Genomic DNA, 144,179 nt, shown 5'->3' on the forward strand with positions numbered 1-144,179 from the left:
GGGGTTGTCAACAATGGCATCTTGGTCGCCTAGTCCATCTTTCCATATTATTCTAATCACGATTTTAATTTAAATTTAAACTAAAACCACTTCAGGAATTATAAGCGGAGGAAGTAGTAAACTTACAACCAACTTGTAAAACTTTCGTGGATCTATCCATTAGGGCATGTACAATTGGATGATGTCAACCTTCTCTTAGGTTTGCCATATCGGATTTTTGTTTAGTTGAAGGAAAGCGAAAAAACAAAGAGAAGGTTGTCTTCTCTTAGCTAAAGGATGATCTCTTATGAAATAAGCGAAGACTATTTCTCCCGTTGTACGACTTGTCTCCCTTAGGCACACAATTTTCTTCAAAAATAATTAATTTTTATTTATTGTAAGAAATGATAATAAAAGATAATGCACTGTATCTCGAATATTTAGCGTCTTCTCTAAATAACGTGGACTGCTAAGAGAAAACTTACTCTTCTCTCCGCCATAATAATTCGCCAAGATGCTGAAAACACGTTAGAAAAGAATCAACTTGTTGCCGACTCCCGTTGATCAAACAAAACTTATAATGATCACATGCCATTTGTGTTATCTGTTGGTCAAACGAAAAAATAATAATGTACAAGCGACTTCTAAGTTTTTCTGAGAATATCCGTTATACGGTGCGTTGCAGCTTGTATGATTTGCCTAACCTAAGGTTTGTGTAATCTCCAAGTTGTTTCCGTCGATAGTGATCACATGGGCTTTTAAGGAAAAATAGTCATTTTTCCGCGTCACAACCCTTCCTATTATTGGCCATAGAAAAGAGGCATTCCGAAGAAGGAAAATGATCTGATTCCCCCGGGGGATCGCGTCCTCCCAACCCCCGCACGCAGCGCAGGACGCGTGTCCTATGGGCCCCACCTTATCGCTTCCCAGTCGATCGTCTTTCTTCCCCACGAGCCACGATCCGCGAGACACAGGAGCGCTGCCCCAACCCCCAACTCCATGGGCGACCTTGCCCGAGGCGCCGTGCTTGCGCCGGACGCCGGTGCCTCTCCCCATCGCCGTCGCCCAACCACCGCACACCCCATCGCCGGTCCCCATGGATACCATGGCCGCACTCCCTAGATCTCGCCGCCGCGCTACCATATGCTCCCGCTGCCATATACCCGCCGCCGGATGCTCGGATTATACCTGCCGCCGGCCCGGCTCCAAGCTCGCGCGTGCCGGCCCGGCTCGTCGGACGCCGCCTCCCCGACCTTCTCCTCCAGCAGCTGCTCTGCGCTCGTCGCCGGCCGCCTCCCGCAGCTCCCGCTCCCTCCAAAGGCTCCACGGCGTGCTGTCGTGCTTCACTTGCCCTGCGCGCGGCCGCCGCCTTCCCCGACCAAATCCTACTGCAGCTGCCGCCTCCCCCACGCGCGGTCGTCGGTTCCCCTGACTCCCGGCATGTGCAGCCCTCCGAGGTCGACCTGGCCCAAGGTTCTGGACATGGCTGGTGCTGCAAGGCGAGGCGGGGCTTGCTACAAGGGCGGCCGGGCTTTGCTACAACAGCCGGCCTGCCTTGCTACCGGTGGTGGGGCGGAGCTGCTGAGAGCGGCGGGAGGCACTGGTACAAGGGAGGGATGTGCTACTAGTGGTTGTCACTAGTGCTACCGGCCCAAGGCGTCGATGCTACATGTGGTCGCCGCCGATGCTACCAGCGCCGATGCTACCAGCGCCGATGCTACATGTCTAGATGAACGGAGTTGCTGCAATCTCAGACGGTGCTATTGTCGGCTGCAGGCGAGATCTTAGTTGATGTCTTAGAAGATTTGCAATATATGAATAAAAAAATTTGCTACAATTTATTTTCGGTTTTGCTACATCTGCGTAATATGTTTGCTACGGGGTCTCCGACGAGGTCTCCGGCGAGATTCCGGCGAGCTCAGACTTTTTTTTTTATTTCATGGATGAACCGTTTTTTGCTACAATGTAGCAAAAGCGGGTTATTTTTTTTGCTGCCGGGAGGTGTTTTTTTGCTACATTCAGTAAAACCAGATCTGACCGTCCAAGATGGCTGATCCGACGGCTGGCGACCCGGGGGCTGGGAAATCAGATCCCCCGGGGACGCCCAGCAGTTTCCTCCGAAGAACCATAATAATAAGTGAGGATGAACATAGTACGTCGGTAGCTTGACTTCAGTCGACACATAGAGACTAACATTTCGACGATGCCGCGTCTGATCCTTACAGTAGCCGCCGCTCTCGTGCTGCTCATTGTCGCCGGCGGCGCTCATGGCTTCCAGATCGAAGAAGCCACCGTCGACACAATCCAGCAAGGCTTCCGCAACGGCAGCCTCAGCTCGGTGCAGCTGGTCCGGTTCTACCTGGACCGCATCCTCACCCTGAACCCGCTGCTGCGCGCGGTGATCGAGGTCAACCCGGACGCGCTCGGCCAGGCCGCGCGCGCCGACGCCGAGCGCCGCTCCGGCAAATGCTCCTCCACCGCGGGCGCCCTCCACGGCGTGCCCGTCCTGCTCAAGGACAACATCGCCAGCCGCGACGCGCTCAACACGACGGCCGGGTCACTCGCGCTGCTCGGGTCCATGACGAGGCGGGACGCCGGCGTGGTGTCCCGGCTCCGGCGTGCCGGCGCCGTGGTGCTGGGCAAGGCGAACATGGACGAGTGGTCCAACTTCCGCGCCCTCCACGGCACCGACGGCTGGAGCGCCCGCGGCGGCCAGGCCAAGGTAAGGCCATCTCGTTTCTCCTTCTGGTCCGATTGATCGGGCGAGTACGAATTGATTGATCTTCTGGTATTGGTGTAGAATCCGTACGTGCTCTCGGCTGACCCGTGCGGGTCGAGCACTGGCCCGGCGATCGCGGCGGCGGCGAACATGGCGGCGGTGACGCTGGGGACGGAGACCGCCGGCTCCATACTGTGCCCGGCGTCGCTGAACTCGGTGGTCGGGATCAAGCCCACGGTGGGGTTGACCAGCCGGGCAGGGATCGTCCCTAGCACGCCTAGGCAAGACACGGTTGGGTAAGTCATTTCCCGCGCAGAAATCTAAAGTTTTGAACTATACGCATATGCATTGTGCAATTGATTCTTGCGATTAATCCGCAGGCCAATTTGCCGCACCGTGAAGGATGCGGTCCACGTATTGGACGCCATCGTCGGCTATGATGCCCTCGACGCGGCAGCCACGCGCGCAGCTTCCATGTACATCCCTCATGGCGGATACACGCAGTTTCTGAAGAAAGATGGACTAAAGGGGAAGAGGATCGGTGTGCCGAATGGCTTCTTCACCTACCCAAACGGAACCGTGCAGCAGAGGGTGTACCAGCAACATCTTGACACGATCAGGTACATATTTGAATCTGAATATGAAATCGTGTTTCAATATGAAATCGAATTGACTTTGCAATTCCATTTGTTTGTTTGAAGGGAACAAGGTGCGATCGTGATCGAGTACCTGGACATAGCGAACCTAAGCGACATACTGGATACGCTGAACAATGGCCAACAGATTGCACTACCGGCAGAGCTCAAGCTGAGCCTCAACGCCTACCTGTCAGGCTTGGCATATTCCCCGGTCCGATCACTTGCGGAGGTCATAGCTTTCAACAATGCACATCCCGTCGAGGTTAGCAGTTAGCTCCAGCTTTGTGATTCAGATTCAGATTCATTTGATTCGATATGCATTTCTCGCCCTCAATACATGCATCTGATTTGTGCGCTAATATTTCTATAGTTCTCAACCTAAATGTGGGAAAATATTTATGCGCATGGCAGGAGAAGCTGGAGGAGTTCGGGCAGCTCATCTTCCTGGTGGCCGAGAACACGACCGGCATCGGTGCCACGGAGAAAGCGGCGATCAGCCAGCTGAGAAAGCTCTCCACCGATGGGCTGGAGAAGCTGATGAAAGAGCATGAGCTGGACGCCGTCGTGGCGCCCAACGACGCCTTGTCTCCGGTGCTCGCCACCGGCGGCATGCCGGGGATCACCGTGCCGGCCGGCGGGGTACGGCAAGCTTGGAGTGCCATTCGGTCTGTGCTTCGGTGGGTTGAAAGGGTACGAGCCAAGGCTGATCGAGATGGCCTACGCGTTTGAGCAAGTTACCAAGGTCAGGAAGACTCCGACGTTCAAGCCATAGGAACAAGCGTGTAATGGACTTGTGATTTTTCTTTTCCGGTTCGTGTATTTTAGTGCCTTCCCACTATCCCCGATAATTTAGAGATCAAACGATTCGCCATAACCTTCGCCAAGAGCTTAGGCCATATGTAATAATCTTATCTTAGCCATGCCATGTGAAATAATTGTTGAGTGATCGCGTGGTACACGTGATACGCTACTCTCAAACAAATAAAATACAGAAATAATTGTTGAGTGGAAGCAGAGAGAAATAGAAAAAATACTGGAGTAGTGGAGTAGTTGTTTTCTCTTAACTAAGAGATCATCTCTTAGCAAGAAAAATAAGGCATTTTTCTTTATTGTACAAGATACCTTATCTAAGAAACATGTTTTCCACTATATCTGATTTATAAAACCACGGTTCAAAAGTTAATTGTACAAGATGCCATAACTTGAGGACATGCAAACCATAATTATAGAAGATAACGCTAAAAATGATGCATTGTGCATCGTGTTTCTTTGCCTCCACAAGACCTACTCTTTCCGTTTCAAAAGTTAATTGACTGAGCTTCGTGTAGATACACATGTATCTACACACTAAAGCACTTCTATATATGTGCTTATCTGAATAAAGTTAGGCCAATAAATTTAGAACCGAGGGAGTAGACCCAATCCCGTACGTGGAATTAGCAATGTTACAATGGTGATCGGTGCCTACAAATCTGAACCTACAACAATATGTTACAATCGAAATGTTACAATGGAGTACAACCAATCTCTTTCTTTTCCTCAATTCTTCTTAACCTACAACAGTTCAACAAAAAAGTTCTTCTTAACCTGCAAACGAATGCTACATTTTTGCATAGTTCGATCAATGCCGGCCCAGCACTACCGCAGCAGCAGTTGGAGCATGAGCAACGCCAATGGCGCCGCAACTAGCTGCGCCGAGGCTGCCGCCACCGCCGCTGCTCCTCCGGCCGTAACGTCGCCGGTGGCCATGTTGGCGAGCCAGGAGTCGTCTCTTCTACTGCCTAGGAACACGCCCTGGCCTTGGATGCTCCCACCGATGCTGGCCTCGCCGCCCATCGGTACCGGCGTGCTGCCAGGGATGGCGTCCGTGAATGTCATGCCCGGCATCATAGCCGGCATCTCCGTGCCAGGCACTGTAGTCGGCGTTGTGGCGGCCGCACCAGACGCCGTCGTCGGAGTTGCTGTCCCCGGAACCGTTGTCGGCGTGGTGGCCGTCGCGCCAGGCACCGCCGTCGATTTCTGACTGCTCACGTGACAAAAGACAAAGCAAGGTGGCAATGGGTCAGATCACAACGAATTGGATCGGTAACCAAGGGCAAAACTAACGACAAAGAGTGCTGATGTTCTTCCAGAGAACTCGAGGGGCCGTTTGCCTACATCTTTTCACATTTAATTGAGCAGAACATGGGTGATGATGAACTGACGACGATTATGAGTGGCCAAATGTATTGCATATCTCAGCATTGTTTTCAACACACACAGAGCTTCTCTTGTTAATGTTGGTAGACTATCCTGTTAGTTTTTTTTTCCTAAGCGAACCCCCTCAGTGATCGATTCTTAGTATAGTTATAATGGAAGTAGAAACAAGTAGCATCCAGGTGCAAAGCGAAACAAAACGCGCCACCGAGAGCATTACAGGTCTGATTAAACAAATAGAAAGAAAGCGATTATCCTGTGAGGTTAATTCACCGACGAGAAATGGCTACATATTCAATGAGAAATTGTGAAGGCATGCACGCTTTGATTTCAGGGCTGTGACAGGTTTGGCAGATACTTCAGAAGCATAATTGATCCAACACCCTGAATTGTGAAAATGGATCAGCATACTGATCAAGATAACTGCAGTTATTCACCCAGCTAGTGCACCAATTTCCATTCACGTTTACTTAGCCAAACTTTGTAGGTGGTACTGGTGATTGAGAAGATCTGAAGATGCATTAGTTGGGTGTTCTTTGCGAGATGTGCCAAGTTTGGAGGCGAAATGGGCTTTAGTTGGGTCGAGTTTTCCCCCCAAAATTGGTCTAACAAGGCCCGTTTTCCATTCCTCTTTGCTGCTTCAGAAAATTCCAGATAAGACCAACTCTTTCCGTTTCAAAATTAAAGTTAATTGACTGAGCTTCGTCTAGATACACATGTATCCACACACTAAATCTTTCCTTATATATACGTGTTTATTTAGATAAAGTTGAGCCAATTAATTTAGAATTGAGGGAGTAGACCGAAGCCCGTATATGTGGAATTTTTAAAGTGTATTTAAAATAAAATTTAAAAACCGGGAGCATATGCTCCCGGGTGCCAAACCACCACTCTCGAATTAGCAATGTTACAATGGTGATCGGTGTCTACAAATCTGAACCTACAACAATATGTTACAATGGAGTACAACCAATCTCTTGCTTTTCCTCAATTCTTCTTAACCTACAACAGTTCAAAAAAAAGTTCTTAACCTGCAAACGAATGCTACATTGCATAGATCGATCAATGCCGGCCCAGCACTACCGCTGCAGCAGGTGGAGCACGAGCAACGCCAATGGTGCCACAACTAGCTGCGCCAAGCCTGCCGCCACCGCTCCCCTGGCCGTAACGTCGCCGGTGGCCATGTTGGCGAGCCAGGAGTCGTCTCTTCTACTGCCTAGGAACACGCCCTGCCCTTGGATGCTACCACCGATGCTGGCCTCGCCGCCCATCGGCATCGGCGTGCTGCCAGGGTTGGCGTCCGTGAATGTCATGCCCGGCATCATAGCCGGCATCTCCGTCCCAGGCACCATCGTCGGCGTTGTGGCGGCTGCACCAGGCGCCGTCGTCGGAGTTGCTGTCCCTGGAACCGTTGTCGGCGTGGTAGCGGTCGCGCCAGGCACCGCCGTCGATTTTTGGCTGCTCACGTGACAAAAGACAAAGCAAGGTGGCATCGGTCAGATCACAATGAATTGGTAACCAAGGGCAAAACTAACGACAAACAGTGCTTTGTCTTGTCATTAAGTTTCCTTATCTCCACGATAATTTGCAGCAGATCTCATCATTTTCCATCCTATCATTTGTTTTCTTAAATCTTTTACTAGCACTACTTAAGGTTTAAAATAACACGATATTAGCTATAGCATATCTCGAAAGTCCGCTAACTTTTAGTAATTTTTCGTGTTATGGTTCTATTTGACAAATAGCATGGTATGTCGCGCTAAAACTAACGTTAGTGCCTTATTCTTTTCAAACTATTGGTTCAAGGCCCTGAGTTTTCCTCCTTAGAAAAGAAGTTGCTTTCTACTTGACGTGGTGATATTTCGTTTCTGAACCGAAAGATAATATCTCTAATGTTGATGGTTCTTAATAAATAATTTACACTACCTTGTTGCCTTGTCAAATGTTGATGTTAGAATTTTTAAAAAAATTGGAAACTATTTTTGTACTCCGTATGTGGTTTCAAATATATGGTTCTATCACTTTTGGAATATATCCTTTATTTTTATGAAACCCTTTATTCTTAAGCTATATGTGGTATTTTAAACCTTGGTACCACCACTAGTATTTTTAATTAGGAAAATTTTGTTATAGAACACCGTTATTTTCTAGCATTTGCTGGAACACACCGTCCGATTATGTCTTTGCCAGGTACCATTATAATTTTGTGACACATTTGCCAGAACATACCACCAACCTAAAAACGGAAAGTTTTGTACTTTTTTTTTGTGATGACTGGTTTTGAAGACAAAGTGCAAAGCTTTCCCTTTTTAGCCAGGTGGTGTGTTCTGGTAAATGTGCCACGTAATTGTAATGGTACCTGGCAAAGACACAATTGAGCGATGTGTTTCAGCAAACGCCAAAAAATAACGAGACAGGCAAATTTTCCCTTTTAATTATTTAAGCAGTTTCAAAAAAAAAATTTATTTAAGCACACAAAATTAGTTCTATAATCTAGAGAGGAGTGAAAAAGCTGGCCATAGTTTATCGCATGTTTGTCACACACGAAAAGTCAGTAGCTTTATTTGGCAACAAAGTTTCTGCAAAATCGTAGTATTTCCATGTCTGGGCTTCAGATCTACCCCGCTTCACAAGACAAGAACAAACCAAAGATCCACACTTTGTTGCACATCGAAGACAGGCTGGGTAATGGAGTGCTGACCTTGGGGTTGCGCCGGCGGGGCAGAATGTGACGGTGTAATCGGGGCCGCCGGCGCAGGTGAAGGTGGATGTAGGGTCGTCGAAGGCGTAGCTGTAGGAGCGCGGGCATGCCATCTTGAAGACCTGCGAGTATGAGGTGGGCCCGCAGGTGGCCGGGGTGGCGTGCGCGCCGCTGCAGCAGAACTCGTCCCGCCCGAACGCGTCGCACGCGCTCCGGCACGCGGCGCCGCCGCCGGACCGGAGCTCGGGCGGGCACATGGCGTTCAGGTCCGCGGCGCACCCGGCCGACGCGCACGAGCCGGCGGACGGCTGCACCAGCACGGGCAGGTTGTACCCGTCCACGAGGCTGACGTCGTAGAAGTCGAGCCCGGCGCCGCCCCCGCCGAGCGCGCACTCGGCCGCGCCGGAGCCGCAGTCCCCCGTGGTGCACACGAGGCGCCCCGTGGCGGGGTCATGGGCGCAGCCCGTGCGCGCCCAGAGGCGGCCGGACCAGGACGAGGGAGCTGGCACGGCGAGCGAGGCGCCCGGCGGGAGCTCGAACCCCGTGGTGCCTAGCCGTGCCGTGCCGGCGTTGGACAGGACGCCCGGCCACACCGTTTCCCCGCACCGGTTCACGAACGTGAACGTCGCCGCTTCCCCCTCTGGACGGACGCAAAGCAAGAAACACGGAATGGTTCATCAGCTCGGCCGCCACCGAATCTCAAACAAAGAAGAAGAAGAAATGTAGAAGCATCGCAATGTACCGCCCACCGTCTCCAAATCAAAAAAGCAGGATAACGGGCTTTGTCGCTGAGCCCAACCCTACCTGCAAGCGGAAAAATTGAAAAGAAAAAGTAAAAGAAAAAAAAATCAACCAAATGCCCATCGCATTTCTCCCCCAACCCAACCAAACCAAACCCTACAGGCGGCGCGGCGGCGCCCGCACACCACGACAGATCCCGCGGCGGCTCAGCTCCGCCCGGCGCGGCGGGCTTGCTCGCCGGCGCGCGCGTGCACGTCCGTGCGCGGCGCTCCGTCGAGCTGGCCTGACCGCCTCGCAGCCATGACCAGGCGGCCTCCTTCTTCCCTCTCCTCGTCGCCGCCCGCGCCAACCAACCTGCAAGCTCGTCCCTCTCCTCGTCGCCGGTCGGCAGGCTGGCTGGCTGGCGGGCGATAGAGATCCACGGACGGAGTCCGCGTCCACCTCACCGGACCGCCTCCTTCCATGCTATGGTAAGCTCCCCCCATCTGACCTCCTCTCCTACCACTCCATCCCCAGCAGCAGCACTAGGACGAACCCAACATCCCCAATAGGTCTGGTCTCGTATGGCCACCAGATTTTTCAAAACAAAAAAGACGAAAACATCCCCAGTACTAGGATTTCTATTTCACCTTGCTCTGCTCTGCACGAAGATCCCCATGTACAGCCACCAAGTCATACAATTTCGCTCCTATCCTTCCATATTCCCCAGCTGCGACAGCCAGCACGTACCAAAACATGCACCTCTCACCACGCTGGCCCTCTCCTCAACATCATCAACTACGATTCGCTGCTGCTCTTGGACCATCATCTGCACCTCACTGCAATTCCCTTCGTATGTAGGAGGCTGCTGCATCGGAGAGTTGTTTATCTACCCTACCGTTGGTAATCGCAAGCAGGTCTGCCAACATCCTCCTAGTCGAATCGAATAACGAGTGTGCTTGCAACACCTCCTACATCTGATGGTGCTGCCAGGGAGGTGGACCGCGAGGCTTCTAGCTTCCATTCCATCTCACTCATGGTAGTAGGTCGGTCGCTTGCAGCTGCTGCTGGCTGCGTTTTGTGTGTGTGTGTGTGGAACCTGCCTGTCGATCGCCGCAAACTCACATTTTTTCTTTTAATCTTCCGTTGAATTCAGCTCTCGCCGCGTGCGCTTTCAAAACTGATCTCAACGGCACCCGCGCTCGGCTGGCTAGATGCGCCCCTGCTGCCCAGAACAAAACCCCTCGTCTAGCACGAGACGCAACCGAAGATTCTGGTGTTGTATGTATGTTTTCAGACTCCAGGTTGGGGTACGCCCTGTTCCCCGATGCTTCGTTGCTCTCGCTGCTGCTACTTGTTTCATTTCATGATTACTACCATTATATATAGTGCATCCTCAAGCTAGTGGCAACGTGCTAAAATAAATGTGTGTCAATTCCATCTCGCTCTTGCTTGCAACGCCAACTGGTGCTAGCTTATTGATTGATTTGATCTCTGATCGCGTTATTTAGCTTCTGACACGACAGGGGTGTTTGTGACTATCTTCAAGTTGTCAACTTACTGGTCGCATTTTTCATTTCTTCAGAGCCCTAAATTCAGAGCTTGTTGTGTTGATGTTAGTGGCAAGGTGCTAGAGTTCATGGTAATTCGGTGATTCTAAATTCTAGCGCGTCCTAAATTCAAGCTTGTGTTGACCTTAGTGGCAAGGTGCTGGAGTGCATGGGAATTCCTGATTGTAATCTTGCAAATCATTGCTGACCAACTTAGCTTACATCTTTGTTCATTTTGATTGCTGGTTATGTTATTTGGCTTATCTGACATAATGGCTTGCTTGTAACTGCCTTGAAGTTTGCCAATGACTGACCACATTATTCAGTTTATGGTGTGCTATGATCCATCTTGCTTACAAGTTTGATTGGAACTATCATCCATGTTGTTTGCTGTAAACTCGAATTGCAATCCTCATAAATTTCTTGCCTGTACTGACTTTGATATTTCTCAGTTGCAAGTTCTACAAGGCTGTGAGCATACAAGGCTGCTGCCTCTGCATGACTGATGGGTGGAATAACAAGAAGTGGAAGCTCAACTCCAGGTTGTGGTACGCCCTGTTCCCCGATGCTTCATTTCTCTCGCTGCTGCTGCTTGTTTAATTTCATGATTAACGTTATATATAGTGCATGCTCAAGCTAGTGGCAATGAGCTAAAATAAATACATGTCAATTCCATCTAGCTTATTGATTGATTTTGATGTCCGGTTGCGTTATTTAGCTTCTGACACAATGTGGGTGTTTGTGACTATCTTCAAGTTGTCAACTTACTGGTCGCATTTTTCATTTCTTCAGAGCCCTAAATTCAGAGCTTGCGGTGTTGTTGTTAGTGGCAAGCTGCTAGGGTTCATGGTAATTCGGTGAGTACCATTGTAGCACGTCCTAAATTCATAGCTTGTGCTGATGTTACTGGCAAGGTGCTGGAGTGCATGGTAATTCCTGATTGTACTCTTGCAAATCATTCCTGACCAACTTACCTTGCATCTTTGTTGATTTTGATTGCTGGTTATGTTATTTGGCTTATCTGACATAATGGGTTGCTTGTAAGTAAATGACTGACCACAGTATTCAGTGCTTTAAACTCGAATTGCACTCCTCATAAATTTCTTTCCTGTACTGACTTTGATATTTCTTCTATATTGCAGGTTCTACAAGGCTGTGAGCATACAAGGCTGCTGCCTCTACATGACTGGTGGGTGGAAGAACAAGAAGTTAAAGCTCAACTCTTTCTTGCAACGTGCTAAAATAAATGTCAATTCCATCTCGCTCAACTATCCTGAAGCTTGTGGCAATGTGCTAAAATAAATACATGTCAATTCCGTCTCGCTCTTGTTTGCAACGCCAACTGGGACTAGCTTATTGATTGATTTTGATGTCTGGTCGCGTTATTTGGCTTCTGACACAACGGGGGTGGTTTGTGACTATCTTGCCAGACCTCAACTTACTGGTCGCGTTTTTCATTTCTTTAGAGCCCTAAATTCAGAGCATGCTGTGTTGATGTTAGTAGCAAGGTGCTAGAATTCATGGTATTTCGGTGAGTGCCATTATAGCACGTCCTAAATTCATAGCTTGTGCTGACCTTACTGGCAAGGTGCTGGAGTGCATGGTAACTCCTCGTTCCAGTTTGTACTCTTGCAAATCATTGCTGACTAACTTAGCTTACATCTTTGTTGACTTTGATTGCTGGTTATGTTATTTGGCTTATCTGACATAATGGGTTGCTTGTAAGTAAATGACTGACCACATTATTTAGTTTATGATGTGCTATGATCCATCTTGCTTACAAGATTAGTTGGAACTATCATCCATGTTGTCTGCTTTAAACTCGAATTGCGCTCCTCATAAATTTATTTCCTGTACTGACTTTGATATTTCTCAATTGCAGGTTCTAGAAGGCTGTGGGTGGAAGAACCAGACCTGGAAGCTGAACTCTTCTTTGCGAAACCAAAATTTGAATCCTTGGGTTATTTTGGCTGTGGCTGTATTGGTTGTGGACTGTTATTTGTGCCTCAAAATCTGGAATGTTGAGTGATAGCTGATGTTGTGAAGTCGTTTTTTTGGCTGGTCGTTTTAGCGGTGTTGCTGTAAATTCTGTTTGGTTAGACTTGTGATAGAGCTGGGTTGCGTTGTTGCACTTTTGTTGATTACTGCTTGAACTGTGATCTGATTGTTGAAAAAACAGAGGAGTTTATGGCGAAATTTTCTGATAATCTTACTAATTTTCCCTGAAATGGAGCAGAATGGCCGAGACTGAAGTGGCCACCAGGTCGACCTGCAGAAGCACATGGACGTATCTTTGACAACCCGCCTAGGTGCATGCTTCTCTTCGTCGAGAAAAAAGATCGAGCGTCCATGTTTCAGCCAGCCTACTACTTAAAATTAGTACCACGCTGACTTGGACATCTATGCTCTGCACACTCGCTCTTTTCTTCTCCATCCAAGAAACCAAAATTTATCACGTACCACACTCGCTTTACCGTCTCAAAACTCCCTCTATCTCCCACAGAAAAATGCATTTTATTCCCTCCATCGATCAACACAGGTCCCTGATTAATACCATAAAAGAAAAGGTGCACTCCGCTAACATCTACTACATCTAATAAAAGAAAGATCAACTATCACTCAGCTGCATGCAGTTTCCAAAGCAAGAAAATCAACAAAAACACGTGCACAAGGGCCTGTTACAACTTCCAATCCTTCCCACAAACTCAATGCTACTACAATCCAACCAGTATTATACAAGACGCTCATACCTCTCATCGTCGGCTGCAAATAGCACACGCACAAACACCTACTTTCAGATACAAAACAAATAGACCTCCAGGTTTAACATCCCAAGCATACAAGACCACCGCCGCCGCTGAGTCCAGACAACCTCACCTACATGCCTCCGCCACAGCAACCTGATGCTTCTCCAGCCTCCACCGTTGCCAACCAGAACCTGCAAGACACAACAGCCCAACAAAGATTAACCTCCAACAGAAAAGAAATTCTCACCAATTCTCTTACCATTGCTAAGAGTAAAATAGTGTGGTAGCCGAACAACACACAGTTGCCAAGCGGTAAGGGCTGCTCAAGTTCTACCTGGATGTGTATATCGTCCAAGACCGGCCATCTTGGGCTCTTGGATCTTCTCCAACTTGCCCTAGCACGTCCTTCAAGTGCTCCACGTCTGCGCTGACCTAAAACACCGAGGTGTAGAACAAGACCATGGCTGAGGCACGGTGAACTTGTCGCCATCACACGACAGCAGGACCCCTGGATGTAATGGGAGGTAGCAGAGGGCAAGGGAGGCCAGGGCCTACCACCTCGTGCGAGGCGAGAGAGGCCACATCCAGCCTAGCAGCCGCAGCAACACATGTCTAGGTCACACCGGATTCTTACCGGCTCCAGCTACACTTCTACCTGGCTTCCCTGCAAAGCGTGGATGAACATCACCATTGATTAAAATAACAAGCCCCAAAGTCAAAATAGAACATGAAAGTTATGACTGACATAGAAGAACAAATAAATACTAAGCAAAATCAAGCAAGCAGATACAACACACTAACATCCTGACAGACAGAAACATCCAGGATCAAAGATGAGTTAAGTAGAGCCCCAAATTTGCAAACTACATGACTCCCATAGCATCAAAGACGAGGTAATATCATCTGTCGTAAATCGATATAGAAAGAAGATACAACCAACTCAATGATGCCCTTTGGGGTGAACACTTACAGATATGTTGTAGCTATATCCAAATATGCACAGAAATCTATCACTCCAACATCAGGCTCACATGCATAAGTTCCTTCGGTAGTGTGTGATAGCACATACATGAAGTTTACTTCTTAGGCGTGTGAAACTCTTGAAGAATTCCAAATATATAGTAACTACTTAACACATGCGCCCAGATCAGAGAAGCACCATCGATTCTCAGGTTAAAACAAACCTCTTGGCCACCTCTGCTCCTACACTGTTGCAGCATAAAGGCCCAATCCACTTCTCCCCTTCGCGAACACCACGACGGCTAACAGCTCGCGTCACGTCCAGCTACCACTGTCCAAAGAAGGCTTCGGTCACCAATTACCTGCAAGAGGACAGACAAGAAATTCTCATCAGTTCTTACTTCTTACCATTGCTAAGAGTAAAATAGGTATGGCAGCCGAACAACACACACAGCTGACAAGCGGTTAGGACTAATCAAGTTCTACCTGGATGTTATGTGCAAGCATATCGTCCAAGACCGGCCATCTTGGGCTCATGGATATTCTCCAACTTTCCCTAACACCTCCTCACGTGTTCCATGTCGGGGCTGACCTAAAACACCGAGGCGTAGAACAAGACCACGGCTGAGGCGCGGTGAACTCGCTGCCATCTCACGACAGCGGGACCCCTGGAGGTAATGGAGATAGTAGAAGCCAAGGGTGGCCAGGGCCTACCACCTCGTGCGAGGCGAGGGAGGCCACAGCCAGCCCAGCAACGGCAACAACGCATGGCTAGGTCACGACGGATCTGGCCAGCTCCTCCATCTACAGTTCTACCCTGTTTCCCTGCAAAGTATGGATGTATATTACCATCGATTAAAATAACAAGCCCCAAAGTCATACAAACAAGCAAGCAGATACACCTCACTAACATCATGACAGAATGTAACAATTCCATCATCGAATATGACTTATGTAGAGCCCCAAATTTACAAACTACACGATTCCCATAGCATCAACTGAGTTAATATCATTTGTTGTACACCAATATATAAAGAACAGATAACCAACTCAATGATGCCCTTTGGGGCGAACACTAACGGATACGTTATAGCAATAGGCACAGAAATCTATTACTCCAACATCAGGCTCACATGCATAAGTTCCTTCAGTAGTGAGCATACCTGATAGTAGCTGACTAGTGACACAACTAAACTTGAAAATAGCATATGGTACCTGACCAGTCACACAAATAAACTGGAAAATAACACTAGTGCATAATAAATATTGGTCGATAAAGATTTTAGTTCACCAATGAACGATCCAATTCTGGTTGTGGTAATGATGGCTGAAACCAAGTAACGAAATACGCATATTGTGGTTGGTATTAGACTAATGGAGGATCCAGAAGCTCCCCAGCAGCCGGCATCACTGTCAATCACATTAGGTGAATTTTCATTGTGCTTGCATTCAGGAAATTCACGTACAGAGGATCACTTGTAATTTGGCGCCCTTCTGTTAGTGTTTTGAAATACTTACATATACATAAAGTTCACTGAGAAATCCAAGATCATTAGTCACCCACCAGTTTAGTAAGTGAGGATCAATTACTGTATGTCCGTATCTCATATATCATTACAAAAGTATAGAAAATAGGCATTCATACAGTTGTCAATTAACAAGTAAATTTATCTGCATAATATACAGTTAGAAACATCATATTCATGCAATCGAAGAAGTTGCACAAGTCTTTCTAATCTTGCCAAGAAAATTTAGAAGATGATGGGACACCTTATCAATATATGTTAAGTTAGAAGTTTGGAAGATTTCCATTTAATTTTCTTATCTCCGATGCAAAGCGTGTTGTGAAAACATCCCTTCTTAAAGGTAGTGAAAGATAGGACCCTTAAATATTCCTCATGGATCATGCATAAGTACCAGCACATCATAGGAACCCCAAATTGCAATGTGCATTCAGGTAAAAAGAAGTATGGATGGAGCTTTCCACACCAATGTCAGTGGTCTTAAGGTGAAGGACTCCATAGCAGTACAAGCTTCAGTTCTCTGGCTTAGTAAAAAAAACACAAGAAACAAGCAGATAGAGGCATAGCAGGAGAAGCTGATGATGCTTGGATCATCAGCTTTGTCGGGTCAGAGGTGCTTACAGGCCTCTCGGGTCTTGGTCAGAGCAGCGAGGAGGCTAGAGCAGGAGCACACATGGTAGAGAAACGGTCAATACAGAGTATCAAAGACCATGAAACAATGGAATCATCTACACCAGGAACACATTGTGCATTAGAAAATATGGGAGTAAACTGAACAAACCCATGCACATAAATCAAACACAGAAGATGCCCAACTTGAGATACTATATTTGAACCCTTATGCATCAAATTCCCTACAGAATTAAGCGTGGATATTACCATTAAGCACTTTGCAATAGATTCAGCCAAGTACCACTAACAAATCATCCTGTGCTAGTCTTAGTTCATATCGGCGCAAGCAAAACAAAAATGTGCGACAAGCGAACCGATAAATGGAGAAGAGATTCTAGCCTCTCCTACTTTTTGCAGTACCATGTAAAAACAAACTCAGTAATTTGTATCTCGACAAGTACAGTGTGTGGACACACATATGCATTAAGCAGACACGCAATCATCGTATTTTTATTTCAACAAATCCAATGTGTGGCCACACAGATGCATTAAGCAAGCAGACAAGAAGAACGATTTAATCATAGGCAGACAGAGAAAATCTTCCACGATATCTTATACTACAACATACCCACATGTAGCACATGCATCAACGATTTACTCATTTGCATAATACCTGACTACAGCAATAATCAACACCCAAATCCTAGGCAGACGGAGAATATTTTCGACCTTGAGATGCCAATGTCGGAGTCGAGGACGTCTCCGTCGAGCTAGGGCTCCTCTTCCTGGTGCGAGGAGGCACATCTCATCCCGGGAAACCACATCTCTGCCCCCCGCCACGAGCAGCCAGCCGTTGTCGCTGACATCGGAGGCAAGGGCAGTAATGGAGTCCGGCCCGGGATCGGACTGAAGAGGAGAAGGGGTGGCCGGCGCCGGAGCCATCCGAGTCGCCCGGACGAGGTTGCCGGCGTGCCGCAGACCCTGAGGCCGCTGGCGTCGGTGAAGGCCGGGGTCGCTGGCCGGACGCATCTGCCCCGCGCGGAGCCGGCCCGGTCACCACCACCACCCGCTGCAGGGTCGCCACCGTCGTCGTGGACGTCCGCCGGTGACGCCCAATCAATCTTCCCTCCGCCTCACCAACATCCTCTGCTGCGCCGCCGCCCGCCATGGAGGAAAAAGGCCGAAGCTTTCTCCGGGGGTGCCCGATTTGGGTGGCTCCAATCGGTGGGATAGATAGAGGGGGTTCCAGGGAGGTGGTCGGCGGGGCGAGGAGTTGCCGGCGGCGGATGTGGAGGAAATGGGTTCGGTGGTGGAGGAGGCGCTGGTACCCACCTCCAACTGGTAGAGTTTGGCTCAAATGTGGTTTGGAATGTCAAAATCTGGGAAGCGATTGATTGACACAGTATTAATGTGTCGTGATTTTAGGGGCCCAATCAAGTTCCTAGTTTATACAGGTTGAAAAGAAACTTCCTAATTTATAGGGGAGAGCCAGGAAATTATTTACGGACAAAAAATTTATTGATGGAATGGGGTAGTACTACTATCTGTTTTTACCCAATCAACTGCCGACTTTATAGCAAGTAATCCGGCTAATTAATTTGGGGTGTGGCTAAATTAACTTGCCAAAATGTTTTAGCTCATGTACATGGTGTGCATGTATGTTACGTCCAACCATGGAGCATCTCTAGCACACATCAAACCCCAAAAGCAGGTATCCAGGCCACCCTAAAGCCGATTTACGGATTGAAAAACGAACGGCACATACCAGTCAGTTGCTCCTCCGCCGTTGACGACCAGTCCTCCCTCCGCCAGCATCACCAACATCCTCTGCCGCGCCGCCGCAGCCCGCCATGGAGGAAAAAGACCGAACCTTTTTCCAGGGGATCCTTGTCTAGGGTTTCTATTGGGGAGCGATTTGGTTGTTCCGATCAGTGGAATAGATAGAGGGTAGGAGGGGGCTCCGAGGAGGTGGTCGGTGGGGCGGGGAGTTGCCGGGATGTAGCCGGCAGCGCTGGTAGAGGATCGACTGGTGTGGTTGCGGCGTAGGGTGAGCTCGAAGTTGAACATTCATCAAATTTGTTTGGGTTTGGAAGGTCCAAGGGCGAATCCCACTGACCAAGGACGAAAATTAAATTATTTGTGCCAGCTGGGAAGCGATTGATACAGAGTTAGTGTGCCGTGATTTTAGGGGTGAGTTCTTTCTCGAAGTGTTAAATCGTGGATTTACGGAAAATCACAAGTCTAAGGCGCTCGGGGAAAAGCCACCTTATCGAGACGGTTCCAATGGATGGTCACACGCCCGCTTCGGAGCTTGTATGCGACGGATATGACATCGCCAAAGTGGCACGGGCACATAAAATCACGGGACAAAGAAGTAGGGCGCCAAGACCCATCGAGTACGTAGGTGCGGGAATTTGGGCGGGAAGGGCGGTAGAAGCCGCCGGTACGCAAATTTGGGCGGAAAAATCACCGGAACCTAATGGCGGCGTCGTAGCCTCCCAAAGCGGGGTGCTAGAGAGCACAGTTAATCTCCGGATTTTGACGTCCGCGAGATGACGGGCCCGACTCCGTCGACTCGAAAAAGGAGCGCGGGAACATGACGAGTAGGAACGTTCGTGGATCCGCAAAGGGCACATGGGCCGAGGTTAGTGCATAGAATGGTTTGTACCCGCTTTCTCCATGCAGCGAACACGATCCCCGAGGAGGCGGCACGACGAGGTGGCGTGGGGAATGCTTGGTTTTGCGCCGCCAATCCATTCACGTAAAAAGTCACGCGTAACAAGAATAGAACATGGAGTGAGAGGTAATGCTCGAAACGACGGGACGAGGACGCGTGGAGCGATGGGATGCAGATTACTCGTGGGGACGTAAATATGCTCGAGCATATCGATATAAAAGTCCGGCCACCTTTTGGGTGTAGCCGAACTTGCCGGCCATTTTCGGAGGGCGAGGAGGGCTCTTTTTGGGCGGGAGAGTTTTCCGGTGGATCCTGGGGTCCGACTTCACCGCAGTGCGAAAGAAATCTCTCGAAGTGTTAATTCGTGGAGTTATGGAAAATCTCAAGTCCGGTGCCTCGGGGAGAAGGCCACATTCTCGAGATGGTTCCGACGCCTGGTCACACGCTCGATTCGGAGCTCGTACGCGACGGATCACCAAAGTGGTACGGACACATAATATCATGGGACAAAGAAGTAGGGCGCCAAGACTCATCGAGTACGTAGGTGCGGGAATTTGGGCGGGAAAACGCTGCTGGTACGGTATACTGCGCGGGAGAAGCCGCCGGTACGCAAATTTGGGCGGGAAACTCATCGGAACCTAATGGCGGCGCCGTAGCCTCCCAAAGCGGGGCGCTAGAGATGGTTGATCTGCCGACATCCGCGAGATGACGGGCCCGATTCGGCGCTCCATCGACTCGAAAAAGGCGCGCGGGAACACGACGAGTAGAAACGTTTGTGGATCGTTAAGGGGCGTGTGGGACGAGGTTAGCGCATCAAATGGTTTGTACCTGCTTTCTCCATGGAGCGAACACGATCTCCGAGGAGGCACCGCGGCGAGGTGGCGTGGGGAACCCTTGGTTTCGCACCGCCAATCCGTGCACGTGATAAAGTCGTGCGTAACAAGAATGCCACATGGAGTGAGAGGTAATGCTCAAAACGACGGGACGAGAGGGCGCGTGGAGCGAGAGGCTACAGCGTACTCGTGGGGACGTAAATATGCTCGAGTATATCGATATAAAAATCCGACCATTTTTTGGGTGTAGCCGAACTTGCGGGCCATTTTCGGAGGCTGAGGAGGGCTCTTTTTGGCCGGGAGAGTTTAACGGTGGATTCTGGGGTCCAACTTCACTGCAGAGCGAAAGAAATCTCTTGAAGTGTTAAACCGTGGAGTTACGCAAAATCACAAGTCCGGGGCGCTCGGGGAGAAGCCAACTTCACAAGACGGTTCTGACGGCTAGTCACACGCCAGATTCGGAGCTCGTATGCGACGGATATGGCGTCGCCAAAGTGGTAAGGACAGATAAAATCATTGGATAAAGAAGTAGGACGCCAAGACCCATCTAGTACGGACACATAAAATCATGACTTCGTCTAGATATTGTGTATTATTGGGTCTGAGTTGTTACGTTTGAAGTGGCCGGAAAACACCCACTTTAGCAGCCCAAAAGTAATCGATCCACTTCAGCTAGGATAAGAAGAGATGGCTAGTTTTTTTAGAGCAAAATGGATCGGAAAGCTATATACCATTGTACGGGTCGTATGTTGCATGTGTGTGAAATACTAGGTAGCTAGTGCTCAAAGACAATTGAGTCGATGGAAAGTAGACAAAGACCCAAACTAATCACCTAGATAAAGAAAAGCAGGCATAGCAAAGGGGTCTCCACCATTTACCTGATCGATCTAAATGGCCATAGCTTCGTACGTGAGTTGACGAGGCCAATATATATATCTACCTACTGGCCAGATGCGGATCTGACTCCCATGATTGATAAAAAAGCTAGCGCATCTTTCTTTTTCTTGTCTTCTCTTTCTTTCTTTCTACTCCATTCTACCGGTTTAATAAGCGTATGAAAAATTAAGTAGCATTATGTATGAAAAAATTAATTAGTATCGAAACCGATGATTTAATTATAATAAAAATTGAATCTTTACATGACATTAGAAGTTATGCTTGAGTTGGTTTCAAGTATTTCACGAAACTCATGCTCCTTTAGCTCACATAATCGAGAAATCAAGAATCCGAAGGCACTTTAGGGAAAAATGATTAAGTGGGGCTACTATTTAAGTAAATTCAAATTTTATAAACATGGATGAGTTGATGAACATGAAAAACTAGTTCAACTTCAGAGATTTCACGTGTCACGGTGGAAAGATCGGACAATTACTACAATAATGTGATGTTGTTGTCATGTCGGGGAAGGCATGTAGACCGGAGATTGGATCCCAACATTCAGTGATAGTTTGCAGTGGCAGTTATATATAGGCGACATACCCCCCTCTCCCCACCCCCAATCATATGTTCAAGTTTAATGATGTTTCCTAGTGCTTTTATTTTGCAGGTAGATGGTGAAAGTGATAATGTAACGCAAAAGGATTTACTATGTACATGGACTCCGGCTTCTCTACCACGGTCAACAACAAATTCCTTGTTACTCATGCAAGTACGAAAAATAGAGGGGACTCGTGCAGACTCCGACAACACTCGGGCACTTTTCCCTCACGCAATTGAGCGCGTGTTGATGAGGATACCATACATGGCATGATAATTAAGTTTACCCGCTCCATCGGTCATATCTTGCTAGATGTCATCTAAAATTACAACTTTGGCACAAGTGGTTCAAATTATGATATGCAAAGGCGGACCTGATTCGACGATTGATAAAAAAATCCAGTGTATTCTTCTTTCTCGTCCTTTTTCTTTCTTTCTACTCCATTCTACATGTTCAAATTAATAAACGGGGACTGGTGCAAGATTCTTGGTCAAATTTTTTGAGAGCTAGCATTTGGTGATCATCGAATTATAAGTAACACGTACGGGAATCAACGCCACAAAGCCCATACAGAAGGAGTGTCAAGTCGAAGGAGGGTGACGCAACGGAGATTAGGACGGTCTGGTGATCGAAGGAGGGTGGTGTGGCGGGGAAAGGAGTTGTTGTACGAACAAGGATCTGATGTCGCGGATAGGGACACGAGGTGGACAACACATATTATACAAGGTTTTATCTCCGACGTGCTCTAGGTGAGTGAGGTGGGGAGGAGTTTGTTTGTATATTAAGGTTGAATACCACCCTTATATAGTTCAAAGAACAAAAATGGGATATCAACAAAAAAACAAAGAATACAATCGACATGAAATGCATAATCTCCCTCCGATCCATATTGCTTGCAATTAAAATGGATGTAGCTACAACTAAATTGTGTCTAGATACATTTATATTAGTGTCAAGTAATATGAATCAGAGAAAGTAAATAAAAATCCTCCGCCCTAGGTATAACGATCCATCATCATCTTCCTCCGTGTCGCCGCCGGCATGTAGCCTGAACTATCTCCTCCTACAACTGCTGCGAATTCATCAAGGGGTGGTTTCGGGAGAGAGTAGACGTGTGGAGTGTGGTTGCGCCGGGGCAGGGAGATGATCTATAGAGGTTAGGCTCGGCGGTGGTGGGATGCACCAGTTAGCGACACGTGCTTGAGCAGTTTTAATGTTGGGCCCAGTTTGAAAGTCAAGCAAGGCACTAAATGATGTGGGGTCCACAAAATAGGGTTTCACCTAAAATTGTGTGAGCAATGGTCAAAATACTTCCCCTTTTGCATGGGTCCTCATATTGGTATTGAAGGGGGGTGCAAATATGAAAATACAATGAACAACTCTAAAGTGGTATCTGCCTCAGAAATAGGACTATCTCGCACCAAGATTGTTATCTCGCACCAAGATTGTAGACTTACATTGCAAAACCCCACTCCGAAGCTAGTGACACGAATTATGTAAGTAATTGGCCTCTTTTGCGGTTTTTCATATGCATATGACCCATTATAACACAAGTAAAAAATAAATACACATAAAATTACAACTTATGATGGAAATCTAATGGGGTAGACATTGCAAGGCCTGCAAAATAGATTAACACATGGGTTCTTCATAGAAAGCCTCCTGGAAACCTAGATTTTAATCAAAAGAAACAGAAAGCATGGATACTATTTTTTAGTCAAGTGTTGTACTACTGTCATGCATCTCTTACTCGTCGAGTTCCTCCCTACAAGAAAATTATATCTTGAGCCCAAGACGCGTGGTGGCATGGATAACGACGCGCAAGGCTGGCCCGACAACGATAATTGCCGTAGACGGTTTATATCGAGCAAGCATGACTGATGCTGCAACAACTCCAGGTGACCCTCACACGCATGAGAAAACAATCACAACAAAGATGAAGGGCCTTGGCAGCAGCGATTAAGAGTGGAGTCGACTTTGGGGGTCTAGATTCGAGGGTTCTAGATGCCTCGATGTCGCCGAAGACGTGATGTGAGCTAGTCTTTCAAGATGGAAAATTCATAATATGCCGATCTATTGATAGAGATGCTTGCGAGAACCTGGATTATATTTAAAAAAAAACTTAAAGCACACTTAGAAATTTCAGATAAATGTTATTCTCGTCATTCGTGGGTCTCTTACAGTGGAGTTCCTCCCCTAGCTAGCACCTGCGAGACCCTCACTTGTTGTGCCGGAAGGGGTCGAATATACAATGGGGTGGCGGAGAAGGTTGTTATACATAGAGACTTCACATTTAAAAGTAGCAATATATATACATAGAACACGGCAATTACATAAGCCATACGGTTTGGCCGTCGTGTGATAATTAAGAAAATTATATAACAAAGTTCTTGTGGTTGTGTTGAGCCGTTGATAGTTCGTGATCTCATCATGATCACAAACTAATGGAATATCTATGTTAAGTGTCAAAAGGAAGGAGATTTAAAAAACTGAAAAACAGTTTGGCGCTCGCGTCGTTCGCTCCAAGGTGACTCGGGGGCGACCTAGGGTTTCTGCCGCCATCCCCCTCCCCAACCCTCCCCTCGCCTCGCTGCTACCCGAGGAGGTTGCTGGGCAAAGCCCGGGTCGTATTCAGTGAAGGTGGCGGCGAGGATTCGCCGCCCTACTGCTCTGGTTGGGGGCTTTCAGAAGCCGAGGCGGCGGCCTCGAGAGGTGAGGCGGCGTCTACTAGGTCGGCTAGTGGCATCCGCGGATGCTTGCCGTCGTCCTCGGCTGCAGGGCAGCGAGGTGGCGGAGGGTGGCGGTCGTGGCGTGGAGGCTGCTCCGGCGTTCCCCTCGCCAGATCTGAAGGTCAGCCTCCTTTTTCCCCTTTTGATCTTTGCTCCGCCCAGATCCGGTCGCTCGTGTCCATGGGGTGCTGGCTCTGGTGGCGGTGGGGTGCTAGTGTTGTGAGTTCAGGACCGGGAGAAATCCCTGGTCGGCTGGCCTGACCATGGCGATGGCTACGCTCTCGGGTGCCGCGCTCCCTCTTGAGGCACCGTTGAGGCGCTGATCTCCCCACCCCGGCCCTTGTTGCCTGGTGAAAACCCAAAATCCTTCGGATTGGGCAGCGGCAGCGCCATGGGCGTCGCTTCCTCCTTGGAGGCGTTGCCTGGGGAACGCAGGTTGCCGGTTGAGGGATTTGAAGGTGGGTAGGTGGCTGGTGGTGGTGTTCCAAGTGGTGCCGGCTTCGGCAAGTCGACGGGTCCGTGGCCGTCTCCCTGTGAGGGTGTTCTCTGCGCCGCCTTGTGCTGCTGTTCGCTGGTGGAGTCGGTTCCCCTCCCCTGCGACAGTACTGCCCGCGGGTGTGGAGGGACAGAGCTTCAGCGCCGCTGTCGGTTCCTGCTCACCCTTGCCGTCCTGGTTGGTGTCCCGCTGCTTCTTCAACGACTGCGACTCCAGCTTACGCTCCTTGGAGGTGGTAATTCATGTTCGTTTTGGTGTGTTGGCTTCGGCGAGGTAGCCCTGGTTTCTGCCTTGGGTGTGGGCAGTACCTTCCCCAGCTCTGGGTGAGCGCTTCCGGCGCCCGACGGTGAGGCGTCCTTCAAGCCAGGACGAGAGGGAAGGGTCCCTCTTCGGTGTCAGACAAGGATGGTTCTGCCTCTTCCCCAACCTGCAGACATGTTGGTCCTTCCTCAAGGCAGCCGACAACTCCTTCGACGCTGCATTGCCTACTCCCTGATGTCTCTACGTGGAGGACTTCGACTTCGACAAGCTGTGCTTTTGTTTTCCTGATCTTGTGCTTGTGTTGTTTTCGTAATTGGACTTCGACTTCGACAAGCATTCATGTATCAAACTTTGTCCTGTCGCTTTATTAATTTAAAGTTGGGCACTTGGGTGCCTGTTATGTTAAAAAGAAGTGTCAAAAGAAAAGGTGCATGTATATATATATATATATATATATATATATATATATATATATATATATATATAGAGCAAGACTATTCTCGAACCCCCCTTAAGAGTGGTTCTAGAATAGCTATTCTAGAACCCCCCCCAGGATGTTATAGACTAGTTATTCTACAACCCATCTCTAAAGACCTTCTAAACCCGACACAACCACCCAATCCCATCCAACCTTCCGCCGGCCCAACCCACCCACCTCCCGCCAACCCCACCCCACCTAGCGACCGCCCGCCAACCCCACCGCCCGTCGACCCCACCCTACCTCTCGTCGACCCTACCCCACCACCACCACCCACCAACCCCACACCTCCAACTTCCGAAGATCCCACCCACACCACCTATCGATGACCCCACCCTACCTTACCTCCCGCCGACTCCATCCCGCCTACTATCAAACCCACGCCACATACCGCCGAACTCATTTTTGAAAGTTCGCTTCAGTTTTTGGAAGTTCGCTTCATTTTTCGGAAGTTCGCTTCACTTTTTTGGGAAGTTCACTTCATTTTTCGGAAGTTCACTTTTCTTTTTTGGGAAGTTCACTTCATTTTTTGGGAAGTTCACTTCATTTTTTGGGAAGTTCACTTCATTTTTCGGAAGTTCACTTTACATTTTTGAAAGTTCACTTCATTTTTTGGGAAGTTCACTTCATTTTTCGGAAGTTCACTTCATTTTTTTGGGAAATTCACTTCATTTTTCGGAAGTTCACTTCATTTTTTTGGGAAGTTCAATTCATTTTTGGAAGTTCACTTTACTTTTTTCGGAAGTTCACTTCATTCTTTGGGAAGTTCACTTCATTTTTGGAAAGTTCACATTACTTTTTTCGGAAGTTCACTTCATTTTTCGGGAAGTTCACTTCATTTCTCAGAAGTTCACTTTAGTTTTTTTGGAAGTTCACTATAATTTTCCCGGAAGTTAACTTCTTTTTTGGGAAGTTCACTTTATTTTTCGGAAGTTCACTTTACTTTTTTGGGAAGTTCACTTCATTTTCGGGAAGTTCACTTCATTTTTCGAAAGTTCACTTAACTTTTTTTCGGAAGTTCACTTTACTTTTTCTGGAAGTTCACATCATTTTTCGAAAGTTCACATTACGTTTTGTCAAACAAGCTGAAATACTTTTTTTTTTGTCAAAATTCACTTAGGTTAAAACAGTAGTTCACTTTGTACACTACGAGGAAGTTCACTTGGCACCACGTAGAAGTTCACCTTTTTACACGCCGATAAAATTACTTCTTGTGGGAATTCACTTTTGTAAAAAATGAATTTCACTTTGTACCGCGTGGAAGTACACTTTCCATCTCATGGAAGTTCACTTTAAAATACGTCGTACAACTACATTTTGTTGAAATTCAATTTGGTCAAAATGACAGTTCACTTCGTAACGTCCTGAAGTTCACATTGTACCTCGAGGAAGTTTGCTGTAAAAAATTCAACACGAAAAAGTTGCACCTAATCAATATCTTTTCAACAAAATTTCAGTTGGAACATTCCGACAAGTGGTTCGGAAATAAATCCCAAAAAATAGTAAATAAAAACAAGAAATTCGAAAAGTAGAATCATGTTTTTTCAAATCTGCTCTTAAACTGTGAATAATTGGTGAAAATTATATATATAAAAAAGTTGCGCCTAGTCAATAGCTTTCCAATGGCATATCATATGAATCAATCCAATAAACCGTTTGAAAATTAGACCTCAAAAACTGCACGAAATTAGTGAAATTCGCGAAACTGTTGTTTTGTATATTCGAAATTATTTTTAAACAATAAAGAATTTGGAAAAACAATGAACACGAAAAAGATGCGAAATTACTATATGAATCCAATAGTATATTATATGCATCATTCCGATAAGCGATTCAAAGATTAAATTAAAAATACTGTCCGCATAAACATTTAATTCTAATGTTCCGGAAAATAGAATTATATTTTTTCAAATCTGCTCTTAAACTGTAAAGAATTGGGGAAAATGATCTATATGAAAAAGTTGCGCCTAGTCAACAGCTTTCCAATGGCATATCATATGCATCAATCTGATGAACCGTTTAGAAATTAGACCTCAAAAACTGCACGGAATTAGTGAAATCCGCGAAAATACTGTTTTGTATATTCAAAATTATTTTTAAATAATAGAGAATTTGGAAAAACAATGAACACGAAAAAGATGATAAATTACTGTACGAATCCAACGGTATATTTTATGAATCATTCCGATAAGCGATTCAAAGATTAAATTAAAATTACTGTCCGCATAAATATGTAATTCTAGTGTTCTGGAAAGTAGAATCATGTTTCTTTTTCAAATCTGCTCTTAAACTATAAAGAATTGGAGAAAATGATCTATATGAAAAAGTTGCGCCTAGTCAACAGCTTTCCAATGACATATCATATGCATCAATCCGATGAACCTTTTGGAAATTAGACCTCAAAACCGCACGGAATTGCTGAAATCCGTGAAAATGTTGTTTTGTATATTCAAAATTATTTTTAAACAGTAGATAATTTCGAAAAACAATGAACATGATAAAGATGCGAAATTACTATACGAATCCAACGGTATATTATATGAATAATTCCGATAAGCGGTTTGAAAATCAACATGAAAATACTGTCTGCACGAATATGCAATTCTGGTATTCCGTCGAGAAGTTCACTTGTGAAACACGCGGAAGTTCAGAAAGGGTTCGAGAATAGTTATTCTCGAACCGGTTCGAGAATAGCAGACCTATATATATATATATATATATATATATATATGTTTAATAGGTTGGTAGATATAACAACCTATTAGACTACTGCTACTACACGTACATGCCTGCATGGCCTAAAAAAAATTAATTACCTTCAATTACTTAGTCAAGGAGTAATTACCTCCAATTAGTTAATCAAGAGGGAGGATGGACACATGCATGCATTTGGCATGCGATCCATCTCAGTAGGAAAATGAGTCCCATTCTTTCCGTGATTAGAGCAAAAATTAAAGCGAATCAATTATACCAATGCAAGTCAATTACTCTCTGATTCCTCCTCCCACAAATCAGCTGGGGCGTGCGTGCAAGTTCCCTATCCCTCCCTCTCCCATCCAATGGCTGCCGGCTCACCTGGCACTAGTCACGTGGATCATGCTCACATCCATCGGTTCTCCGCATTCCCCGCTCCTTTCCTTCTCGCAGCTACCCTCCATGGTTTCCTATAAATTCCTCACGTTTGCTCTGCTCTTCATCCTCCCATAACGTCCCATCTTTCCTCCATAAACCTCTCAGCCTCCACCACAATGCAGTGTATGAATGCCATGAAGTATCTTTCATGCACGTTGCCGGCGAGGCATGTCGACGTGTTCTGGGCATAATGGCCGTGAGGTGATACCACCGTTTTACTGATGCTTGTCTCCGGACGGACGGCGGCGACAACGGTGGGTGCTCACATCTCAAACTCATTTCTTCTTGATCTAACTCCAGTACATATTTTGACAGAGATATGCTATCTGATATTTTTTCATTCCCCAATCAGGCTTCTCTCTCAATTTTTTCAGTTGACTAGATTGTATTTTGATGTTCACGTACGTAGGAGTAGGAGATGAGATTCCATCGCTGTCCTAAAAAGAGCCTGAGCTCACATGAGGCATGCATCAATGCATAGATAGGAATAACATGAAAATTTCATCACATTTCAGAATAAATTCACTTGGTAGAGTAGTTAATTTTTTTTTAATCTCCATGTAAAGTGCTAGTACAAAACTTGATCTCGATCTTTGTGTACAAATGTTGCACATGTGGTTTACGATTTCAGTTTGTGTCACCATGTCAGCTCTTGCTGTAACCTAGGTGAGATGTACAGATAACTGAAGTTTTAACTGAACCTGATTGTCTCCATGTCAGCCCCCAATTTCTCCCCGACTCTCACCCCAGAAGCTATCGCAGAATTTCCAATTAATTTAATCCCGTGAGGTGAGTATATTGTCAAAAGGAAAAAAAAGGAGGAAAATCCTGTGAGTAATTGAGTAGTGAGATCCAATTAATTTGACCCTCACATCCCTCTACCCAACACACCGGCACACTGCCGCCTGAGACCGCCGCCGGCAGGGACGCTGCCGCCGGCAGGGACGCCGGGCTCGTGGGAGCATCCATGCTCGCTCACAACGAGCTATCCTGGCAAGGAGGCCAAGCGGGCCAAGGGCAGGGAGGGACGGAGCTGCATCCGTCGTCCCGGCTTCCGGTGGGGATGCGCAACGAAGGCGATGTTGTTTCTGACCATGAGCCGCTCCCGACCTCATCGCTCTGCGCCACCAGTCAAGCCTCGTCGGGCCGCCGCCTCCTTGGCATGCGTCTTCGGCGGACGGCTGTTGTCGAACTCGCCTGGCCGTGTTGCGCGCATCACCTAGGCGGTTCGCTGAGGCCATCTTCACGCCAACGAGGACGGTTCCGGCCACCTGGACGCGCCGGCGGTGACGTGAGCCACGGAGGGCCGTCGTCCGCCGCCAAGTCCGGCAGCCGCAGCTCACCGGCCTCTTCGGTTGATTATGTTCGACGGCAGGCGTCTTTGCGAGCTCGTCGAAATCTGCATCACAAGGTACTGGCTGTAGCTAGGCAAGATCAGATGGATTGATGGCCGATGAATATGCTGCTTTGTTCGTCAGTGTTAGGTGTATTCAGTCCAACTGTACTGTGTTTAATTTTGGATGAATAAATCTGTCTAGCAGCTGCACCTTAATTAGACAGACAGACGGAAAGATTTTTGTTGTTTTGAAATTAAAATTAGCCTGAGATTCACTGAAAACATGTGCGTGAAAAAGAAAATGCTACATGAGTATTTGTACGTTTATAGATACAGGCCGTCATGCTACTATGCTTACAGCTGGAAGTGTTAAAATTGATCCTGCTCGATGTACAGTTTCAGAGATAATAATTTGATATCCTTAGGATTTGTGAGTGATTCCGGTGTTTGATGCTTTAAGCTAGTAGATGTATACATTTCAAATGTTGTAACTGTAGAACCTTTTACAAATCATCTGACACTGACTCTATTATTGTCTACCAACTGAGATTGTGCTAATATTGCAACTGATATAATTCTCCATTCATGACAGGCTTTGGCTGCATTTTTCAGCCCTTTGCTTCATTTCCTTTTAGGTGCTGTATTTGCCTTTATAAGTTGTATGTATGTAAATCTTTTCAGCTAATCAACTTCGGTTATTAGATTAAGTAAAACTACTTTGATGCGAAAATATTCTAGTCATTCAGTTGTGAACGTTTGATAGTTGGCACAAGAATGTCGCTATCTTGTCCACCATTTTAGATATGTAGTTAGTTAATTCAACACATGTTTTCCCCCTTCCCCTCTGTTTTCCTGCACATCAAATGGAGTTTCTTCATGCTGAAATGTTTCATCTTGTCCTTGTCAATGGCGACTGTAGGTGGACTTCTTCCCTGCGATGGTGCTGATGCAATACGGGCTCGTCTCACTGTGTCTGCCACTGGTGGCAGCCTTTGCTGCTCGGTGAACACTCAAGAAGAGTCCCATCTGGGCAAGAACACTCAAGCACCTCACTGTCTTCAACGAGCTATAGTTAATGTAAGACATCCACTCCTTGAATTGTTCTTCTCTAGTAAGATCTGTCTGTCTGCGCTTACCTGAATAACTTGGTTGAGCTTAAAATTGTGACACTCATATGTTTGCATATGCTCGTTTCAGGTAGCCTGTCAAGGTCCTTGTAATCTGGCACATAGATGCACCTCATAGCAAGGCGAAGGTCCTTGGCTTCAAGTACTTCTCGCTTCATATCTGCCCTTGCAGGCGGCGAGTTCGCAGCTCCACAACCGTGGCAACGTGGCTTGTTCTTCCTCTCAATGGTCTAAGTGCCCTTCTGCTTCTTCCCTTCTCTCCTATGCATCCTTGTGAAGAGCTATGCATATGATTCTGCAAAAGCTGAACTTTGATATATGCATTCTTAAGTTTTGCCTGCTTTTTGGTCATAATTAACTGATTCAAATTATACATTTCAATGGTCTTTTGCAAAAGATACTTGTATGTAGTGGACCTAATGCATGGTAGTATTTTGTGATTTTCCATTCATACAAGAGTAGTTTGCTTATTTCTGACTAATCCAATTCTTGTTTTGGGTTGCTGCTTCTATATCACTCCGTTCATTTGTCACTGGATTAGAGGTTTAGTTTTTAAATTATAAACAAAGAACTTGTATGTGTATTTAACTATAAAGCTGTTGCAGGTTGTTGTGATGAAGACAAACAAGCTCCCTTGTCTAGAAGTGTCGAGGAGATCTCTAGCAGAATCGAATAAGGTCCCTCTTTTTAATGCAATTCTAATTTATTTGAAGTTGGTTTGCTACTGGGAAAAGATGGTGATTATGATAAAATTAAGGCTTTTTTCTCAATTGCCGCCTAAGAGCTTTCGTCTTGTCAGGCTTGAGAGCTGATGCTGCTACTTCCTTCCTTGGACGTCTGAGAATTCTTTTATTTGCGTTTTCTCGAAAAAAGAATTCTTTTATTTCCCCGTCCGTTTCAAAATCAAATTTAGCAGTCTTCATAGTATTTTCAATTGGCTCTTTCATTGCAAATGATGATGAAATCAAGGCTTGTTTCTCAAAAAGTTCGCAGTTGCCGACTAAGAGCTTTCGCCCTGCCAAGCTTGAGAGCTGATGCTGCTAGATCCTTCCTTGGATGTCTGATGCAATTTTGCACATAGATATTTCTCTCTACTTCCATTTGGTTTTATTTACTTCAGTGGATGGTAATGTATGCTCAGTGATGATAAAATCAAGGCTTGTTTCTCAAAACACCCGCAGTTGCTGCCTAAGAGTTTTCGCCCAACCTAGCTTGAGAGCTACTGCTGTTAGATCCTTCCTTGGATGTCTAATGGCATATTTGAGCTCACTGATCATTTTGTTCCTAATTATTTCTGCAAAATATTTTTCTTCTATCCCATTCTTCCTTGGTTTCCACATTGTTTATGTTTCTCATCTGTTTGCTGTGAATAATAAATTGGCTGGACAATGATGAAAAACAGTAACAAAACACTCAATGTGCCATGTTGCCAAATATGCAATATTGATGTCCAGTTCCCTGATATTCCGCCAAAATAGAACTTCCTTGTTTCTTTGGTTCAAATTTAATTTGGAATGTAAAAATTATCAGTTTTGTTCATTCTTATCCAGTGATCAAAAACTTGCTAGTCATACCATCTTTCGGGGCTGATCGGTCGATATGCGGCCATGCTGTTATTCTGCAATTCTAAGGCCAAATCGAACAAATTTTAATGATCCACAAGTATTGAGGGTTTCGTCATTTGACTATGTTCCAGATTAGTCTTATTTAGTGGTACTCCCATTACTTTATTATTATCTTGCTAATGCATTCACTGTGTGTTTTGTTTCTAGACAGTGTTTTGTTTGGACAAAGATGAAAAAAATTAACAGAACACACCATCTTTCGTGACTCATTTGTGCATTTCGTGTGCCATAGTGCCAAATTTGTTGCTTGTATGTCTAAAATAGTTTTTTTTGTTTTAGAGTACAATGTTGAAATTTCATTTTAGTGTAGTTGTTCATGATTGTCCAGTGGTGAAAAACTTCTAATCATGCCATCTTTTGGGACTGATCAGTCGCTATGCGGCTATGCTGTTATTCTGCAATTCTAAAGCCAAATCGAACATCTTTTTGTTCTTAAAAAAATTGCATATTAGTATTGATTTTTTGTGTGTTTTGTGGTCGGTTAGCATGTGTTTACGTTAATAGACCTGTGATAATCTATATGAAAAATTACCATCTTTCTGGAGCTTGCATGCTTTATCATGACCAAGATCACTAGTGCGCAATTTAGGTCCAGCTGAAGCATGCTTATAGTCGTGCTATTGTTGCGTCGTCTTTGATATTTGAATTGAAGATCCAAGTAGGATAGACTACTTTGATATTTGAGTTAAAGATCCAAGTAGGATAGACTACTTCTGCATGACCGTCTTTGTAAGAACTATGGACCGAAATGCAGTTTGCGGTTTGAGCTCACTTTTGGATTGTAATACCATCCGTAGAAAAAGTATGTGTGAACTACTTTGTATGAAGATCCTGCTATTTGAACGTGTTGCTAGCAAACTTGTTGGGTGATTATAGACAGTGAATAATAATATGTTTTCGAATATTGGTTTCAGGTTTGCAACCTCACAAGTGCAGAAGCCAATGCTCATTTAGGATATTTGGCACCTAATATTCATATCCTATTTTATATTTGCACTCCCTGATATTTTCCTTTGGCTGGCAATATAGCGAATATCCAAGTTAGTTGTTATTCCTTGCATTGTGATAATGAGAAGCACTTTGCAATTTTGTAGTTACTACTATGATATGCCACAATATCTGAACATCTGAAGTATCTTGCTATAAAGGAACATATGTATGTTAGCCATGCATACTTTCATTTATTATTATTATTTAATATCAATAGTTTGATCCATTGATAGGGCTCCACATTATTCAGAAAATAACCAATAGGTAAGTGTCCATGCTTTTTCATAGGCTAACACGATTTGCTAGAATAACCAGTAGTTAAGAATCTCCTCTTGCTAAACTCGATTTTCTAGCCGTCAAATCTTTGTTTTTGCCTTGACACATTTATGCTCCCCGCGCCAATACTGTCATGAGCGACAAGGAGGTAAATAATTTTGAACTGAACCTTATCAATCCCCTCTTTCTGTTTTGCTCCACATCAAATGGATTTGCTTCGTGCTGAACTTGTCCTCGTTAATTGCAAATGTGGTTGTTCTTTTTCTTCCCGGAGATGGTGTTGTTGCAGTACAGGCTGGTCTTGTTGTTTTCTGTGATGCAATACTTGCTACACTATTAGGGTCTATGAGTAGTGCTTTTCTCCGTGCAGGTATTTTTTTCTTAATGACACTTCGATTTTGAAACCCGTTGTTTTCTGTGATGTGTGAAGACTGCTGAAATTTTTTATTGCTGCCCATTGCAGTTCCTGTTTTGTTTTGGTTTATTCGCCAGCATTAGTTGTATATATTCAGTCCAACTCTGTTTAATTTGGATGCACAACTATGCTTAATTAGACGGACAAAAACATTTTAGTGTTTGGTAATTAGATCTAACATGAGATTCATACAAAATGGAGTTGATGCGGCTTATATGTTCTCTAATATTTGCTCCCTGGTTTGTGTACCATTCTAGTCTTTATGTCATGGTTCTAGACGACAGGAGCCTACAGCTGATCAGTAAAATTATTTGTAAAATCATTGGTACATTGACAAAAAACATTGCCTGTATTCCAACGGTAAAAAGACATTTCTTACATATTTGTGCATCTTCAAAATGTTGCTTGCATTAATCACTACATTATGACTAATTTTCATGCTGCAAGTTTGCTAAGCTACTAGATTGTGACAAGCTGTGCTATTATCGTGAGATGCAGATCAGACTAGCACATGTCTTTTGCCTTGTTTTTATGTGGCTGCTATTTAATTAAAAATTGGTCTATCAGTATTGATTTTTTTGTGTCTTGTGGTCGGTTAGCATGTGTTTTCGTGAATAGACATGTCATGATGATCTATATGAAAAAATACCATATCTTTCCGGAGCATGCTGCTTTATCATCACCAAGGTCACAAATGCGCAATTTAGCTCCAGTTGAAGCATGCCTGTATTCATGCTATTGTTGCACCGTCTTTGATCTTTGAATGCCAGTGTTGATGCATTACCAGTTGTGCCCGTCGCTTGTGGAAGCTTGTGCTACTGGGTGCACGCTGAAGAAGTCCCATCTGGACTAAAACACACAAGCACCACACCGGCTCCCACAAGCTACAACTAATGTAAGTCATCAACTCCTCAATCTATTCTTCAGTTGGATGTTTCCATTCTTATTACCGGAATAGCTTGGTTGTACTGGAAATTGTGAAACTCATATGTTTTTAGATGCTAGTTTCAGGAGCCTGACAAGATCCTTGTCATCTTGCACGCAGCTGCCCCACATAGAAAGCTGAAGGCCCTCGGGTTAGACTATTTCCTGCTTCCACTCGCTGTTGTGCGATGGCAACGAGTTCAGAGCGCCGCAAACCGTGTCAGCCGTGGCCTCTTCTTCGTTTCCATTGTTTAGGTGAGCTTTTGCTTCTTCCTTTCTCTCTTGTGAACTTAATGTATTCATTCAGATATTTTTTCTCCTTTCTGTAAGCAAGAGTAAGTTGTCGCATCTTTAAAATTAAATGTGCATGTCAATATTATGGATCTGAATGGCTTCCGACTCTGAATTGATCACTAAATGGAGTGTATCTTTGGTTTGTACATTACAACTGGGCATGTTTATTTTTCATGTTTTCTCCAGGAATTGGATTTGTACTCTTCGTTTAACGGTGTCAAATTTTTCTGATGCAAACGCACATCATTCACAATAACACGTTCGGTTGTAATAAGGCCAGTCATGCATGACTAGTGCTTTTGCATATTTGCCAGAATGTTTGGACATATATTTTTGTACAACTGTATATATGCCTTACTGTTTCTGAATGCCATGATTAAAAGGTCTTCATCACATGTGTGATAGGATCCTGCTGAAGCATGTGTGCGTCCTTGGCGACAACTTGAACAGTGGAGCAAGAAATTCAAAAAAGAATCATTCAAGGATAGCACCAGAATGAGCCCGAACTACCGGTGCGTGGCACTAGCACGATCAGCTGGTGAGCTGGTTTCGAGATGCACACAGTGGGAAGCTCACGACCGCTGTGCCCTGGTGGCCTGAACAATGGTTGATCACTTTGACGTTTCGCCCGAAGGCACCTCTAACCAGATGTTGTTTTTACTAGTTAAATGTCAATGTTAATATGTTTGTTCAGTGTTCTGTAGCTCTAATCTGTAGGTTTGCAATCTATTGAACTTTTTCCCCCGGAATGGTTTGCTCTGCGGTAGTAGTAGAACAAGGAGTTAATAGATGTGTTACTCAATGGTAGCTGATGTGTGTGCAAGGAACCTAGGTGTGTATTTCACAGTTTGAGAAATGAGAATCTAACTGACCCAGATTCAAGAAAACAACATTTAGTGTTATGTGTTTATGTCCAATCATTGGCCTGTCCCAGATTCAAGTTGTCGTGTCAAGAATTTGCTTTAGATATCTTGCGTGATTGCTGAAGCTGCAATCTCTTTCTGAAAATTAGCTTCAGTTCTGCTATACATATATTGTACTAGCACATACCAAGGAAAGAAACAATCTAATCGATTAAGTATATCTTGTGTTCACTTTGTAAATATTTTTAGCTAACGAAATGTAACTTGGAGCTCATAGAATTCCCTAGCATTCGATGGGAACTATGGTGGCGGTGATGTCAATATTTTTCTCATTCTGCTTAGACGGGTTGCTAGGGCAATCTGGAGGCAATGTTTATTATCATACAATCATTCTGGCAGTTCTGAGTTTATTTCACTAAGACCTTATATATATGCTTGCTTTCATTTATATTTAATTACCAAGGAGTGGGTAGGGAAGACCTAGCGCCTGAAACCTTGCTTGTAACATGACCTTTCTTTCATGTGTGCTTTCTCTAAGAGACCAATCATATATATATAAGCTCTTAGTGTGTGTAAAATGACCATTCTTTCATTTATATTTCTCTAAGAGACCAATCATAAATGATAATGGAAAATTCATCCGAATTGGTACTCCTTTCCGATCCATAATAAGTGTCTAAAATTTAGTACTAAGATATGGATCGGTGGGGGTAGTATTTGATATGATGGTTCGTTCATGTTAATGCGTAGGAAAGTCCTTGAGAAACAGTTTTGTTGAAGCTGAAATCTTTTAACCAACTCCATAATTTGCTCCGGCGCTGATCCAAGGTAACAGAGGAAGTACATCACCAATCCATAATTGACTCGCCTTCCAATAATTAACTGGGATTTCATCACAATATTAAACATGCCATTAATCTCCTTCCCCGGTAAACATGGGACTTTTTCGATTGAACTGAAATACATATGCAAACTTGTGGGCAACTTAGCACCTAGGTTAAACTAAAAAACTTAGCTGGATCTTGCCTCCATCGCTGGCGGCATCTGGTATGATGGCCAAGGGGCCGGGGCGGGAGGAGCGTTAAAATCAACATGTGAGGCATCAATTTTTTGGCAATACGAATAATAAAAACATATACCTGATTCTTACTCATAGTAGTTTTCTCATAGTAGCACGCAACAACATCAAACTAGATATCAGCTTGATGTTCCGCTCAGCTCTTACTCGCCTCGCTTGGGTGCAGCGGCGGTGCGCTTGACGGTCGCAAAGCATGACTGCTCCTTCTCTGGCTGAGGGTGTCATTTGTCTTCCGGCCACGGCTACATGCCAATACCATCCATCATGTATTTCATGTTAGCGTGCCAAGACTTTTATGTATGTACCTTTTTTCGATTGAATTGAAATACATGTGTCAAACTTGTGGGCAGCTTAGCTGGACCTTGCCTCCATCTCAGATCTCGTTGTATGGGAAGGCATCAACTTTTTGGCATACTACACAGCATGCACAAGCAAGGCTCTAATTGAGGAGTATCTCCAATGAGGCTTGTTTCCCTAGAGAGATGATCAGGATCATCGATCCGGCGTATTCTGAGGGGCTAATTCATTTCTATACTACTAGGAAAGGAAAACGTCAATCCATAACTATGCCATCATATAATTACTGGGACGCCAAAAATAAACGCATGTCCAGATTATTTCCAAATACCAGCCTCCATGTCATCGATCCGTGGTAGCAGGCATCTGAGCCCTCCATCTCTTTGCGTGGGTTTGAGCTGCGCGTGGGTTGTGTGCACATGAATATGAACGGATCAGATACGATTTGTTATGCATGCATTACTAATGGACTCTCTCCAAATAATACCAAATAATAGAGTAACACATGCAAATCAGTTTTTTTTTTCGTGTTGCATGCAGCTGTGGCGAGTGGGCCATTCATGTTTTGGCAGAAGGAGGTAGGGAGCATATCAAGTATGCAAAATCGGCTAGCAATGTGGCAAGAGGAGTAAGGAATAAGAAATGAGAAGAAAGGGTGTGTAGAACCCTGATTTTAGGGAGCATTTATGCAGTCATAGGCAGAAACGCAGGGAACAATCAAGTCACAGCCGCCATCTTTGGTAAGGACGGAAAAAAGGAAACAATTTGAGGAGACGCCAGGCTGGGATAATTAGCTGATTGACTCCCATACAAAAAATTCTCCATCCCGTAATTAAGTGGTTTTGAAGATATGATCATGTATTTCATGTTAGCGTGCCAAGACTTTATTTATGTATATACTGTTTTTTCGATTGAATTGAAATACATGTGTCAAACTTGTGGGCAGCTTAGCTGGACCTTTGCCTCCATCTCAGATCTCGTTGTATGGGAAGGCATCAACTTTTTGGCAACATGAATAATAAAAACCTATACCATGCATACTACACAGCATGCACATGCAAGGCTCTAATTGAGGAGTATCTCCAATGAGGCTTGTTTCCCTAGAGAGATGATCACGATTGCCCGAGGGGTTAATTCGTTTCTATACTACAAGGAAAGGAAATCGCCAATCCATAACTATGCCATCGTATAATTACTGCGATGCCAAAAATAAGCGCCCGTCTAGATTATTTCCAAATTCCAGCCTCCATGTCATCGATCCGTGGTAGCAGGCATCTGAGCCCTCCATCTCTTGGCGTGGGTTTGAGCTACGGGTGGGTTTTGTACAGATGAGTATGAACGGAATGGATGTCTATCAGATACGATCTGTTATGCATGCATGACTAATGAACTTTGTCCCAATAATTGAGCAACACATGTAAATCTGGTTTTTTTTTTTCGTGTTGCATGCAGATGTGGCGAGTGGGCCATTCATGTTTTGGCAGAAGGAGGTAGGGAGCATATCAAATATGCAAAATCGGCCAGCAAAAACACAAGCTATAATAAATCTAAGAAAACTTGGTTGGGCTGCCAGCAATGTGACAAGAGGAGAGGAGTAGTAAGGAATAAGAAATGAGAAGGAACGGTGTGTCCAGCCATCTTTAGTAAGGCGGGAAAAAAGGAAAAAATGGTAATTGTCCTGATTTTAGGGAGCATTTATGGCAGAAAACGCAGGGAGCAATCAAGTCAGCATGTCGGGCCATATTTGGTAAGGTGGGAAAAAATGAAAAAAAAATCAAGGAGAGACGCATGGCTGTGATAATTAGCTGATTGACTACCCCTAGGAAAAATTCTCCGTCCCTAATTAAGTGGTTTTGAAGATATGCCACCTCAGCGATCCGTGGGAGAGCACATCATGTCCGTCAAAAGGAGCCGCAAGCAGAACGAGGAGAACCGATGGATCAGGTTTGCCCGCTAAATTGTGTGAAAGTTTGGAACTTTTTTTCTTCCCTCCAAACGAAACCAAGTCTATAAATACAAGGCAGCCTCAAAACCGCGGGCGGCAGCGCGTGCCGTGACTTATGACTTTGGACTTTGGCGACGAGAGGAGAGGCTAGGCCATGGACCTTTTGTGCGGCGGGCGGCGAGTCAAGCCGAGCGGGAGTCCCAGCGGAACGTGGAGGTTCCCGGGCCGGCGCGCGCGTGGCGCCATGAACAGGCATATAGGGCTGAGGATCTAGGTGAGTTGGTCGTGTTTCGGTATTTCATCTGGAGCCGTAGATGTCGCGCGCGTAGACACATATAAGCTCTGGATTGGTCCTCTGCTCGTTGGTCCTCCATACAATTCTTGATCGCGCGCGTAGTATGTTAGGAATTACTTTTTTTTTCAGCCGAGCGAGTTGTAGCGAGATCCATCCATGAATTAGTTAGTTTGATTGATAGAGCGGTCCCTTTTTTTTTTTCCTTTGTTTCGATTGATCGGCGGCAGGAGAGGTGCAGTATCGTGTATGTATGTGCGGGCGTTTCCTTGTTCGCGTCAAACCGTGAGTATTCTAGAGAGAGACGAGACAAACCTCAATCATTTGCTGATGTTCTTCCAGAGAACTCGAGGAGCCGTTTGCCTGCATCCTTTTACATTTGATTGACCAGAACATGGCGATGATGAACTGACAACAATTATGAGTGGCCAATATTGCATATCTCAGCATTGTTTTCAACACACAGAGCTGCTATTGTTAATGTTGTTAGATTATCCTGTTAGGTTAGTTCACCGATGAGAAAATCAAGGCTTGTTTCTCAAAACACCTGTAGTTGCCGCCCAAGAGTTTTCGCCCAACCTAGCTTGAGAGCTACTGCTGTTAGATCCTTCCTTGGATGTATAAAGAAGTAGAAGATTTAAAAAAGTAAAATAACAAAAATATATTAGAAGATTTAATTTTTTTAGAAGCAAACAGATCTTGGTACGTGTAGTTGGTGTTAGACGAACATATCACTCAGTTGTGCGAAAATAAAGGAAAAAAGCACAAATCGGACACCTTCAGGCCTCACTCCAACATCCCCCTCTGCCGGCTCCACTACATCCCCGCCACCGACGCCGTGGGCCGCCCCATCCCCTGCATCCCCATCGCCGGAGCGAGGGCCTCCCCTCCCCTGCCTCACCCGCTGCCTCTAGAGTTCCGCCCCTCCCCCTCCTCGTGCAGTCAGCGCGCCACGACCAGCCCCTTCCCTGTCTCCCCGCTGCTTCTGCACTTTCCTCGCGCCGGCGGCACGCAAGATTTCGGTCACCGAAGAGCCTGGGGAGGCGCTGGAGATTCTGTGTACAGCAGAAGGCGCCAATCTCGGCATGCTCGCGGCAGGTCAGACGACGCCGAGCTAGAAGCCGGCGAAGGTCTCCATCTGATTCGTGGGGCGTTTGAGGGCTCCACGGCGCCGAACTCCTCCTCCCGTGGGACAAGCGCCGGTGAATCGCAGCAAGAGCAGAGGGACGCCGGCGAGGATGCCCTGCTCTGGCCCTCTCACCGTGACAACCTACACAAGAGACAGAAAGGTCGTTGGTTCCATTTGTTTTACACATTTTCTCTCCTCGTATAGTAGTATTTCTTTCTCTGTTTCCTTGGTCTCATATAGGTGGCAGGCTATCACAGGCGATCACACATTCCTTAAACATTTGTTCCCTAATTTCCTCCTGGCTCCCCCAACCTTTCCATACTTCGACCAAACCTTCCTTCCTTCTTCCCCAGAGTCCAGAGAACCTCACCGGGATCCCTCTAGCCAGCGCTATATATACATTTGTCTCCCATTAAAGCTCCCTCCCCTTCCTCCTCCTCCACCTCTCCATACCCATCTTGGTTTCACCCCCTGAGTCCACGGCCAAACGAAGAAGACGAAAGTAGCAGCGCGCGAGACAGAGGTTGGAGCTTAGGATCGATGGCAATGGAACCGATCCCGCTGGGGTTCGGGGACGGCATGGACGCCACGCTCTTCTCCTCCCTCTGGGCCTTCCAGGACGAGGTCCAGCAGCCCCAAGAGGTGAATTGCCGCCACAATCATTCTTGCCTCATTTTAATTAATTAATCAGTATGCAAATTCCATTTTCTTTTCGCCTTCGTCTCTGGCTCCGGCGGCCAAGAACCGAGCGTGTCCCCCTCGCCGCCGCCGACCGGAAATGCTCGCCGCTTTTGCCGCTCCGGCCGAGTGCAGAGGCCAGAGAGGGCCCTGCCCTGCCATGCCATTCCTTGGGGTGTGTGTGGTGTGGACTGTCGTGGTCAAGGAGGGTTAGGCAGGCGACGAATTCGCTCCGGGCTCGAGAAGCCTTAGCGTGCCGGAATTTCCTTCTCTCTCTCTCCGCATTTTTCTTGCTCGATGCATGTGGAAAATTAACTTACTCGGGTAGACTTGCGTAGTCTTCTTCTTCTTCCAGCGGTTCACTGACTTCATCGCCCGGTTCGGTTTGGTCCGCTTTTGCCTTTTTCTTTCCAACGAAAAGTTTGGCACTGTAGTGAGATGCTGTGTTACAATGATGTTGTTCAGGTCTGGGTCCCTGTCTTCTCTCTCGATCAACGTTTAGATTATTATTTCTCCTTTGATTTCTTGATGAGCCCAAGCATGTCCGTCTCCACTACCGCTTGTTGTTGCATGGCGCAATCATTTGCTGGGAGGGAATCAAAATCATTTGCTGCTCCTCGGATTAGATAGATCGTGCGTGCATGCGGCCATCACCTTGTGCTCCGTGAAGATCAACTCTGTTCGGCGGCTAAATTCTGCAACCAGTGATGGTTTTCCCATCGAATTTAGATGTGATCTTCGTTCTAGAAAGTTATACAGCAGTTGATTTGTGGATTCTTGAGTTGGTTTGGGTGCGGCGAAATGTTGTGCTGGATCTTGATTTTGGGTTTTATGCAATTTGCAGAGCGTGGAGGAGCTGAAGCAGAGCCTGCTGGCGGCGACGACGGAGCTGGAGGCGTCCAAGGAGGAGCTGCGGCGGAAGGAGCAGACCATCGCCAAGCTCGCCGACCTCGTGCGCCAGGTGGCCAAGGAGCGCGACGAGGCGCGAGACCAGGCGCAGCAGCTCGCGCTGCTCGCCAAGCAGGCGGCGGCGCCGGCGGCGCATGCCACGCCGCAGCCGCCCGCGATGGTCACCTCCAGCGTCACCGACTCCGACTGCAGCCTCGTCTCGTCCCCGGTGGACCCCTTCTTCGACCCCGTCACCTCCTCCGACCGGCGCCGCTGCGGCGGCAACGGCAAGCTCAGCCCGCCGCCGCCGGCGAAGCAGCAGCAGTTTGGCGCGGACGCCGTGCTCGACATGCTCGCGGGGAAGAGGCCGCTGCCACCGAGGGGCCGGTTCCTGCAGTCCGTCATGGAGGCCGGGCCGCTGCTGCAGAACCTGCTCGTCGCCGGCCCGCTCCCGCGGTGGCGCAACCCGCCACCCGTGCACGCGCTCGACACGGTTCCTGTCGGCGGCGTCCGCGGCGGAGTCTACGTCGGCGCGACACCCCTTCATCCCACCAACGCGCTGGGCTACGCCCCCAACGCCAACGCCAACGCCTGCATGAAGCGGCAGATGCCCACCATGGCCATGGCCGCCGCCAACTGCTCGCCGGGCTTCGTCGCCAAGCGGCACAGGCTGCATTGACCCTTCTCCGGCAGCTCCGTGCGGCCACCGACCTCGTCCGACGCCGGCTGCCTTTGTCGCCGACAGCCCACCTGTCGGTGGCACGGCAGCCTGCACTAGAGCGTCACGAGTCATAGAACCAGAGTCCAGAGTATAGTAGTCTCGTCATCAGTGTTTAATAGTGGTGTAAATAGGATGGTTTATTTCGGTCTTTCTTGCTTGCATTTCTCAAATTTTCGTTTGGTGCTTTTGTTCGTGAGACTGAGAATCCTAGTGAGAGGTTGTTCATAGATTGACATGAACCAGCAAGTAGAATTTTTGTAGTTTCTGCTCGGAAATTTAGCTTCCATTTCATTCATGCCCTTTGGCTTGTCTGAACTGTGAAATGCAGAGTTTATCCCACCTGTAGTTTCATAGCTTGTTTTTGCTATATGTCCCGGTACTCCTATATGGCCAAAGATTAATGTATGCCTGTCTTCTCGTTGCCGGCTCTTGGGCTCCACTGCTATCGCTATTTTTTAAAATTTTAAAATTATTTTTAATTTTTTTTTAAAATCTGAAAATATTTTTAGGGATTGTCTACATCTGATAGTCATGCAAAATCTCAGCCCGAAAATCTTTTTATTTTGAGCTAGACAAAAGTGACAAAATTTGATATGTTTTCGAGATTTGAAAATGACTACTTAGATTAACACTTTTGTTATTTTTGTGTATCTCAGAATATAAAGTATTTAAAATTGATATTTTACACGTTTGTGGAATATATCATTGACTATATGCGATTTTTTACTGATTTTTAAAATAAAAAAATATGATTTTTATTTTTATTTTAAAAACGAGATCACTCGTGCCCATGGCCCCATGCGCACCAAATCTCGATCCAAATTATATTTATTAACTTTGCACATTTGAGGTTAAATTGTCTAGTGCCAGAGTAGCATCAGACATCAAATGCAAGTGTGAGCTCGGACTATGGGGAGTTTTTTTCGGTATTCAAAAACAAGATTTGAACGCCAGATTGTATGATGCAAGTGTATAAATTTCAATAGCAAATAAATTATACTCTAGGCTAAATAAAAAATATTTTTTTTTACAATTTGTTGGAGTTCAAAATGTGCACTATGCACCTTTCTTAGATACACCCTTTTTATGTAACCTGGAATATATAATATTTAAAATGAAAATTTTAGACGCTTGTAGAGCACATGTGTATGTACATACTGATTGATTTTCAGAATTTTTTGAAACTTTGAAATACCGATTTCTGAATAATCAAAATATCTGGCACCCTGGAACCCGAGCTCCAAAAAGCTGCAATAAATCGCATTTGAGACTAATGCTGACAGCAATGGAACTTGTTGGGATCAACTGCCTTTTCATGTCAGAGCTAATCGACAGGCATAAAACCCCTTTGCATTGTTCATCAGGAACGGAAGATATTAAGGAAACACAACATTAACAATGGCGCCATATTTCAGTTCCAGACAAGATTCTAAGTATTTCTAGAGACAGACCTTGAATATTCTAGTGAAAGAAGGGACAAAATTTCCATCCTTTGCCAATGTTCTTCTTTCTTCCTGAGAACACGAGGGCCTGTTCCCCTGCATCCCACTATACGGAGCAGAACAACATGGGTGACGAACTGACGCCGAATGTGGACGGCTAAGTGCAATGCTTACCTCACCATGGTTTCAGCACACACAAACAGCTTCCTCCTCCTCCTCCTTGACTAAACCAGTTTCTTTTTCAAGTGGAAGATTAGACATAATAGCTCTCTTGCTTTCTTAATCCTGATAGATTAGCCTATTAGGTTAGGTTAGGGCTCACATGAACAGAAGCAAAGAGCCTTGTTGTTCATTGCATTTTCAGAAACCAAAGTTGATAACACAAGAGACAAAGAAAAATCATACCGCGGCGCACCTAAACCGTTTATGGTATGAGGACATGCAAAGAGAAGAAGTGAGATAAATATTTCGCCATTCAGTGGAGCTTTCAGCCGCAAATTGGTTTGGAATCGCTGAAACAGTTCCCGGAAAAAAAATCACATAATTCATTGCTTGTTTCCGTAAGAACTTCAGGAACATCCCTTACGTTATCTTCAGAGCAAAATCTCTGTCGCAAGATTTGGAGCAACCAAATAACGAGGGGGAAGCCTTCAAGCATAAAGCCCCTCAGCTCTTTGTAACAATGAAGGAATGAGGACAATACTTCACATATCTCTGTCGGTCACTTGTTTCGGTACCAATGGTTCAACCTGTTTTAAATAATAAATTTATTTGAAAAATGAAGATACCTCTCAAAACTAAGGTGTTTGCTTGGTATCTTCGTCGGGGTGTTATTCTTACTAAAGATAACTTTGCTAAACACAACTGGCACAGATGTACGAAAAGGAGACAAATGTGTTTCTATCACGAAATGAGACAATAAAACCATTTTTTCAACTATCGGTTTGTGAGATCTATATGGTCAATCATTCAGATGGGCTCTACCTTATATCCACCTCGTAGCGTTGGAAATATCTTTGACAATTGGCTAAACAGGGTGGATTCTAGGTATAAGGTTCTTATCAGAGTGGGAGCGATAGCCGTAATATGGTCGCTTTGACTATGTAGAAACGATAAGGTTTTTAATAATAAATATTCTTCTCTTATGCAGGTTATCTACCGATGTACGGCTATGCTATATTTATGGTCGTCGCTGCAGCGCTCGGATGACCGCGGCCTCTTGAAATTTTGACATAAAGAACCTCCTACCCGAATGAATTGTCAAAAAAAACCACCTACAAATAAAATTGACAAAAAGACCACCTCACAGTGGCGGCAGGGCCTGCAAAGCGACGCATGGCACTTGCCGCCGTAGCCCGTGGTGGCAGGCCATGCCGCCACTCCTAACGTGCCGCCACTCCTAACGGCGGCAGGTCCTGCCGCCACGAGCTGCAGGCGGCATGTGCCGCGTGCCGCTTGGCGGGATTGCCGCCACTCGAGGTGATCTTTTTGGAAATTTTATTTGTAGGTGGTATTTTTTGAAAATTCGTTGGGGCAGTGGTCATTTATGTCAAAATTTCCGACCCCTTTACGGATGTGACTACACGGTTGAAGAATACAGCCAAGAAGTTTATTAACCAACATGGGTGGCTGCATAATCGTAGGATTGCGGCACCGTTGGTGTAACTAGCTTCTCTTTTAATGAATTTTAAGAACTATTGTATTTACTTTTTTGATAATTTGTATTGCGTTGAGACGGCTGTGTGCATCTTACCTATGCAAAGGCCGAGTGTTTCGTAATAAAGCGTCATTTATCGAGAGAAAAATGTAATACCCGGCAGATGTAACCGGTGGTGAACGGTGATCTAGCCATGTCGTAATGGAACACGAGTGTTCTATTTCAAAGAAAAAAACAAAAGGAACATCTTATGCTTCAAGCCTTCAATCACGTTGTGAGTATAAGCTGAACTTTAAAAAAAAGTATAGGCTGAACTTCAAACATGTTGGGGCTTCGGAGGTAAGTGATATCGCAGGCCTGCATGTCACGTTAACGAACTATTCCTGAATTGCAAACAATGTGTTAGCAGTGCTAGTATATGATCGTAGCACATTTGGTTAGCGCATCGGCTTATAACTTTGATGCAGAGGCTGGGATGACCCCATTTAAAAAAAAAAAAAAATCAGCTTATAACCCTGAATAAGTCAGGTGCACTTAGAAAAACAATCAGCAGACCTTGGAAAACTGTTCTAATTTCCAAACTAACTAGTCTACTCAGAGCTAAATGCGGCAAAGTATGGAGTAAGAAAACTTCGGAACCGGAGGATATCCAAGAAAAAGAACCATAGCTTACTGAAACTTGACCCTTGTTCATTAGGAAAGGATATTATCAGAACATAACAGTAGATGCAATAATTTGGTTGCAGTATTTCATTAGATGTTATTCTATAGAGTAGAGACAAACCATGAGTATTCTAGAGAGAGGAGACAAATCTCAATCATTTGCTGATGTTCTTCCAGAGAACTCGAGGGGCCGTTTGCCTACATCTTTTCACATTTAATTGAGCAGAACATGGGTGATGATGAACTGACGACGATTATGAGTGGCCAAATGTATTGCATATCTCAGCATTGTTTTCAACACACACAGAGCTTCTCTTGTTAATGTTGGTAGACTATCCTGTTAGTTTTTTTTTTCCTAAGCGAACCCCCTCAGTGATCGATTTTTAGTATTGTTATAATGGAAGTAGAAACAAGTAGCATCCAGGTGCAAAGCGAAACAAAACGCGCCACCGAGAGCATCAACGTCTGATTAAACAAATAAAAAGAAAGCGATTATCCTGTGAGGTTAATTCACCGACGAGAAATGGCTACATATTCAATGAGAAATTGTGAAGGCATGCACGCTTTGATTTCAGGGCTGTGACAGGTTTGACAGATACTTCAGAAGCATAATTGATCCAACACCCTGAATTCTGAAAATGGATCAGCATACTGATCAAGATAACTGCAGTTATTCACCCAGCTAGTGCACCAATTTCCATTCATGTTTACTTAGCCAAACTTTGTAGGTGGTACTGGTGATTGAGAAGATCTGAAGATGCATTAGTTGGGTGTTCTTTGACGCGTAGCGCACTCCTTCTCAGGAAATATCCCAGTTTCAGCAAGTGCATTGGACTTATATATATTAACATTCTGAAGAAGCATGAACTACGTGTTGCTCGTAAAATTCAGCTGCACCTACTTTAAGGCACTATCGACAGTACGCCACGACGATAAAAATTGCGCAATCCTAGTTAAGGCAGTATTCTTAATATGCTCACCTAAAGTGCCTGTGGGTGATAAAATGCATCCTAACTTGTTCTGCGAGCTAAGAAGTGAGAAGGATGTGTATTCCTCTCAATATCTAGAAACTGGTGCATACATGTTAAAGCAAAGTTGGACAGTCCAGATAAGACCAACTCTTTCCGTTTCAAAATAAAGTTAATTGACTGAGCTTCGTCTAGATACACATGTATCCACACACTAAATCACTTATATATACGTGTTTATTTAGATAAAGTTGAGCCAATTAATTTAGAATTGAGGGAGTAGACCCAAGCCCGTATATGTGGAATTTTTAAAGTGTATTTAAAATAAAATTTAAAAACCGGGAGCATATGCTCCCGGGTGCCAAACCACCACTCTCGAATTAGCAATGTTACAATGGTGATCGGTGTCTACAAATCTGAACCTACAACAATATGTTACAATGGAGTACAACCAATCTCTTGCTTTTCCTCAATTCTTCTTACAACAGTTCAAAAAAAAGTTCTTAACCTGCAAACGAATGCTACATTGCATAGATCGATCAATGCCGGCCCAGCACTACCGCTGCAGCAGGTGGAGCACGAGCAACGCCAATGGTGCCACAACTAGCTGCGCCAAGCCTGCCGCCACCGCTCCCCTGGCCGTAACGTCGCCGGTGGCCATGTTGGCGAGCCAGGAGTCATCTCTTCTACTACCTAGGAACACGCCCTGCCCTTGGATGCTGCCACCGATGCTGGCCTCGCCGCCCATCGGTATCGGCGTGTTGTCAGGGATGGCGTCCGTGAATGTCATGCCCGGCATCGTAGCCGGCATCTCCGTGCCAGGCACCGTCGTCGGCGTTGTGGCGGCTGCACCAGGCGCCGTCGTCGGAGTTGCTGTCCCTGGAACCGTTGTCGGCGGCGTGGTGGCCGTCGCGCCAGGCACCGCCGTCGATTTCTGGCTGCTCACGTGACAAAAGACAAAGCAAGGTGGCATCGGTCAGATCACAACGAATTGGTGAATCAAGGGCAAAACTAACGATAAAAACCGTAGCATTTCCATGTCCGGGCTTCAGATCTACCCCGCTTCGCAAGACAAGAAGAAACCCAAGATCTACACACTGTTGCACATCGAAGACAGGCCGGCTGGGCAGAATGTGACGGTATAATCTGACGTCGAAGGAGCGCATGATGCCTCTCCGTAACCCCATGGAAGAAAGAGGATAACGTGGCCTGGCTTGATTAGCCCATCGGCAAGAGGCTCCATCCAAGGCTGAATCGGGCCAGAGTACACGAACCCTCAAAAAACCAAAACAAAAAAACCAAATCATTTGGATCTCCATCACCATTTCTCCCCCAACCCAACCAAACCATACAGGCGGCGGCGGCTCGGCTCGGCTCGGCGCGGCGGGCTTGCTCGCCGGCGCGCGCGTGCACGTCCGTGCGCGGCGCTCCTTCGAGCTGGCCTGACCGCCTCGCAGCCACGACCAGACCTGCCGCCGCCAGTGCCAAGCAACCTGCTCGTCCTCGTCGCGGCCGATCGAGATCCACGGAGTCCGCGTCGACCTCACCCGACCGCCTCCTTCCGTGCTATCGTAAGCTCCCCATCTCACCTCCTCTTCTACCACTCCGTGTACCGATTGCGCTCCTCCCACTCGATAACCAGCACTAGGACCAACCCAACATCCCCAATCGGTCTGCTCTGGTCTGGTCTGCCCACCAGATTGAAATTGAAACAACAAAAGAACGAAAACCGCTAGTACTAGGATTTCTATTTCACCTTGCTCCTACCCAACCTGCACCAAACATCCCCATATGCAGCCACCAAGTCTTCAAATTCTGCTTCTCGCCTTCCGCATTCCTCATCTGCAAGGACGATGATGCTGGACAGGCAGCACGTACGGCCTAAACGATTTGTTATTCTCAAGACCAGCATGTACAAGCGTGGGTGGAAAAGGAGGCTGTCCCTCTTCCCATTTCCTCGTCATCATCAAGTACGATTTGCTACAGCTGCTGCTGCTCTTGGAGCATCTGAACCTCACTGCAATTTCCTTCATAATATGTAGGAGGCTGCTGCATCGGAGAGTCGGTCATCTACCCTACCGTTGGTAATCGCAAGCAGGTCTGCCAACATCCTCCTATTCGAATGTATAACGAGCATGCTTGCCACACCTCCATCATCTGATGTCGCTGCCAAGGAGATGGACGGCGAGGCTTCTAGCTTCCATTCCATCTCACTCTCTCATGGTAGTAGGTCGGCCGCTCGCTGCTGCTGGCTGCGCGCCTTTTGTGTGTGTGTGGAACCTGCCTGTTGATTCGCCGCAAACTCGTTTTTCTATCTTCCGTTACATTCAGCTCTCGCCGCGTGCGTTTTCAAAACTGATCTCATCGGCACGCGCGGCTGGCTGGCTAGCTGCACCCCTGCTGTCCAGAACAAAACCCCTCTTCTAGCACGAGACGCAACCAAAGATTCTGGTGTTGTATGTATGTTTTCAGACTCCAGGTTGGGGTACGCCCTGTTCCCCGATGCTTCATTGCTCTTGCTGCTGCTGCTGCTTGTTTGATTTCATGATTACCGTTATATATAGTGCATCCTCAAGCTACAACTGGCAAATGTGCTAAAATAAATGCATGTCAATTCCATCTCGCTCCTGCTTGCAACTGGGCTAGCTAATTGTTTGATTTTGATGTCTGATTGCGTTAGTTGGCTTCTGACAAAACGGGGGTGTTCGTTATTATAGCACGTCCTAAATTCATAGCTTGTGTAGACGTTAGTGGCAAGGTGCTGGAGTGCATGGTAATTCCTGATTGTACTCTTGCAAATCATTCCTGGCCAACTTAGCTTACATCTTTGTTCATTTTGATTGTTGGTTATGTTATTTGGGCTTATCTGACATAATTGGTTGCTTGTAAGTAAATGACTGACCACATTATTCAGTTTATGATGTGGTATGATCCATCTTGCTTACAAGATTGATTGGAACTATCATCCATGTTGTTCGCTTTAAACTCGAATTGCGCTCCTCATAAATTTATTTCCTGTACTGACTTTGATATTTCTCAATTGCAGGTTCTAGAAGGCTGTGAGCATACAAGGCTGCTGCCTCTGCATGACTGGTGGGTGGAAGAACAAGAAGTGGAAGCCACCAGCAGGCTGCCTCCTTCTTCCTGCCGCCGCCCGTGCCAAGCAACCTGCTCGTCCTCGTCGCAGGCAGGCTGGCCGGCGGGCGGGCGATCGAGATCCACGGAGTCTGCCGCGTCGACCTCACTGGACCGCCTCCTTCCATGGTATGGCTAGCAACATCCGCTCAATCGATCCCCAGCACTAGGATTCGGTCTGGCCACGAGATTGAAAACCGCTACTAGGATTTTTATTTTAGCTTGGGACTAACCTGCTCGGCTCTGCACAAAACATGATGTACAGCTATCAAGTGTTAAATTTTCCTTCTCTTCCGTATTCCTCAGGTAAGGATGGTGGGCAGTCGACGCAACCTAAATGATTTTCTATTCTCAAGACCATGTACAACGCTGGCAAGCGGCAGGACTGATCACGCCCTCTACCGATTTCTTCATCATCATCAAGTACGATTTGCTGCTGCTGCTCTTGGAGCATCTGTACCTCACTGGAATTTCGTTCATATGTAGGCTGCATCAGAGAGTTTGTCTACCGTTGGTAATCACGAGTCTGTCAACAAGGTCCTAGTTGAATCCAATGGAAGGCTTAACGACTGTGCTGCCTGCCACCACTTGCCAGACCTCCATTTGATGTTTGCTGTCAAGGAGAAGGACAGCGAGGCTTCTTCCATCATGGTAGGTCACTCGCTTGCTGCTGGCTGCATTTCGTGTATCGAACCACAAACTCATTGCTCTCGCCGCTGCTTGTTTTCATGATTACGGTTATAGTGCATCCAGAAGCTAGTGGCAATGTGCTAAAATGCATGTCAATTCCATCTCGCGCTTGCCTGCAACTGCCCTAGCTAATTGATTGATTTGATGTCTTGTTGCGTTATTTGGCTTCTGGCACAACGGGGGTGTTTGTGACTATCTTCAAGTTGTCAACTTACTGGTCGCGTTTTTCATTTTATCCTGCGTTGTGGGATGTTAGCATGGATTGCCAATGCCTTGTATTGCCTACAAGTGGCACTTGAATGACTAATCCTATGACACATCATTTCCTTGAGGAGGCACGACCATAGGTTCTGTATTCGATGTTTTCATATAAATTTTTGTTCAGACCTTGAGTGTACACCATGCATGTTCCCCCAATACTTATCTAATTGTTTGTTATAACGGTGAGCATGCCCTAAATTCAGAGCTTACTGTGTTGATGTTAGTGGTAAGGTGCTAGAGTTCATGGTAATTCGGTGAGTACCATTATAGCACGTCCTAAATTCATAGCTTGTGCTGACGTTAGTGGCAAGGTGCTGGAGTGCATGGTAATTCCTTCTCGTTCCCGATTGTACTCTTGCAAATCATTGCTGACCAACTTAGCTTACATCTTTGTTGATTTAGATTGCTGGTTATGTTATTTGGCTTATCTGACATAATGGGTTGCTTGTAACTGCCTTGAAGTTTGCAAATGACTGACCACATTATTCAGTTTATGGTGTGCTATGATCCATCTTGCTTACAAGATTGATTGGAACTATCATCCACGTTGCTTGCTTACATGTGATATTTCTCAATTGCAGGTTTCTAGAAGGATGTGAGCATACAAGGCTGCTGCCTCTGCATGACTGGCGGGTTGAACAAGAAGTGGAAGCTCAACTCTTCTTTGCGAAACCAAAAGTTTAATCCTCAGGTTGTTTTGGGCTGTGGACTGTTATTTGTGCCTCAACATCTGGAACGTTGGGTGATAGCCGATGTTGTAAAGTCGTTTTGTGGCTGGAAGCTTTAGTGGTGTTGCTGTAAAGTCTGGTTGGTTAGACTTGTGATAGAGCTGGGTTGCGTTGTTGCACTTTTGTTGATCATTGTTTGAACTGTGATCTGATTGTCGAAAAAACAGGGAAGTTTATGGCAAAATTTTCTGATAATCTTACAAATTTCTAGTTGCTACTTCTCCGAAATGGACCAGAATCGATCGGCTCTGTCGGCCAAGACTGAAGTGGCCACCATGTAGACTATATCTTTCGTGGCGTGGGGAGCAGTGGTGACCGCACCAGCTGGCACTACTACTTAAAATTAGAATCACGCAGACTTGGATTTGTTTTCCGTCATCTATGCTTCGCCCAGCTCGCTTTACCATCTCAAAAACTCCCTCTCTCTCCGACAGAAAAATGCATTTTATTCCCTCCATCGATCGACACAGGTTCCTGATTAATAAAAAGAAAGGGAGCACTCCGCTAACATCTACTACATCTAACAAAAGAAAATTCAACTATCACTCAACATGCAGTTTCCAAAGCAAGAAAATCAACAAAAACACGTGCACAAGGGCCTGTTACAACTTCCAATCCTTCCCACAAACTCAATGCTACTACAATCCAACCAGTATTATACAAGACACTCCTACCTCTCATCGTCGGCTGCAAAGAGCACATGCACAAACGCCTACTTTCAGATACAAAACAAATAGACCTCCAGGTTTAACATCCAAAGCATACAAGAACACCGTCGCCGCTGGGTCCAGACAACCTCACCTACATGCCTCCGCCACAGCAACCTGATGCTTCTCCAGCCTCCTCCGTTGCCAACCGGAACCTGCAAGACGACAACATGCCAACAAAGATTAGCCTCCAGCAGACAAGAATTTCTCACCAATTCTCTTACCATTGTTGAGAGTAAAATAGTATGGTAGCCGAACAACACATTGTTGCCAAGCGGTAAGGGCTGCTCAAGTTCTACCTGGATGTGTATATCGTCCAAGACCGGCCATCTTGGGCTCCTGGATCTTCTCCAACTTGCCCTAGCACGTCCTTCAAGTGGTCCACGTCTGCGCTGGCCTAAAACACCGAGGTGTAGAACAAGACCATAGCTAAGGCACTGTGAACTCGTCGCCATCACACGACAGCGGGACACCTGGAGGTAATGGGAGGTAGCAGAGGGCAAGGGAGGCCAGGGCATACCACCTCGTGCGAGGCGAGAGAGGCCACAGCCAGCCTAGCAGCGCAGCAACACATGTCCAGGTCACACCGGATCCGACCGGCTCCAGCTACACTTCTACCCGGCTTCCCTGCAAAGCATGGATGAACATCACCATCAATTAAAATAACAAGCCCCCAAAGTCAAAATAGAACATGAAAGTTATGACTGACATAGAAGAGCAAATAAATACTGTACTAAGCAAAATCAAGCAAGCATATACAACACACTAACATCCTGACAGACAGAAACGTCCAGGATCAAAGATGAGTTAAGTAGATAGAAGACAATATTGCATGAGTTCATATCGAGCAAGCATATCGACCCATCAGTCTTTGCAATGTTATTTATAAAGTTATCTCTAAGGTGATTGATGCTAGATAGAAGACAATATTGCATGAGTTCATATCGCCGACTCAGAGTGCGTTTGTCCCAGACCGTCTTATCGCTGACAATGTTCTAGTGGCATATAAATCTTATCATGCGATTAAAAGGAAAAGAGAAGGAAAACTGGGCTTGTGTGCAATAAAATTTGACATGCACAAAGCCTACGATAGAGTGGAACGGAAATTCCTTGGGAAAATAGGGGAGAGGATGGGCTTTGAGATACAATGGATAAAATTGATTATGTCTTGTGTTACTTCAGTCCAATATCAAGTGAGGTTTAATGGACAGGAAATAGAATGTTTTTCCTCTACACGAGGCCTACGACAGGGAGATCCCTTATCTCTCTATCTCTTTTTTTTACTTTGTGCTGAGAGTTTAACAAGTTTGTTGCAGCATGCTGAAGAAACTGGTGCACTTGTCGGCGTGAAAATATGTCGCTTAACCCCTGTTGTATCGTATCTGCTCTTTGCGGATGATTCACTCATCCTCACGAGAGCTGACCTTGCTAACGCTTCTGCATTACGTCAAGCCCTCAATTCATACTGTGCTGCTTCGGGACAGTTGATGAGTGAAGCGAAGTCGAGTATTTTTTTTCAGCCGATGTACAACTGTTGAGATGAGGGAAGCAATATGTTTGGAGCTGAATGGTCTGCCAACCCAAGTTTGAGTTGATAGATCAGATTGTTTTCTACACCTTATTGAGAGAGTCGTGGAAAGGTTGAAGGGTTTTAAGGAAAAGCTTTTGTCTTACGGTGGTAAAGAGGTACTCTTAAAAGCAGTGACTCAAGCTATCCCTGTGTATGCTATGTGAGTGTTCAAGATCCCCAAACAAGTAATAAAAGGGATCATAGATGCTATGACCCGTTACCGGTGGGGAGATGACGATGTTCAGAAACATATGCATTGGTTCGTTTGGTGGAAAATGTTTGTGCCGAAGAAAAAAGGAGGTATGGGATTTAGAGATCTACACTGTTTTAACCTGGCAATGTTAGCCATGCAATGTTGGCGTCTACTTTGTGAACAGAATCCCTATGTGCCCAGGTGCTCAGGGCAAAGTACTACCCTGCCGGAGATTTGCTGAATGCAAAATTAAAGAAAAGATCTTCTTATACTTGGCAAGGTATTTGGGTGGGGATCCACTTTAAAAAAAGGATATGTGTGGCGGGTTGGTAATGGAGAAGAAATAAACATATGGAATGATCCTTGGGTACCGAGAAGTCCCTCGAGGAAGATTATTACTCCTAGAGGTAATATATTCTATACCAAAGTTTCATGACTTATCGACTCAGTTAATAGATGCTGGGATGAACCGATGTTGAGATCCCTGTTCTACTCGGTGGATGTGAATAGAATTTTGAAAATTCCTCTGGCAATAGGCATGATGGAAGATTTTGTATCTTGGAATTACAATAAGAATGGAATTTTTCACCTTATCACTGTGAGTGGGATCATCAACATGGAAGGAAACTAATCAGAACCAGTGGACCGGGAGCTTCTGATATAAACCCAGTATGGGCACAAGTTTGGAAACTTAAAGTATCTACAAAAATCAAAATATTTGCGTGGAGGCTTCTGCATAGTACTATTCCCTGTAACTGTATCTTGGCAAATAGGCACATAATCACGTCAAGCCTTTCTCCTGTTTGCCGAGTAGGGTGTGAGACCACAAAACATGCTTTCTTTCAGTGTCCAAGAGCTACTGAAATTTTGGAAAATCTAGGTGTGATGGAGATAATCTGTGAAGCCTGTATGGCTGGCCGAGAAGTATCTGCAACCCTAGAATACATATTGAGAAAGGGAGACAGTATGTCAAGAGTTGTTCCTGACCTTGGACTTAAGGAACTGATAGTTTCAGCCTGCTGGTACATGTGGTGGGAGAGACGGAAAATTACAAGAGATGAGAATGTTCAAAAACCGGCAAGAATGAGCCAGACTATTCTGGCTCTTTCCCTGAACTGTTTCAGAGCTAGCAAAAGGAACCCATGCATTAGACGTCACAGTTGGATAAAATCAGCGGAGGATTATGTGAAACTGAACATTGACGCCGCGTTTTCTGTGGAGAAATTCTCAGGGGCTACAGGAGCCGCCATCAGACACGACCAAGATATATTTCTAGCAGGGTGTTGCGGTACCATACCACATGTAGCTGATGCACCAACGGTAGAAGCAATTGCCCTGCAGGTGGGGCTCATTCTCGCAGGTCAGGTAGGCTGCAATCGTATTGAGATCAACAGTGACTGCATGGAGGTTGTCGACACGATTCAAAACGGAGGAAACTTCATTGGTAGCGTAGCAGCAATTTATGAACATTGCTCCTTCTTAGCTCGTAATTTACTCATGTTTAAATCTCTCATTGTCCGAAAGTAATGTAGCAGCTCATACTTTGGCTTGTAAAGCGGGGACCTCAGGCAATTACCTGGTTTGAGGATCCGCCTGATTTTATTTTGAGCCTCTTGGCAAACAATGTAAATGTTCTTTGATGTGGAAGCAACAAGTTTCTAACGCACTATTTTCCTTACCAGGGTACCGAAGGAGACTGGAAGGTTTTTAATGAGGCGGCTTGATTGTTCGTTAATATAAGTATTTTTATCTAAAAAAAGAGATAATCTCTTAGGAAAAAAATAAAACATTTTTCTTTATTGTACAAGATGCCTTATGTAAGAAGCACGACACTCATTATAAATCGAATGTAGTTTTTTTTCTTCATTTATGCCATAACTTGAGGATATGCAATCCATGATTATAGAAGGTAACGCTAAAAATGATGCATTGTGCATCATGTTTCTTTGCCATCTCAGGTTACCTGTGATATCTAAGATATTGCAGCCTTATCAAACATTGTACATGTCCGTCCTTAGGTATAGATGTTGTGAATCAAACTAACCTGTCAAGATTCCCGTAACTCAACCCCATCCAACTTTTTAACCTATAGGAAGATTAGGGCCCAGTTAACATAACCGAAACCCCTAAATTTTGTACCGTAAATTGCCTCAAACACCACCCACAAGTCATACTATACGCCGTCCTTCGCCCCGCGCCGCTTGAAGCCATCCCGAATGGGCCGTCCCATTAGGCACTTCGTTGATTACGTCTGCTTCGTTCGCTGGCCTCTTTTGTTGTTTTCTTTTCTCTACGAACAAAGATATAAAATCCAAATAAATTGAAGTTCTAAACCATTTTAAAGTCTAAAGATTTTTTAAAAATAAACATAATTTTTAAAACTAAACATTTACAATTTTGAATATTTTTTAGTTTCAAACAATTTCCAAATTTGAACATATTTAAATTTGAAAATCTTTGAAAAAACCTGACCGCACCATGAAACGCAGAGAAAACCGCTGTAGAAGGAAGAACCATGAAAAAACCGTGGAATGGGGTGCGCGGTGCTGACCATCTACTACGCGTTAGGCGGCTATATCTTGTCCACGGCTTCTGACATAATCACATTCCAAACCTCTCCTAAGTCAAAGGCTTCCCGAGGTGCCCTCCTTCTTTGCACAGCACCACCGGATCCGGTGGACCACCGGTGAGGACAACCCGACCTGTCCAGGCCCAGGTAGGGACTGTAGGGCCCAGATATCAAAAATCCTAGAATAAATTCTTCCTGGGTCGATGCCCGAGCGGTTAATGGGGACGGACTGTAAATTCGTTGACGATATGTATGCTGGTTCAAATCCAGCTCGGCCCAAAAAATTAGGACTTCGTGAATATGAACTAAATCCTTTTGATTTTCTTCCATTCCATAAAATAAAATGTCAGATTCTGATCTATAGAAATAAAAGATAAAGAAAAGAGGGAGAAATTGCGTCTTCTGAGTCTTCTTCTCGAGTCCTATATTCTTTCTCTAGGGTCCTATATCTAAATTTAACAATTTCGGAACCCTTTTTTATCTTTTCTGTATCGTGGATCGTCAAAATAAGCAAAAATAGTATTTCTACGTAAAACACCCATAAAGGGTATTTCAATCGAAATCCCCAAACAGGATATTAGTTCTTTCTCTTGTTCTTGATGATATTGTAATGGAATGACGATTACCAAATTCAAAATACATACATAGGAGAGGAAAAAAGACAGATTGCAAGTAAATACTTTCATATTTTGTTATTGTCTTTCGGTGATACTATTCATGTTGGATTAGATTTTTTTGTTTCTCTCCGTGTATTTTAAATGGAAAACGCTGCCTCTCCCCCGGGGGAACAGCGCAGAAATCCTCCGGATGGAGCGAACGACGCGTGTCCTTCCAAAAACGAGCGATACAGTGGGTCCCACCACGATCTTATCTTAACAGCTCTCGTCTCTTCCATCGATAGGAACGAAGGCTACACCACACCGAGGCAGCGCCGCCGCCCACGCCCCCATGGATGCGCCTCCGCTCTCGGCGCCGCCCATCTCGCGCCCGGCGGCCATCCGCCGCGGCCATCCCCGGCCCTCCTCTCCTCCCGTGCCGCCCGGAGAGCCATCCAAGGCGGCCTGTCTGCATCGCCGCAACCCGCGCCGGCGCGGAGCTCCATCCATGGCCGGATCGAGATGCCCGTGGTTCTTCCCGAGCTCGACCGCTGCTGCCTCGCCACCGGCCTACTATTTCGCGAGCTCGGGCACTTCCCCTGCATCCTCGCCGTCGGCCATCTCTCCTACTGTCGCCTCGCCGCCGGCCAGCGCGCGAGTTCAGGACGTGGGGCACTGCGGGATTCCGCCATGGATCCATTGCTCCTTTTTGGTCGTTCTCTGTAATGCTACCCAACAGTTTGTTACAATAGAAAAATATATATTATGATGCTACAATAGTTTTTTCTTTTTGCTACTTTTAGTTCTGCATTTTTGCTAATATAGTGTAAATTGTTTGCTACCATGTCTCCGGCAATTTGGTTTTTTGTGACGAAAATGTGTTGCTACAATTATCTGCTCTTTTTGCTACAATTCTTTTGGGAAATTTTGTGTTGCTACCATTATTTTTTCATCAATGCACAGTTTGTTATAATAACAAATTTTTGTTGCTACAATATTTATGCTTTCTTGCTACTATAATACATTTTTTCTGCTACCAAGTTTTCGGCGAGGTTTCCGGTGACGTCTCCGGTGATGTCTCCGGCGGCATCTCCGGCGAGGTCTCCGGTGAGGTTACTTTTGCTACATTTCTATTTTTTTTTTGCTACAATAGCATAACGTTTTTGCTACGTGATCTCCGGCGAGGTCTCCGGCGGACTCCGGCGAGGTCTCCGGCGGTCTCCGGCGAGAATAGAGTTTGCTACAATTGAAATGTTTTTTGCTACTTTGGTACATTATAGTAGCAAAAGTGGGATTAGGGGCACTATGACACGTGTCGCCATCTGAGCGGTTCATTTTGGCTAATCCTACGACAGTCCACCCGGGGGATTAGTGATTAGATCCCCCGGGGGACGCCCAGCGCTCCCCATTTTAAATTTGGCTCCACAAATTTATGGATTGTAAACGCACATCTTGTGAGCATCCACGTTTATTTTGAATTTTGTTGAAACTTGCAAGTATAATTTTTTTTAAAATTATACAAATCATGAGTTATACTGTCAAAATATTAGGAACTGACAAATGGTCGGTGGCCACCTTTTTCAATATTTAGAAACTGGTGCATAAATGTTACAGCAAAGTTGGACAGTCCATAAGACCTACTCTTCGTCTAGATACATATCTATACACTAAAACACTTCCATATATGTGCTTATCTGGATAAAGTTAAGCCAATACTTCCATATATGTGCTTATCTGGATAAAGTTAAGCCAATTAATTTAGAACTGAGGGAGTAGAACCAAGCCCATACAATGTTACAATCGTGGTCGGTGTCTACAAATCTGAACCTACAACAATATGTTACAAACGAAATGTTACAATGCAGTACAACCAATCTCTTACTTTTCCTCAATTCTTCTTAACCTACAATAGTTCAAAAAAAAGTTCTTAACCTGCAAACGAATGCTACATTGCATGGATCGATCAATGCCGGCCCAGCACTACCGCTGCAGCAGGTGGAGCACGAGCAACGCCAATGGCGCCGCAGCTAGCTGCGCCGAGGCTGCCGCCACCGCTCCCCCGGCCGTGACGTCGCCGGTGGCCATGTTGGCGAGCCAGGAGTCGTCTCTTCTACTGCCTAGGAACACACCCTGGCCTTGGATGCTGCCACCGATGCCGGCCTCGCCGCCCATCGGCATCGGCGTGCTGCCAGGGATGGCGTCCGTGAATGTCATGCCCGGCATCGTAGCCGGCATCTCCGTCCCAGGCACCGTTGTTGGCGTCGTGGCGGCTGCACCAGGCGCCGTCGTCGGAGTTGCTGTCCCTGGAACGGTTGTCGGCGTGGTGGCCGTCGCGCCAGGCACCGCCGTCGATTTCTGGCTGCTCACGTGACAAGAGACAAAGCAAGCAAGGTGGCATTGGTCAGATCACAATGAATTGGTGAAGCAGTAACCAAAGGCAAAACTAACGACAAACAGTGCTTTGTCTTGTCATTCCGTTTTCTTATCTCCACGATATTTTGCAAGAGATCCCGTCATTCTCCATCCTATCATTTATTTTCTTAAATCTTCTACTAGAACTAATTAAGGGTTAAAATAGTGCACTATTTTTGCACTAAATAACACACAATTCCGCTAAGTTTTAGTAATTTTACTTTCTATGATGTTATTTGCGAAATACTATGGTACATCGTGTTAAACTGTTATTGCCTTAGCACGCTAATTTTACCGGCCTATTAGTTTGAGGCCTCGAGTTTTCCTCCTTAAAAAGGAAGTAGCTTTATGTTTGACCTGGTGATGAATTGTGATACATTGGTTTCGCCTCTGAATCAACAGATAATATCTAGTGCTAATGGTTTTTAACATATAATTTACACAATGTTGTTGCCTCGTTGAAGGTTGATGTTAGGATTTAAAAAATGGAAAACTATTTTTATGTAATTTTATATGACTATATCTTTTTTTACGAAATCCTTTATTTTAAGCTATACGTAGTACTCTTTTTTCAAAACGCTATTTGAAATATGTATAGCCTTTTTAGAAGACCGTCACTTCTTCTTTTAGCACACTATTTTATACCTTAAAACTGCTACTAGTACTTTTTAATTTTATAAGCTCACAATCTGGAGTGGAGTGAAAAACAGGCCATATTCTTTTTTTTCTTCTTTCGCGGGGTTAAAAAACGCAGGAAATAGTCTATCTCATGGTTCTCGCACACGAAAAGTGAGTGACTCTATTTGGCTAGAAAGTATCTTTGACACATCGGCACCAGTGCTCCTTCCAATTTTAGATTTTTGATAATTTTAAAATCTCACATTTCTATGTTTGTAAAAATTATGGTGTTAAATAAATAGATTGATATGTACAGTATGGGTATATCAAAAAAAAATCCCGTTAAAAAAATACATTGTATATTCGGAAATATAAAAAAGACAAATTTGTGACAGTAAATGGTAGTACAATAGTGTTAAAATAGTTTATCTTTTTATCAGAAATTTGTTTATTTTGTAATTCCTAAAATTTAAAGTATTTTTACTGGGATTTTTTTTGCATAGACTCCTCCGGTGCATTGCATAGACTCCCCCGATGCATTGCATAGACACCTCCGGTACATATCTATCTACATATTTAACGCCAGAATTTTCAGAGAAATAGAAGCGCGAGATTTTAAAAAATTTGAAAATCTAAAATTGGAGAGAGGCAGTGTTGCCCATGTGCACCAAATTCCTATCCCTACTTGGCAACAAAGTTTGCAAGACCGTAGTATTTCCTTGTCTGGGTTTGAGATCTCTTGACATCAGATCTACCCCGCTTCACAAGACAAGAACAAACCCAAGATCCACACTTTGTTGCACATCGAAGACAGGCTGGGTAATGGAGTGCTGACCTTGGGGTTGCGCCGGCGGGGCAGAATGTGACGGTGTAATCGGGGCCGCCGGCGCAGGTGAAAGTGGAGGTTGGGTCGTCGAAGGCGTAGCTGTAGGAGCGCGGGCATGCCATCTTGAACACCTGCGAGTAGGAGGTCGGCCCGCAGGTGGCCGGGCTGGCGTGCGCGCCGCTGCAGCAGAACTCCTCCCGCCCGAACGCGTCGCACGCGCTCCGGCACGCGGCGCCGCCGCCGGACCGGAGCTCGAGCGGGCACATCGCGTTCAGGTCCGCGGCGCACCCGGCCGCCGCGCACGTCCCCGAGGACGGCGCCACCAGCACGGGCAGGTTGTACCCGTCCACGAGGCTGACGTCGTAGAAGTCGAGCCCGGCGCCGCCCCCGCCGAGCGTGAACTCGGCCAGCGTGGCGGGCGGCGCCGCGCCGGCGCCCGCGCACTCGACCGCGCCGGACCCGCAGTCTCCCGTGGCGCACACGAGGCGCCCCGTGGCGGGGTCATGGGCGCAGCCGGTGCGCGCCCAGAGGCGGCCGGACCAGGACGACGGCGCCGGCACGGCGAGCGAGGCGCCCGGCGCGAGCTCGAACCCCGTGGTGCCTAGCCGTGCGGTGCCGGCGTTGGACAGGATGCCCGGCCACACCGTCTCCCCGCACCGGTTCACGAACGTGAACGTCGCCGCCTCCCCCTCTGGACACAAGCAAGAAACAAGAAATGATTCATCAGCTCGGCCGCCATTATCATGGAATCTCAAACAAACAAAGAAGAAGCATGGCAATGTGCCCCCAAATTACTTACCTCTCCAAATCAAAAAGAGCAGGATAATGGCGATGGCTCTCCGCAACCCCATGGAGGATAGCTGGCTGCTGAGCAGCAAGGTCGGGCAATGGCAGAGCCGAGCAGTCCAGTTATCTTACTCACTCTCACTCAGTGCCGTCGCTTGTATGGTTCGTGGTAGCGTCACAGTTGATTTGGAGAAGATGGTAGTACTAGAAAGCAGATCGAAAGAAAGAGAAAGGTTGAGGAGGAGGGGAATCTTTGGCATGGGTCATACTAGCAGATGGCAGCAATTTCACTGCACCTCGCTTTTAGCTTTGTCTGGATCCTGCCTGCTTCATGGGTACACGAGAAAGCTCCTTATAGAATGATTATGCCAGTAATGTCAAGTTCGGAATGGTGTCCATCCGTCCATGCCCTATCCATAGCTCGGTACGTGCAAGGTAGATCTCCCTTGAGTGACTCGGACAACGGGCAATGGTCACGGCTCTGTCGCTGAGCCGGACCAGGCGTGAACGGTGTCGTCGTGGGGGTGCACGAGCAGCACCGTAGAGGTGGGCACCATCCTGCTGGCATTGTCGTCTCAGCATTCTGTCGAGTACCTGGTGGGCGTCGGCGTGTGGAGCTCGCGGAAGGCGAATGACAGCGGCAACAGTAGCAGAGGGGATCCGCAAGGGCTCGAAGGTGACATTACGGAACACACAAGAAGCAAACATCAAGGACATCTCCACCTTCTCGACTAATTTCAAGCATGAAAAATGTCTGTTTTTTGAGGTAAAAGCATAATATATTATGTCTGTTTTAGTTTGTCTGTTTTAGTTCGCTTGGTTTAGGCGGCACGTAGAAATTGTCATGCCGCTCTGCTTGTCTGTTTAGGTTAGAGCATCTCCAATCGCGTTCCACAAAGCGTTCCCCAAAACCGCGCCGGATCGAGCGTTTGGGGGGACGTGTTTTGTTCATGCCGCGTTTGGGGGATGTCGCTCTCCAGCCGCGTCCCCCAAACGCCGCCCCCAAATAAATATTGGTGCACGAAAATAAAGGTTTTCATTCAATTTTGATTATATATTTGTTATCACCAGATTTTAGCCAAATCAGAAGATGGGCCGTGATTGAGATGGGCTTGGAAGATATGCACATAAAGTGTTTCTGAATCGGCCTCGTGCGAGAATTTGGGCTAGATTGCCCGTATATTTGTACATTATGGTAGATCGCATTTTAGTTTAGAATTAAAAGATAGAGTTTGGTTCGTACACAGTTAGGTTTATTCCAAAGATAGAAAGTCCACGGACTATAAATATGTACCTAGGGTTATTGAGAAAGGAGGACGATCACGTTCATGACAAACACAATCTAGGCGCATCGCCACCCCTTGTTTCGAGGGTTTCTTCTGGGTAAGCGTCATGCTGCCTAGATCTCATCTCGCGATCTAGGCAGTACCAGTTTATTTGTTGTTTTGGTGTTGCTCGTACTGAAGCCTTATTGATGGCGAGTAATACTGTTATCATAGATGTTTTGGGGCTTACATCGATACGTTTCTGATATGTTTGCTTAGTTATGCTTCCCCTAAATATCTAGCTGCTTTTGCACCTATCTTAGGTGTAAGGGCAGCATCTTGCTTGGTCTTTATTTAGTAGATCTAATCTGTTACGGTTGTTCCTTGTTCTTCAAGGATTAGTTTGATATCCGCATGGTTAGGCCTTGCAAACGGGTTGAACGATCCAGTAGTGCGTAAGGTATGGTTTGCTGATCCAAGAAGGGTTGTTCCGGGAATCGGTTCTGTGTTGGTTTTTAGGCCCCTTCTAGGACTAGTTTTCTGTTATCTTTCGTATCTGCCAGGCTCAACTAGGTGTAGGACGTTCCAATCATGCGGTGAAAGCCCTAAATTGTCGTAGATAGATTTAACTTGGTATTGATAAAGCAGGATCCCCATATTATTGTAGATCCAATATGAACCATGGGTTAATCGGCTCTTTAAGCCGATTCACAGGGTAACCTGAGAGCCGATCGAGGCTCATTTAATGTTCACGTGTCTACCATGCAGGAAACCAATTGAAACAATCCATCACCTTCCTGACCAGGTATAGGTCAGGTGGCACGCCCTCGCAATAGCCAGGACGTGTGCCGGAGTTTTGCGGGCCGTCGCCCGAGGGACCAGGACCCACCAGCAGTTCTGGGAGCCTCCCGGCTCTTCGTGTTGCTCGTCGCTGCTCGCCGGTGGGTTTTGGCAGGCAACAATATTACAAAGTTTGAATAAAAACGGCTAGCTTTCATCTAAACCTAGCCTACTGACCGCCCGTCGATGCGTTCGACGGCCCCGCCCCGGCGTCGCCTGCCCTCTGCCGCAGCTCTTGTTGCGCGCGCCGCCTCTCCGTGCGTAGGGCGATGGACAGACACCGCTGCTCCAGCAGCGCGTCAACGTCCGCTCTTCCCTGCTGCGCCGCCTGGAGGGAGAGCTCGACGGCGCGCCGAATCTGCGCCTCTTCGTGGGCACGGGCTTCGTCCTGGAGCTTCTTCTCCGACTCGAAGGACTCGACGAGCGTGCGTTGCTGATCGGCCGTCTCGTCCGGGTGCAGCCCGTCGTCGTCGGACCACTCGAACTCGTCGTCGTCGTCGTTGTCCTCCACCTCCGTGTCCTCCTCCTCCGCCTCGGCCTCCTCCTCCTCCACATCCGTTGGCGCCTCCATCATCACCGCCGCCAACGCGTCGGCCTCTGCCGCCAACTCGTCCGCCCGCCTCCCCCAGGCCGCGTCCGTTAACGCCAGCGCCGCCTGATACGTCTCAAACGTATCTATAATTTCTTATGTTCCATGCTACTTTTATGACAATACTTGAATGTTTTACCATACTTTACATCATTATTATACATTTTCCGGCACTAACCTATTAACAAGATGCCGAAGCGCCAGTTGCTGTTTTTTGCTGTTTTTGGTTTCAGAAATCCTAGTAAGGAAATATTCTCGGAATTGGACGAAATCAACGCCCAGGGGCTTATTTTTCGACGAAGCTTCCAGAAGACCGAGGGAGATACGAAGTGGGGCCACGAGGGGCCGAGACCATAGGGCGGCGCGGCCTGGGCCCTGGCCGCGCCGGCCTATGGTGTGGGGCCCCTGTGCCCCCTCCCGACCTGCCCTTCCGCCTACTTAAAGCCTTCGTCGTGAATACCCCTGTACCGAGAGCCACGATACGGAAAACCTTCCAGAGACGCCGCCGCCACCAATCCCATCTCGGGGGATTCAAGAGATCGCCTCCGGCACCCTGCCGAAGAGGGGAATCATCACCGGAGGGGCTCTACATCATCATGCCCGCCTCCGGATTGATGCGTGAGTAGTTCATCCTTGGACTATGGGTCCATAGCAGTAGCTAGATGGTTGTCTTCTCCGCATGTGCTATCATTGTTTAGATCTTGTGAGCTGCCTAACATGATCAAGATTATCTATTTGTAATGCTACATGTTGTGTTTGATGGGATCCGATGAATCAAGAATACTATGTTAAGTTGATTATCAATCTATCATATATATGTGTTTTTTATGTTCTTGCATGCTCTCCGTTGATAGTAGAGGCTCTGGCCAAGTTGATACTTGTAACTCCAAGAGGGAGTATTTATGCTCGATAGTGGGTTCATGCCTCCATTTAATCTGGGATCGTGACGAAGGTTCTAAGGTTGTGGATGTCTTGTTGCTACTAGGGATAAAACATCAATGCTTTGTCTAAGGATATTTGTGTTGATTACATTACGCACCATACTTAATGCAATTATCTGTTGTTTACAACTTAATACTGGAGGGGGTGCGGATGCTAACCCGAAGGTGGATTATTTAGGCATAGATGCATGCTGGATAGCGGTCTATGTACTTTGTCGTAATGCCCTGATTAAATCTCATAGTAATCATCGTTGATATGTATTGAATCTTTATTTGTCAATTGCCCATCTGTAATTTGTTCACCCAGCATGCTAGTTATCTTATTGGAGATACACCACTAGTGAACTGTGGACCCCGGTCCATTCTTTTACATCTGAATACATTCTACTGCAATCATTGTTCTTTACTTGTTCTTTGCAAACAAACACCATCCTCCACTCGATACGCTTAATCCTTTGTTTTCAGCAAGCCGGTGAGATTGACAACCTCACCTGTTACGTTGGGGCAAAGTATCTTGATTGTGTTGTGCAGGTTCCACGTTGGCGCCGGTTTCACTGGTGTTGCGCCGCACTACACTCCTCCACCAACAACCTTCACGTGCTTCTTGGCTCCTACTGGTTCGATAACCTTGGCTTCTTTCTGAGGGAAAACTTGTTGCTGTGCACATCACACCTTCCTCTTGGGGTTCCCAACGGACGTGTACATCTACGCGCATCAAGCTCTTTTTCTGGCGCCGTTGCCGAGGAGATCAAGACACGCTGCAAGGGGAGTCTTCCACATCCAATCTCTTTACTTTGTTTTTGTCTTGCTTTACTTTACTTTATTTTCTGTCTTGTCTGCTTTATATCAAAAATACAAAAAAAATAGTTGCTTTACTTACTGTATTGTTTACTTGCTCTATATCAAAACAAAAAAAAAAAAGCTACTTGTTTTACTTTATTTAATTCGGTTTGTTTTTATTATTGCTTAAATGAGTATTCCTGAGAACACTAAGTTGTGTGATTTCACTAGTAAGACTTAATGGAAAACAACAAAAAAATTAGAAATATTTATGAACTTTATCTTATATTAGGACATGATGAGTTTGAAGAGAGAATTAAAAAACCCATGGAACTTTGTTTGCATAATAATGATAGCAATGTTATTAGCAGGAACTCTTTGAACACTATTATTGCTAATGCTATGGAAGAATTTAAGCTTGGGGAGGTCGGTTTTGATGAAAATGATCTCTTTAGTCCTCCGGGTATGAAGGAGAAAGTTTATGTTGATTATGATATGCCTCCTATATATGATATTTTCAGTCCATCTACTATTGAGGATAAAATTCATTATGATTATTCTATGCCTCCAATTTATGATGATTATAATGATGGATGTGATAGTTTTACTCCCACTATTACTAATAAAATTGATTATGCTTATGTGGAGAGTAATGATACTTTTATGCATGTGGATAAGAATGCTTTATGTGATAGTTATATTGTTGAGTTTGTTCATGATACTACTGGAAATTACTATGAGAGAGGAAAATATGGTTGTAGAAATTTTCATGGTACTAAAACACCTCTCTACATGCTGAGAATTTTGAAGTTACTCGTGTTTTATCTTCCTATGCTTGTCACTTTGTTCTTCATGAATTTATTTGTGTACAAGATTCCTATGCATAGGAAACGGGTTAGACTTAAATGTGTTTCAAATTTGCTTCTTGATGCTCTCTTTTGCTTCCACTCTTATTTCTTGCGAGAACATCATTAAAATTACTGAGCCCATCTTAATGGCTATAAAGAAAGCACTTCTTGCGAGATAACCCATGTTTTATTTTATTACTATATTGTTGAGTCTTGGAAGTTGTTACTACTGTAGCAACCTCTCCTTATCATGTTTTTGTGCCAAGTAAAGTTTCTATGGTAAAGTTTATGCTAGATTTGGATTGCTGCGCAGAAACAGAATTGCTGTCTGTCACGAATTTGCGCAGAACTCTCTGTAAAAAAATCAAAAAAAATCTGCCAATTTACGTGCGTGATCCTCAGATATGTACGCAACTTTAATTACTTTTGAGTTTTTCCGTTTGAGCAAGTTAAGTGCCCCTGCAAAATTCGTCTTTACGGACTGTTCTGTTTTTAACAGATTCTGCCTTTAATTTCGCATTGCCGCTTTTGCTATGTTGAATGAGTTTCTTTGTTCCATTAACTTTCAGAAGCTTTATGCAATGTCCAGAAGTGTTAAGAATGATTGTGTCACCTCTGAATATGTGAATTTTTAATTATGCACTAACCCTCTAATGAGTTTGCTTGAAGTTTGGTGTGGAGGAAGTTTTCAAAGGTCAAGAGAAGAGGATGATATACTATGATGAAGAAGAGTGAAAGGTCTAAGCTTGGGGATGCCCCGGTGGTTCATCCCTGCATATTTTAATAAGACTCAAGCATCTAAGCTTGGGGATGCCCAAGGCATCCCCTTCTTCATCGACAACTTATCAGGTCACTTCTAGTGAAACTATATTTTTATTCCATCACATCTTATGTTCTTTACTTGGAGCGTCTGTTTGCTTTTATTTTCGTTTTGGTTTGAATAAAGTTGGATCCCATCATCCTTATATTGGAGATATTACGCTCCGCTTTTTCATATGGAACACTTGTGTTCTTAATTGTGCTTTAATGTTCATGGCGAAGGGTGAAAATTGCTTCGTTGATTGCTATTTGGTTGGAATCAGAAAATGCTGCATATGGTTTGGAAATTTGGCAATTGTTTTGAGCTCTCATTAGATCATGTTTAAACTCTTGCATCATGTAGTTTAATCTATTAATGAAGAACTACCGTAGAGCTTGTTAAAATTTGGTTTGCATGATTGGTCTCTCTAAGTCTAGATATTTTCTGGTAAAGTGTTTGAACAACAAAGAAGACAGTGTAGAGTCTTATAATGCTTGCAATATGTTCTTGTGTAAGTTTTGCTGTACCTATTCATACTTGTGTTTGCTTCAAACAACCTTGCTAGCCCAAACCTTGTACTGAGAGGAAATGCTTCTCGTGCATCCAAACACCTTGAGCCAAAACCCATGCCACTTGTGTCCACCATATCTACCTACTATGTGGTATTTTTCTACCATTCCAAAGTAAATTACTTGAGTGCTACCTTTAAAATTTCATTCCTTTATCTTTGCAATATATAGCTCATGGGACAAATAGCTTAAAAACTATTGTGGTGATGAATATGTAGTTATGTGTCTTAGTTCTTATAAGTTGCTTGTTGAGCGGTAACCATGTTTCGGGGACGCCATCAACTTTTTACCATTGTTGGATATCATGTGAGATGCTATGCATGTTCGTCTTGTCCGAAGTAAGTGCGATTTCATGATCAAATGGTTTGAGTATGCATATGTTAGAGAAGAACATTGGGCCGCTAACTAAAGCCATGTATCATGGTGGAAGTTTCAGCTTTGGACATACAACCTCAATCTCTTATGAGAATATTATTTGTTGTTGAATGCTTAAGCATTAAAAGAGGAGTCCATTATCTGTTGTCTATGTTGTCCCGGTATGGATGTCTAAGTTGAGATAATCAAAAGCGAGAAATCCAATGCGTGCTTTCTCCTTAGACCTTTGTACAGGCGGCATAGATGTACCCCTTTGTGACACTTGGTTGAAACATATGTTATGCAATGGTAATCCGTATTTTCCGAGCTGATTAGGACAAGGTGCGAGCACTATTAGTACTCTATGCATGAGACTTGCAACTTGTAGGAAGTATTATGCATAGCACATATGAATTATTACTACCGTTGACAAAATTGTTTCTATGTTTTCAAAATAAAAGCTCTAGCACAAAAATAGTAATCCATGCTTCCTCTGCGAAGGGCCATTCTTTTACTTTATGTTGAGTCAGTTTGCCCACTTCTTTCTATCTTAGAAGCAAACACTTGTGTTAACTGTGTGCATTGATTCTTACATGTTTACTTATTGCACTTGTTATATTACTCTATGTTGACAAATATCCATGAGATATACATGTTACAAGTTGAAAGCAATTGCTGAAACTTAATCATCCTTTGTGTTGCTTCAATTCATTCTACTAAGAATTTATTGCTTATGAGTTAGCTCTTATGCAAGTCTTGTTGATGCTTGTCTCGAAAGTACTATTCATGAAAAGTTTTGCTATATGATTCATTTGTTTAGTCATTATCTTTGTTAGCAATCTTTTGCTTCAGATCACTCCATTCATCTCATATGCTTTACAATAATGTTGATCAAGGTTATGTTAGTAGCATGTCACTTCAGAAATTATTTATGTTATCGTTTACCTACTCGAGGGCGAGTAGGAACTAAGCTTGGGGATGCTTGATACGTCTCAAACGTATCTATAATTTCTTTTGTTCCATGCTACTTTTATGACAATACTTGAATGTTTTATACATACTTTACATCATTATTATACATTTTCCTAAGCACTAACCTATTAACAAGATGCCGAAGCGCCAGCTTGTCGTTTTCTGCTGTTTTTGGTTTCAGAAATCCTAGTAAGGAAATATTCTCGGAATTGGACGAAATCAACGCCCAGGGGCTTATTTTTCCACGAAGCTTCCAGAAGACCGAGGGAGATACGAAGTGGGGCCACGAGGGGCCGAGACCATAGGGCGGCGCGGCCTGGGCCCTGGCCGCGCCGGCCTATGGTGTGGAGCCCCTGTGCCCCCTCCTGACCTGTCCTTCCGCCTACTTAAGGCCTTCGTCGCGAATACCCCTGTACCGAGAGCCACGATACGGAAAACCTTCCAGAGACGCCGCCGCCACCAATCCCATCTCGGGGGATTCAGGAGATCGCCTCCGGCACCCCGCCGGAGAGGGGAATCATCACCGGAGGGGCTCTACATCATCATGCCCGCCTCCGGATTGATGCGTGAGTAGTTCATCCTTGGACTATGGGTCCATAGCAGTAGCTAGATGGTTGTCTTCTCCACATGTGCTATTGTTTAGATCTTGTGAGCTGCCTAACATGATCAAGATCATCTATTTGTAATGCTACATGTTGTGTTTGATGGGATCCGATGAATCAAGAATACTATGTTAAGTTGATTATCAATCTATCATATATGTGTTGTTTATGTTCTTGCATGCTCTCCGTTGCTAGTAGAGGCTCTGGCCAAGTTGATACTTGTAACTCCAAGAGGGAGTATTTATGCTCGATAGTGGGTTCATGCCTCCATTTAATCTGCGATCGTGACAGAAGGTTCTAAGGTTGTGGATGTGCTGTTGCTACTAGGGATAAAACATCAATGCTTTGTCTAAGGATATTTGTGTTGATTACATTACGCACCATACTTAATGCAATTATCTGTTGTTTACAACTTAATATCGGAGGGGGTGCGGATGCTAACCCGAAGGTGGATTATTTAGGCATAGATGCATGCTGGATAGTGGTCTATGTACTTTGTCGTAATGCCCTGATTAAATCTCATAGTAATCATCGTTGATATGTATTGAATCTTTATTTGTCAATTGCCCATCTGTAATTTGTTCACCCGACATGCTAGTTATCTTATTGGAGAGACACCACTAGTGAACTGTGGACCCCGGTCCATTCTTTTACATCTGAATACATTCTACTGCAATCATTGTTCTTTACTGTTCTTTGCAAACAAACACCATCCTCCACTCGATACGCTTAATCCTTTGTTTTCAGCAAGCCGGTGAGATTGACAACCTCACTGTTACGTTGGGGCAAAGTATCTTGATTGTGTTGTGCAGGTTCCACGTTGGCGCCGGTTTCACTGGTGTTGCGCCGCACTACACTCCTCCACCAACAACCTTCATGTGCTTCTTGTTTCCTACTGGTTCGATAACCTTGGTTTCTTTCTGAGGGAAAACTTGCTGCTGTGCGCATCACACCTTCCTCTTGGGGTTCCCAACGGACGTGTACATCTACACGCATCACTGCCTCCCGCTGCTGACGCTCCTCCGCCGACAGCTGCTACTGGCGCTCGATCGAGTCCAGCCGCCGGCGCTCGATCGCCTCCCGCCGTTCACGGTACAGCGTGTCCCACTCCTCTTGCTGGCGGCGGCGCTCATCAGCCCACCGCTGCCCCATCTCCTCCGTCCGGCGCCGTTGCGCCTCTTCTGCCGTCGAGGCGTCGAACACCGCAATGGTGTCCGCCATCGCCTCCTCGTGCCACGCTGCTACCGCCGCGGCTTCGTCAGCTGCGAGGCCATGGCATAGAACGCCGCTAGATCCTCCCCATGCGCCCCCTCATGCCGCGGGCGGGCCTCCTCCTCGAGTACCTCCCGCCGCTGCTGACGAGAGCCAGGCCAAAGCGGCGTCCCTCGCTGCCGCACTGGAACGGCGGCGGCGTCAATGCCGAACTGCGCATCCGGTGGTGGAGGTGGTGGTGGAGGAGACGACGGTGGAGGGAAATGGCCATCGCCGGGGCGGTTCGTCATTGCGCACTAGTGGTGGAGGAGACGGCGGTGGAGCGACGAGGGCTGTGTTTGTGGCGGAGAAAGGGTGCCGGCGGCTGTGGTGGCTGCCATTGAGCCGGGAGGGCCTTTTATAGACGCCGGCGTCGGGAAAAAAGCGCGGGAAGAGGCGAGAAGAGGCGGGAAGATCGCGCGGGAACGGGCGGTGGCGTGCGAAGGCCAGCGACGCGTGGAGGCTGCGCAGCACCGACAAGACGTCTCGCCTGCCCCTTCGTCGCCATTAAGGCAAAGATGCCGTCCTGTGTCACTGCGCGCGAATAACTTCCGCCGCGAGGTAGGCGACGGTTAGGTCCAAACTTGAATGAGTCGCTGACGGGTCGGCCTCGCCACTCCCCGCCTCGCTTTTCATTGTGTCCGGCGTGCCGGTGCGTCCCCTGTGGGACGGGGACGGGCTCGGGGCGCGGGACGCCGTATCGGGCCGTGTCGGACAAAATGGGCTTTGGGGGACGCGGCTAGAATCGTTTTTTGGTCCGGCGCGCCCCAAATTGCTTTGGGGGACGCTTTGGGGGACGCGACTGGAGATGCTCTTAGAGCCCGGCGGTCCGACGTGAAAGATGGAAAATATTACATGGTCAATATTTCATATTTATTTTAAGATCAAATTTTTTTTATTGGAAAGTAACAAAGCAAGAGAAGAAACAAAGGTACATATAAAAAAGTAATATAAATATATACTTTTCATCGTCGAAGGCTCGTTGCTTGGGCAGTGATACGCGTAGATGCACACGTCCGTTGGGAACCCCAAGTGGAAGGTATGATGCGTATAGAAGCAAGTTTCCCTCAGTATGAAACCAAGGTTTAATCGAACCAAGAGAGGAGCCAAGAAGCACGTTGAAGGTTGATGGTCGCGAAATGTGATGCGGCACAACACCAGGGATTCCGGCGCCAACGTGGAACCCGCACAACAAAACCAAAGTACTTTGCCCCAACGAAACAATGGAGGTTGTCAATCTCACCGGCTTGCTGTAACAAAGGATTAAACGTATCGAGTGGAAGATGATTGTTTGCAAGAAAACAAGTAAAACACAATTGCAGTAGATTGTATGCTATGTAAAGAATAGGACCGGGGTCCACAGCTCACTAGAGGTGTCTCTCCCATAAGATAAAAGCATGTTGGGTGAACAAATTACAATCGGGCAATTGACAAATAGAGAAAGGCATAACAATGCATATACATGATATGATAAATATAGTGAGATTTAATTGGGCATTACGACAAAGTACATAGACCGCCATCCAACTCGCATCTATGCCTAAAAAGTCCACCTTCAAAGTTATCATCCGAACCCCATTCAGTATTAAGTTGCTAAGCAACATGACAATTGCATTAAGTATGGTGCGTAATGTAATCGACAACTACATCCTTAGACATAGAATCAATGTTTTATCCCTAGTGGCAACAAGCACAACACAACCTTAGAACTTTCTCATCACTCGTCCTGGTGTCAATGCGGGCATGAACCCACTATCGAGCATAAATACCCCTCTTGGAGTTAAGAGTACAAACTTGGCCGTAGCCTCTACTAATAACGGAGAGCATGCAAGATCATAAACAACACATAAACAATAGATTGATAATCACCATAACATAGCATTCTCTATCCATCGGATCCCGACAAACACAACATATAGAATTACATATAGATGATCTTGATCATGTTAGGCAGCTCACAAGATCCAACAATGAAGCACAACAAGGAGAAGACGACCATCTAGATACTGCTATGGACCCATAGTCCAGGGGTGAACTACTCACTCATCACTCCGCGAGGCGATCATGGCGATGAAGAGTCCTCCGGGAGATGAATCCCCTCTCCGGCAGGTGCCGGAGGCGATCTCCCGAATCCCCCGAGATGGGATTCGCGGCGGCGGCGTCTCCGGGAAGGTTTTCCGTATCGTGGCTCTCGGTACTGGGGGTTTCGCGAAGGAGGCTTTAAGTAGGCGAAAGGGCAACGCAGGGGGCCACACGAGGGCCCCACACCCTAGGTCGGCGCGGCCAGGGCCTGGGCCGCGCCGGCCTATGGTGTCGGCGCCTCGTGGCCCCACTTCCTTCCCTATTCGGTCTTCTGGAAGCTCCGTGCAAAAATAGGACCCCGGGCGAAGATTTCGTCCAATTCCGAGAATATTTCCTTACTAGGATTTCGAAACCAAAAACAGCAGAAAACAAAGAATCGGCTCTTCGGCATCTTATTAATAGGTTAGTTCCGTAAAATGCATAAATATGACATATAATGTGCATAAAACATGTAGGTATCATCAATAAAGTAGCATGGAACATAAGAAATTATCGATACGTTGGAGACGTATCGAGCATCCCCAAGCTTAGTTCTCGCTCGTCCCGAGCAGGTAAAACGATAACAAAGATAATTTCTGAAGTGACATGCCATCGTAATCTTGATCATACTATTTGTAAACATATGTAATGAATGCAGCGATCAAAACAAAGGTAATGACATGAGTAAACAAGTGAATCATATAGCAAAGACTTTTCATGAATAGTACTTCAAGACAAGCATCAATAAGTCTTGCATAAGAGTTAACTCATAAAGCAATAAATCAAAGTAAAGGTGTTGAAGCAACACAAAGGAAGATGAAGTTTCAGCGGTTGCTTTCAACTTATAACATGTATATCTCATGGATATTGTCAACATAAAGTAATATAACAAGTGCAATATGCAAGTATGTAGGAATCAATGCACAGTTCACACAAGTGTTTGCTTCTTAAGGTGGAGGGAGATAGGTAAACTGACTCAACATAAAAGTAAAAGAATGGTCCTTCAAAGAGGAAAACATCGATTGCTGTATTTGTGCTAGAGCTTTTATTTTGAAAACATGAAACAATTTTGTCAACGGTAGTAATAAAGCATATGAGTTATGTAAATTATATCTTACAAGTTGCAAGCCTCATGCATAGTATACTAATAGTGCCCGCACCTCGTCCTACTTAGCTTGGACTACCGGATCTTTGCATGCCATGTTTCAACCAAGTGTCACAAAGGGGTACCTCCATGCCGCCTCGTACAAAGGTCTAAGGAGAATGCTCGCATTTTGGATTTCTCGCTTTTGATTATTCTCAACTTAGACATCCATACCGGGACAACATGGACAACGAGATAATGGACTCCTCTTAAATGCATAAGCATGTAGCAATGATTATTGTTCTCATATGAGATTGAGGATATATGTCCAAAACTGAAACTTCAACCATGATTCATGGCTTTAGTTAGCGGCCCAATGTTCTTCTCTAACAATTTTGCATGCTCCAACCACTAAAATGATAGATCCTTCGGACAAGACGGACATGCATAGCAACTCACATGATATTCAACAATAGTTGATGGCGTTCCCCGTAAGCATGGTTATCGCACAACAAGCAACTTAATAAAAGATAAAGTGCATAAGTACATATTCAATACTACGATAGTTTTTAAGGCTATTTTGTCCCATGAGCTATATATTGCAAAGGTGAATGGTGGAATTTTAAAGGTAGCACTCAAGCAATTTACTTTGGAATGGCGGAGAAATACCATGTAGTAGGTAGGTATGGTGGACACAAATGGCATAGTAGTTGACTCAAGGATTTTGGATGCATGAGAAGTATTCCCTCTCGATACAAGGTTTAGGCTAGCAAGGTTATTTGAAGCAAACTCAAGGATGAACCGGTGCAGCAAAACTCACATAAAAGACATATTGTAAACATTATAAGACTCTACACCGTCTTCCTTGTTGTTCAAAACTCAATACTAGATATTATCTAGACCTTAGAGAGACCAAATATGCAAATCAGATTTTAGCAAGCTCTATGTATTTCTTCATTAATGGGTGCAAAGCATATGATGCAAGAGCTTAAACATGAGCACAACAATTGCCAAGTATCACATTATCCAAGATATTTTAGAATTACTACATGTAGCATTTTCCAATTCCAACCATTTAACAATTTAACGAAGAAGAAACTTCGCCTTGAACATTATGAGTAAAGCCTAAGGACATATTTGTCCATATGCAACAGCGTGGCGTGTCTCTCTCCCACAAAGTGAATGCTAGGATCCATTTTATTCAAACAAAACAAAACAAAAACAAACCGACGCTCCAAGTAAAGAAAACAAGATGTGATTGAATAAAAATATAGTTTCAGGGGAGGAACCTGATGATGTTGTCGATGAAGAAGGGGATGCCTTGGGCATCCCCAAGCTTAGACGCTTGAGTCTTCTTAAAATATGCAGGGGTGAACCACGGGGGCATCCCCAAGCTTAGAGCTTTCACTCCTCTTGATCATAGTATATCATTCTCCTCTCTTGACCCTTGAAAACTTTCTTCACACCAAACTTCAAGCAAACTCATTAGAGGGTTAGTGCACAATTAATAATTCACACATTCAGAGGTGACACAAACATTTTTTACACTTCTGGACATTGCATAAAGCTACTGGACATTAATGGATCAAAGAAATGAATCCAACATAGCAAAAGAGGCAATGCGAAATAAAAGGCAGAATCTGTCAAAAACAGAACAGTTCGTAAAGACGAATTTTAAAATGGCACCAGACTTGCTCAAATGGAAAAACTCAAAACTAATGAAAGTTGCGTTCATATCTGAGGATCACGCTCGTAAATTGGCAGATTTTTTTCGAATTTTCTACAGAGGCCTGTGCCCAGATTCGTGACAGACAGCAATGCTGTTTCTGCGCAGCGATCCCACATATAACATCAACTATAACATAGAAACTTTACTTGGCACAAAAACATGATAAGGAGAGGTTGCTACAGTAGTAAACAACTTCCAAGACTCAACAAAACAAAAAATTGCTGTAGTAAAAACATGGGTTGTCTCCCATAAGCGCTTTTCTTTAACGCCTTTCAGCTAGGCGCGTAAAGTGCAAATCAAGTAACATCGAGAGTAGAAGCATCAACATCATAACTTGTTCTAATAATAGAATCAAAAGGCAACTTCATTCTCTTTCTAGGGAAGTGTTCCATACCTTTCTTGAGAGGAAATTGATATTTAATATTACCTTCCCTCATATCAATAATAGCACCAACAGTTCGAAGAAAAGGTCTTCCCAACACAATAGGACAAGATGCATTGCATTCGATATCCAAGACAACAAAATCAACGGGGACAAGGTTATAGTTAACCGTAATGTGCACATTATCAATCCTCCCCAAAGGTTTCTTTTTAACATTATCGGCAAGATTAACATCCAAATAACAATTCTTCAATGGTGGCAAGTCAAGCATATCATAAATCTTTTTAGGCATAACAAAAATACTTGCACCAAGATCACATAAAGCATTACATTCAAAGTCATTGAATTTCATTTTAATGATGGGCTCCCAACCATCTTCTAACTTTCTAGGAATAGAAGTTTCAAGTTTTAGTTTCTCTTCTCTAGCTTTTATGAGAGCATTTGTAATATGTTTTGTAAAGACTAAATTTATAGCACTAGCATTAGGACTTTTAGCAAGTTTTTGTAAGAACTTTATAACTTCAGAGATGTGGCAATCATCAAAATCTAAATCATTATGAGCTACGGCAATGGGATCATTGTTCCCAAGGTTGGAAAAAATTTCAGCAGTTTTATCACAAGCAGTTTCAGCAGTTTTAGCAATTTCGAGCGCTTTTGTTCGCTTTGCACTAGGAGTAGAAACATTGCCAACACCAATTATTTTACCATTGATAGTAGGAGGTGCAGCAACATGTGAAGAATTAGCATTACTAGTGGTGGTAATAGTCCAAACTTTAGCTACATTATTCTCTTTAGCTAGTTTTTCATTTTCTTCTCTATCCCACCTAGCACGCAGTTCAGCCATTAATCTTATATTCTCATTAATTCTAACTTGGATGGCATTTGCTGTAGTAGTAATCTTATTATCAATATCATTATTAGGCATAACTTTCAATTTTAAAAGATTAACATCAGAGGCAAGTCTATCAACTCTAGAAGCAATAGTATCAATTTTATCAAGCTTTTCCTCAACGGATTTGTTAAAAGCAGTTTGTGTACTAATAAATTCTTTAAGCATGGCTTCAAGACCAGAGGGTACACTCCTATTATTGTTGTAAGAATTCCCATAAGAATTACCATAACCATTACCATTAGCAGAAGGATATGGCCTATAGTTATTACCGAGTTGTTCCTATAAGCATTGTTGTTGAAATTATTATTTTTAATGAAATTCACATCAACATTTTCTTCTTGAGCAACCAATGAAGCTAAAGGAACATTATTTGGATCAACATTAGATCTACCATTCACAAGCATAGACATAATCACATCAATCTTATCACTCAAGGAAGAGGTTTCTTCAACAGAATTTACCTTCTTACCTTGTGGAGATCTTTCCGTGTGCCATTCAGAGTAATTTATCATCATATCATCAAGAAGTTTTGTAGCCGCCCCCAATGTGATGGACATAAAGGTACCTCCAGCAGCTGAATTCAATAAATTCCGCGAAGAAAAATTTAGTCCTGCATAGAAGGTTTGGATGATCATCCAAGTAGTCAGTCCATGGGTTGGGCAATTCTTTACCAAAGTTTTCATTCTCTCTCATGCTTGAGCAACATGTTCAGTATCTAATTGCTTAAAATTCATTATGCTACTTCTCAAAGATATAATTTTAGCGGGAGGATAATATCTACCAATAAAAGCATCCTTACATTTAGTCCATGAATCAATACTATTCTTAGGCAAAGATAGCAACCAATCTTTAGCTCTTCCTCTTAATGAGAAAGGAAACACTTTCAATTTAATAATATCACCATCTACATCCTTATACTTTTGCATTTCACAAAGTTCAACAAAATTATTGAGATGGGCAGCAGACATCATCGGAACTAACACCGAGAAAATTGATCTCTCATGACAAGATTTAGTAAAGCAGGTTTAATTTCAAAGAATTCTGCTGTAGTAGCAGGTGGAGCAATAGGTGTGCATAGGAAATCATTATTATTTGCATTTGTGAAGTCACACAACTTAGTATTTTCAGGGGTATTCATTTTAGCAACAGTAAATAAAACAAACTAGATAAAGTAAATGCGAGTAACTAATTTTTTTGTGTTTTTGATATGGAGAGCAAGACAGTAAATAAAGTAAAACTAGCAACTAATTTTTTTGTGTTTTGTTTAGGTGCAGCAAACAAAGTAGTAAATAAAATAAAGCAAGACAAAAACAAAGTAAAGAGATTGAGAAGTGGAGACTCCCCTTGCAGCGTGTCTTGATCTCCCCGGCAACGGCGCCGGAAATTTAGCTTGATACGCGTAGATGCACACGTCCGTTGGGAACCCCAAGTGGAAGGTATGATGCGTATAGAAGCAAGTTTCCCTCAGTATGAAACCAAGGTTTAATCGAACCAGTAGGAGCCAAGAAGCACGTTGAAGGTTGATGGTCGCGAAATGTGATGCGGCGCAACACCAGGGATTCCGGCGCCAACGTGGAACCCGCACAACAAAACCAAAGTACTTTGCCCCAATGAAACAAGTTGAGGTTGTCAATCTCACCGGCTTGCTGTAACAAAGGATTAAACGTATCGAGTGGAAGATGATTGTTTGCAAGAAAACAGTAAAACACAATTGCGAGTAGATTGTATGCTATGTAAAGAATAGGACCGGGGTCCACGAGTTCACTAGAGGTGTCTCTCCCATAAGATAAAAGCATGTTGGGTGAACAAATTACAGTCGGGCAATTGACAAATAGAGAAAGGCATAACAATGCATATACATGATATGATAAATATAGTGAGATTTAATTGGGCATTACGACAAAGTACATAGACCGCCATCCAACTGCATCTATGCCTAAAAAGTCCACCTTCAGGTTATCATCCGAACCCCATTCCGTATTAAGTTGCTAAGCAACAGACAATTGCATTAAGTATGGTGCGTAATGTAATCGACAACTACATCCTTAGACATAGAATCAATGTTTTATCCCTAGTGGCAACAACACAACACAACCTTAGAACTTTCTGTCACTGTCCCAGGTGTCAATGCAGGCATGAACCCACTATCGAGCATAAATACCCCCTCTTGGAGTTAAGAGTACAAACTTGGCCAGAGCCTCTACTAATAACGGAGAGCGGATGAACCTTGGTGAGCAGATGGGTAGGTGAGCACGCACCGAGAGATCGACATCTGGCTAACGACGTTAGGTATGTCCGTGAGTTGATAACACGCTTCGACCGACTGGATCTTTTCCTTTTCTATATTCTTCCTCCTACAGTTCCACCTACCACCGTATTCGCGCCATTCATCCTAAGAATTCCTACATGGATACTGGACTCCCTAATCGATCTGGCTAATAGGGAGCCTAGTTCCAATTTTAGTCTGGCTTCCGCCGCCATTCCACCTCCATCGATCCTGCAATAGCCCCTCCCCATGAAGGCATGAACCTTCCAATGGTGGCCTCACTTTCCCCAATCCAACGCCAGTGGACCTCCAAATTGATGACCCAATCGAGTCAACGGAGCTGAGGGGGGGCGGCGTGCCTCCAGATCGACGACTGTGCATAGCTCTCCCAACGCCACGCCCCTACCTCGCCGGCCCAATCGACAACCATGCGCAGTCGGAGCTGAGTTAGTCGAGGCTGCAATCAGAGCCGGTCGCGGTCCGCTCGTAGCTGGATATTTGGTCTATTCCGCTTGTGGCCTGGCGGCCAATGAAGATGAGGGACGCCTGAGCTTTTAGGCCGACTGCTAGAGGAGGGACTGGGCGGACTGAGCCCGATTTTTCCCAAATCAAGGATGCATGGTCGCCCATCTCCAATTCCCGTCGGTGACGAACAGCGACCGTGGTCGCGGCCGTCGACGCGGGTGCGGCGGACTTGATCCCTTTCCTCAACCGGCAGACGATGTGCGGCGGTGTAGGAGGGCGACAAGACGAGTCGTGCGAGGTGTAGCTCCCGGAGCCTTTGGTAGCGCTGCTGTCCACGGTGGCTCGGGTCTGGGGCGGCGCCGGGCGGCACGGGAGAAGGCGCGTGCAAGGAGAGGTTCCAGCGGAGGACAAGAGGCGGCGGAGGCCGGTAGTCGCCGGTGCGGCGAGTTTCAGAGGCGTTAGTCAGGGAGGAAGTGGAGGAGTGTGGTGGTGGTGGGCGTACTAGTGCTTGGCCACTGCTTCGCTTTCTCCCCGCGTGGGCGCGTGGCTGGATGCAGATTTGACGCCGTTTCATTGTCATCTATGAAGTCGCAATCTTGGAACAAATCCAACGGTAGGGAGAGGGTGCGCACGTACCCATGTGAATACCGAATTCACTCTATAACGGAGAGCATGCAAGATCATAAACAACACATAAACAATAGATTGATAATCACCATAACATAGCATTCTCTATCCATCGGATCCCGACAAACACAACATATAGAATTACATATAGATGATCTTGATCATGTTAGGCAGCTCACAAGATCCAACAATGAAGCACAACAAGGAGAAGACGACCATCTAGCTACTGCTATGGACCCATAGTCCAGGGGTGAACTACTCACTCATCACTCCGGAGGCGATCATGGCGATGAAGAGTCCTCCGGGAGATGAATCCCCTCTCCGGCAGGGTGCCGGAGGCGATCTCCTGAATCCCCCGAGATGGGATTCGCGGCGGCGGCGTCTCTGGAAGGTTTTCCGTATCGTGGCTCTCGGTACTGGGGGTTTCGCGACGGAGGCTTTAAGTAGGCGAAAGGGCAACGCAGGGGGCCACACGAGGGCCCCACACCCTAGGTCGGCGCGGCCAGGGCCTGGGCCGCGCCGGTCTATGGTGCCGGCGCCTCGTGGCCCCACTTCCTTCCCTCTTCGGTCTTCTGGAAGCTTCGTGCAAAAATAGGACCCTGGGCGAAGATTTCGTCCAATTCCGAGAATATTTTCTTACTAAGATTTCTGAAACCAAAAACAGCAGAAAACAGCAACTGGCTCTTCGGCATCTTGTTAATAGGTTAGTTCCAGAAAATGCATAAATATGACATATAATGTGCATAAAACATGTAGGTATCATCAATAAAGTAGCATGGAACATAAGAAATTATCGATACGTTGGAGACGTATCAGGCAGCATGTTGTGCCGCTAGAGGCGACCGGTCACACCCATATATTCTTCCTCGTCAAAGTCAAGGGTGGCGATGCCGGCCTCTGTTGTCGACCGAATGAAGGCTACTTTGTTGGTGTTCTCGATAACGAACTTGATGGTGCGATCGGGCCGTGACCATAATGCGATTTGCTCGACCATGTTCTTCTCCGGTGGTTGGTGCTCACCATCGAAACGGTTCAGCGCCGCCTCTCGTTACTCGCGAAATAGCGAAAGTCAGTACTCACTATCGGTGTTGTACTTTGGGTCGAGCCACGACATCTGCTTCTCCCTGCAGCAGAAGACCTCGTAGGCGAAGTCCTTTCTTTTGGGCAGTGGTGGCACGGGCACCCTGCCCAAGCTGATGGTGAAGACCTTGGGCATCGTCGCTTCTGGCGAGGATACCATAGTTGGCGAGCTTAGTGGCCTCTGCTAGGACACATAACGTCTATCCATGGTACTAATGGGAGAGAATGCTTCAACTATTGGTGGTCTGGGAAGCAAGCAAGGACTGAAGAGGCAATGGCGGTTGATGCTTGGACAAGGAATGTGCCGGTGGTTGCATTTAAAAAGGACGCTTGGCGCCATCGTCAATGCTAGCGCAGGAGCCGATGGGTCGGCTTTGATAGCGGGTCTGAGGACTACATGGGAGGACACGCGAACGATCTCCGGCGCGTCCTCGCCGACACATTACAAGCAAACACCAAAAGTAGCTGGATTGGTCCGTTTGCGGTAGCCCACTGACAGGGAGAGGCCCGTGCATGTTTACGGGTGGTAGTGCACCCAACGGCAGCCACTCCAAAAGTAATGGAGGTGGAAAATAAAATGAAACATAATTTACATATTACGGTCCCAAAAGTTCACATTACATAGAAAACATTTGGATAATTGCCGCGGGAGATTTCTGTCGGTAGGTCCTAGTCTGCAGATTTTTCTAATGTATGTCTGTTGTAGCTCCTATTTGAAGATATTTCTTCTAATGTTATCGATAACGAATCGATTTGACAAACTATTCTTATTCTTTTTCCCTTGGCGACTACAAAGGCTGATGTTCAAGCAATTCGTGAAAAAATAGAGGCCAAGTAGAAATAAACAAATACGATGAGCATCAAGTTCCTGCAGCAAAACAATTCCTCTTGCTACACATACATGTAAGTTCTTCTTATATCTTTGATATTTTTTCGTTCGCAAACTTTTTTCCAAACAAAAGTGTCCCTTAAATTTCTTTCTAAATTCAGTGTATACGTGTATCTTAACCATTGAGTTCATGTTTCTAACTTAGTGTATCTTAGGTACGTCACCTTATATGGTGATCAGTTTATTTCCAAATAAAAGTTCGATAACATCTTGTAAAAATCTAACCAATACATTTTTTGAATAAGGAAAATTGCATGTTTGAAACTTGAAGTCTAAATCTTTTTTATTTTTCATATTATATTACCACATATTGAAATTTAATGGGAAAATAGGTCCAGATGGAAAAGCAGATGAATATTCGTTGTGGGATGATAAAATTCACATGATGCTGCACATTTGTTTTTCCAATTCTTACTGGAACGAAATCAGCTAAACCGTTGAAAACAACCAAAACAGTACAAAAGGCCAAAATAGTTTTTTTTTAACGGGCAGCTTTTGCCTTATATTGATATTAGGAGAAGCAAACAAAGTGATGGCCAGCGCCATAAAAACAAAAAAGAGGTGGGGAAGAAATCCCCACCCGGAAAGAAAAAAAAGAAATCAGCCTATAAGCTCCACCAAGTTTTTAGCGCCGGCGAGGATCCAGTCCTTCCCTTCCTTCTTGATCTTATGCATGACGATTGAATGTAAAGAGGATTTGTTGTTAAAAACACGCTCATTTCTTTCCTTCCAAATCTTCCAGGTGATAAACGTGATGGCAGTTCGCAAACCTCTGGGGGAAGAAGTGGTGGCCTTGGTGATGGCTTGCCAATAGTCAAGCACCTTATCTCTACTACTTAAAAAGACTAAAGTGGTTCCTTATTCTGCCATCACAATACGTTTCGTCGTCGTCGTCCGGCACGGGCCCGCCTGGGCCGCGTCGCCTCTTCACGCTTCCAAATGGGCCAACCCAAACTCGTTCTTGTTCGCTGCTCTTTCAACGTCCCCTCCGCTCCTCGTCGTCTCCAATTGATGTTTGCTCCTCGTCGCCTCCTCTGCCTTCCTGCTCTCGCAGATTCCTCGGCCTGCCTCGTCCGCCACCCCGCGGCTCGGCGAAGGGTCGGATTGGAGAAGAATCCGGATTCGATCGACGTCTCTGGGTCGATCGAGTTATCTGGTTTGCGTCCTCTGTCTTCCTAGACTGATTCCTGCATAGTTTCGATTTGGACCGCTGGTGTTCCCTCGTCGGTTGCAGGATTGGATTAGTTTTTGAACCGGAACTCCGCGTGGCGAGGCCCGCCCGCAAGGTGGTCGACGCAGGTCAGTTTCTCATGCTCGGTCGGATCGGCTAACTGGTTCATTCACCCTGTGATCGGCGATTTCAGATTTCAATGGATTCCGGTTTCTGGGTTCATGTTCCTGGGTGCTCCCCTCCCGATGGCCGATACCATCGCGCGTTAACCCGAGGTGGATTCGACGCCCATGGTCGATTTCTTATTGTGTCAGCTGACCTCGTTTGTGGGATGTGTTCCTTTGCTCGTCCTCTATGCAGCAGCAGCAGGGGTTGATCGTTCTGGCGAGATGGGATGAATCAAAGCGTGGGGGAGGTTTGCTCTGCTATGTCCCTGCTCAATTCGATTGGTTACTGTTCAACTATTCTGGTAATATATATGGTCAGATCTCCTCCTGAGGTGAAGCTTCGGTGTTGGAATTGAGGCTGGATCGTAGGATCGGGCAGTTTGCGATTGTGATCTGTGTTTGGATATTCCTCCCTCTTCGAATTAGTTCCTTCCTTAGGCTGGTGCCATTGCAGGCTGGAGCGGAGGCGGTAGCGGCGGCGTCGGGGCGGGAGAGGGGCGGGAGTGGGGCGGGACGGGAGGGAGGGGCGCCGGCGGGGGCGCCCGGCGGTGCGCCCGCTCCCGCCCGGCTATCGCCCGCGTTGGCGGCGGGAGGGAGGCGGGAGCGGGGCGGGAGGCGGGGCGGCGCGTTGGCGGGCACGGGCGAGAGGGTGGCGGGCGGGAGTGGGGCGGGAGTGGGCGAGAGGCGGGCGGGAGTGGGGCGGGAGTGGGGCGGTAGCGGGCGGGAGTGGGGCGGGAGTGGGGCGGCAGTGGCTGAGGTGATTCGTCCACCTCAGCTAGCCGTTGGGGTAGCCGTTGGTAGTTCAAAAAACGCTAAAATTTCAGCCCCCCTCTATAAATACCTGCATATGGTTTCACTCACTCCACACCCATTTCATCTCCTCCACTCTCCATTTCCACTCCCTCCGAACGCCATGTCTTCGTCAAGCGGTTCGAGCGACGGACTAGAGGGTGAGCTGATCGCCGCATTCCGGGCGGAGTACGAGGAGGAGATGCTGAACGAGGAGGAGGAGGAGCCAAGACGTCCGCGAAAGCGCCGAGAGTTCATCAGACGTGATCGTCTTGGTGCCCACGATCGGCTGTTCGAGGACTACTTCGCCGACGACTGCAACTACCCTCCGAGCTTCTTTCGGCGAAGGTATCGGATGAGGCGATCCCTTTTCCTAAGCATTGTGGATAGATTGGGTGAATACTCTCCGTATTTCACCCAAAGGAATGATGCTCTCAACCGTGCTGGTCATTCTCCCCTGCAAAAGTGTACTGCGGCTTTGCGTCTGTTAGCTTATGGAGCCTCTGCAGATACAATAGATGAGTGGCTTAAGTTAGCTAGACAAACTTCATCAGATTGTCTAGATAGATTCTGTGAAGGCATCATTGCCTGTTACGGAGAACACTTTTGCCGTCGACCTACTGTCGAGGATACTCAGCGTCTGTTAGCGAAAGCGGAGGAGCGTGGCTTTCCGGGCATGTTAGGGAGCATAGATTGCATGCATTGGCAGTGGAGGAACTGCCCAGTGGCTTTTGCTGGTCAATTCACAAGGGGAGACATCAAACACCCTACCATAATCTTAGAAGCCGTTGCGTCGTATGATCGCTGGATCTGGCATGCCTTTTTTGGAGTGGCCGGGTCCAACAACGACCTCAATGTACTCAACCGGGTCGCCGTTGTTCACCGACGTGCTTAGGGGAGAAGCACCCGTAGTGAACTTCACGGTGAATGGACACGAGTACAACTATGGTTACTACCTTGCCGACGGCATCTACCCCTCCCGGCCGGTGTTCATGAAAGGTGTTACTCTTCCACAAAGTGAGAAGCAGCGAATGTTCACCGCTGCTCAATCAGCTTGGCGCAAAGATGTCGAGTGTGCCTTTGGAGTGCTGAAGGCTAGGTTCAACATTCTAGCGAGTTCCGGGACGCTCCTACTCGAGGCGTACTCTTGGGTTGATCATGCGTGCATGTGTCATTCTGCACAACATGATCATCGACGATGAGCGTGGTACAAATTTGGAGCACAACTATGAGACCGTTGAGTCCAATGTCGGCCCTGCTATACACCACCATGCACCACCAAGCCTAGCAGCCAGGATTCAGATGGACAACGAAATGAGGGACTCACCGGTGTATACACAGCTCCAGCAGGATTTGATTGAGCATGTGTGGGCTCATAATGCCTAGATTATGTAATTTTTTTAATTTTTTATGTAATTTTTTCAAATTTTTATGTAATTTCTTTTTATGATGTAATCGGTAACAATTTTAGTTCAATAAAATAATTTCCTTGCATTATTTTTAATGTTGTAATCTGAAAAAGAAAATCTAATGTTGAGGAGAGAGAAAAGCTGATGTGGAGGAGAGAGAAGTGAGAGTGGGGACTATAGCCCATGCATTGGCAAGATGGGGTGAGAGTGGGGTGAGAGTGGGGTGAGAGTGGGGAAAAAGCTGACATGGCGAGGCTAGAGTGGGGCGGTGCATTGGCACCAGCCTTAGCACTAATATCAGTCAATTCTGACTTGGGTACTATTGGTGGTGCTTCTCCAGAGACTGGAACTATACGGATTGGACCGTCGTAGGATTGGGAAGATTCCATTCTGCGTTTTGGATAAATCAGCCCTCTCCCAAACTCAACTTCCTCCCCCTCCGCTGCCCGCTGCGCCGCCGTGAGGCGAGCTCGCGGTTTCACCCACGCACGCAGCGCACAGGAGCGGATTTCAGCACCTCATCTGCCGAGGGATGCTCCCACCGAGATCGCCAGCGCCTCCATGGATCTCGGCGGCGCCACAGCCCTTTCGCGTTTCCGGCCCCGATCTGACGAGCCACTGGCGTCCCGCCCGACCGTGAGCTCCGCCGTCCGCGACCGAGCTTCTCTGCCGTTCCAGTGACGGCCTCCAACCTGGATACAGCCCTCTCGACTCGAGAACTTATGCCGCCTGCATGTCCGGCCCAGTTGAGTCCCGGCGTTGTGCTGCTTCCTTCCCAAAGATGCGATTGTTGCACGATGCAACAAGATGCTCCTCCACACCCCTTTGCTTGTCCAAAGGTAATTGGTCGTTCTTTTATGCAATAGATCAGCTCTTGTACATGCATCTGCTGAACAACCGTAACTGATCACCCCTCTCTGCTTGCCCAAAGGATGATACTTTTGGTAGTGGCATGTGAATCAACGTCTGTACTAGCTGACATGGAAATAATGCTAGCTTTAATTCAAAGCATTCAGCGCTTATAATTTGGAATTAGAAGAAATTATCCAGGAGAAGATGTAATTTGTTGTGTCATTTTCTTGTCAGATTTTGCAAGGACTCGACAAGTTGTCGTATTTTTTCAGTGAATCAGAGACCATATTGATACTTGTTTGTTCCCACAATTATTTTTTCTAAAGACCACCCCTGCAGAAAATTCCAGGATGGCGGCGCAGCTGACGGCTAACCTGGGCGTCCGCCTCGGCTGGAAGGCCCCTGTCGCTCTAGCATTCCCGTCGTGGCTGCTGCTTTCTTGCTTCACCATGGCCACGCTCCCGCCAGCCACACAGGTTGCCGCCCGTCTCTCTGACCGCTTCCTTTTAAATTATATTTAGTGTATTCGATCTGTGAGCTACTAAAATCGAAACAACCTGAGAGCAGTTCCTGTACGGATTTCTGCTGAGGGTACAGGATTTGTTGGGTCATTTGGTACTAGGATTTTGGTTGAGAGAAGAAAGGGGGCCATCAAGACAATTTTTATTGGGATTGGTACTAGATGATGGACTACTATATTACTATATATTTGGATGATGCATGAATCTTGTTATAACAGAAAAAACAACGGGCCAAAGAACACCAGTTCATTCAAATAGTATAGGAAATGCTTATTGACGATGAGAGTATTTTTGTTATTTCTCGCTCTCGTGGACAACAGATGAGCCCGATATTTGTCACTTTGTGTCACCTAATTTTCTTGAACACAACACTCCATTAGCATCGTGTTCAGTATCTTGAAAGGGAGATAAAGTTGTTCATACTTCAGTACATTCACTTGCTAAACCAATAAATTTATGTACTGAACGAAGCCAAATTAGCACCTATCCTCTCAAGATATTCTTGGTGAAAGGCTTCAATTTTCCATATATTTATTTTTACCAGTAGGCTATGTAGACATTTTTTCCATATATTTATTTTTACCAGTAGGCTATGTAGACATTTATTAGTAAGAAGCCTTGGTGTTACTAAATTGATGTTTCCTTCCTTTTTCTTTACATTTTGTGCTTAGCAGGTAAGAAGCATACATCAGTGATGAATAATCTATTATTTCTATGTTTTACAGCTTGCCTCTCGTGAGGCTTTTGGTCTAGATCAACCAAATAATGTAAGCTATTGGACTCGGAAAGATCATACACACAATATAAGTTAGCTTCAATAATTTATCTTCCTTGATATTTTAGAAGCAACACCAGTTCATATTGCTAAGGGGAAGGATTTAAAATATCGACAAAACAAGAGTTTTTTAAACCTTTTTCTTCCAGAGAATTTGATGTATGGGGCATGTAGCATACAGTGGTAGCGGTTTTGTTGTATCGGGGCATGTAGCAAAGCAATGCTAGGATTTCAAGGATTGGAGAAATTGAGCTTAATTCATTTCTTTTGCTCTTCTGGTTGTAACCACAATTTCTCCGAATATTCTTAAATAAAGAAAGTTATCTTCTTACTTTTGAGAGGCGAAGAAAGGATTTTCTTGGGGTTATGCTGTCAATTCTAATTTATTGTTTGTTTTTGTTAAAGCTATATTAGTTGGGATGCGTATTGCGCGTGTAAGATTACCATGGTTGGAGGTGACAAGTTGCATACATGCTATTGTGTGCATTATTTGAGGAAGTTTGATTTACGCACGATATTTGTGATGTGAAACTGCTCATGTGTGGTTGCACTTGTGTTGCAGGATGTTTGGCAAGTTACCTGACGGGCGCTGCAAGGATTTTAATACCATGCTATTGTTTCCTGTTATTCATGTAAACTGATTGATTGGAAAAGTATTTTAATGCCATGCAGGATTTTTTATTCATTTGGATAAGGATATTGAAATTTATGTGAGCATGGTGGAAGTTTGCCTACCTTAAAACTGAACGTATACCTTAGTTTGCAGTTCTACTTTCCTACCTAAGGGATTTTATAATTAGAGATGTATTGGAATCATGTGATGGAAAAGGTCACTAGAGTTAGAATAAAGGGTAGTAGATTGGCAGATTATAATTAAGCTTGGTATTCTGTTAAACAAAAACTTGTTTGGAAATTCTGATATGTCTTTGGTATGTAAAGTAGATGTTTTGTCTAGGCTTCCTTACATGTTCAATATGAGGAGACAAAAGACTATGAACGCAATATAGGTGTCAGTAAAAATGTTTTTCCCAATTTCAATCTTTTGGCTCATTGGTTTGAGATTTTATATCTATTAAGGCTTGGATAGATTTTATTTTTCTTACAACAAAGAGCACATTATGGGTATCCAACTTTTTTATTTCTTAGTAGATATAAAATATCATGCATGATATATATGCAGCAAATGCTTATTATGTACTTAGTTGACAAGCAATGTGTGGCGGCGATCTCCTACGACGGCATGGTGCGCGGCCGCGGGAGATGGGGAGTGAGGGGATGGCACGGCCGGCCGGAGATGGTGGGAGGGGATTGTACAACCAATGGGAGATGGGGATGGAGGGCATGGCTTCCAGCTTCGTCTCGCTGGTGGTCCATGGAAGAGCGGCAGTTCGTTGCCACGCGTAACGAAGCAGAGGGAGGCGACCTTCCCACGGTCCTGGACAAGTTTGGCTTCCTCCTGGCGCTTATGGGTGAGTGTGGAGGCCTACCCGTCCTCCCTGACATGGATATCCTAGAGATACGAGGCAACAGCGTGGAGAGCGATCCATGCGTCATTTTCATGGAGGTCTGATACGTCTCAAACGTATCTATAATTTCTTATGTTCCATGCTACTTTTATGACAATACTTGAATGTTTTATACATACTTTACAGCATTATTATACATTTTCCGGCACTAACCTATTAACAAGATGGCGAAGCGCCAGTTGCTGTTTTCTGCTGTTTTTGGTTTCAGAAATCCTAGTAAAGAAATATTCTCGGAATTGGACGAAATCAACGCCCAGGGTCCTATTTTTCCACGAAGCTTCCAGAAGACTGGAGGGATAACGAAGTGGGGCCACGAGGTGGCCAGACAACAGGGCGGCGCGACCCTGGCCCTGGCCGCGCGGCCCTGTGGTCTGGGCCCCTCACGTCGCCCCCTGACCTACCCTTCCGCCTACAAATAGCCTTCGTCGCGAAACCCCCTGTACCGAGAGCCACGATACGGAAAACATTACTGAGAGGCCGCCGCCGCCAATCCCATCTCGGGGGATTCAGGAGATCGCCTCCGGCACCCTGCCGGAGAGGGGAATCATCACCGAAGGGCTCTACATCATCATGCCCGCCTCCGGATTGATGCGTGAGTAGTTCATCCTTGGACTATGGGTCCATAGCAGTAGCTAGATGGTTGTCTTCTCCGCTTGTGCTATCATTGTTTAGATCTTGTGAGCTGCCTAACATGATCAAGACCATCTATTTGTAATGTTACATGTTGTGTTTGGTGAGATCCGATGAATCTAGAATATTATATTAAGTTGATTATCAATCTATCATATATGTGTTGTTTATGTTCTTGCATGCTCTCCGTTGCTAGTAGAGGCTCTGGCCAAGTTGATACTTGTAACTCCAAGAGGGAGTAATTATACTCGATAGTGGGTTCATGCCTCCATTTAATACTGGGACAAGTGACGGAAAGTACTAAGGTTGTGGATGTGCTTGTTGCTACTAGGGATAAAACATTGATGCTTTGTCTAAGGATATTTGTGTTGATTACATTACGCACCATACTTAATGCAATTATCTCGTTGTTTACAACTTAATACCGGAGGGGTTCGGATGATAACCTGAAGGTGGATTATTTAGGCATAGATGCATGCTGGATAGCGGTCTATGTACTTTGTCGTAATGCCCTGATTAAATCACATAGTAATCATCATTGGTATGTATTGAATCTTTATTTGTCAATTGCCCACCTGTAATTTGTTCACCCAACATGCTAGTTATCTTATTGGAGAGTCACCACTAGTGAACTATGGACCCCGTTCCATTCTTTTACATCTGAATACATTCTACTGCAATTATTGTTTTTACTGTTCTTTGCAAACAAAAACCATTTTCCACTCGATATGCTTAATCCTTTGTTTTCAGCAAGCCGGTGAGATTGACAACCTCACTGTTACGTTGGGGCAAAGTATCTTGATTATGTTGTGCAGGTTCCACGTTGGCGCCGGTTTCACTGGTGTTGCGCCGCACTACACTCCTCCACCAACAACCTTCACGTGCTTCTTGGCTCCTACTGGTTCGATAACCTTGATTTCATACTGAGGGAAACTTGCTTCTATACGCATCATACCTTCCACTCGGGGTTCCCAACGGACGTGTATATCTACGCGTATCAAGCTAAATTTCTGGCGTCGTTGCCGGGGAGATCAAGACACGCTGCAAGGGGAGTCTCCACTTCCAATCTCTTTACTTTGTTTTTGTCTTGCTTTACTTTATTGGGATTTCTATTTTCGTGCCCCTGGTTCGTTAGTTGTACTCAGTTTTCCCCAGCCCCTTAGTTTTTCCTCAGTTTTCCCCTCCCTCTAGTTTGAAACCCGTCGCAGACGCTCAGACGGGAGGGTTGCCGTCTGGTCGAGAGGCCTTCACCGTTACCGGTGACGGCTAGGGAGCCGCGTTGGTGTTGAATTGACCGTTTCTTTTGAACTATGTTGATTGTTGACTCGAGGAGCTCACCCAAAGCTTTCCACTCCGCCCGATATCGGAGGAGCTCACACACCGCCCTCCGCCGCCACGCCGTCCTGCCCTCCTACCTTATGGCGTCGTCCGCCGCCGAGCCGCCCCCGCCCGCACCACCATCCCCGGGAGGCGGAGAGCGATCCGCCTCCACCGGATCTAGATCTACCCCTGTCGCGGTAGAGTTTGTATATCCGTCCGGTGTACCGACTCTTCCCGTCGGCCGCGGAGAAGATTGGGAATCGGAGGGATCTAACGCATGGATTCCATCCGGGTAAGCATCGTCCGCCTATGTGAATTAACGGTAGGCAGTTTTTGAGCGCCAATCGTTGTTGCTCAACTAAGCTGCGTTGCTTTTCGAATAGGATTGATCCAGTGCTGGCTTTTCGGCTGGTGGTTAGGCTGGATTCTAGCTTTACGCGTGATTCTAAACGCGAAATGAATGGGTTTTACTTCCCTGCGGTGGTTGCAACCACCATTTCGTTGAGGGATTTGAAAGCTAACATCTTCGATAAGTACGCCTGGAGCCCTCGCGATGCAGTTCATTTCGAATATTTCAACGAGCACGGAGCGAAGATTGGTTCCACTAATTTCCGACGATGATGCGGGAATTCTTTTTGCTTTGAATGCTTCTTGCCATTTCGGTAAAATTCGTGTCCATGTGGACAGGGGCCAGGCATCATCAGGTGGTCGGGCATCATCAGGTGGTCGGGCATCATGTCTCTACTCTGCTGCCGCCTCTTGCTAATAGTGTGCGCCGCGGCGATCCTTGTAGGTCCACGAGCGGCACCATCCGTCCCCGGTCGCGAGTGGTAGCCAGATCGTTCCTGTGGTCAATGTGGAGGACGATGCAGAGATTGGGGATCAGTGTCCTGAAGATGATGAGGATGAGTTAATGTTTCCTGAATTGGTAGATCGATGCAGTAAGCAGGCAATGGAGGATCAATACATGGAAGATATTGCTTTTGGTGCCAGATTTGATGAGACTGATGATGAAGAGAAGAATGAGAACGATGACAGCCTCGTTTTAGCCGATTACGAAGGTGAAGACTTGCCAACAATTGAGTGGAACAGTGGAGGATCCTCGGCTTGCAAAAGGCACCGTGTTTCAAACGATGATGGACTGCCGTAATGCAATTACTACATATCACATTCTCACTAAGAATACTTATGAGGTTATTAAAAGTGAGCCGGGTAGGTTCACAATTAAATGCCCATACCCAAGGTGTAGGTTTAGGCTGCATGCATCCACAATGCGCGAGCGGCTTGGTTCGGGTACTACGCCAACCGAGTTGTGTATTTAGATCACGGTGTAAAATTTGTTATCTATTACCGACATCCCTTATCATTATGTTTCGGATAAAGGTTAATAAGGAGATCCATAGGTGTCCACCTCTAGGGGAGAGCCAGACTCTGAAAACAAAGCTAGCGAAGACTAGGTGGTTGGCGAGATATAATCCTAGATTGGCTGAGAGAAACTCCTTCACTTGGTCCAACGGCACTCCGAGAAAAAGGTGGCATGAGAAGTATAAAGGGATGAAAGTACCTTACATGAGGATGTTCTATGCAAAGGAAATGGCTCTTGACAAGATCAATGGTCCATGGAATGAAAGCTTTCGGTTGCTTTACACTTTCAAAGCTGAAGTGGAGATGGCTAGTCCGAGCAGTGTTGTAGCAATAGACAAGCATACGGTTCCCTACAAATTGAAAAGCGGGAAGGTAATGCACAAGGAATGTTTTAGAAGGGCTTTTGTTTGTTTCAAAGCTTGCCTGGAAAGGCTTTTTGGACGGTTGCGGGCCTTATTTGGCCGTGGATGCATCAGCTCTTCATGGTAGGTTTAAAGGACAGCTAGTTGCTTGCTCATCGCAGTTGATGGACATAATTGGATGTTCCCTGTTGCTTATGGAGTTTTGGAGGTTGAGTCGAGGAAAGTTGGACTTGGTTTCACGCAGAACTTGCGCGACCTTATAGGTCATCCACCAGGACTTGTTATCCACACGGACGCTTGCAAAGGTTTGGAGAGTGCGGTAGAAGCGAGTATTCCCTGGAGTGGAGCATAGGGAATGTATGCGACACTTGGTACAGAATTTTACAAAGAAATTCAAGGGTAAAGTTTTTACCGACAACCTATGGCCGGCTTCATACACATGCAGCTCTAGGAAGCATATGTTTCATTTGGATGTGTTGTATAAACAAAAACCTGGGGTGAAGGAGTACTTGGATGAACATCATGGTAGGGTGTGGTCAAGAAGCCAATTCAATGAAATTTGCAAGGTAGACTATGTAACAAGTAACCTTGCGGAGAGTTTCAACTCAAAGGTCAAGTCATTGAAAGGGCTTATGTCTGTGGCAAATATTTGATAAGATTAGGCGAGATGATCATGATAAAGATCGATCTGCGTCAAAGAATTGCATCCACAAATTATGTTGGCCATCTCATGCTCCCATCTTTGATTAAGTCTTTGCATGAGAGGGCAAAACAATTGAGGATGCAATGCGTCGAAAAAGGAATGGAGGCTGAGGTAACCTACACCGACGGTAAAACAGAGCGGTGGAGGTATCCAGTGAGTTTGGTTGATAGGACATGCCATTGTAGGGGATGGCAGATCCGTGGGATACCCTGCATACACGCATTGTTTTTCATGAGTGTTATAGGGGGTCAAGACGGTGAAGTTGATCAGTATGTGTCAGAGTATTTCTCTGTTGCAAAATTTAGGGCTGCATATGCTATGAATGTTCCTACCTTGTTGGGAAAAGACCAATGGATGAAAGTCGATCCAGGCTTCAAACTGTACTCTCCAGTATTGACTAGACCGGCGGGTAGGCCGAGGAAGAATAGGATCGAGCTAGTGCGGAGGGTGGTGCACCGATTCGAAAACGTAAGTGCAAACGTTGTGGAATCCCCGGACACATTGCTAGGCTTTGTAAAAATGGAGTTGATCCGGCTTTTGGAATGGAAGATCGAGGCGGGAGCGAGAAAATGCGAGAGGAGAATGAAGCAGCAATTCAACTTGAGATTGAAGCAGCAGTTCAACATGAGGAGATTGAAGCGACAAATGCGAGAGGAGATTGAAGCGAAGCAAATGCGAGAGGAGATTGAAGCGAGCAAATGCGAGAGGAGATTGAAGCAGCAGTTCAACATGAGGAGATTGAACCGATGGATCGAGAGCAGAGGGAACAGATGGATGTAGAAAGGCTTCAACCGATGAGTCCAGAGGAGAGGGAACAGTATAATCGAGATTGCCTCGATAGTTGTAAGGCCATGTGTGATGCACACTTCGAAGAGCTCATGGCAGAAGAAAAAGCACAAGCTTCGCAGAAGAAGAAGAACAAGAAAGAGGGCAAAAGGAAGGTAGACACGGTAATATCCCCGGTAGGGTTACCCGGAGTAAGGTGGTGGCCCCGCGAGTCACACCAGGAGCAAGAGAAAGATTTTATTACGAACAACTAATTTGAATTTGTATGAACAATTTGTATTGGGGTTCCCTTTGTATTGGGGATCCCTTTGTATTGGGGTTCCCTTTGTATTGAACAATTTGTATTGGGGTTAACTTTGTATTGGGGATGCCTTTGTGTTGAACAATTTGAATTTGTATGAACAATTTGTATTGTGGTTCCCTTTGTATTGGGGATCCCTTTGTGTTGAACAATTTGAATTTGTTTGAACAATTTGTATGCCACATTTAAGCCACATTTAAGCCACATTTATCATTTTAGGGTTTTAGGGTTTTAGGGTTTTAGGGTTTTAACATTTTAGGGTTCAAATCAAAATAATTCAAAACATGGTGGAACCTTCCCATGGAGCCTTGTTATGTTACCTACAACCTAGAGAAATAATAATGGAAAAGGAAATATAGAGATATGAAGTTTTTATGCCAAAAGCTTCAAAACCACTTCCTAGTCCATGAGCTACTAGATATGAAGATGCAGGGCTTTCTCGCTCAATACACCTCCCAAATACCCACTATGCTTACAAACTTTGTCCAAATGAGTCCAAATTCGTCACACTTGTGTATATTTGAGTTGCAAACAATATATAGTCGGCCAAAATGTAATATATTGTTCAAATAACACAATTTTACAATTTTTATGCCAAAAGCTTCAATTTCCCTTAGTCCGTTTATTATTTGGGTGCCCTTGTTTTACTTAGTGTTACTCGGCTTTCCCCTCGGGCCCACTTGTTTTACTCGGACATACTCAGCTTTGCCCTTCCGATAAACATTTCCTCACTTTTCCCCCTCTCAGTTCTACTCAGTTTTCCTAACTTGTACTCACTGGCTGATCTCTGATTGGTCGAGATGTATGTCACACGGATCTTGGTTGGATGAAAGCTCAACGAACGATTGCACCGTTCGATCATTTTTGATCGGACGGCCTGTATCTCTCTCTCTACCACGATGGACGCATACGGAGACAAGAGCAGAGCACATACCTACCAACCCTGGCAGTCGCATATTCCAGTCGCATCCTCCTCTCTCTAACCGTGCTTGCGGCGGCGCGGATCTAACCGTGCTTGCGGCGGCGTCCGGCGGCGCGGATCTAACCGTGCGTGCGGCGGCGCGGATCTAACCGTGCGTGCGGCGGCGTGCGGCGGCGCAGATCTAACCGTGCGTGCGGCGGCGTGCGGCGGCGCAGATCTAACCGTGCGTGCGGCGGCGTGCGGCGGCGCGAGATCTAACCGTGCGTGCGGCGGCGTGCATCTAACCGTGCGTGCGCCGTGGATCTAAGAGTGCCGGTGAGGATCTAACCGTCAGAAATAGTTGAAATGTCTCTCTCTGTCTCACTTTCGATTCTATTCTCAGATCTGTTGAATGATGAAGAACACCAAGACGGCGGCCGTTCCGACACTGGTCATCGATGCCACGAACATAGAAGCCATCGCCTACAACATCGCTTCGACGGCGCAGACCCAGCCTTCAATGTCGGAGCCTGTTGATGTCTCACTTCCGGTGCCGAGAGTGCGAATCGATGCCAAGACGATTGAAGCCATCGTCTACAACCGCGCTGCAAAGCCGCCGATCCAGCCCTCCGTAGATCCGTCGCTGATGAAGTACACCAAGACAGCGGCGGTTCCGACACTCGGTCATCGATGCCACGAACATTGAAGCCATCGCCGATAACATCGCTTCAACGTTTGATGGCGCAGATGACCACCCCTCGCCCGCCCGTCGTCCCGGCCTTTCTTGCCCATCGCTGCGCGGCCGTGTTCGACGCCGCAAATTGGGATAAATTATTATAAATTTGTATTTTTCAATTTCCAAATGGGATAAAATTGTTCACTACTACCTCTCGTCTCAAAAAAGCTTCTTCACGTTCTTGATGTGTCCATGTACATCCGTATGTATGATTTGAATTCTATCCCAACTTGATTGGGAAGATATTGATATGTATTTGATCCGGAGGCTGGTACATGCTTTCACTTTTGGGATCCCTTCACTTTTATAAAATGTTCATGCATGCTAAAATTATCGTGCGCATTACTTAGCACAAGTAGGAAATTGTACACCGAATTACGATTGCTTAGAGCCACAACAAAATACGAGTGGTTAGAGCCATCTACTGAATAACAATTCTATACTAAATCGTCTACCGTAACCACATAATCGCTAGGACAGCGATGACACCTAATAAAACTGCACAAATGAATATACTTTTCTCCTCTCCCATCACTTTAAGTTCATGTTCTAGATTTTCTACCACTTGATCAAATACGGCAAGATCTGTCTCAACTCTCAACTTCTCCTTGCGAATAAGCTCTGAATTCTTCTTTTCTTCCTCCACAATACGCTTCAGATCGAATATCATCAGGTTTTTACGGGCCAATTCATCACCTAAATTGGCCACCTTCTCCTCCAAATCCATCCTCTGGCTACACCACTGGGTTGATTCATCTTGGTATGCAATGTACCATGGATCATCGGCTTGCTCGGCTAACCGTAACAATAATGGAAAAAAGAACAACCGAAATCACCCCAACGAGGCCATGGCGGAACTTCAAATTCAACGGTAGTACGAGAGCTGAAGCTATATACCCGCACTTCCGACGAGGTAGGAGAAGTAGAACGTGGCCACGACATGATCGAATCCCCACCCTCGCCGGTGTACCCGCTACGACGAGACATTAAGGACTATTTCGTACCTGCAAACTCCAATAAATTACGGGAACCGAATCGGTTAGGGGGCGGGGGAGGCGGAGCGGAGGTCTACCAATTGGTGCGCGGAACAAATCCCGGTCGTCGTGGGCGGCGGATCCGCTTGCGGCGGACTTTCCTGCGGTGGGTACAATGCGTGCGGACGAAACAAGTGCTGGAGCCGTGGTTGACGTGCAGCGCCGCAGTTCGTCCGACGCCGCCAGGGCGAGCCGGCGGCGCGACGAGGCGCCGGCGATGGCTGCTCCGTCCGACGGTGGGGAACGAGCTGCCGGCGGTTCTCCGGTCTAGCTTAAGAATAATTAATTAGCGAACTTGTTGCTTCTCTCTATGATATTCTCTAAAGACATATATCAGAGCGGCAATATATGATTTTTTCTCTCTAAATAAATAGACGACCCCACTGGTCATTGGCTGAGGCAGCCCCACAGAGCGGCAATATAAGTCTTTTACTGAAAAATAGACGACCCCACTGGTCATTGGCTGCGGAGGCCCCACAGAGCGGCAATATATGAGTTTCCCTAAATAAATAGACGACCCCACTGGTCATTGGCTGCGGCAGCCCCACAGAGCGGCAATATATGTCTTTTACTGAAAAATATACGACCCCACTGGTCATTGGCTGCGGAGGCCCCACAGAGCGGCAATATATGAGTTTCCCTAAATAAATAGACGACCCCACTGGTCATTGGCTGAGGCAGCCCCACAGAGCGGCAATATATGTCTTTTACTGAAAAATAGACGACCCCACCGGGCATTGGCCGCGGAGGCCCCACAGAGCGGCAATATATGAGTTTCCCTAAATAAATAGACGACCCCACCGGTCATTGGCCGAGGCAGCCCACAGCAGCGGCAATATATGTCTTTTATCGAAAAATAGACGAGCCCACTCGGTCATTGGCCGCGGCGGCCCTATAGAGCGGCCCCATTTGTCATTGGCAGCACCGCGTATAAAATCATGAAATAAAACGGGCCACACGTCGGCGATAGATGGATGGCTGCTCCGAGCGTGTCTCCCCGACCCTACCCGTCGGCACGAGACGGTCGGGGAGGAGCTGCCCTCGTGCGGCCCCACCCGGTCGGACTAACGGTCAAGGCCTTCGACCTGACGGCTACCGGCCGTTCCAGCACTTGTGCGTGTTTCAAACTAGAGGAGGGGAAAACTGAGGAAAAACTAAGGGACTGGGGAAAACTGAGTACAACTAACGAACCAGGGGCACGAAAATAGAAATCCCTACTTTATTTTATTTACTGTCTTGTTTGCTTCATATTAAAAACACAAAAAAATTAGTTACTTTACTTTCTGTCTTATTTACTAGTTCTATATCAAAACACAAAAAAATTAGTTACTTGTCTTTACTTTATTTGCTTAGTTACTGCTATAATGGGTACTCCTGAAAATACTAAGTTGTGTGATTTCACTAGCAAAAATAATAATGATTTTATATGTACTCCTATTGCTCCACCTGCTACTACAGCAGAATTCTATGAAATTAAACCTGCTTTACTGAATCTTGTTATGAGGGAGCAATTTTCTGGTGTTAGTACTAATGATGCTGCTGCCCATCTTAATAATTTTGTTGAACTTTGTGAAATGCAAAAGTATAAGGATATAAATGGTGATATTATAAAACTGAAATTGTTTCTTTTCTCATTAAGAGGAAGAGCTAAAGATTGGTTGCTCTCTTTGCCTAAAAATAGTATTGATTCATGGACTAAATGTAAAGATGCTTTTATTAGTAAATATTATCCTCCTGCTAAGATTATATCTTTGAGAAGTAGCATTATGAACTTTAAACAATTTGATAATGAACATGTTGCTCAAGCATGCGAGAGAATGAAATCTTTGGTAAAGAATTGCCCTACCCATGGACTGACTACTTGGATGATCATCCAAACCTTTTATGCAAGGATTGAATTTTTCCTCGAGGAACCTATTGGATTCAGCTGCTGGAGGTACTTTTATGTCCATCACCCTGGGCGCCGCAACTAAACTACTTGAAGATATGATGATCAATTACTCTGAATGGCACACTGAAAGAACTCCTCAAGGTAAGAATGTAAATTCTGTTGAAGAAACCTCTTCTTTGGGTGATAAGATTGATGTTATTATGTCTATGCTTGCAAATGGTAGATCTCATATTGATCCTAATAATGTTCCTTTAGCTTCATTGGTTGCTCAAGAAGAAAATGTTGATGTGAATTTCATTAAAAATAATAATTTCAACAACAATGCTTATAGGAATAATTATGGTAACAACAACTATAGGCCATATCCTTCTAATAATGGTAATGGTTATGGTAATTCTTATGGTAATTCTTACAACAATAATAAGAGTGTACCCTCTGGTCTTGAAGTGATGCTTAAAGAATTTATTAGTACACAAACTGCTTTTAATAAAACTGTTGAAGAAAAGCTTGGTAAAATTGATATTCTTGCTTCTAAGGTTGATAGTCTTGCTCTTGATGTTGATCTTTTAAAATTGAAAGTTATGCCTGAGGAAGTTAAAGATGCTAGGTTTGCTAAAACAAATGCTATCCAAGTTCGAATTAATGATAATATTAGAATGTTGGCTGAATTGCATGCTAGGTGGGATAGAGAAGAAAAAGAAAAACTTGCTAAAGAGAATAATGTAGCTAAAGTTTGGACTATTACCACCACTAGTAATGTTGATTCTTCACATGTTGCTACACCTCCTACTATCAATGGTAAAATAATTGGTGTTGGCAATGTTTCTACTCCTAGTGCAAAGCGCGCAAAATTGCTCGAAACTATCGAAACTCGCTTGTGATAAAACTGCTGAAATTTTTCAAAATATTGGTGACAATGATTCCATTGCTGTAGAACATAATGGTTTAGATTTTGATGATTTTCATATTACTGAAGTTATAAAGTTCTTACAAAAACTTGCTAGAAGTCCCAATGCTAGTGCTATAAATTTAGCCTTTACAAAACATATTACAAATGCTCTCATTAAAGCTAGGGAAGAGAAATTAAAACTTGAAGCTTCTATTCCTAGGAAGTTAGAAGATGGTTGGGAGCCCATCATTAAGATGAAATTTAATGACTTTGAATGTAATGCTTTATGTAATCTTGGTGCAAGTATTTCTGTTATGCCTAAGAAGATTTATGATATGCTTGACTTGCCACCATTGAAGAACTGTTATTTGGATGTTAATTTTGCTGATAATGTTAAAAATAAACTTTTGGGGAGGATTGATAATGTGCGCATTACGGTTAACAATAACCTTGTCCCCGTTGATTTTGTTGTCTTGGATATCGAATGCAATGCATCTTGTCCTATTGTGTTGGGAAGACCTTTTCTTCGAACCATTGGTGCTGTTATTGATATGAGGGAAGGTAATATTAAATATCAATTTCCTCTCAAGAAAGGTATGGAACAATTTCCTAGAAAGAGAATGAAGTTGCCTTTTGATTCTATTATTAGAACAAGTTATGATGTTGATGCTTCCTCTCTTGATGTTACTTGATTTGCACTTTCTGCGCCTAGCTGAAAGGCGTTAAAGAAAAGCACTTCTTGGGAGATAACCCATGTTTTATTTTATTTACTGTATTGTTGAGTCTTGGAAGTTGTTTACTACTGTAGCAACCTCTCCTTATCATGTTTTTGTGCCAAGTAAAGTTTCTATGTTAAAGTTGATGCTATATTTGGATTGCTGCGCAGAAACATCATTGCTGTCTGTCACGAATTCTCGCAGAGCTCTCTGTAAAAAAATCGAAAAAATCTGAAAATTTACGAGCGTGATCCTCAGATATGTACGCAACTTTCATTAGTTTTTTGTTTTTCCGTTTGAGCAAGTTAAGTGCCCCTGCCAGATTCATCTTTACGGACTGTTCTGTTTTTGACAGATTCTGCCTTTTATTTCGCATTGCCGTTTTTGCTATGTTGAATGAGTTTCTTTGTTCCATTAACTTTCAGAAGCTTTGTGCAATGTCCAGAAGTGTTAAGAATGATTGTGTCACCTCTGAATATGTGAATTTTTGATTATGCACTAACCCTCTAATGAGTTTGCTTGAAGTTTGTTGTGAAGGAAGTTTTCAAGGGTCAAGAGAAGAGGATGATATACTATGATCAAGAAGAGTGAAAGGTCTAAGCTTGGGGATGCCCCGGTGGTTCATCCCTGCATATTTTAAGAAGACTCAAGCATCTAAGCTTGGGGATGCCCAGGGCATCCCCTTCTTCATCGACAACATTATCAGGTCACTTCTAGTGAAACTATATTTTTATTCCATCACATCTTATGTTCTTTACTTGGAGCGTTGGTTTGCTTTTATTTTCGTTTTGTTTTGAATAAAGTTGGATCCCATCATTCTTATATTGGAGATATTACGCTCCGCTTTTTCATATGGAACACTTGTGTTCTTAATTGTGCTTTAATGTTCATGGCGAAGACTGAAAATTGCTTCGTTAAATTGCTATTTGGTTGGAATCGGAAAATGATGCATATGGTTTGGTAACTTGGCAATTGTTTGAGCTCTCATAGATCATGTTTAAGCTCTTGCATCATGTAGTTTAATCTATTAATGAAGAACTACCGTAGAGCTTGTTTAATTTGGTTTGCATGATTGGTCTCTCTAAGTCTAGATATTTTCACGGTATAGTGTTTGAACAACAAGGAAGACAGTGTAGAGTCTTATAATGCTTGCAATATGTTCTTGTGTAAGTTTCGTTGTACCTGTTCATACTTGTGTTTGCTTCAAACAACCTTGCTAGCCCAAACCTTGTACTGAGAGGAAATGCTTCTCGTGCATCCAAACACCTTGAGCCAAAACCCATGCCATTTGTGTCCACCATATCTACCTACTATGTGGTATTTTTCTGCCATTCCAAAGTAAATTACTTGAGTGCTACCTTTAAAATTTCACTCCTTTATCTTTGCAATATATAGCTTATGGACAAATAGCCTGAAAACTATTGTGGTGATGAATATGTAGTTATGTGTCTTAATTCTTATAAGTTGCTTGTTGAGCGGTAACCATGTTTCTGGGGACGCCATCAACTTTTTACCTTTGTTGGATATCATGTGAGATGCTATGCATGTTTATCTTGTCTGAAGTAAGTGCGATTTCATGATCAAATGGTTTGAGTATGCATATGTTAGAGAAGAATATTGGGCCGCTAACTAAAGCCATGTATCATGGTGGAAGTTTCAGTTTGGACATACAACCTCAATCTCTTATGAGAATATTAACTGTTGTTGAATGCTTAAGCATTAAAAAGAGGAGTCCATTATCTGTTGTCTATGTTGTCCCGGTATGGATGTCTAAGTTGAGAATAATCAAAAGCGAGAAATCCAATGCGTGCTTTCTCCTTAGACATTTGTACGAGCGGCATAGAGGTACCCCTTTGTGACACTTGGTTGAAACATATGTTATGCGATGATAATCCGTGTTTTCCGAGCTGATTAGGACAAGGTGAGAGCACTATTAGTACTCTATGCATGAGACTTGCAACTTGTAGGAAGTATTATGCATAGCACATATGAATTATTACTACCGTTGACAAAATTGTTTCTATGTTTTCAAAACAAAAGCTCTAGCACAAAAATAGTAATCCATGCTTCCCTCTGCGAAGGGCCATTCTTTTACTTTATTGTTGAGTCAGTTTACCTACTTCTTTCTATCTTAGAAGCAAACACTTGTGTTAACTGTGTGCATTGATTCTTACATGTTATCTACTGCACCTGTTATATTACTCTATGTTGACAAATATCCATGAGATATACATGTTACAAGTTGAAAGCAGTTGCTGAAACTTAATCATCCTTTGTGTTGCTTTAATTCATTCTACTAAGAATTTATTGCTTATGAGTTAGCTCTTATGCAAGTCTTATTGATACTTGTTTGAAAGTACTATTCATGAAAAGTTTTGCTATATGATTCATTTGTTTAGTCATTATCTTTGTTAGCAATCTTTTGTTCAGATCACTCCATTCATCTCATATGCTTTACAATAATGTTGATCAAGATTATGTTGGTAGCATGTCACTTCAGAAATTATTTGTGTTATCGTTTACCTACTCGAGGGCGAGTAGGAACTAAGCTTAGGGATGCTTGATACGTCTCAAACGTATCTATAATTTCTTATGTTCCATGCTACTTTTATGACAATACTTGAATGTTTTATACATACTTTACAACATTATTATACATTTTCCGGCACTAACCTATTAACAAGATGCCGAAGCGCCGATTCTTGTTTTACGCTGTTTTTGGTTTCAGAAATCCTAGTAAGGAAATATTCTCGGAATTGGACGAAATCAACGCCCGGGGTCCTATTTTTCCATGAAGCTTTTCCGGAAGACCGGAGGGATAACGAAGTGGGGCCACGAGGTGGCCGGACAACGAGGTGGCGCGGCCCGGGCCACGGCCGCGTGGCCCCGTGGTGCTGGGCCCCTCGCGTCGCCCCCGACCTACCCTTCCGCCTACAAATAGCCTTCGTTGCGAAACCCCCGTACCGAGAGCCACGATACGGAAAACATTCGCGAGAGGCCGCCGCCGCCAATCCCATCTCGGGGGATTCGGGAGATCGCCTCCGGCACCCTGCCGGAGAGGGGAATCATCACCGGAGGGGCTCCACATCATCATGCCCGCCTCCGGATTGATGTGTGAGTAGTTCATCCTTGGACTATGGGTCCATAGCAGTAGCTAGATGGTTGTCTTCTCCGCTTGTGCTATCATTGTTTAGATCTTGTGAGCTGCCTAACATGATCAAGATCATCTATTTGTAATGCTACATGTTGTGTTTGGTGGGATCCGATGAATCTAGAATATTATGTCAAGTTGATTATCAATCTATCATATATGTGTTGTTTATGTTCTTGCATGCTCTCCGTTGCTAGTAGAGGCTCGGCCAAGTTGATACTTGTAACTCCAAGAGGGAGTAATTATGCTCGATAGTGGGTTCATGCCTCCATTTAATGCAGGGACGGTTGACGGAAAGTTCTAAGGTTGTGGATGTGCTATTGCTACTAGGGATAAAACATTGATGCTTTGTCTAAGGATATTTGTGTTGATTACATTACGCACCATACTTAATGCAATTATCTGTTGTTTACAACTTAATACTGGAGGGGGTTCGGATGATAACCTGAAGGTGGATTATTTAGGCACAGATGCATGCTGGATAGCGGTCTATGTACTTTGTCGTAATGCCCTGAATAAATCACATAGTAATCATTATTGGTATGTATTGAATCTTTATTTGTCAATTGCCCACCTGTAATTTATTCACCCAACATGCTAGTTATCTTATTGGAGAGACACCACTAGTGAACTGTGGACCCCGGTCCATTCTTTTACATCTGAATACATTCTACTGCAATTATTGTTTTTACTGTTATTTATAAACACACACCATTTTCCACTCGATACGCTTAATCCTTTGTTTTCAGCAAGCCGGTGAGATTGACAACCTCACTGTTACGTTGGGGCAAAGTATCTTGATTGTGTTGTGCAGGTTCCACGTTGGCGCCGGTTTCACTGGTGTTGCGCCGCACTACACTCCTCCACCAACAACCTTCACGTGCTTCTTGGCTCCTACTGGTTCGATAACCTTGGTTTCATACTGAGGGAAACTTGCTTCTATACGCATCATACCTTCCACTTGGGGTTCCCAACGGACGTGTATATCTACGCGTATCAAGGTCGTGGAATGAGCCGGCGTGGATGACCTCCTGTTCATGGAGGTGGACGGCTCGGCTCACCATAACAGAGAGGACATGGATGAGTAGACAGAGAGGCCCCCGTGGCATGGTGGTGCCAGCCGAACGTGTCGCATACGTGACAAAGAGAGCACGATGGGGGACAATAGAAATCACATGATGTATAGCATCTTCTTGGAAAATGCACAACTACTACAGTGATTCTGATGCAATGGTAACAAAGTTTAGTTCCTGGTTCTGATTGGGCCGGTGTGGAAGTGGTTATTGTTTTTGTTGCAGTTTCTGTTTTCAGGGTACTGGTTTAGAACTTTAGTTTATTAGGACATGTCATTTCATTTATTAACATTAGCATGCTGTTTTTGAAGCTATATGTACTGCTCCTCTTAATAAAATAGAGAATACCTGCACCTGTTTCTATCTGAATGAGTAAAACTGATATCTGCATTTCGTGAGATCTCTCTATCTTAGCTAGCTGTGACTTGGTTTTGTTGTTACATACTGTATCACATTACACAACCTGTGCTCAGTATGTCAATTGATGTTTTTGAAGTAACATAAAATTAGAGATATTTGAACTGATAGTTATTGTTCCTTGTTCCATCTTGGCAGTCACATTTAACATTTACTATTTGCAGGGTGCATCCTGATTGATTAATATTCCTTGTGCATTGTTCTGTCTTGGTAGTATCTATCTACCGACTATGTTTTCTCTGTTAACGACTATGTTTTCTCTGTAGTGGATGCATTTTAATTAGGCTGTTTTACGATGCAATTTACTAGGAGAGGTTGTTGAGTTGACAGTTCTGAGGGCCCAGAACACAGGTGTGGGATTTACCGCAGAAGAGTAATAAGATGACCTACAACTTGGAACGACGCAGATGCAAAACAAACTTGTTTTGTTATTGCGCTCATGTCTCTTTGTGACTATGTATTAAGTTCTTCTATGATACAATTCAACCAACATTGGGTCCTCTTTTTTATTGTCTATACTTTGCTTACCCACCTAGAAATCTATTTTCAAAATTTCATCTATGATATTTGAATTATATATGTGTTTGAGAAATATAATTTGAGAACCCGTGGCAACGCACGGGCATTTGTACTAGTTCCTACCAACACACAGGGTTCTGATAAGATCTGGACAAGAGAGTCCGTTTGGATGTTTGTATTCAGGAGCTTGGCATTGCGTTGCCTCCAATATCAATATCGTGTGATATTTGCATTGAGATCAATGTCAATATCTCTGTTTGGATGCGTGTAGGTATTTGGTACCTAGAATTGATATCATGATTAAATGCCAAATCATGTTTGGATGCTCAAGGTGATCAATTGCATTTGTTCCCAGAAACGCCATCAATCTGGTCTCCGGCCACATTGCCACCATAGCCGGGAGAGTCTTTCGATCCTCTCAACCGGTGGTCAATAACTCGATTCATGTGAAATAGTGGTCGATTTTTTACTTGTTCTCGTTGCAATCGACATGGAGAGGGTACAGCGCTAGTGCTGGAGGACGGCGGGCGGCCCCGGCCATCTGTAGCTGCGCCGGACGGAGAGGGTCGTGGTGGAGGGCGTATGTCCAAATCTTCCCCTGCACGGCTGCACCGGTGACCTGCGCTGGACAGGAGATAGTCAGGGCCGCGTTTCGCCGGAAGAATGGGGTAGATCGACGGAGTTGTGCCTCGCCGGAGAGCCGCTGCGTGGTTCGCTGGAGGGACATCGTGCCGATAACCGGAAGGAGGAGTCCGGGAGGAGCGAGGTACCTAGGCCGCTGTCGTTCGGTGCGTGGGCATGCTAGGCTCGACGTCGTTCGGTCAAGAGAGCGAGCGAAGCGAATACAGAGCAATGTCTAGCTAAAAGGATGGAGATTCGGGAGCGACCTGGTTGCACATCAAACAGGCCTTCTCAATATTCGGCCTGAATACCGAGCGTGAATACACAGGCCAGCCAAACGGATGCATTCGGGGTATTCGGGCCTAACAAATGCCAATGTCTAATACCAAGGCTCAATGCATACATCCAAACAGACCCTTAAAGAAACGATATTCGAAGAGGATGTGACGCGCCGTCTGCACAGCTGGCCGAAACAGTTCAAAGAACGTTAACTAGGCCTGGCCCAGGCTTTGATTCCCTCGTACCAAAAACTCTTTTCTTTCTAATTGTTATTACGAAACCCTAAACATCATTGTTTGATACCTCCCTTCTCTCTTCTCTCCGACTCTGACCTGAGCAAACCGGAGGGCAGCGGCCCGCTCCGTCCGCAAGCGCTCAAGGAAGAAGTCAATCGACATCATAACTTTTGTGCACCCAGCGCTCTGTCGAAACACTTCCCTTCAAGATAAACCCGTGCAACTAGGCTGAGCTGCCATTGTAATGCGATCTGTGGCTCGAGAAGTGATTCAGAACATCGACAAGCTCGATGGGGGCAATCAGCTTGCCACGGTGGATTATGTTGAAGATCTCTACAAGTTCTATAAAGTTGCCGAGGTAATTAACTTTGACTCCATGATTAATCTTAGACATTGTTTGCAATCCTTGGGATCAGCTGCTTGTCTCTTAAGGTGGTCAATTCCCGTTTGTTGCAGAATAAGTGCCGCCCCTGTGATTACATGAACTTCCAGTTGTATATCAACTCCAAGATGCGGGGCATCCTCGTCGATTGGATCATAGAAGTGCATCATGTGTTTGATCTCGTGCCGGAGGCACTCTACCTTGCAGTGTACATCATAGATCGGTATCTCTCGCTGCAGATCATCCTTCGGAAGAAGCTGCAGCTGGTAGGCGTCACAGCCCTGCTCATTGCCTGCAAATACGAGGACACTCCGGCTCCAAGGGTAAAACGAAGAACTTCTCCTTCCTTTACTAGTATATTCCACATTCAGTTTCAAGTGTCCATTGAGTCCATCTGTCCATGTTTTGAACAATTGTAAACTCTTGCAGGTCAGATCTTTAGTCCATATAACAGACAATGCCTACACCAGGACGCAGGTACTGAGAATGGAGAAGGCCATCCTGGATAAGCTTGAATGGAACCTGACGGTTCCTACACTGTACGTCTTTCTCATGCGCTTCTTAAAGGTGGCCTCTCGCTTTGACTTGAAGAATGATAAGGAGGTAAAGACTGAATACGCCACATGTAAATTCAGATGTATTTGCACCAATGGACAGATATAGTTTGTTTGCTCAAGTTTTGATGGTTGGCTGAATGTAGATGGAGAACATGTCGTTCTTTTTTGCTGACCTGGCGAATCTGCAATATGAGCTGGTGCAGTTGAAGCCCTCCAAGGTTGCTGCTGCTGCTGTCTACGCAGCCAGGATTACCCTCAAGAAAACCCATCTATGGACTGACACCCTCAAACATCACACCGGATATGCTGAATCACAGCTACTGTAAGCATGCAAATATGTCTTTCCTTACAATTAATATTATGAACACTACTGAAACTCTTTTTGATGATTTCAGAGATTCTGCAAAGATCTTGGTGACAGAAGACAAGTGAGCAATGATAGTCGTCCTGTATTACGTGTGTGGCCAATGGCCTAAGTACATGTAGAAGAAGAGTAACTGTCAGAGGCGCACGCAGGCGCATGACTTCCGATAGAATCGGTCCTAGCTACAGACTAGGGGAAGTGGTTACACGAATACAGATTAACATTCAACACCCCCCCGCAGTCGAAACAGGGTTCTCAAAGACGTTGAGGCTGGACCGAAATTCTTCAAACAATGGAGCAGGGAGACCTTTGGTGAAAATGTCTGCATATTGTGAGCTTGTCGGAACGTGAAGCACCCGTGCCTCGCCAAGCGCTACTCTGTCCCGAACGAAGTGGAGGTCAATTTCAATATGTTTTGTTCTCTGATGCTGAATTGGATTGCTGGACAAGTAAGTGGCAGAGATGTTGTCACAGTACACAATGGTGGCGGAGGAAATGGGGTGATGCAGCTCAGTGAGTAACTGACGAAGCCAGACTGACTCTGCAACACAATTTGCCACCGCTCTGTATTCCGCTTCAGCGCTCGATCGGGAGACAGTACTCTGCCGTTTTGAAGACCAAGACACCAGGTTGTTTCCAAGGAAGACGCCAAACCCTGATGTGGATTTCCGTGTGTCAGGACATCCGGCCCAGTCGGCGTCGGAGTAAGCAGTAAGCTCACGACCAGACTTGGTGTGAATATGCAGTCCAAAGTGAGAGGTTCCTTTCACATACCGGAGAATCCTCTTAACCAGCTGCAGATGAGACTCACGCGGATCATGCATGAAGAGACAAATTTGCTGTACAGCGTATGAAAGATCCGGCCTGGTCAAGGTGAGATACTGCAATGCTCCAGCGAGACTCCGATATTCAGAGGGATCGGAGACCTTTTTGCCATCCTGTGCAGAAAGTTTGGACTTGGTGTCGACCGGAGTGGAAATAGGGTGGCAGTTTGACATCTTGGCACGGTCAAGCAATTCAAGGGCATATTGTTGCTGAGACAAGAAGAGACCACTGGTTGTACGGAGAACATTGATCCCAAGAAAATGGTGGATATCACCCAAGTCACTCATGGCAAATTCAGTGTGGAGGGAGTGGATAATGTGGTGGAGCAAGGATGTGGTACTGGCGGTGAGGATGATATCATCCACATAAAGAAGAAGATAGGCTGTGGTGGTGGGTGTGTGCAAGATGAAAAGAGAGGAATCACTCTTAGAAGCCACAAAGCCGAGAGAGTGCAAGTATGATGTAAAACGAAGAAACCAAGTGCGAGGCGCTTGTTTGAGGCCATAGAGTGATTTGTTGAGGCGACACACATGTGTGGGGTGAGTGGAATCAACAAAACCAGAGGGTTGAGTGCAATAAACCGTCTCAGCAAGCTCACCGTGGAGAAATGCATTTTTCACGTCAAGCTGATGCATTGGCCAAGACTTGGAGGTGGCAATGCTCAACACAACACGAATAGTGGCAGGTTTGACGACTGGACTGAAGGTTTCCCCATAATCAACACCAGCCTGCTGAGTGAATCCACGGACAACCCAACGAGCCTTGTATCTTGCCAAGGAGCCATCAGGGTGCATTTTGTGGCGAAAGATCCATTTCCCTGTAACAACATTGGCACCTGCAGGACAAGGAACTAAACACCACGTGTCATTCCGAATTAGAGCATTAAATTCATCTAACATAGCATCGTGCCAACGGGGGTCTTTGAGGGCAGTACGGTAATTGGATGGAATGGGAGAGATGGCGGTGGAAATGTGGAGATTGAAATTTTGTTTAGGCATGAAATAACCCCGTTTGGCTCTTGTGGTCATGGTGTGTAGGTTTTCGGGTGGCTGTACGGGAATGGAGCGAGGGGGGAGCAGAGGCTGAGGTGGCGACGCGGGAGTGGGCGAGCGTGGGCGCGTGGGGCTGGCAGGGGAGCAGGAGGCGTGTGGTGGCGTGGGACACGAGGCAGATTCGATGGGACCAGGTGGACTCGGTGGGCAGATGAGGTTAGGCACGGGATGCGAGGAGGATCCGGGCAGGAGACGGGATGGGACTGGTGGTGGCGGGGCCAGGGAGGCACGTGGCGGCGGTGGAATGGTGGCGTGCGGGTACGAGGTAGGGATGCGGGATCCGAGGCTGATCGGGTCTGCAGGAGCGGGATCTGGTGTGGCATGAGGTGATGGGGTGCTCGGTGTGTCTCTGTGATATGGGAAGGTGTTTTCGTCAAAAACGACGTGGCGTGAGATGATGACTTTGCGTCGGGCCAGATCAAAACATCGGTAGCCCTTTTGTTCCCTGGGATAGCTGAGAAGAATGCAGCGAGTTGAGCGAGGAGAGAGTTTGTGATCTGTGGTGGATGAGAGATTTGGGAAGCATAAGCATCCAAACGTGCGGAGGTGGTCGTAGGTGGGGTGGAGACCGTAGAGAAGAAAGTATGGTGTGAGATGATGAATGGCACGGGACGGACGGATGTTGAGAAGGTGATTGGCAGTGTTAAGGGCTTCTACCCAAAATTGAGGAGGGAGGTTGGCTTGTAGAAGGAGGGTGCGGACGACGTCGTTTGTGGTGCGGATCATGCGTTCGGCGCGCCCGTTCTGCGGGGATGTATAGGGACACGAGAGACGGAGTGAGACGCCATGGGAGGAGAAGAAGGTGCGTAAGGTGGTGGTAAGAAACTCGCCCCCATTGTCACTCTGCATGCAGCGGATAGTTTTGTGGAATTGGGTGGAGATGAAAGTGAAAAAGCGGATCAACACATCACATGTCTCGGATTTAGCACGTAAAGGAAAAGCCCAAGTGAAATGGGAGAAATCATCTAAAATAATGAGGTAATATTTGTAACCGGAACAACTGATAACAGGAGAGGTCCATAAGTCACAATGAATTAAATCAAAAGGCATGGTAGTTCTAGAGTGGGAAAGGGAAAAGGGGAGCTTGGTATGTTTGCCTAGTTGACACGCATCACACAATGGCGTGGTGTTCTTATTTGGAGTACAAGTGGAAAGAAAATCTAGGGGAACATGTTGCATGGTGCTGACGCTTGGGTGGCCAAGTCTTCGATGCCATAGGTCGGTGGAGACGGAGAGTGCAACGGTTGAGGCGCCACCATGATCACCGAAGAAAGGATACAAGTCGCCGGAGCTATTGGACCTCATGAGGGGAATCTTGGTTGCTAGATCCTTCACAGAAAAGCCAAAGGGATCAAATTCAACGGAACACGAATTGTCGCGAGCGAAAGAACGAGTGCTAATGAGACTAGAGACAAGATTAGGTGAAACAAGAACATTATGTAGATGAAAAGGGTGAGAGGTGAGTTGGGCGGAACCGGTAGCAACAACAGGGAGACGGGTCCCGTTACCAACGATTATATGTTGAGATTGACGCTCTAAAGGGGAATGAAATGTGGTGAGTGTACCTTGGTTACCTGTGACGTGCGATGTTGCGCCAGAGTCCATGATCCAGTCACCGTGGGCGGGGAAAGCCGCGCCGTAGCTTGGAGCCTGATGGAGCATGGCAGTCTGATCCCAGGAGGGAGGCTGGAACGGTGGAGAGGCCTGGAGCTGCGGCTGGTGAGCGGCCGGAGGCTGGAACGATGGTGCAGGCGGCATGTGCATCACAGGGTAGGCATGCGATGGGTTCCCCGGGCGAGGACCGAGGACGCTGGTGTAGTTGGGCGGGATCCAGGGAGATCGAGCTGGAGGAAACGGCGCACCCACGGGTGCGAAGTAGCCCACCCACGGTTCTTGATGAGATCCGCCTCGGCCGCTAGAGGTATGTGCGACGCCACGGCCGGGTGGTGCACCGCGGCCACGACCGCGCCCGGCGCTCGAGGGCCCGGCGTTCCCGGCGGCCTGGTTGGGATGAACGAAGCCCGGGATGGGATTCTTGCCCTTGTAGTTGGGGCTGACACCCGGGTGGCGTGGAGGAGGGCCACCTCCAGTGGGGCCGGCGCCGCCACCGCTGGTGTAGCCACGGGCGCCGCCATACACGGCGAAGGCGTGGGCGCTTTCGGACGCCTGCTCAGAATCCTGGTCGATCTCAGCGAGTTGAAACCGAGCGCAAGCGTCCGCGAAGGAGGGGAGGTCACCGTTCTTCAGGATCTGGGCTTGAAGTTTGAACTTCTTGCCGATCCCGTCGATGAGCTGCATGGTGAGGTCGGCGTCGTCGACGGGGCGTCCAATGGCGGCGAGATCGTCCGCGATGGCCTGCAGCTTGCTGGCGTACGCGGAGACGGAGAGATCCCCGCGCGGAGTGGTGCGCAGCGCCTTGCTCAGGTAGGCGTACCGCGATGTGCGGTTTTTGTTGAAGAAGTTGTTGAGTCGCGTCCAGGTTGAGCAGGCGTTGCCGTCGGCGCTTTGGACGAGCCGATAGAGGTCGTCGCTGAGGGTCGTCATGAACCACAGGGACAGGTGGATGTCCACGGCGCGCCAGGAGTCGCTCGGCGTACGAGGGGCGGCGCCCTCAGTGATGTGGTCGAGAGCGTGGTACATCGTGAGTAGAAACACGATTGTTTGCCGCCACTTGGAGAAGTTGACGCCGGTGGTGTTGAGCTGAAACTTAACGTAGTCTGTGAGGTGTATGCCAAGAAGGGGGTGGGAGGCTGGTGGTGGTGGTGGGGTTAGGGAGAAGTAGTTCGGCGGTGGAGTGCCGCCGGTGGCCATCACAGGTAGGGAGGCAGAAAAACCGTCAAAGGTGAGTGGATCTGAGTTTTGAGGGGTAGGGGGCGCACGGGGTGTCTGGCGCTGTTGTTGAAGAGGGGTCCTGGGATCGGTGTCGATCGGGTTGACAGGATCGGTGGAGGTGGGCATAGTTGCCGTGGCCGAGGAAGAGGCAGTTCCGGCCATGGCTAGGGTTTTGAGGGAGCTCTGGAGCTCTGATACCAAGAAGACAAGTGAGCAATGATAGTCGTCCTGTATTACGTGTGTGGCCAATGGCCTAAGTACATGTAGAAGAAGAGTAACTGTCAGAGGCGCACGCAGGCGCATGACTTCCGATAGAATCGGTCCTAGCTACAGACTAGGGGAAGTGGTTACACGAATACAGATTAACATTCAACAGTGACCGCACATTCGACTGCCCCTGAGAGCAAGTTGAAGGGGGTGTATAATAAGTATTCTAGCGAGAAGCTAGGAGGAGTCGCCCTGCGCCCACCTGCAATCGGAATCTGCGTCCTAAGTGCAGATTTCTTTGATACATATGATAAGTTGCTACGCTATTTGGTCACAGTTCCGGAAACATTCTTTTTTAAACCGCTTAAGAGCTCTTCCTCTTCATTAGTTAAGAAGAGAGAAACGACAGGCCAATTCCCAACTGGAAAAAGAGATCGAGGCCAAGGCCAACTCAAGGAACATCACATTACATCGCCACGCACAAAAAGGCCGCGAAAATAATTGAGCTACTAAGTGTTTTTGTTCCCCAACTAAAGTCAAGAACATTATCAGACTTTTCATTGCTAGGATTTCCCTATCACTTGTGATAAAATTGACCTTTTGGTCTTGGTGTATATATATGTGTCCTCTTGATTTTATGGGGAGAGCTAGATAAGTATGAATGGTGACCTCCCAAGTTTGATATATCTGCAGTACTGGATTTTCGACATTTGCTGGTAAGGTGTTTGGTCAATATCATCTGACTTTGATGGTTATTATGTTTTATTTGCTCTCTACAACTTGTGTGTTAGTTCTTAATAATCATGAATTATACGATCTGGCAAATGTTTGATATGTCTGTTCTGAATCTTCCGAAGCTATGTTTGATACCAAAAAATGTACTGTGAAAGAAGAATGTAGATTACAATTTTTCTTTGTTTAAGCATTTTATGTGACACATCACACATGCCATATTTGCACACATTTTCTTCATACTCCGTCTTTGGAACCAACTTATTTATGACGTGGAACATTGCACTAGCAGTATGAAGAATAACTCCCCCTTATCACAGAGGGTAATCAAACTTGTGTCTCGACAGGAGATCCTCCTGATTTTATTATTCGTAGCTTGACAAATGACTTAACCTTATCTGCAAATCAATAAGTTGCCACGATAGCTTTCTCTAAGAAAAATATTGTTCGAGTTGGCAGATTGGAAATTTTCTGATGTTAACTTGAATGACTTAACCTTCTGGCCCAGTTTAACTGAGAAACGGATTGTTTGTCACATTGGGCTTTGACATAGTATTAGGTTCAGACTTTTTCCCCAAATTAAAGTGACTCATAGATGCAAATTATTCAGTATTTTTCCAGGCTCTTCAAATGCTACTATGAGTGGTTCGCAAAAAAACTGCCACTATAAACGAAACCACATGTGCTTATTATCAAGTTCCAGAGCACGTACAGTTCATGAAATCTGCAAGTGCAGATTTGGAATCCATGCATGGCTTTACCAAAACTTTACAGGGCTCTTTGAAGAAGTTAGAATGGAATTATCCCCTCACATGTCAATATAGCATACTCGTGGTACCGCAAACAAACATAGTCAAGCAGCCACAAATCAACCATAGGCGACGTAACTAGATTTTGGCCGTGTGGCTTTATAAAGCGGGACGAAAGCCTATTTCGAACTAGATTTTGCTACAACTACACATGCTTGGAATCCCAGGAGAAACCTTAAAATGTTTTTCTTTTCCGGGGGAAGCAACCTTAAAAATGTTGAAGCCAAAATGCCCAAATATCAGTATGCCAGTACGAAAATTCTGCTCAAACTGATGAATCAAAAGTATACGTCTGAATATTCCCTACATTCCTTCTGTCGAAATGTCTGTACTATGCCGGAACGCCTAAATCCGAGTCTAGCATCCGAAGTTCCGAATGCATCATCCAATAAATTACTGCACTTCAGGTGCCCCTCGGTCCGCTCCCTCCTCAGCTCCTGTCGCTGGCCGCTGCGTGGCAGCCACTAGGGTTTGGCCGCGAAGGGGGGAGGAGGGCGAGCGGGGAGCGAACGGGAAACGTTGTTTACTGCGAGAAACCTTATGAAGTTCCAGAGCAAAGTACATTGTGTTGTCTATGTGGGTTAAATATCTTTTCATGGGGCTTTAAATTTAAGATCTCATATAGCCCATGAGAGAATGACATCAAGTGGTGATCGTCATCAAAGTTGAGAAGGGCAAGAATATCATATGATTGAACCTTGTCGTCCATTTGGTGATAATGGACATGTGAAAATGTGCCCTAATGAAACAATTACATAGTGGTTTATGGGAGGGCTAATTGTGAGTTTTCACGTAGCAACAATGATCAAGTGATGCGTTCCGTCTTGAATGAAGCATGGACTGGTATCATCAAAGTCAAGCGGGATGTGCAAGGAAAATGTATGGCCTTGCTAGATTTTCTTTTAACCGATCTCAAGGTGGTTGTTGGGGGGCTGGGTTATAGGATATATAGTCACACTATCAAGAGGGGCTTTCGGTTGGGTAACTTGATCGCATCGTCTTAGGGAGCTAAATACTTTGCATACTTTGCATCCCCTTATTCTTTTTTTGCTTCTTGGTGTTTCATTGTGTGAGGTTCTTGAACTTGTTGCTAGCCTTTCAACGAGTCTAAGATTATCGAATATTGTGAGAGTTTTGTCCTTTTGAAAAAACTACATTTTGAGGGGTTTCAACAAAACCGGTGGAGATACCAGTGCCAATTGAACCTACCGTTGGAACTTCCGATTTATGCCAAAAGGCTACATAGAGCCATGTTCCGGTGGTCGCCGATCTGGTTCTAGTTTGTCGGATCAGAACCAACAAGGAGTTTTGTTTGAAGGTTTGAAACAGTCCAACCTTGTGTGTTGGGCCTGGGAGCCATTTCAGAGGACAGTCGGGTGTGCCAGTTTGTGTGCCAGGATTTCGTGCGAGGGTTCCGGCATCGCCGATTTTACTGCCAGAGTAGGTCTGCATAACTTTTCCCAAACGGCTAATTTTCTCCCTTGGACTATATAAAGCCCTTCTTTCTCCTTGAGGAGGAAAGGTCAACCATTCCTCTCTATCTGTCGTACTCCTTTGTTGAACCTTAAAAATCTTGCTTCATCTCCCTTCCCTCATATGATTATTGCACCTCTTTGAAGGGCGCATGTTATCTAGACACATCACTTACACGTTACTGTCGAACACCCTCGTCTTGTTTATTGTCACCAGACCTGGAGCACTGCTGACGTAAATAACAATTTTCTGATTGTTACTGGAATGTCGCCGCTATATATGCTTTGGTCGCCAGATGAGCAACTACCCGCAATGTTTGAAATGGCCATCACTCGTATACATTAGAAGTGGTTGTTGTATAATGGTGACGGAAAACACGCCTGTCACTGATAAGTCTTTTTCAGGTAGTGTTTGATGCAATCTTATAAATCACATTTCACCAATTAATATGTAAAAATTATCCCATCTATGTTGGGTTTTCTGCTTTAGGTATAAACACAATTAAATCGTTTTTGATTTCATCTGGAGTGTCTATGCCTCGAAGTATCCCTAGTATTCACTTCATGCGTCCTTTCCACACAACTCCCGGTTTCACATCAATTATTTTTGCAGCGTATCCGTGTGGGCATGAAGCCTTCATGTGGGTATCCTTTTGTTCTCATTCACTATGTTTTGCAATAGTCTGCATTCATTTCTCACGTGATTTCATCACACTGTCTGTGTCTCGAATTATTTTGGTGTGAAGGGTGCCACCATCAGCCAAAGGAGTGTGTGGTGGTGGCGCCAAGGTGTATGTGAATTTAAGTTATGGTGGGCACATTGGAAAATTTGATGGCGGTAAGGCCAAGGGCCAGCTATGTGGAGTGGCATGCGTGAGTACATGGAGGTAGCATGTGTAACGGAATGATATAATTTTCTTGAAGAAAATTCATGGCTGCGCTAGTCATCCTCCTCCCTCATGCACTACGGGAACATAATTGCGTCTCCCGTGCCTTGGCTAAGAGCATCTCCACCGGTGACCTCCAAATAGTAGTCGGTAGCATACATGTCGGCTACGTTTGGGGGTCGCTGGCATCAAGTGTGGGTCAAAATTTTCCAAACCCCCACAGAGGTACTCCCCCATAGCTGCTCCCGATAGAAAAAGACCGCCAAATCGACATTGAAGTGGTGTGGGTTCGGTGCCGGCGACCCCGATAGCCTTGATTTTTGGAAGGTAGGGCTGCGCTTTCGTATGCACCTTGATTTTTGGAAGAAATAACATATATGCTACTACGCAGGCATTTCTTTGTATGTATACATTTTTTGGTAGTTTCTCCTCGTTCGGAAAGAAACAAAACAAACAAAAGGCCGATAGGAGATGTGCCATAGCGGAATGATAAGAACAACTCTATTCCACTCATCGTGCTGGTAATACAAAGGAAGCCATTCACATTGAGCAACAAAACCATTAGGTTTGTTAGAGCAATATGCTTGTTGTATTACCAGGGGGCCAAAGGCCACAATATATAGTACATGTACAAGTGCACATATGCAGAAAGCCCCCTAACATATGGGGAAACTATAATAGACAAATATATACATCTAACACCCCCCTCAAACTCATGGTGGATCCACAACACTGAGTTTGGAGAGTAAGAAATCATGCTGCGCTCGAGTCCGTGCCTTCGTAAAGAAATCCGCCAACTGCAAATCTGAAGGCACATAATAAACCGCAACAACATCATCCCGTACTCGTGCACGTGTGTAAAAAGCATTAACACCGATATGCTTGGTCAGCTCATGCTTGACCGGATCACGTGCAATACCGATAGCACCTCGTACCGTCGGACAAAAGTGGAGTGGGTGTCGTAACGAGACCCCAAAATCTGCAAGCAACCACCGTAACCAAGTCACCTCAGCAATCAACAAAGCCATAGCCCGCAACTCAGCCTCAACACTCGAACGGGAAACTGCGACCTGTTTCTTCGTCTTCCAAGCAACAAGCGAACCACCAAGAAACACACAGTAAGCAGAAAGCGAACGACGATCCGTAGGATCACTCGCCCACTGATGCGCGTAGATGTACACGTCCGTTGGGAACCCCAAGAGGAAGGTATGATGCGCACAGTGGCAAGTTTTCCCTCAGAAAGAAACCAAGGTTTATCGAACCAGGAGGAGCCAAGAAGCACGTTGAAGGTTGATGGTGGCGAAATGTGATGCGGCGCAACATCAGGGATTCCGGCGCCAACGTGGAACCTGCACAACACAACCAAAGTACTTTGCCCCAACGAAACAGTGAGGTTGTCAATCTCACCGGCTTGCTGTAACAAAGGATTAACCGTATTTTGTGGAAGATGATTGTTTGCGAAGAAAACAGTAAAGAACAATTGCAGTAGATTGTATGCGATGTAAAGAATAGGACCGGGGTCCACAGTTCACTAGAGGTGTCTCTCCCATAAGATAAAAGCATGTTGGGTGAACAAATTACAGCCGGTAATTGACAAATAGAAAAGAGCATAACAATGCATATACATGATATGATAAATATAGTGAGATTTAATCAGGGCATTACGACAAAGTACATAGACCGCCATCCAACTGCATCTATGCCTAAAAAGTCCACCTTCAGGTTATCATCCGAACCCCTTTCAGTATTAAGTTGCAAAGCAACGTACAATTGCATTAAGTATGGTGCGTAATGTAATCGACAACTACATCCTTAGACATAGAATCAATGTTTTATCCCTAGTGGCAACAAGACATCACAACCTTAGAACTTTCTCGTCACCGTCCTGGTATCAATGAAGGCATGAACCCACTATCGAGCATAAATACTCCCTCTTGGAGTTAAGAGTAAAAACTTGGCCAGAGCCTCTACTAATAACGGAGAGCATGCATGGTCATAAACAACACATAGGTAATAGATTGATAATCACCATAACATAGTATTCTCTATCCATCGGATCCCGACAAACACAACATATAGTATTACAGATAGATGATCTTGATCATGTTAGGCAGCTCACAAGATCCAACAATGAAGCACATGAGGAGAAGACAACCATCTAGCTACTGCTATGGACCCATAGTCCAGGGGTGAACTACTCACTCATCACTCCGGAGGCGATCATGGCGATGAAGAGTCCTCCGGGAGATGAATCCCCTCTCCGGCAGGTGCCGGAGGCGATCTCCTGAATCCCCCGAGATGGGATTCGCGGCGGCGGTGTCTCAGTAAGGTTTTCCGTATCGTGGCTCTCTGTACTGGGGGTTTCGCGACAGAGGCTTTAAGTAGGCGGAAGGGCAAGTCAGGGGGCCACACGAGGTGGCGACACCACAGGCCGGCGCGGCCCAGGCCCAGGCCGCGCCGCCCTAGCGTGTCGTCGCCTCGTGGCCCCACTTCGTTTCCTCTTCGGACTTCTGGACGCTTCGTGCAAAAATAGGACCCTGGGCGTTGATTTCGTCCAATTCCGAGAATATTTCGTTACTAGGATTTCTGAAACCAAAAACAGCGGAAAACAAAGAATCGGCTCTTCGGCATCTTGTTAATAGGTTAGTTCCAGAAAATGCGTAAATACGACATATAATGTGTATAAAACATGTAGATATCATCAATAATGTAGCATGGAACATAAGAAATTATCGATACGTTGGAGACGTATCAGCATCCCCAAGCTTAGTTCCGCTCGTCCCGAGCGAGTAAAACGATAACAAAGATAATTTCTGAAGTGACATGCCATCATAATCTTGATCATACTATTTGTAAACATATGTAATGAATGCAGCGATCAAAACAATGTTAATGACATGAGTAAACAAGTGAATCATAAAGCAAGGACTTTTCATGAATAGTACTTCAAGACAAGCATCAATAAGTCTTGCATAAGAGTTAACTCATAAAGCAATAAATCAAAGTAAAGGTGTTGAAGCAACACAAAGGAAGATTAAGTTTCAGCGGTTGCTTTCAACTTATAACATGTATATCTCATGGATATTGTCAACATAGAGTAATATAACAAGTGCAATATGCAAGTATGTAGGAATCAATGCACAGTTCACACAAGTGTTTGCTTCTTAAGGTGGAGAGAGATAGGTGAACTGACTCAACAATAAAAGTAAAAGAAAGGTCCTTCAAAGAGGAAAGCATCGATTGTTGTATTTGTGCTAGACCTTTTATTTTGAAAACATGAAACAATTTTGTCAACGGTAGTAATAAAGCATATGAGTTATGTAAATTATATCTTACAAGTTGCAAGCCTCATGCATAGTATACTAATAGTGCCCGCACCTTGTCCTACTTAGCTTGGACTACCGGATCATCACAATGCACATATTTCAACCAAGTGTCACAAAGGGGTGCCTCCATGCCGCCTGTACAAAGGTCTAAGGAGAAAGCTCGCATTTTGGATTTCTCGCTTTTGATTATTCTCAACTTAGACATCCATACCGGGACAACATGGACAACAGATAATGGACTCCTCTTTAATGCATAAGCATGTAGCAACAATTATTATTCTCATATGAGATTGAGGATATACGTCCAAACTGAAACTTCCACCATGATTCATGGCTTTAGTTAGCGGCCCAATGTTCTTCTCTAACAATATGCATGCTCCAACCATTAAGGTGGTAGATCCTTCTTACTTCAGACAAGACGGACATGCATAGCAACTCACATGATATTCAACAAAGAGTAGTTGATGGCGTCCCCAGAAGCATGGTTATCGCACAACAAGAAACTTAATAAGAGATAAAGTGCATAAGTACATATTCAATACTACGATAGTTTTTAAGGCTATTTTGTCCCATGAGCTATATATTGCAAAGGCGAATGATGGAATTTTAAAGGTAGCACTCAAGCAATTTACTTTGGAATGGCGGAGAAATACCATGTAGTGGGTAGGTATGGTGGACACAAATGGCATAGTGGTTGGCTCAAGGATTTTGGATGCATGAGAAGTATTCCCTCTCGATACAAGGTTTAGGCTAGCAAGGTTATTTGAAGCAAACTCAAGGATGAACCGGTGCAGCAAAACTCACATAAAAGACATATTGTAAACATTATAAGACTCTACACCGTCTTCCTTGTTGTTCAAAACTCAATACTAGATATTATCTAGACCTTAGAGAGACCAAATATGCAAACCAAATTTTAGCAAGCTCTATGTATTTCTTCATTAATGGGTGCAAAGTATATGATGCAAGAGCTTAAACATGAGCACAACAATTGCCAAGTATCACATTATCCAAGACATTTTAGAATTACTACATGTAGCATTTTCCAATTCCAACCATATAACAATTTAACGAAGAAGAAACTTCGCCTTGAACATTATGAGTAAAGCCTAAGGACATATTTGTCCATATGCAACAGCGGAGCGTGTCTCTCTCCCATAAAGTGAATGCTAGGATCCATTTTATTCAAACAAAAACAAAAACAAACCGACGCTCCAAGCAAAGAACACAAGATGTGACCGAATAAAAATATAGTTTCGGGGAGGAACTCGATGATGTTGTCGATGAAGAAGGGGATGCCTTGGGCATCCCCAAGCTTAGACGCTTGAGTCTTCTTAGAATATGCAGGGATGAACCACGGGAGCATCCCCAAGCTTAGAGCTTTCACTCCTCTTGATCATAGTATATCATACTCCTCTCTTGACCCTTGAAAACTTCCTTCACACCAAACTTCAAGCAAACTCATTAGAGGGTTAGTGCACAATTAATAATTCACATGTTCGGAGGTGGCACAATCATTCTTTACACTTCCGGACATTGCATAAAGCTACTTGGACATTAATGGATCAAAGAAATTCATCTAACATAGCAAAATAGGCAATGCGAAATAAAAGGCAGAATCTGTCAAAACAGAACAGTTCGTAAAGACGAATTTTAAAATGGCACCATACTTGCTCAAATGGAAAAACTCAAAACTAATGAAAGTTGCGTACATATCTGAGGATCACGCTCGTAAATTGGCAGATTTTTTCGAATTTTCTACAGAGACTTAGGCCCAGATTCGTGACGAGACAGCAATGCTGTTTCGCGCAGCGATCCCAAATATAACATCAACTTTAACATAGAAGCTTTACTTGGCACAAAAACATGATAAGGAGAGGTTGCTACAGTAGTAAACAACTTCCAAGACTCAAATATAAAACAAAGTACTGTAGTAAAAACATGGGTTGTCTCCCATAAGCGCTTTTTATTTAACGCCTTTCAGCTAGGCGCAGAAAGTGTAAATCAAGTAACATCAAGAGTAGAAGCATCAACATCATAACTTGTTCTAATAATAGAATCAAAAGGCAACTTCATTCTCTTTCTAGGGAAGTGTTCCATACCTTTCTTGAGAGGAAATTGATATTTAATATTACCTCCCTCATATCAATAACAGCACCAACGGTTCGAAGAAAAGGTCTTCCCAACACAATAGGAAAAGATGCATTGCATTCGATATCCAAGACAACAAAATCAACGGGGACAAGGTTATTATTAACCGTAATGCACACATTATCAATCCTCCCCAAAGGTTTCTTTTTAACATTATCGGCAAGATTAACATCCAAATAACAATTCTTCAATGGTGGCAAGTCAAGCATATCATAAATCTTTTTAGGCATAACAGAAATACTTGCACCAAGATCACATAAAGCATTACATTCAAAGTCATTGAATTTCATTTTAATGATGGGCTCCCAACCATCTTCTAACTTTCTAGGAATAGAAGTTTCAAGTTTTAGTTTCTCTTCTCTAGCTTTTATGAGAGCATTTGTAATATGTTTTGTAAAGGCCAAATTTATAGCACTAGCATTAGGACTTTTAGCAAGTTTTTGTAAGAACTTTATAACTTCAGAGATGTGGCAATCATAAAAATCTAACTCATTATGAGCTACAGCAATGGGATCATTGTCCCCAAGATTGGAAAAAAATTCAGCAGTTTTATCACAAGCAGTTTCAGCAGTTTTAGCAATTTCAGGCAGTTTTGTACGCTTTGCACTAGGAGTAGAAACATTGCCAACACCAATTATTTTACCATTGATAGTAGGAGGTGCAGCAACATGTGAATCATTATCATTACTAATGGTGGTAATAGTCCAAACTTTAGCTACATTATTCTCTTTAGCTAGTTTTTCATTTTCTTCTCTATCCCACCTAGCACGCAATTCAGCCATTAATCTTATATTCTCATTAATTCTAACTTGGATGGCATTTGCTGTAGTAGTAATCTTATTATCAATATCATCAGGTTTAGCAGCCATTTTATTAATTAAAGAGGATTGTGATGCGGACATGTATGAGATTCGGGTTTCAGCATTTGAAATTTTAGTTTGCGGACTGTAAATCTCCCTATTCAAGTTTTCAAGTTGATTTCCTATATTTTTCAACAAGGTAGATTGTTCATTCATAGTTTTAGTAAACAATTTATTTTGCTCATATTGTGATTGCATAAAGTTTTTAGTGGATCTTTCAATTTCTAGCATCTTTTCCTCATATCTACCATAAGAATTACCATAATCATTACCACTAGCAGGATATGGCCTATAGTTATTACCAGAGTTGTTCCTATAAGCATTGTTGTTGAAATTATTATTTTTAATGAAATTCACATCAACATTTTCTTCTTGAGCAACCAATGAAGCTAAAGGAACATTATTAGGATCAACATTAGATCTACCATTCACAAGCATAGACATAATCACATCAATCTTATCACTCAAGGAAGAGGTTTCTTCAACGGAATTTACCTTCTTACCTTGTGGAGCTCTTTCCGTGTGCCATTCGGAGTAATTTATCATCATATCATCAAGAAGCTTTGTGGCCTCCCCAAAGTGATGGACATAAAGGTACCTCCAGCAGCTGAATCCAATAAATTCCGCGAAGAAAAATTTAGTCCTGCATAGAAGGTTTGGATGATCATCCAAGTAGTCAGTCCATGGGTTGGGCAATTCTTTACCAAAGATTTCATTCTCTCCCATGCTTTAGCAACATGTTCAGTATCTAATTGTTTAAAATTCATTATGCTACTTCTCAAAGATATAATTTTAGCGGGAGGATAATATCTACCAATAAAAGCATCCTTACATTTAGTCCATGAATCAATACTATTCTTAGGCAAAGATAGCAACCAATCTTTAGCTCTTCCTCTTAATGAGAAAGGAAACAATTTCAATTTAATAATATCACCATCTACATCCTTATACTTTTGCATTTCACAAAGTTCAACAAAATTATTAAGATGGGCAGCAAGCATCATCGAACTAACACCAGAAAATTGTTCTCTCATGACAAGATTTAGTAAAGCAGGTTTAATTTCAAAGAATTCTGCTGTAGTAGCAGGTGGAGCAATAGGTGTGCATAGGAAATCATTATTATTAGTGGTTGTGAAGTCACACAACTTAGTATTTTCAGGGGTATTCATTTTAGCAACGGTAAATAAAATAAACTAGATAAAGTAAATGCAAGTAACTAATTTTTTTGTGTTTTTGATATAGAGAGCAAGACGGTAAATAAAGTAAAACTAGCAACTAATTTTTTTGTGTTTTGTTTAGGTGCAGCAAACAAGGTAGTAAATAAAATGAAGCAAGACAAAAACAAAGTAAAGAGATTGAGAAGTGGAGACTCCCCTTGCAGCGTGTCTTGATCTCCCCGGCAACGGCGCCAGAAAACAGGCTTGATGCACGTAGATGTACACGTCCGTTGGGAACCCCAAGAGGAAGGTATGATGCGCACAATGGCAAGTTTTCCCTCAGAAAGAAACCAAGGTTTATCGAACCAGGAGGATCCAAGAAGCACGTTGAAGGTTGATGGTGGCGAAATGTGATGCGGCGCAACACCAGGGATTCCGGCGCCAACGTGGAACCTGCACAACACAACCAAAGTACTTTGCCCCAACGAAACAGTGAGGTTGTCAATCTCACCGGCTTGCTGTAACAAAGGATTAACCGTATTGTGTGGAAGATGATTGTTTGCGAAGAAAACAGTAAAGCACAATTGCAGTAGATTGTATGCGATGTAAAGAATAGGACCGGGGTCCACAGTTCACTAGAGGTGTCTCTCCCATAAGATAAAAGCATGTTGGGTGAACAAATTACAGTCGGGTAATTGACAAATAGAAAAGAGCATAACAATGCATATACATGATATGATAAATATAGTGAGATTTAATCAGGGCATTACGACAAAGTACATAGACCGCCATCCAACTGCATCTATGCCTAAAAAGTCCACCTTCAGGTTATCATCCGAACCCCTTTCGGTATTAAGTTGCAAAGCAACGGACAATTGCATTAAGTATGGTGCGTAATGTAATCGACAACTACATCCTTAGACATAGAATCAATGTTTTATCCCTAGTGGCAACAGACACATCACAACCTTAGAACTTTACGTCACTCGTCCCAGGTATCAATGAAGGCATGAACCCACTATCGAGCATAAATACTCCCTCTTGGAGTTAAGAGTAAAAACTTGGCCAGAGCCTCTACTAATAACGGAGAGCATGCAAGATCATAAACAACACATAGGTAATAGATTGATAATCACCATAACATAGTATTCTCTATTCATCGGATCCCGACAAACACAACATATAGTATTACAGATAGATGATCTTGATCATGTTAGGCAGCTCACAAGATCCAACAATGAAGCACATGAGGAGAAGACGACCATCTAGCTACTGCTATGGACCCATAGTCCAGGGGTGAACTACTCACTCATCACTCTGGAGGCGATCATGGCGATGAAGAGTCCTCCGGGAGATGAATCCCCTCTCCGGCAGGGTGCCGGAGGCGATCTCCTGAATCCCCCGAGATGGGATTCACGGCGGCGGCGTCTCAGTAAGGTTGTCCGTATCGTGGCTCTCGGTACTGGGGGTTTCGCGACGGAGGCTTTAAGTAGGCGGAAGGGCAAGTCAGGGGGCCACACGAGGTGGCGACACCACAGGCCGGCGCGGCCCAGGCCCAGGCCGCGCCGCCCTAGCGTGTCGTCGCCTCGTGGCCCCACTTCGTTTCCTCTTAGGACTTCTGGAAGCTTCGTGAAAAAATAGGACCCTGGGCGTTGATTTCGTCCAATTCCGAGAATATTTCGTTACTAGGATTTCTGAAACCAAAAACAGTAGAAAACAGCAACTGGCTCTTCGGCATCTTGTTAATAGGTTAGTTCCAGAAAATGCGTAAATACGACATATAATGTGTATAAAACATGTAGATATCATCAATATTGTAGCATGGAACATAAGAAATTATCGATACGTTGGAGACGTATCACCCACGTAGCATCCGAATAGCACTGGAGCTGGAGAGAGCTGGAACGGGGAAAGAAAAGGCGACGAGTGATCGTGCCACGAAGATAACGAAGAACACGGAGGAGATGACTATAGTGAACAGTGGTAGGAGCTGAGACAAACCGACTCAGAATATGAACGAGGATAAGAAATATCGGGACGAGTGACGAGCAAGATAAACAAGACCGCCAACAAGATGGCGATAACGGGTGGGATCGGGAAGAGGATCACCATCGGTAGGACGAAGCTTAACATTAAGCTCCATAGGAGTATCGACCGTGCGCTCATCCCCAAGAGCAGCACGAGCAAGAAGATCCTGAATGTACTTCTCTCGAGAGATAGAAAAGCCATCGAAGTGGAGGAAACCTCAATGCCAAGAAAATAGCGAAGAGGACCAAGATCAGTCATAAGAAACTGATCACGAAGACGAGCCTTGACAAAGGCAATATACTCAGGATCATCACCATTAATGATCATATCATCAACATAGAGAAGAAGAAGAGTACGTCCACGAGGAGAAGTGTGAACGAAAAGTGCGGGATCATGAAGACTAGGAGAGAAACCAGCAGCAGTCACCACGAGGCGAAGCGCTCAAACCAGGCACGGGGGCCTGTTTGAGACCATAGAGAGAACGTCGAAGACGACAAACCATCCCATCGGGAACGAGAATACCCAGGAGGAGGCTGCATGTAAACCTCCTCACTCAACTCGCCATTAAGAAAAGCATTCTGAACATCAAGCTGGGAGACAGACCAGCGGCGAACAGAAGCAACAGCAAGAAGGGTACGCACAGTAGTCATATGAGCCACAAGGGCAAAAGTCTCATCATAGTCACGGCCGTGCTCCTGCTGAAAACCACGAGCCACAAGACGCGCTTTATAGCGCTCAAGAGATCCATCAGAGTGAGTCTTTATTTTATAGACCCACTTACACGTGATAGGACGAACACCAGAAGGGGGAGAAACAAGATCCCAAGTGCCAGTGCGCTCAAGCGCAGCGATCTCCTCGGCCATGGCAAGCTGCCATTCAGGATGACGCTCGGCATCCCGATAAGAAGTCGGCTCGGAAACGACAGAAAGACCATACTGACTAGGAGAGTAACGAGCTGGAGCACGACGCTGACGAACAGGCCGTGAAGGGGGAAGGTCATCAGCGGAGGACAACTCATCAGAAGAAGAGGAAGAAGGGACAACATCAGAAGGATCCGAAACCGGAGAACGAGGAGTACTAGGGGGACTAGACGGAGGAGAGGATGGCGCCGAAGGGGGCGCATCAGGACTAGGAGGGGGAGGAGACGGGATAGCAGGGGGTGCATCCGGAAAAAGAAGAAAAGAGATATCATCCACCGGGTAAGTACCCGAGGTGGGGCGAGGATAGAAGGGACGCGTCTCATCAAATGTGACGTCACGAGAGATGCGCATCCGACGACCAACGGGGTCCCAACAGCGATAGCCCTTATGCTCATCACTGTATCCGAGAAAAACACACTCAAAAGACTGAGCGGTCAGTTTAGTGCGTTCGCGAGGAGGCAGAAGGACATAGCAGACGTAACCAAATGAACGGAGAGTCGAGTAGTCTGGAGAAACACCAGAGAGACGCTCGAGAGGAATTCCACCCTGTAGAGCAGCGGAAGGCTGAATGTTAATGAGGTGGGCCGACGTAGCGACAGACCTCAGCCCGTAAATGTGGCGGAAGAGAAGAGGCAATCATCATAGCACGGGTGGTCTCAAGAAGATGACGATGCTTACGCTCGGCGATGCCATTTTGAGCATGCGCGCCGGGACAAGAAAACCGAGCGAGGGTGCCCTCCTCGGCAAGGACACCACGAAGGTGCTGAGAGATATACTCACCAGCGAGAATCAGCACGGAACACGCGAATGGGTGAGGAATACTGAGTGCGGACCATGGCCGCAAAACGCTGATAGATAGAGAGCACCTCACTGCGAGAGCGCATGAAAAACACCCAGGTGTACCGTGAAAAATCATCAATGAATAAGATATAGTATCGATGCCCCCCTTTCGAAGCGAAGGGAGCCGGACCCCAAACATCGGAATGGACTAAATCGAACGGTCGCTGAGAGACAGACACACTAGTAGGATAGGGAAGCTGAATCTGTTTGCCTAACCTACAACCCTGACGATGTAACGACCCATCTCCAGAGACAGATCCAAGAAGGCCACGATGAACCAAAGACGACAGGCGAGAGTCACAAAGGTGACCAAGACGATGATGCCACTGCTGAAAAGAGCCGGTGACAGAGGCAACAACCGGAGTAGAACTGGCAGATGAAGTGGCAGCGGAAGGAACATGAAGCCAGTCTAACTCCCAAAGCCCCGGAGACTGACGGCTACGAGGACCAGCTCCAACCAGGGCATGTGTGCGACGATCCTGAACCGCACAAGACTCAACGTCAAGAATGACGCGACAACCAGAATCGGTGAGCTGGCTAGCAGAGAAAAGGTTCATCTGAAGGCGAGGAACATGAGAAACATCAGGGACAGAGAAAGAGGGAGTAGAAAGGGTGCCTGTACTAGAAACAGGAATAGAGGTACCATTAGCCGTGACAACACGGACGAGGAGAAATAAGAGACCGAACAGACGGACGGAATAGAAGACTCGGAAGTCATATGAAAGGAAGCTCCGTAATCCGGATACCACGGGGACGTACTCGATCGTGTAGAAAGTGGTGGTCGCGCGAGTGCCGAAGAGCCGATCCACGGAACCAGCAGCGCCCGGCGAGGAAGAGTCCGGAGTAGCGAGCGGACCACGAAGACCCCGAGAATGTCCCGATCGGAGAGTGCAACCGCGAGAAGATCCCGAAGAGCCGGCCTGCCGACGATCCCGGAACTCGCCGACGTAAACCGGGATCCCGCGTCCGGCAGGTGGAGGAAGTGTGGCCAACCTGGCCACGGTAGGGTGCAATGAGGACGAGGGCGGAGACTCGGACCGCGAGGCTGCTGACGTAAACTGGAATCCCAAGCATCAAGCAGGCAGTGAAGCTGCGCTATCTCATGCGCAGAGAGGGGTGATGCGCGTAGATGTACACGTCCGTTGGGAACCCCAAGAGGAAGGTATGATGCGCACAGCGGCAAGTTTTCCCTCAGAAAGAAACCAAGGTTATCGAACCAGTAGGAGCCAAGAAGCACGTGAAGGTTGTTGGTGGAGGAATGTAGTGCGGCGCAATACCAGTGAAACCGGCGCCAACGTGGAACCTGCACAACACAATCAAAGTACTTTGCCCCAACGTAACAGTGAGGTTGTCAATCTCACCGGCTTGCTGAAAACAAAGGATTAAGCGTATCGAGTGGAAGATGGTGTTTGTTTGCAAAGAACAAGTAAAACAAGTAGAATGTATTCAGATGTAAAAGAATGGACCGGGGTCCACAGTTCACTAGTGGTGTCTCTCCAATAAGATAACTAGCATGCTGGGTGAACAAATTACATGCAAGCAATTGACAAATAAAGATTCAATACATATCAACGATGATTACTATGTGATTTAATCAGGGCATTACGACAAAGTACATAGACCGCTATCCAAGCATGCATCTATGCCTAAATAATCCACCTTCGAGGTTATCATCCGAACCCCTTCCGGTATTAAGTTGTAAACAACAGATAATTGCATTAAGTATGGTGCGTAATGTAATCAACACAAATATCCTTAGACAAAGCATCAATGTTTTATCCCTAGTAGCAACAAGACATCCACAACCTTAGAACTTTTTGTCACTGTCCCAAATTTAATGGAGGCATGAACCCACTATCGAGCATAATTACCCCCTCTTGGAGTTACAAGTATCAACTTGGCCAGAGCCTCTACTAGCAACGGAGAGCATGCAAGAACATAAACAACACATATATGATAGATTGATAATCAACTTAACATAGTATTCTCTATTCATCGGATCTCGCCAAACACAACATGTAGCATTACAAATAGATGATCTTGATCATGTTAGGCAGCTCACAAGATCTATAACAATGAAAGCACAAGCGGAGAAGAGAACCATCTAGCTACGCTATGGACCCATAGTCCAAGGATGAACTACTCACGCATCAATCCGGAGGCGGGCATGATGATGTAGAGCCCCTCCGGTGATGATTCCCCTCTCCGGCAGGGTGCTCGGAGGCGATCTCCCGAATCCCCCGAGATGGGATTCGCGACGGCGGCGTCTCTGGAAGGTTTTCCGTATCGTGGCTCTCGGTACAGGGGGTTTCGCGACGGAGGCTTTAAGTAGGCGGAAGGGTAGGTCAGGGGGCGTCACGGGGCGCCGACACAACAGGGCCGCGCGGCCAGGGCCTGGGCCGCGCCGCCCTGGTGTCTGGCCACCTCGTGGCCCCACTTTGTCTCCCTTTCGGTCTTCTGGAAGCTTCGTGTAAAAATAGGCCCCTGGGCGTTGATTTCGTCCAATTCCGAGAATATTTCCTTACTAGGATTTCTGAAACCAAAAACAGCAGAAAACAACAATCGGCGCTTCGGCATCTTGTTAATAGGTTAGTGCCGGAAAATGTATAACAATGCTGTAAAGTATGTATAAAACATTCAAGTATTGTAAGAAAAGTAGCATGGAACATAAGAAAATATAGATACGTTTGAGACGTATCAAGCATCCCCAAGCTTAGTTCCTACTCGTCCTCGAGCAGGTAAACGATAACACAAATAATTTCTGAAGTGACATGCTACCAACATAATCTTGATCAACATTATTGTAAAGCATATGAGATGAATGGAGTGATCTGAACAAAAGATTTCTAACAAAGATAATGACTAAACAAATGAATCATATAGCAAAACTTTTCATGAATAGTACTTTCAAGACAAGTATCAATAAGACTTGTATAAGAGATAACTCATAAGCAATAAATTCTAAGTAGAATGCATTGAAACAACACAAAGGATGATTAAGTTTCAGCGAATGCTTTCAACTTGTAACATGTATATCTCATGGATATTTGTCAACATAGAGTAATATAACAGGTGCAATAAGTAAACATGTAAGAATCAATGCACACGATTAACACAAGTGTTTGCTTCTAAGATAGAAAGAAGTGGGTAAACTGACTCAACAATAAAGTAAAAGAATGGCCCTTCGCAGAGGGAAGCATGGATTACTATTTTTGTGCTAGAGCTTTTGTTTTGAAAGCATAGAAACAATTTTGTCAACGGTAGTAATAATTCATATGTGCTATGCATAATACTTCCTACAAGTTGCATGTCTCATGCATAGAATACTAATAGTGCTCGCACCTTGTCCTACTTAGCTCAGAAACACGGATTCTCATCCCATAACATATGTTTCAACCAAGTGTCACAAAGGGGTACCTCTATGCCGCCTGTACAAGTGTCTAAGGAGAAAGCACGCATTGGATTTCTCGCTTTTGATTATTCTCAACTTAGACATCCATACCGGGACAACATAGACAACAGATAATGGACTCCTCTTTTAATGCTTAAGCATTCAACAACGAGTTAATATTCTCATAAGAGATTGAGGTTGTATGTCCAAACTGAAACTTCCACCATGATACATGGCTTTAGTTAGCGGCCCAATGTTCTTCTCTAACATATGCATACTCAAACCATTTGATCATGAAGTCCACTTACTTCGGACAAGACGAACATGCATAGCATCTCACATGATATCCAACAAAGATAAAGTTGATGGCGTCCCCAGAAAATATGGTTACCACTCAACAAGCAACTTATAAGAATTAAGACACATAACTACATATTCATCACCACAATAGTTTTTAAGCTATTTGTCCCATGAGCTATATATTGTAAAGGTAGAGGAATGAAATTTAAAGGTAGCACTCAAGTAATTTACTTTGGAATGGCAAGAAATACCACATAATAGGTAGATATGGTGGACACAAATGGCATGGAGTTTGGCTCAAGGTGTTTGGATGCACGAGAAGCATTTCCTCTCAGTACAAGGTTTGGGCTAGCAAGGTTGTTTGAAGCAAACACAAGTATGAACAGGTACAGCAAAACTCACACAAGAACATATTGCAAGCATTATAAGGCTCTACACTGTCTTCCTTGTTGTTCAAACACTTTACCCGAAAATATCTAGACTTAGAGAGATCAATCATGCAAACCAAATTAAACAAGCTCTACAGTAGTTCTTCATTAATAGATTAAACTACATGATGCAAAAGGTTAAACATGATCTATGAGAGCTCAAACAATTGCCAAATTTACCAAACCATATGCAGCATTTTCCAATTCCAACCAAATAGCAATTTAACGAAGCAATTTAGACTTCGCCATGAACATTAAAGCACAATTAAGAACACAAGTGTTCCATAAGAAAAAGCGGAGCGTAATATATCCAATATAAGAATGGCGGGATCCAACTTATTCAAAACAAAACAAAAATAAAAACAAACCGACGCTCCAAGTAAAGAACATAAGAATGTGACAGAATAAAAATATAGTTTCACTAGAAGTGACCTGATAATGTTGTCGATGAAGAAGGGGATGCCTTGGGCATCCCCAAGCTTAGATGCTTGAGTCTTCTTAAAATATGCAGGGATGAACCACCGGGGCATCCCCAAGCTTAGACCTTTCACTCTTCTTGATCATAGTATATCATCCTCTTCTCTTGACCCTTGAAAACTTCCTTCACACAAACTTCAAGCAAACTCATGAGAGGGTTAGTGCATAACCACAAATCCACATATTCAGAGGTGACACAATCATTCTTAACACTTCTGGACATTGCACAAAGCTTCTGAAAGTTAATGGAACAAAGAAACTCATTCAACATAGCAAAAGCGGCAATGCGAAATAAAAGACAGAATCTGTCAAAAACAGAACAGTCCGTAAAGATGCATCTGGACTGGGCACTTAACTTGCTCAAATGGAAAAACTCAAAACTAATTAAAGTTGCGTACATATCTGAGGATCACGCTCGTATATTTTAAGATTTTTTCGAATTTTTTACAGAGACTTATGTCAGAATTCGTGACAGACAGCAATGCTGTTTATGCGCAGCGATCCCAAATATAACATCAACTTTAGCATAGAAACTTTACTTGGCACAAAAACATGATAAGGAGAGGTTGCTACAGTAGTAAACAACTTTCAAGACTCAACAATACAGTAAATAAAATAAAACATGGGTTATCTCCCAAGAAGTGCTTTTCTTTAACGCCATTCAGCTAGGCGCTGATGCGCGTAGATGTACACGTCCGTTGGGAACCCCAAGAGGAAGGTATGATGCGCACAGTGGCAAGTTTTCCCTCAGAAAGAAACCAAGGTTTATCGAACCAGGAGGAGCCAAGAAGCACGTTGAAGGTTGATGGTGGCGAAATGTGATGCGGCGCAACAACAGGGATTCCGGCGCCAACGTGGAACCTGCACAACACAACCAAAGTACTTTGCCCCAACGAAACAGTGAGGTTGTCAATCTCACCGGCTTGCTGTAACAAAGGATTAACCGATTGTGTGGAAAATGATTGTTTGCGAAGAAAACAGTAAAGAACAATTGCAGTAGATTGTATGCGATGTAAAGAATAGGACCGGGGTCCACAGTTCACTAGAGGTGTCTCTCCCATAAGATAAAAGCATGTTGGGTGAACAAATTACAGTCGGGCAATTGACAAATAGAAAAGGGCATAACAAAGCATATACATGATATGATAAATATAGTGAGATTTAATCGGGGCATTACGACAAAGTACATAGACCGCCATCCAACCGCATCTATGCCTAAAAGTCCACCTTCGGGTTATCATCCGAACCCCTTTCGGTATTAAGTTGCAAAGCAACGAGACAATTTCATTAAGTATGGTGCGTAATGTAATCGACAACTACATCCTTAGACATAGAATCAATGTTTTATCCCTAGTGGCAACAAGCACATCACAACCTTAGAACTTTTCGTCATCGTCCCGGGTATCAATGAAGGCATGAACCCACTATCGAGCATAAATACTCCCTCTTGGAGTTAAGAGTAAAAACTTGGCCAGAGCCTCTACTAATAACGGAGAGCATGCAAGATCATAAACAACACATAAACAATAGATTGATAATCACCATAACATAGTATTCTCTATTCATCGGATCCCGACAAACACAACATATAGAATTACAGATAGATGATCTTGATCATGTTAGGCAGCTCACAAGATCCAACAATGAAGCACATAAGGAGAAGACGACCATCTAGCTGAAAGTGCATGGAGCCCCCATGTGTGGTTTTGGTAATTAATGACAATCCCTATGGACTAATGTTTGCATTGAGTTATATTTGTAGGAGTTGTCCATAGGCAATTCTTGAACCATATGTTGGCTTCAAGGTTGCAATAAGAAGAAATTGATGAAGGATATCAAGTGTCAAGTATGTCTTGAAGATGAATATGAAGTGAGCCCTCAAGTTACTTCAAGACATCAACATGATGAAGAATGAAGAAATGATGTGCAAGTTCAAGATGAGCCATCTCGAAGAGATCCTTTGCTTGAGTCTTGCCATCCGTATGGTGGTCATGGATATGTGAAGATGCGCCGAAGAAGAAGCTCTCCCATGGTGGATTATGGGGGAGCAATCCACATGGTGGTCATGTTTATGTGAAGATGCGCCGAAGAAGAAGCTCTCCCATGGTGGTTTATGGGGGAGCAATCTACAAGACTTCGTCAAGCAAGCACAAGCAAGAAAGGTGTTCCATCTTGTTGAGGTGAAGATCGTCGTCATCAAGCTCAAGTGGAATGTGCAAGTATAAGGTTTGCTCTTGATAGGGTTTCTTTCTCACCGGTCTCATAGTGTAGTTGGAGACCGGTTTATAGTGTAGTTGCCGTACTATCAAGAGGGCTCTCGAGTGAGTAACTCGATCGTATCATTCGGAGAGAGCTCAAACCTTTGCATCCTTGCATCATATTTCTTGGTTATTATTTGGATCTTATCCATGTGATGATTTAGAGCTTGTGCTTATTCTCATGACAAGCTCTAGTTCATCAAGAATGGTTTTTGCACGGGCAACTTGTTGCGTTTTCAAGATTGGAGGTTTTACCGGTATGTCTTTTTTAGATAGGTCAAACCTTTCATCATTTGTTTCTATCCTCCCTTGTTGGACTATGATGGTTTCCTGCATAATCTTGTAGAGCTTGTTCCTAGCTTTAAAACAAGCCCAAGATCATCAAAATCGGAGTCCGGATGCTAAAGTTATGCCCGTTTCAGTTTGATGTTTCGCCAGTTTTCGGGGGGCGGATATTCCGGCCCAAGTTTGGGGCGGATAATCCGGCCCCCCGGAAAAATCCGGTTTTTGGACAAAACCGGGCAAATATCCGGCCAAATGTCCGGCCCCATCCTGAGAGCAGTTTTCTCATGTCCTTAGCCGTTTTCGGGGCCCGGATATTTTGCAAATATCCGGCCCGGAAAATCCGGCCTGAGCTGACCCAAACGGTCATATTTCGATGGGAGGGGGTATTTAAGCCCCCCTTCTTCCTCCTTGGGCAGTTACCTCTTCCCCTTTGTGCTCTCCACCATTGTTGACCTTGAGAGCTTCCCTTTCCCTCTACTCCTCCAATGCTTCTTGGATCTCTTTGAGGGAAAACGAAGAGGAGATCTAGATCTACATTCCTACCAATCAAATCCTCTCTTTGTGAGGGGAATCCACTAGATCTAGATCTTGGAGAAATTTGGTGTTCCTCCTCTTATTTGTTCTTCCTCTCTTATTCCCCCAATAGCTTTTGTAGCTTTGTTGGAATTTGAGAGAGAAGGACTTGAGCATCTTTGTGGTGTTCTTGCCATTGCATTTGGTGCATCGGTTTGAGTTCTCCACGGTGATTCGTGGAGGTGAAAGCAAGAAGGTTGTTACTCTTGGGTTCTTGGAACCCTAGACGGATTCTAGGCCTTTGTGGCATCTTAGTGGTGTTCTTGGGGACTCCAATTAAGTTGTGGAGAATCTTCAAGGGCAAGGCCTTTGTGGCATCTTTGTGGTGTTCTTGGGGACTCCAATTAAGTTGTGGAGAATCTTCAAGGGCAAGGCCTTTGTGGCATCTTTGTGGTGTTCTTGGGGACTCCAATTAAGTTGTGGAGAATCTTCAAGGGCAAGGCCTTTGTGGCAATTTGTTGGGAGCCTCCAATTAAGTTGTGGAGATAGCCCCAAGCTTTGTGCGGGTTCGGTGACCTTCCTAAGGTCCCATAGTGGATCGAGGACATCCCTTTTGGTGGGAATTCTCGAGGAGAATACGGTGGCCCTCGTGCATTTGGAGTGACTTGTCCTCCACACCGCTCCAACGGAGAGTAGCACTCGCAAGAGTGTGAACTTCGGGCTACATCATTGTCTCCGCGTCACTTCGGTTATTCCTATACCCGAGCTCTTTACTTATGCACTTTACTTTGTGATAGCCATCGTGCTTGAAGTTATATATATATCGTGCTATCACATAAGTTGCTTGTCTTGCTTAGCATAAGTTGTTGGTACACATAGGTGAACCATTGCTTAGAATAAGTTGTTGGTGCACATAGGTGAACCATAGTTTATAGGCTTTGGGCTTGACAAAGTAAACGCTAGTTTTATTCCGCATTTGTTAAGCCCATCCCGTAAAAGTTTTAAATCGCCTATTCACCCCCCCTCTAGGCGACATCCGTGTCCTTTCAATTGGTATCGAGCAAGGTCTCTCATTCTTAGGCTTCACCGCCTTGAGAGTAAAGATGTCGGTTAGGGGATTAGATCACAATAACTTGTTTATATTTGATGGCACAAATTATGATCTATGGAAAATTTATGTGCTTAATATTTTGCGGGGTATTTCCCCGAACATGGAGCGATTTCTTGACATGGGTTTTTCTTCTCCTAAGGATCCCCAAAATTTATCTTATGAGGAGAAGAAAAACTCTTGTCTCGATGCTCTTGCTTCTCATGTGTTTTCCATTGTTGTGAGCAATGTAGTTACTTCTTCAATCATGCCTTTTGGGAGCGCTCATGAATTATGGACAAAGCTTCAAGACAAATATGATGTGTCCAATATTATTGAGGATGATTGTATTGCTTCCACTTCCGGCCGTGATGAGTTCTCATCTTCTTCCACTTCACCAATGTGTGGCAAGACACAAGGTAATGATATGGTGAGTGGTGATGAAAATTGCAATGTTGATATTGAGCTTAGTATTGATGAATATTCATATCTATCTCATTGCAATGCTTCATCTATGGACATAAACACATATAACAATATAAATCATCTACATGCTTGTGTTAATAGTCCTTGCATATCATGTGTAAGTTGCTTGAATAAATCTCATGATGATATGCTTGTTTTGTCTTGTGGCCATGATAAAAATACTTCTATTTCCTCTAGTTGTTGTGTGACTAACAATGTAGAGGAAACCAAAGATTCTATTGGTCAAGACAAGATCTTGAAAGGAGCCTCAAGTAACTCCTCATCTTTATCTCACGGTTCTCATGTATGCCTTATGGCCAAGAGTTCCACGGTATCTCCTACCGTGGAACCTAATATTCCTCGTGGTGATAAGGATGAGGATGAGTATGAAGAAGAGGATTGGGTTGTCTCTCTACGCGATAAGGGTAAGAGTGTATTCAAGGTTCTTTGCAAAGATAAAATTGCTAGCTCTCACTTCTTTGAAATCTTGACTATTGCTATTGAGAGCCAAAAACTTATTTGGATGCATGAGAACACCATTGATAAAAAGGGTGCTCTTGAACGAGAGTATGCCAATGATGTAGCATCCTTAAAGAATGATCTTGAAGAAGAACAAGATACCAGTAGCCTCTCTTGAGGAGCAACTTGAAACCCTTGAGGTGTCTCAAAATGAAATATTTGCTAAACTCACTAAAGAAAGAGACCATGCTAAAGCTAAATTAAAATTGCTTAAAAATGAAAAGTCCAAAGTTGGTGTTGGTCATGATAAACTTGTTAAGGATCTAGATGATCTAGACAAGGCCCACAAGGCCTTGGAGAGCGAACACTCTATCCTCACCAAGTCATATGAGCAACTACAAGCTTCATATTTAAAAGAGCATGCTATGTTACCCTCTCGTCTTGATATGTCTTGTGATGATGCTTGTGCTACTAACTCTACTTCTTGTGAAGCATCTATCTTGAAGGAGAATGTTGAGCTAAGGGCTCAACTTGATTTGCTAACTTGCAATTATGGGAAATTGGAAGAAAATCATGGAAAGCTTTCTAGCTCCCATGAGGATCTTCTAGCCTCTCATGATAGGCTAAAGTTAGGTCATGAAGCTATCATATCTAAGGCAACACCTTGTGAGCCTCATGTGGATACTCAAAATGCTATATTGCCATGTGCTAGTCCTAGTAATTCATCCACTCATAGTATTGCTAAATCTTGTGATGAATTATCTTCCTTGCCTTCTTGCTCTAACAATGAAGGTTATACTTCCTCTAGTACTTGTGTTGTTACTAACCATGTAGAGGAAATCAAAGAGCTCAAGGCTCAAGTCACTTCTTTGAAGAATGACTTGGTAAAGAGTCATGAAGGGAAATGCAAACTTGACACGATGTTAAGTGTGCAACAATCCCCCAATGACAAGAGTGGACTTGGATTCAAATCCATCAACAAGAACAAGTCCAACAACAACAAGAAGAAGGGCCAAGTACAAGTCAAAGACCCAGCCAAGATTGTTTGCTTCAAGTGCAAAATTGAAGGGCACCATGTTAGATCTTGCCCTTTGAAGAAGAAGCAAAAAGGGAAGCGGCCTCAAGCTCAAACTCATATTCAACCTCAAGTTGAAGAAATTCCACTTCCCAAGAAGAATCAAGCCAATGCTCCCATTGTGGAGAAATCTAGTGAGAAGAAGGAGAAGAAAAGAACTTGCTTCATATGCCGTGAGAAGGGCCACATCTCCTCCTTTTGCACTATTGGTACCTCATCCAACTCTATCACCATTGATGATGTTTATTCTCTTCGTAAGGATGAGGGTGGCAATGTGTTTGCCAAATATGTTGGTGCTCAAAGTGGTGTGAAGAAAAGAACCATTTGGGTTGCCAAGCCTATTGTGACTAACCTCTTAGGACCCAACTTTGTTGGGGACCAACAATCCAAAACTTGATCAATAGGTGCTTGTTGGAGGGCATTGGAGACTTGGAGACATCATGAAGAATTAAGGGATCTTCATCATTTATATTATCTCAAGCCAAGTCTTTTGGTTATCTTACTTCTATCATATACCCAATGTTCCTCCTTGCGGTAACATGTGCTCAACTCATTTATATTGAAAGTTACTCGCCCCTTTGCATGTGTTAGTTTTGTTCCTAACATGTGTTTGTATATGTTGTGCATCCTACTTGTTTTTCTTGAGAAATCAAGTCTATGAATGTTAGGTTGCACACCATGTATTTGTGCTTGTCTTGGAGCCTCTTTGCATCTTGTTGTATCTTATATGACTCTTATGAGAGATTAATGGACTATAACATTTTGGGGGAGTGATATGCCTTTAGGAATTTCACAATCCTAACAATGTGTGTACATGAGGAATATCACTTAGAATTGATTTTGCAAGATTATCTAGTCTCTATGTGGTATCTCATCTTCATGAGAAATTCAAATTCTAATGTCCATTAATATCTCTAGTTGGATCTTTTTTTCTCCTCTTGTGAAAATAAATTCCTTATCACATTATGGGGGAGTAATAAGCTTTGTGCATATTACAATCCTAGGAAATGTGAACATTTGAGGTTGTGTCACATAGAATTGATATTGTAAATTATCTCTCATATGTGACATGTTTTCTCAAACAAGTTCCAATTTGCTTAAATGGCTTCATTGCTAATATCTTTGTGGATCTTATTTGTGAAAGTTTTTCTTGGCATGGTTTTTCACAATGTTTCCCTCAATACATTTTTGGAAAACCATATGCTTCAAGTCATACTATTAATTGCTTTGCATGTTGGTATGAATACTATTAATTGCTTTGCATGTTGGTATGAATACTATTAATTGCTTTGCATGTTGGTATGAATACTATTAATTGCCTTGCATGTTGGTATGACTAAATGAAGCTATCAAGAAACTATCTTTGCATGATGGTTAACTCTTATCTTTTACCATATGCTTTATTCGTTGTAAATATGATCTTATGTATACTTACAAACTACCACCGGGAGATATTTCCTAATACCTCTTGTCCTAGGACAAGTGGTAATAAATTATGAGGTAGATATTTATTGATCATATATACATTGGCTCTTGTGTTTAAATTGCCTTATTCATTGCCATGAATTTGTTGTGCTTTGACTCCCATGTTTCTTCCTTGCATCTTATGGATCTAAGTTGTCTATTCAAACTTTCTTAGCTTTGTTAGAAGATATAGGTAGCGTGATGATCCTAGTTTTGTGCATTTTGTATTCATATAAAAATTCCTAGATAATGCACCAAACTTGGGGGAGCTCTTCTATATTATTAGAATGCTTAACATCTCTTGATCTTTATCAAAAATTTGGTCTTGGGAGACATAAATTTTTCTTTTTGGTACTTTGTGCCATCATAAAAAGTGTCGAGGGTTTGGTTTATTTGTTGGAACCTTGCTCTCTTGGGAGTTGGTTATCTCATTCCTTTGTGCTTAGGTTTAATTAGCTTCTTATAATGAGATAAGTCTTTGGATTCAATCTTGTGTTGATTTGATTCTTTGATATAATTTGGACAACCATTGTCTCTTGGTTTATTTGGTGTTTTGTCCAAATTGTATCTTCCTTTGGTTCTTGAAAGTATTGTGCATGCATATTTAATATATGTATATCTTATGGCATGTGTCACTTTCTTTGATCCAATATATAGGGTAAACTCCATCAAATCCTAATTTGACTAAGATGTGCATGAAATTCAATTTCATATCTATATGCACATAGAATTGTGGAATTTGTCCTATATGTTGTAGTGTGTCTAACTACTTCGGACCCAATTAGTTTGGGGACCATTTTGTACTTACCTTTGTGTTAGGTACAATGGATATGCATTGAATGCTTGTCTCACTCTTGGAAAGAAGTGGTGACTCAATGGTAACGTGAGGCAAGATAGGATGATCAACGAACACATATCTACTACATCCACACCAATGCTATCTTGGTAACAAGTATCTTCTCATGCATACTTTTGTTGTATCCAACCTTATGGTTGCATCTTGGCATGAATCTCTTGATTTGCA

General features: G+C 44.9%; 4 protein-coding genes, 5 non-coding genes and 1 pseudogene across 11 annotated transcripts; 8 read left to right on the plus strand and 2 right to left on the minus strand.

Moving 5' to 3' along the window:
* Window positions 1–2,182: 2,182 nt before the first annotated feature.
* Window positions 2,183–4,108, plus strand: LOC124705582 (annotated as a pseudogene).
* Window positions 4,109–6,380: 2,272 nt separating this feature from the next.
* On the minus strand, window positions 6,381–15,826 carry LOC124708222 (thaumatin-like protein 1). Its single transcript, XM_047239909.1, has 3 exons — window positions 15,060–15,826; window positions 8,234–8,873; window positions 6,381–6,990 (listed from the first exon to the last, which is right to left on the minus strand). The coding sequence occupies exons 1-3, from the start codon at window positions 15,148–15,150 to the stop codon at window positions 6,612–6,614; spliced, it is 1,110 nt and encodes a 369-aa protein (XP_047095865.1). The 5' UTR covers window positions 15,151–15,826; the 3' UTR covers window positions 6,381–6,611.
* Window positions 15,827–31,838: 16,012 nt separating this feature from the next.
* On the plus strand, window positions 31,839–31,959 carry LOC124650847. The gene has a single exon (XR_006987253.1). It is a non-coding gene; the product is annotated as a small nucleolar RNA SNORD14 (small nucleolar RNA).
* Window positions 31,960–32,026: 67 nt separating this feature from the next.
* On the plus strand, window positions 32,027–32,147 carry LOC124650851. The gene has a single exon (XR_006987257.1). It is a non-coding gene; the product is annotated as a small nucleolar RNA SNORD14 (small nucleolar RNA).
* A 287-nt stretch (window positions 32,148–32,434) lies between these two features.
* LOC124650681 lies at window positions 32,435–32,526 on the plus strand. The gene has a single exon (XR_006987110.1). It is a non-coding gene; the product is annotated as a small nucleolar RNA SNORD96 family (small nucleolar RNA).
* A 311-nt stretch (window positions 32,527–32,837) lies between these two features.
* Window positions 32,838–32,928, plus strand: LOC124650686. The gene has a single exon (XR_006987113.1). It is a non-coding gene; the product is annotated as a small nucleolar RNA SNORD96 family (small nucleolar RNA).
* A 7,470-nt stretch (window positions 32,929–40,398) lies between these two features.
* Window positions 40,399–40,518, plus strand: LOC124650659. Its single transcript, XR_006987091.1, has one exon. It is a non-coding gene; the product is annotated as a small nucleolar RNA SNORD14 (small nucleolar RNA).
* A 793-nt stretch (window positions 40,519–41,311) lies between these two features.
* LOC124708223 lies at window positions 41,312–43,368 on the plus strand. 3 transcript variants are annotated; one of them, XM_047239910.1, is made up of 2 exons: window positions 41,312–41,661; window positions 42,542–43,368. In XM_047239910.1, the coding sequence occupies exons 1-2, from the start codon at window positions 41,560–41,562 to the stop codon at window positions 43,262–43,264; spliced, it is 825 nt and encodes a 274-aa protein (XP_047095866.1). In that variant the 5' UTR covers window positions 41,312–41,559; the 3' UTR covers window positions 43,265–43,368. The 3 variants fall into 3 exon arrangements, with proteins under 3 accessions (XP_047095866.1, XP_047095867.1, XP_047095869.1); XM_047239911.1 differs by lacking the exon at window positions 41,312–41,661 and adding an exon at window positions 41,872–42,162; XM_047239913.1 differs by lacking the exon at window positions 41,312–41,661 and adding an exon at window positions 42,116–42,428.
* Window positions 43,369–51,271: 7,903 nt separating this feature from the next.
* Window positions 51,272–53,022, plus strand: LOC124708224. Its single transcript, XM_047239914.1, has 4 exons — window positions 51,272–51,300; window positions 51,478–51,594; window positions 51,658–51,822; window positions 52,704–53,022. Exons 1-4 carry the CDS (start codon window positions 51,298–51,300, stop codon window positions 52,719–52,721), a joined length of 303 nt encoding a protein of 100 aa, XP_047095870.1. The 5' UTR covers window positions 51,272–51,297; the 3' UTR covers window positions 52,722–53,022.
* A 7,443-nt stretch (window positions 53,023–60,465) lies between these two features.
* Window positions 60,466–63,192, minus strand: LOC124647046 (thaumatin-like protein 1). The gene is made up of 3 exons (XM_047187042.1): window positions 63,153–63,192; window positions 62,351–63,050; window positions 60,466–60,844 (listed from the first exon to the last, which is right to left on the minus strand). The coding sequence occupies exons 1-3, from the start codon at window positions 63,190–63,192 to the stop codon at window positions 60,466–60,468; spliced, it is 1,119 nt and encodes a 372-aa protein (XP_047042998.1).
* Window positions 63,193–144,179: the final 80,987 nt, after the last annotated feature.

The sequence above is a fragment of the Lolium rigidum genome, chromosome 4 (assembly GCF_022539505.1).
Source record: "Lolium rigidum isolate FL_2022 chromosome 4, APGP_CSIRO_Lrig_0.1, whole genome shotgun sequence".
In the NCBI taxonomy this organism is placed as follows: Eukaryota; Viridiplantae; Streptophyta; class Magnoliopsida; order Poales; family Poaceae; genus Lolium; species Lolium rigidum.

What these genes read in the sequence shown, in the direction of transcription:
- LOC124708222 (XM_047239909.1), bottom strand. Translation starts at nt 15,150, where the DNA reads ATGATGGAATTGTTACATTCTGTCATGATGTTAGTGAGGTGTATCTGC. An exon ending in GCTTGTTATTTTAATCGATG is followed by an intron (nt 8,874 to 15,059) that starts GTAATATACATC and finishes GCGTCCGTCCAG; the next exon opens with AGGGGGAAGCGGCGACGTTC. An exon ending in CCCGCCGGCGCAACCCCAAG is followed by an intron (nt 6,991 to 8,233) that starts GTCAGCACTCCA and finishes TCACGTGAGCAG; the next exon opens with CCAAAAATCGACGGCGGTGC.
- LOC124708223 (XM_047239910.1), top strand. Translation starts at nt 41,560, where the DNA reads ATGGCAATGGAACCGATCCCGCTGGGGTTCGGGGACGGCATGGACGCC. An exon ending in AGGTCCAGCAGCCCCAAGAG is followed by an intron (nt 41,662 to 42,541) that starts GTGAATTGCCGC and finishes TGCAATTTGCAG; the next exon opens with AGCGTGGAGGAGCTGAAGCA.
- LOC124708224 (XM_047239914.1), top strand. An exon ending in GATTTCTTCATCATCATCAA is followed by an intron (nt 51,595 to 51,657) that starts GTACGATTTGCT and finishes GTTCATATGTAG; the next exon opens with GCTGCATCAGAGAGTTTGTC.
- LOC124647046 (XM_047187042.1), bottom strand. Translation starts at nt 63,192, where the DNA reads ATGGGGTTGCGGAGAGCCATCGCCATTATCCTGCTCTTTT. An exon ending in CGCCATTATCCTGCTCTTTT is followed by an intron (nt 63,051 to 63,152) that starts TGATTTGGAGAG and finishes AATCATTTCTTG; the next exon opens with TTTCTTGCTTGTGTCCAGAG. An exon ending in CCCGCCGGCGCAACCCCAAG is followed by an intron (nt 60,845 to 62,350) that starts GTCAGCACTCCA and finishes TCACGTGAGCAG; the next exon opens with CCAGAAATCGACGGCGGTGC.